The following is a 144,179-nucleotide window of genomic DNA, read 5'->3' as shown; positions in this document are numbered from 1 at the left end:
CTTGCGACAAAAAATAAAAAATTCTAGGAACTCGCCATGCCCCTCACGGAATACCTTGGGGTGTCTTCTTTCCAAAATGGGGTCACTTGTGGGGTAGTTATACTGCCCTGGCAATTTAGGGGCCCAAATGTGTGAGAAGAACTTTGCAATCAAAATGTGTAAAAAATGACCGGTGAAATCCGAAAGGTGCACTTTGGAATATGTGCCCCTTTGCCCACCTTGGCTGCAAAAAAGTGTCACACATCTGGTATCGCCGTACTCAGGAGAAGTTGGGGAATGTGTTTTGGGGTGTCATTTTACATATACCCATGCTGGGTGAGAAAAATATCTTGGTCAAATGCCAACTTTGTATAAAAAAATGGGAAAAGTTGTCTTTTGCCAAGATATTTCTCTGGAGGCTGGAGATCCACTCGCTTACCTTCCGTTCCTGTGAGCGCGCGCGCCTGTGTGCGCGCGTTCACAGGAAATCCCGGCCCTCGCGAGATGACGCGTATATGCGTCGTCGTGCGCAGGGCTGCCGCCTCCGGACCGCACATCTGCGTTAGGCGGTCCGGAGGCGGTTAAGACTGGTGAACTGGCGCTTCACGCCTTGGAGGTGCTTTCCTGCCCCGCTGCCAGGGTTTTGGCAGAGTGTGTATTTAGTGCTGTTGGGGGCATAAATACTGATAAGCGCATCACCCTGTCAACTGAAAATGCTGACCGGTTGACTCTTATAAAAAATGAACAAGGCCTGGATTGCCCCTGACTTCTCTACTCCACCAGAGGAAAGCAGCTGCACAGAAAGGCACTCTAAATGTGGCTTTCATGGTGTATTGAATACACTGTATTTCAATGCACCCCTTCCACCACTAAAAAGGGTATATGGTTCAATCTCCCTTTTCTAGGCTGCCCTAATGTTTTAGAGGGTCAGCTCAGCAGCAGGCCATCACCCGTAATATTTTTGAGGGTTACCAGCAGGCCCCCAACCATAATGTTTTTGAGGGTCACCAGCAGGCCCACACCCATAATGTTTTAGAGGGTCACCAGCAGCCCTCGTCCATAATGTTTTAAAGGGTCACCAGCAGGCCCTTGCCCCTAATGTTTTAGATGGTCAGATCAGCAGCTGGCACTCACCCCTAATGTTTTAGAGGGTCAGCTTAGAAGCAGGCCCTTGCTCTTAATGCTTTAGAGGGTCAACTCAGCAGCAGTCCCTCACCCTAATGTTTTAGATGGTCACATCAGCAGCAGGCCCTCACCCCTATAGTTTTTGAGGGTCACCAGCAGGCCATCAATCATAATTTTTCAAGGGTGCATATGATGCTCTCCTTTGTGTGTAATAAAGGGTGTATTGTAGTGACAGTTCCTTGTAATTTTTGGCAGCCCATTCACTTTATGGGTGTAGGTGTCCGACTACCTGAACAACTGTACCACAATGTGAATGAGGCCCTCCTTTATGTTATATACAGGTTGTATCGGAGTGCCTCTTCCTTGTAATTTTTGGCAGCACTTGCACTTTATATACAAGTAAATATACAGAAAGAATGTTACCTAACAATTTTTCCTCTAACAAATTGCCGTACTACTCGGACAACATCGTTCCAAGCAGCGACCTGGGAGTCCAAGATGCATCCAGACATCCTCCCCATGCTGTTCCCGAACCATTTCAATGGTGTTTCCATCAATTTCTGACCTTTTCCTATGAACCAGACATTTTCCCCTCTTCAGAGCAGGGAGTGCCTGGTTCAATGCTCGGGTTCTCCCATTGACTTCTATTGTGCTCAGGTGCTCGGTTGAGCACCCGAGCATCCCAAAGGTGTTCTACTCGAGCACCCGAGCACTTTGGTGCTCGACCAACACTAATAAAGAGGTCCGGCTGTTTTGGACAGTGAATTTCTTGAAGTCCTACAAAGAAAGTGGGAGAGTTCCTAGAGGACTCCGAATATACAATGACATAATGCAATATGAGAATGATAGTGCATTCGTGGCAGAATGGCAACAATTACATGCAGATTTTTCCTTACAGATTTGGAAACAGTGCTGAAAAGGAATGAACTTGAATACACCATAATTAAAGAGGAATTGACAAAAGCAAGAGAGGAATTACAGAGCAGATTGACTGAGAATCAATTGCAAGCTTTTGAGAAAAAAATTAATAGAAAATTGGTAATTGTACAAGCAGAAAGAAAAGAAAGAAAAAGAGGCAAGTTCCTAAGAGACAAACAGGATTATGACATGGGGATAATGTTTGTTTGATTTGAACAAGAAGAAACAGCACAAGAAGCGGTAACAACGTCGTACAAAAAGTGAATATTGGACCACAGATTCGGATTCAAGCATATCGGATGATCCAAATAATCATAGTGACCAATCTAATTTACTACAAAATAAGGGCCCTTTAAAAGAGGGATTAGAAGGGGCCGAAGGAAGAACCAGGATGGTCAGAAACTCTATTTGCAAGAAGAAGCAAGTTTCATGGAGACAATGATTGCACTGGTAACCCCAAATTAAAGGAGAACACTGTTGTGAATCCCACTGGTTATGAGTTGTCACCGGACTGTGTCTCTACTGGGATACAGTCTGGTAGAACAATTCGATCCATTGGGTTTTAAAATTGACCCATACAAGTCTATACGTAAGATGTATTTACATACTGTAAGATGTTTAGTGGTGTATTCCGAATAGGAGTAGAGAGAAAACAGGGTGAGGTACCAGTAAGTGTGGGTCCTTTAAGTTTTAATATCTCAACTAGATTTGATGAAATTGTCTGGAATTTTTGACAAATGTGGATTTTGATGAAAAGGATGATAATGAAGATGTGAGTGAAAGGTTTGAAGGAGGGGTGAAAATCCACTTTTTGTCCCCCCTTGTCTGCTGGGGATGTATCGATCTCTTTTACCACCAGGTACTGAAAGATATTAGAGCATTAATATATCCAACAGTTTGTGATAATATAAGCAAAAGAGAATAGGACTCTTTGCAGTGGATTCACTCTCAGAAGGACATGGTGGTAAAACCAGCAGACAAGGGGGGGGGGGAGAAATGTGATATTGATGACTAGAGAATACTATGTTAAAGAGTTAATTAAGGCATGATAAAGATATTGGATATAAAGAACCAACTCAGAAACCTTTTGCATATATATATATATATATGAGGGAGGATTGCTCTCCAATCAGATAGAGAAACTGATACCCCTATCCTCTACTGAACCATCTTGGCATTTTTTACCTAAGATTCACAAGTCACTGAGCCACCCTCCTGGCTGCCATATTGTGGCGGGGATTGGCTCGGTGACTGAACCATTATCTAGATATGTGGATTGGCTATTAAGACCTATTTTAAAGAGTGCTCCAGCCTATTTACATGACACAAATGACTTTCTCCTGGCATTGAAATCTTTTCACTGGTAGGAGGGTTTTAGCCTGGTGTCTTTGGATATAGAGAATCTGTATACCCGGATACCACATGGGGCGGGTATATTAGCTGTTATTGATATCCTAGGCAATACGAGCAAAAGTGGTCTTTTTTTGCGATTTCATTCGAGAAGCTTTGAGTTTCATTTTGAAGAATAATAGTTTCAGATTTGGGGATCAGTGGTATAGGCAGAAACATGGGACTGCCTTAGGGACTCTGGTGTCCTGTATGTTTGTGAACATCTATCTGGCTAGATTTGAGAACAGATTTGTATTCTCTATCAATAACCCATAGTTGTGTTACATTCAATTGTTTGCGATATGTGGACGATGTGTTTATGGTCTGGTCAGGAACCGAATCCCAATGCTCAGAATTTGTGACATATAATTTGAATAAGGGCTCATTCAGACGGCCGTATGCTATCCGCAAAAATGCGGATCCGTTTTTTTGCGGATTAGATGCTGACCTATTCACTTCTATGGGGCCCTTTTCTATTCCAAGGTTCCGCAAAATAAATGAAACATGTCCTATACTTGTCCGTGAAAATCAGGACATGGCCCTATTGAAGTCTATGGGTCAGCAAAAATACTGAATGCTATCCGTTTTTTTGCGGATCAGTTTTTTTGCGGATCCGCAAAAAAACGGATAGCATTCAGTATTTTTGCGGACAGCATACGGCCGTCTGAATGAGCCCTAAGACAAATGATTTGAATATAAAGTTCACAAGATCAGTCCCTTATGGACAGTTTATCAGATTAAGGCCTCTTGCACACGAGCGTGTGCAACACGTGGCCGTGCTGCGGGCCACAATGCACGAACACCCACCGTGCGGCAGCCGCAGCGGATCGCGGACCCATTTACTTTAATGGGTCCGCGATCCGCCCGTTCCGCAAAAAGATAGGTCATGTTCTATCTTTTTGCAAAATGGAAGTACGGGACTATATCCCACGGAAGTACTCCATAGTGCTTTCGTCCGCACCATTTCACATCTCGGGATTTGCGGACCTATTGAAGTGAATGGGTCCACAGCCGTGATGCAGAATGCCCACGGAACGGCGCCCGTGTATTGCGGATCCGCAATACGGCCATGGAGTGCACACGTTCGTGTGAAAGAGGCCTAAAGAGGATCAACAGTACTGAGGAAGGCTATAAAACACAAACCTTGGAACTAAAAGAAGGCTTCTCAGAGAGAGGTTATCCTAATGGGACCCTTGATTTAGCCAATGAGAAAAGCGGGGGAGTTTTCCCAACTAGATCTCTTGGTGGGAAAAAAACAAAAAAGGACTAGAAGAGATGATCAGAAGAGATTTAGATTCTCCTTTAAATACAGCCCTATGGCAGAAACTATACAAAGGGCGATTTATAATAATTGGGAAATTCTAAAAAATTTGAGTGTTTAATGGAATATATGAAGAACAAACCACTAATGACTTTTAGAAGAAGCCATACCATAAAAGATAGATTGGTGAGGAGCCGTTATGTAGAAGAAAAGAACAGCAATTGGCTGCAGGGGGTAATTTCAGATCTGGAAATTGCACTTTTTGTAAATATAACTCCCAGGATAAGGTCCTGAATTTTGGGGGGATTTATCACAAAGTAACATGCCTGATAATGTGTAGAAGTACATATGTGGTGTATTTGGTGATGTGTCATTGTGGCCGTTTCTATATAGGAAAAACAATCAGATGCATGTATGAGAGGTTTAGGGAACATGTAAATTCTATTAAATCAGGAAAAGGATGCCCCAGATTAAGAGAACATATGAGGGAGATACATGGAAGGTAGTGTTGATCGAGTGCTCGGGGGATCGAGCCAAACACATCGGGATGTTCGGGTGCTCGACCGAGCACGCAAGTATAATGGAAGTCAATAGGAGAACACGAGCATTAAACTAGGTACCCCCTGCTCTGAAGAGGGGAGGGTGCCTGGTTCATAGGAAAATGTCAGAAATGGAAACAACATCGAAATGGTTCTGGAAGAGCATGGGGATGATGTCTGGATGCATGTTTTACTCGCAGGTCGCTGCTGGGAGCGATGTTGTCCGAGTAGTACGCCACTTTAACAGACTGACAATAATACACACAAAACTGAGGAAAAATTGATAGGAAACATTCTTTCCTGTATATTTACTTGTATATAAAGTGCAAGTGCTGCCAAAAATTACAAGGAAGAGGCACTCCGATACAACCTGTATATCACATAAAGGAGGGCCTCATTCACATTGTGGTACAATTGTTCAGGTAGTGGGACTCCTACACTCATAAAGCCTATGCACTAAGTGAAAGGGCTTCCAAAAATTACAAGGAACCGGCACTCCAATACACCCTTTATTACACATAAAAGAGAGCATCATACACAGCCTTGAAAAATTATGAATGATGGCCTGCTGGTGACCCTCAAAAACATTTGGAGCAAGGGCCTGCTGATCTGACCATCTAAAACATTATGGACGAGGGCCTGCTGCCGCTTTGGTGATTTTAGATAACCTGGGGACGATTGCACGTCCCCGTGACGGCGACGATCCATTTGGATGTCTTCCCTATCAACTTTCGATGTTATTTTCAGCCCAAACCATGTAGACCATGGGTAATGGGGGAATCATGGTTCGATTCCGGAGAGGAAGCCCGAGAAACAGCTACGGCTACCACATCCAAGCAAGGCAGCATGTGCCCAAATTACCTTTTAGGTATAATTTGGTGAGGGCCTGCAGGTGAGCTGACCCTGTAAAAGATTTTAGGTGCGGGCCTGCTGTTGAGCTGACCCTGTAAAAGATTTTAGGTGCGGGCCTGCTGGTGAGTAGTGATGTCCCGAACTATTCGCCGGCGAACAGTTCCCGGCGAACATAGCTTGTTCGCGTTCGCCCCCTATACATCATCATTGAGTAAACTTTGACCCTCTACCTCACAGTCAGCAGACACATTCCAGCCAATCAGCAGCAGACCCTCCCTCCCAGACCCTCCCACCTCCTGGACAGCATCCATTTTAGATTCATTCGGAAGCTGCATTCTCAGTGAGAGGAGGGACAGTGCTGCTGCTGATCTAATAAGGAAAGCGTTAGCTAGGGTAGTGTTCTGTGTCCACAGACTCATCTGCAGTAAGGACAGCGTCCTGACAGCACCCCAAAACATCAGTCTGCTTTTTTTATTTTATATATATATATATATATATATATATTGCAGTTGCCTGCCCGTGTGTGAGAGGCTGCAGGCTCAGTCACAGACAGTACTGTGTGCACACCATTCATACAGGGCGTCACAGACAATACCTTGCAGATAAAAAAAATTATATTTACCGTTACAGGGTGTCGCTCACTCACAAATACCTTGCAGATAACAACATTTTTATTTAATATTTGCAAGCCAGTGTGTGTCAGGCCCCAGACTGTACTGTGGCCACGGGCTAGGCCTCCACTCATACCGTTACAGGGTGTCACTCACTCACAAATACCTTGCAGATAAAAAAAAATCAATTTAATATTTTTCTGTGATATAATCCCAGTTGCAAGCCAGTGTGTGTCTGGCCCCAGACTGTACTGTGGCCACTAGCTAGGCCTCCACTCATACCGTTACAGGGTGTCACTCACTCACAAATACCTTGCAGATAAAAAAAAATCAATTTAATAAATGGACCCCAGATTGGGGACGTAACAGGGATTAAACTGATGAGAATAGTACTTCAGAAATGACCACTCACGGGTGTGACAGTAAATTGCACGGCGCAGACACAGTGACCGTGGATTCAAACAAAGGGGAGGGAGCCAGCGTTTTTTTAACCATCTCCCCGTTCGAAAAATCAATTCAATTCACCTTTCGGGGACCCTTGGTGTTGTATGTGGCTGGGTGGAAACCTTCAATGACATCAACGGGACATGGCTAGCTTGGTATCCAACCTTGTGCAAATGGGAAGTTTGCGGTTGGGCAAATGGACTGTTTGCGGTTGTTTGCGGTGCATTAAAAGGGAAGTTTGGTCTGTCAATGTCTGTGAAACGGGCGTAACCCTTATACTACCTGATCGATACAACATCATACCTGATCGTATACACACACTGGATGTTTTAAACCACGTTGTTCAAAAACATTTAGGATTGTTAGGTGATTTATGCCCTTTATGGATTAAAATCCATGTAATTTTCCATGGGAGTTTTGCCATGGATCCCTCTCCGGCATGCCACAGTCCAGGTGTTAGTCCCCTTGAAACAACTTTTCCATTACTACTGTGGATAGAAAGAGTCCCTGTGGGTTTTAAAATTCGCCTGCCTATTGAAGTCTATGGCGGTTCGCCCGGTTTGCGAACATTTGCAAAAATTCGTGTTCGCCGTTTGCGAACAGAAAATTTGATGTTCGCGACATCTCTACTGGTGAGCTGACCCTGTAAAAGATTTTATGTGCGGGCCTGCAGGTGAGCTGACCCTCTAAAAATTTTATGTGAGGGCCTTCAGGTGAGCTGACCCTGTAAAACATTATATGCAAGAGCATGCAGATGAGCTGATGCTCTAAAAAATTTAATGCAAGGGCCTTCAGGTGAGCTGACCCTGTAAAATATTTGAGGTGCGGGCCTGCTGGTGAGCTGACCCTGTAAAAGATTTGAGGTGCAGGCCTACTGGTGAGCAGACTCTGTAAAAGATTTTATTGCGGGCCTGCTGGTGAGCTGACCCTCTAAAAAATTATATGCGAGGGCCTGCATGTGAGCTGACCCTGTAAAACATTACATGCGAAGGGCATATATGCGAGGGCATTATATGTGATGAATAAGCATGTTGATATGATGGAAGAAGAGGAGGAGGATGAGAAAAGGAAGATTCAACCATATACCCTTGTTTGTGGTGGAAGAGGTGCATGGGAATACAGTGTATTCAGTACATTCTAAACAGTGCCTTTATGCTCAGCCGATTTCCTCTGGCGGAGTCAAGAAGTCATGGTCAATCCAGGCCTTGTTCATTTTTATAACAGTCAACCTGTCAGCATTTTCAGTTGACAGGCGGATACGCTTATCTGTTATAATGCCACCAGCAACACTAAATACCCACTCAGACAAAATGCTGGCAGCAGGGCAGGCCAGCACCTCCAAGGTGTAGAGTGCCAGTACGTGCCACGTGTCCAGCTTGGACACCCAGTAGTTTTAAGGCACTGAGGGATCATTGAGGATGCTGACACAGTCTGCTATGTACTCCCTCACCATCTTCCAAAAATTTTCCCTCCTTGTGACACTAGGCCGCGCATCAGGGTGAAGGTGCTGGCGGGGTGTCATGAAACTGTCCCAGGCTTTGGAGAGTGTTGCCCTGCCTCTGTTGGAACTGCTGTGTGTTACCCTTGTCTCCCCTCCTCAGTTGGCCAAGGAACAACAGACTCTGCCACCAGCATTGTCGGATGGAAGTTTTTGGAGCAATTTTTCAACAAGGACCTTCTGGTATTGCACCGTTTTGCTCGTCCTCTCCACCAGAGAAATGAGAGATGAGGAGGGTGAACAACCAGTAATCCATGTTGTCTAAAATGCGTATAACGCACGGGTCGCTGGAAAGGCAGCCTAACATGAAGTCAGCCATGTGTGCCAGAGTACCAACAGGCAAGACTTCGCTGTCGTCATCAGGAGGATCACTCTCAATCTCCTCATCCTCTTCCTCCTCTTCTGCCCACCCACGCAGAACAGATGGAATTAAACTTCCATGGGTACTACCCTCTGTAGCGGAGGCAACCGTCTCCTGCTCCTCCTCCTCCTCCTCTTCATCGTCCAATTCGCACTGAGAAGACGAATTGAGGGTGGTCTGGCTATCACCCTGTGTAATGTCTTCCCTCATTTCCACCTCTTCCACATGCAAAGCGTCGTCCTTAATTGTGAGCAGCGAGCGTTTGAGTAGACACAGAAGTGGGATGGTTACGCTGATAATATAGTTATCGCCGCTCACCATCTGTGTTGATTCCTCAAAGTTTCTTAAAACCTCACAGAGGTCAGACATCAATGCCCACTCCTCGCTTGTGAATAGCGGAAGCTGACTGGAAAGGCGACGACCATGTTGCAGCTGGTATTCCACTACTGCCCTCTGCTGCTCACAAAGCCTGGCTAACATGTGGAACGAGGAGTTCCAGCGCAATGCCCATGTCGCACAACAGCTGATGAACTGGCAATTTCCAGTGCTGCTCCAGCTTTGCCAGACCGGCTGAAGCTGTCGGTGACTTGCGGACATGTGCACACATGCGGCGCACCTTCACCAGTAGCTCAGGCAAATTGGGGTAGGTTTTGACAAACTGCTGAACTACAAGGCTGAACACGTGGGCTAGGCATGGAATGTGTCTGAGCTTGCCGAGCTCCAAAACCGCCCAGTTACGGCCATTATCAGACAAAACCATGCCTGGTTCTAGGTTGAGTGGCAAGAGCCACAGCTCAGTCTGGTCTCTTATCCCCTGCTACAGCTCTGCGGCGGTGTGCTGTTTGTCCCCTAAGCATATCAGATTCAGCTGGCCTGTTGCCGCTTCCCAACTGCAGTGCTACATTTCTTCCAGCTACCAACTGAGGACTGACTGGTGCTGCACGTGGATAATTCGGAGGTGGAAGTGGAGGAGGAGGTGGAGGAGAAGGGGGGGGGGGGGGTTGGAGCCACTAACGTAGGTGTTGGCGGAAACCCTGATGGAAGTAGGGCCCGCAATCCTTGGCGTCGGTAGCACCTGTGCCATCCAAGGGTACAACTCACTACCGGCCTCCACAATGTTCACACAGTGTGCCGTCAGGGAAATGTAGCGTCTCTGGCCGAATGCACTTGTCCATGTGATCGTGGTTAAGTGGACCGTCACAGTAACTGTGTTGGTCAGGGCACGGGTGATGTTACGGGACACATGTTGGTGTAAGGCGGGCACGGCACACCGTAAAAAAAAGGGGCAGCTGGAGACTGCGTAACGAGGGACTGGCTGCCGACATCAGGCTGCGGAAGGCCTAAGTGTCCACAAGCCTAAATGGCAACATTTCCAGGGACAGTAATTTGGAAAGTTGCGCATTTAGTGCTATGGCCTGTGGGTGGGTGGCTGGGTATTTGCGCTTGCGTTCAAATGCCTGAGCTAAGGACATTTGTACGCTGCGCTGGGACACGGAAGTGGATGTGGTCACTGATGGTGCTTGCAAAGGTCCAGGTGCAGGGCGGGATGCATCCCTGCCTGCGCCTTCGACAGGGGATTGGCCAGTACGTAACACAGTGGAAGAGGAGGTAGTGGTATGACCCGCAGACACAGATTGTGTACCCAGGCGTTTGTCCCACTTATTACAGTGCTTGGATGCCATGTGGCGGATCATGCTGGTGGTGGTGAGGTTGCTAGTGTTCACGCCCCGGCTCATTTTCGCATGGCACAGGTTGCAAACTACTATTCTTTTGTCGTCCACACTTTCCTCAAAAAAGCGCCATACTGTGGAACATCTACCCCTTGGCAAGGGAGATTTCCGCAAAGGGGTTTCTCCGTGGAATAATTGCGGGCCTGTGTGGTTCGGCCCACCTTCTCCTCCCCCCCCCCCCCCCAACTGCCTCTTCCAGTTGCAGTGCTGCAGATCCCTCTCCCTCTGTACTGCTGTACTCACTCGGCTTTCCACCTTCCCAGGTTGGGTCAGTCACCTCATCGTCCACCACCTCCTCCTCCTCCTCACACTGATCATCCTCCAGATTTGTTGACCAAACCACAACCTCAGTTATTGACAACTGTGTCTCATCCTCTTCATCAACCTCTTGAGACAGTAGTTGCAATTGACTCATCAGCAACTGTGTCTCATCATCTTCCACCTTATTAAACACTAATTGCTGTTCTCCACCATCATGTTCTTGTGACTGTGGATGTTCAAGAGGTTGGGAACCAGGGCATAGGATTTCATGTCCCTCTTCAAGCGTGCTTGGCGAGAGGGCCAAATCAAGTAATGGCGATAAAAAGAGGTCCTTGAATATCCAAGTGTAGGATCACTTGTTTGGCCAGACTGTAAATGGTGGGAGGAAGGAGGATCAGGGTGATAATTGTGTTGACCAGACTCCTGGCTACTGAGACTGGACTTGGTGGAAGACAGGGTAGTGCTTAACCGACTGGAATTATTATCTGCTGCAATCCAACCGACCACCTAGTCGCACTGGTCTGACTTCAAGAGTAGTGTCCTGCACCGCCCTGCAAACTGGGACATGAAGCTAGGTATCTTGGATGATTGTTTTTCTTGTGCTGTGGCAGCAGGCACTGTTTCTCCGCGCCCACTTCCCCATCCCTTACTGCTCTCCTTCTTCATTTTAAATGTAATATATGCTTGAAAGTATGTCACACGTACAGTAGCATAGGATTTGGAAGTGTATGTGCAAAAAAATGTACAAAGGTATTTGTGATGAGGAAACGTTATACAGGACAGGTACCACAGGTAATGTCAAAGTTCGGAGTGTCTACGGAAAAAGTGTACTGGATGTCACTGATATTTTAGGGATGCACACACTTTAAACAGGAGATGTGGTGTGGATAATTTAAATGTCCGCAGCGGACACCGTCTACGGAAAAAGTGCAATGGGGGGCAGAGCCTGACCGTGCATGGAGGAAGACGTGTGAGAGAAGACCTCCTCCACGGCAGCCTCTGCAAGCAGCCTAAAGATTGTTTTTTCAGTGCAGACATGGTCAAATATGGCAAGGACCGGAGGGTAGGATGCAGCTTGACACGCCACCTGCTCATAAGCATTCCTCAGACATACATAAATTCCTGCAGCAGAAAAAAAACACAAACCTGCAGGCGTGGCCACCCAAGATGGCGGCCAGTGATTCGGCAGTAGCTGAGAGGGAAGAAGACGCAGACCAGTGTAGCAGCTATACTAGTGAACACAGTGAGTCAGAAATGGCCGCCACATCTAAAACCTTCTTCCAGACGACCATAACTCAGGCTCTACACCCGGTTCTCTCTGATTTATCGGAGATTAAGACCGAAATAAAACAGATGGGAGCAAGGGTGGAGGGCCTAGAGAACACGTGCGCAGTCATTATAGCACATTCAGTAGCACTGGAGTCACGAGCCTCAGAGCATATGACCCATATAAATAGAGCACTGACCCTGATTGAGGATCAGGAAAACAGAAACAGGAGGCGCAATATTTGCATCAAAGGGCTACCAGAATCATCGTCAGCATACTCACTAGAGAAAATCGCCCTTGAAGTTTTCGAGGGTCTAATTGGAGAAACTGCGGCCCAAGGAGTAACCATTGAAAGAATCCACAGATCCCTGAAACCCAAGCGACCTTTGACCGAACCCCCTAGGGATGTGATCTGCGGCCTCCTCTCATATGTAGACACAGCCAGGATCCTAGCAGCAGCAAGAAAAAAGGCCCCTGTAATGTATGCTGGCACAGAACTAGCATTCTGCCAAGATGTAGCTCCCTCCATATTAGCCAAACGGAGAATCTTTAGACCTCTCCTTGAGAAGTTACACCAGAAAAACATTGTTTATTCCTGGCTATATCCTTTTGGTCTCTCCATTGTGCATAATGGTCAAAGGATACGAATTCAAGCACCCGAAGACCTTACCAAGTTGTGGCCACTGCTGGGTATAGAGCAAATTGAGATCCCATCCTGGATGCCAGAGGAGATGAACATCACCATGCCTGCGCTACCGAGACAGGAACCATTGCAGCAGGCCTCCAAGAACAAGTGCCAACACCCAGCACAGCGCGCATCTCAGAACACTCTCGAACCAGCTTGAATGGGTCTGTTTGTCATACCAAAGGTATCATATGGCAGCCATGACATGATTGCAGTTTGGAGGGGTTACACCAACCCTTGAGGTTACTATGTTATAGCTAACTGTTTTATATAGATGGACGAACAGACTGACATCATTCATATAGATCACAGGTCATACTACGGTTACACTTGTCAGCCTGGTTGAGAAACAAGGTGACTTATGACTAGTTAGATCTCTCTGTTTGATCACTATGTCCCTCCCTTATTTTTTGTTCTGTTTAATTTCCCCTTATCTCTAGGAGACAATGGATAGGCCCCACTTCAGAGGGATGTTGAGATGTATGCTGTGTATGCTGGTGGGCCTCATAGCGACATGGCCCCCTCAGGCTCCTGGGCCCGGTAGCGACTGCTACCTCTGCACCCCCAATAGCTATGCCCCTGGTGATAGCCGCTCTGCCTTCCGAGTTAAGGGCGGGAAGAATTTTTCAGGAGGGCTTATGTAATCCTGTGGGACCTTCAGCACACCTATCGCACCATACCATTTATCCCAAAATAGCCCAGAGCCTAGTGACTGGCCAGGTAGAGTGGCTCTTTACATTTGGTCACTTTGTGATTATATCATTTTTCTTCTGTACTTGGAGATGTGAGGCGTATGGGCAACATCTTTAAATATACCCTCCATAGCTCTCATGTTATACTGTGTTGATCTGGTCTTTTTTCTCTTATCTTAAAATGTTATATGTTAAGACATGTTGTTTGCTTCTTAGAAGGCAATGCTTGTACACTGTTGGTCAGGACAGTTTTTGCCTTTGCTTGCTCTTCCACCCCCACCCCATTGTGAAGTTAATCCCATTTCACACATACCCGCATCAAAGCAGGGTCCATCCAGTTGTTCTTATCAACTTATCACTCCGTTACTACCTGCATCTTTTCTTACATTAACCCCATAACCGTACATTACTTTTTCCTGTTACTTACTCCCTACCTCCCGGCCTAGATGGACTGCAAAATAACCACTCTTAATGTGAAAGGTCTCAATACTCCCAATAAAAGAAGTCACATTTTATTACTACTTAGAAAAATTAAATCCCATGTTATCTTCCTACAAGAAACTCATTTTAAGATAAACTGCGTACCTAAACTCCCTAGATCATCCTTTACACAGTGGTTTTACAGTAATAGTACCTCCTCTGCATCCAGAGGGGTGGCAGTTGCTATTCACGACTCCATCCCCTTTATACTAAAACAACAATACAATGATGCAGAGGGGAGACTGTTATTGGTAAAAAGGGAAATAGGATCACAAATATACACGCTAGCAAATTTTTATGTTCCCAACTCAGGACAGGTTGCATGGCTAATCAAAGCTCTAGACACTCTACAGCTGTTTGCTGAGGGCACGGTAATCCTAGGAACAGACTTGAATATTACTCTAGACCCACATATGGACTCCTCCACGTCCAAATCTCATATTCCTGCCAGAGTACGTAGCAAACTACAAGACAAACTTCATGAGCTGCGTCTGACAGATATATGGAGGTCTTGCAACCCATCCACAAGAGATTATACGTTCCACTTGATTCGTCATAACTCCTTCCAACGTCTGGACTATATATTTGTTACAGCACATGCGCTCTCTATTTTCTCCTCAGCTCACATAGGTACAATCACGATTTCAGATCACGCACCATGTAGCGCCACATGTCACCTATCCCAACTCCCCCGTGGAGAGTGGATTTTGCGACTCAACGAATCATTAGTTCAGAAACCAACCAGACACATATTAGACAACATCTCCACTCATTTTTTGAGAACAATTCATCTCCACAAATCTCACCCTCATTGTTGTGGGAATCTCATAAAGCCTATATAAGGGGGGGTATTATTTGAAGTAGGCTCTCGGGTCAAAAAAGAGAGACAAAAGAACAGACTCATTATTAGATCAAATAGCTAAAAAAGAACAGCTTATTAAATCCTCCTATTCACAAATGAGGCAAGAAGAACTTATGGCCCTTAGACAGCAACTTAAACTCGTACTAGATTTTCGTCATGCGAAGCAGCACCTCTACTTTAAACACAAACTATATACACATGGAGACAAAAGGAGGGAAATTGATGTCCTCCTTAATCAAGAAAACGAGAGAAAAAAACTATATCCACAAAATAAAAGGACAGTCAGGGATCACTACACATTCAGACAGCTGACATAGCCAAAGCCTTCCACTCTTATTATTCAGGGCTCTACAACCTCCAAACTAATCAAGGGCCCTCACTTACAACACATATACAACACTTTTTTTAAGATACCCTAAAACTTCCCACTGTCTCGCCAGATGAAGCCTCCAAACTTATATCGCCGGTCACAACAGAGGAACTGAGAGCTATATTGCGTAGTTTCCCCCCAGGAAAAAGTCCTGGGCCAGATGGCCTTCCCCTTCTCTACTACAAGAAATTAGAAGACGTGTTAATTCCCCACCTAACATCCCTCTGCTCAGAGTTGGCACATTATATCCACAATCACAAGAGGCACACGTTACACTGATCCACAAGACTCGAAAAGATCCTCAGTCATGTGGGAATTACCACCCCATCTTGCTGCTAAATCTGAATCTACAAATATGGGCTAAGTTAATATCTATACGTATCAGTACCCTACTTACATGACTAATCGGGAAGGAACAGGCAGGCTTTGTCAAAGGCAGATAAGGGAGAGACAACTCCTGCAAAATACTGCACATCATACACTTAGCACACAAGCGTAAACTACCTCTAGCACTAATGGGAGTAGACGCCGAAAAAGCCTTTGATAGGGTTAACTGGGTCTTTATGGAAGCTACTCTATGTAAGTTCAACTTTCCCTGTGAGCTAATAACAGCTATTTTTACACTTTATGCACAACCTTCCACCTGCATAAAAATAAATGGCACCCTGTCACCTTCTTTTAAAATCACCAATGGAATGAGGCAGGGTTGCCCTCTCTCACCTTCCCTATTTATTCTAGTGGTTGAGACCCTTCTTCAGAGTAGTAGACAAAATCCCTCTATTGTAGGCTTCAAAACGAGCCACATGCAACTTAAATGTGTTGCCTTTGGAGATGACCTGCTTTTTCTACCTCTCAGACCCAGTATCTGACTTGCCACTTCTCAGCAACCTACTGAATGACTTTGGCCTTCTGTCCAACTTGAAAGTAAACGTCAAAATCAGAAGTACTTAACATTTTGTTCCCCGCTCGGGAGGTCTCTCTAGCAAAGAAACACTCCCCTTACCCATGGGAGCTACTTCATTAAAATACCTGGGTATCCAACTACCAAATCAGCTCTCCAAATTGTATGGTCTAAATTTCCTTCCCCTCTTAACTGAGATTAAAAATCTCCTGCAGGACTAGGACTTTCCCTTTATCTTGTGGATGGGGCGCAGGAACCTTCTTAAGACATACATTGTGCCGAAAATATTATATGAGGTTACCAGCTCATTTACCAGCCACCTTCTTATATTATATGATGATACCAGCTCATTTAGCAGCCAACTTCTTTAGCTTTATTCGATCCATGTTGTCCAAATTTATTTGGGAAGAACATAGATCCAGACTGCCCTACACTTTGCTTATGAAAAAGCGAGATTATGGAGGAATAGGCTTACCTGACATAGCATCATACTATAAAGCTATCCATCTCAATAGGTGGTTGGAGTTACTTCACTCCAGCAAACAGCTGGACCTAGAGGTTTTCGTGCAGCACTCTATGGGCTCCTCGTTACAGAAAGCCCTATGGTGGCCGACAGCAGGGGCTCTTAGAAGCCCTGACCTCGATCCATTACTGAAAAGGCAACTGCCATGTCTGGCTATCCATGAAAGATGCCCCGACACCCTCTCCGTCCCCATTGCTCCCCTCGAGTTTACTTCCCATAGCTATCACTAACATGGATTCACCCTATGCTGACTTCTGGGAGCGGTTTAAAGATATCCCTGTTGCTGATCTCTTCCATTCTAGCAAGATAACATCACAAGAAACATTACACAATATACTACAATATACATCTATCAACCCACTCCATTTAGCACATTTTATGAGAGTAGCAGAGAGATTCTTACAGGCCTTCTCCTTCAAAAGGCAACTTACCTGATTTGAAACCATTTTGTCTATGGGTCTTCCAGCACATGGGGAGGTGGGAAAACTCTATTCCTTACTCATCACCCCACAAGTTTTTTCCAAACCCACATTCATTTCCTCTTGGGAAAGGGAGCTAAATATAACTCTAAAGGAAGAAGAGGTACAGGCTATTTTGCACACATCACATGGTTTTTCCTCGTGCGTCAGATTGCAAGAAAACCATTACAAATTACTAACTCGGTGGTACAAAACCCTGGAATTTCTCTATACGCATAACCTATCCCAATCTAGAAACTGCTGGAGATGCGAGACACATGTTAGCTCCCTTTCCCATATTAGGTAGGAATGCCCACTCATCTCCACATATTAGAAACAGATTGAAGGGATGATTCAAAAAGTCTGCTCAGTCTCTTTTACCCTTAAGTTTGATCAAATTGCCTTGGCGAGAGCAAGCCGGTGGTAAAATGTAATCACCCACACGTTAGCAGCAGCTGAAATCCTCATCCCAATTCATTGGCTCAACAAAGAGCCACCATCCTTTCAGGAATGGGTCTCAAAAATGAACCAAATATGCCTTTTTAAGGAACTTACAAGTATGGCTAACAGAACAAAAGATAGGTATGTTAAACTTTGGACACAATGGAGACAGTTCCAGACTCAGAGTTTACAAGAAAGCTCATATGCACTTTTCCCACGTTCTGTAGGGAGACCTGCATAATGTACTGTATCAAGAATCAACAGCAACCTTTTAACTGTCCATCTTATCCCCCCCAACCCCTCAAATCTTCCTCACCTAGACTCTTCCCTCCCCCAAATGTAGATATACAATGTGAAAGTTAAAGGTTTCTCTTTTTTGCTCTATCTACTACATGTAAATCATATACAATTGTTTTACTTGTTTATTGACAAAATTGTATCTCTGTTAAAAAGTTATAGATTGTCATAGTATAATGTGTTAATAATGAAAAATAAAGAATTATAAAAAAAAAGAAAGAAAAAGAACACTGGATGTCACCGATATTTTAGGGATGCGCACACTTTAAACAGGCGATGTGGCAGAAATAATTTTACTGTCTGCAGCGGACACCGTCTATGGAAAAAGTGTACTGGATGTCACTGATATTTTAGGGATGCATACAATTTAAACAGGAGATTGCGTTTGGTGTTGAATATTCTAATCGCAATTTTTTATCGCAAATATTGGTACTTCGAGAATTCACGAATATAGTGCTGCATCTTCATAATCGTGAATATTCTAGATTTTTTTTCATCAATACCCATGAGCCCTCACTGCTTCTTGCTTGTGGGCCAATGAGAAGGCTGCAATATCTTTAACTTTAGGAATAGTGTTAATTGCGAATTTTCCGATTGCCGATTTTCGTAATCAAGAAAATAATGACTGGAGATCACAAATTCTCGAATTCGTGAACATATGATGAATATTTACGAAATATTGCGAATTCGAATATTGCCCCTGCCGCTCATCACTGCAGGAGATGTGGCGCGGATAACTTAACTGTCCGCAGTGGCCTATTACACAGTATATTGCGCAGGATGCGCTAAAAATATATATTGCTGCTGTCACACACAAAAGTCCTTAAAAGGACGTTTGGGTCTCTGAAATTATTTTGTATAAAAATCTTCCTATTACACTCCCTACACTATCTGTCCCTTCCTATGCACAGCTCTCCCTAACACTGAGCAATTTAGCGCAGGTTGCGCTACAAACATATATTGCTGCTGTCACACACAATAGTCCTTACAAGGACTTTTGGGTCTTTGAAACGTTTTTGTAGAAAAATTAAATTCAATTACACTCCCTACACTCTCTGTCCCTTCCTATGCTCAGCTCTCCCTTAAAATGAGCCGAACACGCTTCATCGGGTGCTATATAGCCGGCCAGTCAATCACTGTAATGCCAGTAACCAACATGGCTACTGGGATTACAGTGAGGGCAGTACTTACCTGCACGTTTATTGGTTAAAGTGACACTGGTCAGATTTGCAAAAAGTGGCCTGGTCCTTGAGGTGAAATATGGCCGTGTCCTTAAGGGATTAATGGCTGCGTAGCAGCTGCGAAACGTGCGGGGAGGTGACTAGAGCATTGCGCTCGAGCACATGCGGTACTTGGCCCCACAAGGGGGCGATAGACATAATTTATTATTGCAAAAGGAAGCGAGATGGATTATCCATTTAAAAGCGATGGGCCCATTAGGCCTAAATGACAAAAATGATTTAAGTGTATTATTATAGATTTTATATTTTCATATTTATCCATGTATGTGGAGTTTGTTTTTTGATTGTATGTATATTTGAAAATACGTTGGGACGGGGTATTGTCATTAGTTACCATGACAACCCAGCCACACGATGTATAAAATAAAGCACGCAACAGTGTGATGACGTCGGTGGCCTGAAGAAGCACGAGAGCGCAAAGCGGCTGTCCCTGCTTGTTTGGCTGTATGAAGGTTGTTCCGCCCCTGCCTTTTATTGCTGATGTCGCTATGGACAATAAAGAAGTTTAGTCTCCACATTGGTGAGTGCCGACTACCATCTTCAACCTATATATGGGTTAAAAAATGAATGCCATCCCAACCTGGCTACACATTGTGCTTCCCCAGGATATCCCATGCATTCATATATAAACAGCATTTCCAGGTGCATGGACCCAGTACAGTAGCACATGTGAAGCACAGCATTCTCCCCTAGAAAAAAAAAGCCAAGTAGCTAAAAAGTGCCCCATCCCAAATGTAAATCTGTTGCTTCCGTCCCATACAAAGTGATGGAGCATCGGACGGCTGCTGCGGACAGAAGATGACAATGGTAAATAGATTAGCTTTGTTTTTTTATGTAGTCATGGCCAAAAGTTTGCTGCTTCAGTGTTTTTCTTTCCTTTCAGCCTCATTCGCACAACCGTTATTTGGGTTTGCATTTTTTGCGGCTCGGATGATGATCTATTCACTTCAATGGGGCCGTAAAAGATGCAGACAGCACTCCGTGTACTGTCCTCATCCGTTGCCCCGCAAAAAATATAGAACATGTCCTATTTTTGTCCCTTTTGCGGACAAGAATAGTTATTTCCATCTTGGGCCGTGCTGTGTTTTGCAGATCCACAATTTGTGGACCGCAAAACACGGCATGGTCATGTGCATGTAGCCTTTGTCAACTGTTTCTATGGTATACTGAAGTACAATTCTCAGCATTTCATAAGTTAAAGGGTTTCTACCACCAGAAATACTGTTATGTAGCTGACTGACATTAGCGATGCGCCCATGTCAACACCACATAACAGTATGTTTCTAACGTTAGTCCCTGCAGCCGTTTCTGTTAAAAATGCACTTTTATTATATGCTAATGAGCCTCTAGGTGCTATATGGGCGTAAAATCAGCACCTAGAGGCTCCGTCCACTCACCCTGTATTCCGCCCAGGTCCTGTGTTGTGCCCGCCCAGCTCCTCTTGATTGATGCCACTGTTCCCTGCATCGTTGGCGAAATCCCGCGCCTAAGCCGGAAGGCTTTCTCACTGTGACGTAGTCGGCGCAGGCGCAGTGAGGAAGCCGGCACCAGGATCGCATCATTCACTCACTGCGCCGAAGACAGAAGTGAACGTCGCAGGCGCGGGATTTCACCAACGATGCAGGGAACAGTGGCATCAATCAAGAGGAGCTGGGCGGGCACAACACAGGACCTGGGCGGGCACAACACAGGACCTGGGCGAAATACAGGGTGAGTGGACGGAGCCTCTAGGTGCTGATTTTCCGCCCATATAGCACCTAGAGGCTCATTAGCATATAATAAAAGTGCATTTTTAACAGAAACGGCTGCAGGGACTAACATTAGAAACATACTGTTATGTGGTGTTGACATGGGCGCATCGCTAATGTCAGTCAGCTACATAACAGTATTTCTGGTGGTAGAAACCCTTTAAGTTACAAGTACATCGTTTATGCAAAGACTCCGTATTTACTGTGCTGATGACCCTTCTTTTTCAAGGCTTATACAATTCGCCTTGGCGTGCTGGAGATCAGCTTCTGTGTACTTCCTGCAGAATGTCAGTCCGTCCTAGATGTTTTTCTTGGAGAGAAGTGGCTTCTTTGCTGCCCTTCTTGACACATCCTCCAAAAGCCTTTGCCTCACTGTGTATGCAAATGCACTCGCACCTGGCTGCGACCATTTCTGAACAAGCTCTGCACTGGTGGAGACGGTCCTGGTATATGCTGGATTTTATTCCGCATCCTGAACCTCTCTCTCTGAAATTCTTGCTCTGATAAATAGTTGATTTAGGTGCACTCTTACAATCAGCAATGTCCTTGTAGCCTTTTTGATGCAAAGCAATGATGACTGCACATTTCCATGGAGGTAACCATGGTTAACAGAAGAAGACTATTATTGCAATCACACCCCTTACCCTTTTAAAGCAACCAGTCTGTTCTTTTAATTCAATCACCATGGCAGAGTGATATCAGCTACCTTCTCCTCATTAACACATTCCCTGGGGATGGTCATTTTGTGACAATTAATTGCAATTTATCTAATCAATCTTCATAACAATCTAGAGTTAATGCAAATTGCCCCCACAAAAACTGAAGCAGCAAACTGTGGAAAACCAAAATTTGCGCCAGTTTTGGTCACAACTGTACTTCCACTTTCTCACTTCTCAAGATCTCTACTTGCTATCATTCCATGATTTCTTCCAGTAGATAAAATGCGTCCTGGACACATTTTTGGCTTATTACAAGCCTGCACAACCATCATAGGACCATGGGGATATTTTAGATCAGTGAACGGTTCTTTGAAATGCATGCAGAGATTGTGAAAAACGGAAGGTATTGATACAGAAATTACATTTTACAAAGTTGTATAATTTTTCATTGCACAAAAATTAAGTAAGATCACTAATTTTATATGCTGAACACCCCTTTAAGAATAATCGAGAATTTCCAACATTTTTTTTCTCGCATTTAATCTCACAGAAAGGACAATGGCGAGTATAGACACAGGGTTATAAATATGTGCTTTATTACTAACATAGTGAAGTTTTATCCGGTGTTCGCCAGATTTCAAATGATAAATAATCTGCTGTACATTAGCCGTTTCTTTACAAGTACAAGGACGTAAATGGTCAAGAATGGAGACTATATGTCAGAACGTGCCCTATGTATGTAAACCTGGGTTTATTATCAGATGTCTGGTCCCTGCAAAATAATAGCCCTAAATAGCCAATACGCCGTGTATCACATTTTGAGGATTTCCGTGTGAAAAATATGTGATATAACAGGTAAATTTAGAGTAGGCCACGTATAATGGACTCCATTATAAGTCAGTGGAGTCTGGCTGACAAATTTGTCACTGGCTACTTGCTTCTATTATGAACGTTATCTAGACTACACTTGTGAACAGAACCAAAGCATATGTTCACACATGGCAGATGAACAACCCTAATTGATATCGGCTTCCAATGAAATGAGGCCCTATAGATTTTGTTTAGCCACTCAGCAGCCCCAGGAAGAATGTGGGGATCGACAAAGCTCGTTCTCAACTGATAATCCGGCATTAGATCCCATTACATTTCTAAAGGTATTTCTGGATGTGTAATACTCATGACCTATCTGAGGATAGGTTATCAATATCAGATCATTGGGGGTCTGACACCATGCAGATTAGCTGTTTGAGGGGACCACGGGCACCCGTGAGCACCACAGTCTTCTTTCTGCTCACGAAGCACAGCGATGCCCATTGTACAGTGCCTGTGCTTGGTATTATAGCTCAGCCCCATTCACTTGAATTGGACAAAGCTGCACCTAGGCCACGTGACCGATATACGGTGATGTCACTAGCCAAGGAAGAGACTGCGGCCTCTTCAAAACAACTCATCAGCAGGAACCAGTCCCCCACTAATCTGATATAGATGGCCTATGCCAAGGCTAGGACACCATTATCAAAACTTCAGACAACCCTGTTCTTAAGGTGGAAACTCAAAATTGAAAATTCAAGTTGAGATTAGGATTAATCACCTCCATCCCTACATCAAAATGTACCTGGGAGGAGGGGGTGCTAGTGACAAAAAGAAATGTTGTGGTCTTGTTCGTCTAAAGCATGACTACTGAATGATGCCATAGTTTGCCCCGAACCCAAAATAAAAAAAATGTAACCTCTATTAGACCAAGAGAACCTTATAATTCGATACAGCCAATGTTGGTCAAAGGGAAATACATAGCAGTATCATTGTAGCAGATGTTCCTATTTTCAGAGCGGCCACTTGGGACCCCCTAGTTTCTTGGTTGGGACTGCCACTTGCAGTCCATTCATTCTAGGGCTCAATAGCAGTCCCACCAACCTGAAAGTTATTGTAAATTGTAACAGTAGGATATACATTATTATCAACCTTGCTGATCACAAAAATGGGGCCCATGTTCCCCCGTTTGTATGGAGCAGCAGACATAATGTCTGTCACTCTATTCAGCTCTATGAGACTACCGGAGATAGTGGCGTACAAGCACTCGGCTATCTGCTCGTTGTCAGGCCCCAACCGATCAGCACTTAGGGGATACTTTGTCTTATTCAAACTACACTTTTAAGAAAAAGAAAAATCAGACCCAAAGCCCATTAAGGGTAGGACACTACTTTGCACTTGTGTTTAATACAGGCACATCACCAGTCCATGGGTTGTGTTTGGCATTGAAGTGAATGGGGCTGAGCTGCAATACTATCCACTGGTTGCATGTGGTGCTGTCTTTGGAAGAAAGCAGACATGTTTGTCTAATACTGGACAACCCCTTTAAATTAAGATCTAATTATTGAATTATGAGCTAGTTTACAGACATATACATAGAGGTAGGCCAAGACTGTGGTCCAACCAGAACACCTTGCCAGCAACCTACTTCGGGGGCAGCATAGTTACTCTTCTAAATAAGCTCTATGTTTACATGGGTTGCATTGTACTGGGAAAAAAAAAAGAAAAAAAAGAATCGCGCCACTTTTGTCATGGGCTTTGTCTGGTATTGCACTTCAGACTTGCTTTTAATGCCATGTAAACTGTTTAAGATCTGGTGGAACCGAAAAAACTAAACAACCGCAGCATTTTCTAAGTGTGCTTGGTGGCGTGAATACACAACGGATTGTGACTTCTCAATGCAAGCGTTAGTGATACTGCTGTAATGTGGCTCAAGACTGAGCGGAAACTCCTCTATGTGACCCCACCAAAGAGTAACAATAAGGCATGGCTTTACCGCAGAGTGTGAAGGGGGGACTGAAATAAGGCACATGCTCTTTGAAATTGGCGTAATGTCAGTCTATTTGTCTCTTTTATAGTTTTGCACAAGTGTCTATTGGATCTCACAGAACAAAAAAATATGTGGTGGCCTCCTACAGACATGAAGGCAGGAATGCAAACCCATAAGGTCTCTCTCAGATGACCCATTTTAAACTTGTCCGTGTTCCAGTCGGTCAATCTAACTAAACTTGAATAACTATAGAACACAACATCGACCGAAGTTAGAACTGTGGGTCAGGTAGCTGTAATACCGCCGTCTGAGTGGAACCAATCCCCTACATTCACATTGTGAGAATGGCAACTTCACAACAAAAATACTGGTGATTAATATGGCCTCATGAATAAAGGAATGGCAAAACTTCGGGTAACATTTCTGGAGAAATGATTGGCTGGACCCTGGCATATATGAATTTGGCAACATTGACATACAATTCCAGAATAAATCCACCTTAATACTTCTGAGGACTAATTAACCACTGGGCAATAATTAAGCTCTATATTTGGCTAGGTGACTGCATGTTAAAGGGTTTGTTGGAGATTATTTAACTCAAGGATCTATTCTCTGGATTGGTCGAGGTCCAACACCCAGGACTCCTGCCGGTCAGATGTTTGAGAAGGTACTGGCACGTACGGTAGAGCCGCAGCCTTCTCTCAAATCACCAAGCACAGCTCGCACATTGTATAGCGGCTGTGCTCGGTATCGCAGCTCAGCCCCATTCACTTCAATGGGACTGAGCTGCTCCTAGGCCCTGTGACCGATTAATGTGACATCACATGGAGTAGGAAAAGCTGTGAGAAAGCTGTGGCGCTACTGCGAGCACCGGTGCCCTCTCAAACAGCTGATCGGCAGGGATCCAGGATGTCAGACCCCCACCGATCAGATACTGATGACCTATCCAGAGGAGGTCATCAGTTAAAATATTTTGGAAAACCCCTTTAAGTCATATTTCCTTAAAAGCCAGTTACTAGTAAGGTATAACACAAACAGTTGACCTGACTACTTTGTAGGAGCTTAAAGGGTCATCTGAAATTAGAAAAACTGTTGTCCCCTAACCACCCACCCTCCAGGAGCACCACAATTGTCCATATGACTGGAGCTGGAGAGAAAACTATTCAACTGGATGGCGTGGTGCAGTTTCTGGAAAAAAACAAAAAAACTGCCATTTTCTTTCTAATCACGGACAACAACCCATCATCAGTTCTCTGTCAAATTAACAAAAACAGTATCAGTGACTTTCTTGTAATTAAATTGTTCAAGCTGCCATGTTTGATTGTCCAGATCTGCTGAAATGGCTGGTTTTATGATGATGAGTCTAAAACTATAAAACATGGTGTACTGGAAGATGAAACATAAAACTAGGTGCAACTGGATACCAAACTTTGCTTTCATGGCCCCAAGAGAACTATTGCAGTGAGAGGTCAATGGCCACGCACATGAAAACCGAAGAAGAAAAATATAATCTGTAGCTTTTCTGTACTTCGCGAGACCCTGGAATGTGGTGCAGCACAGAAAGATGGGCAATACCTGGGGTATTCATACAAACTATTCTTCAGATCCTTCATTCACAGTTTGACAGACAACGACCAAAGATCAAGCATGGGCGGTGGTATGCTACTCTGGAAACCCAGTCTATGAGAGCAGCCATACTAATATACAAGGCATGATATATAGAGGGAAAGAGTTCCTACAGTTTGTGCTGCAGGTAGATGGTTCCCTTGACAGAAACACTAAGCAAAATGACCCTTGCAGAGGTTATCTTGAGACACAGAATGTGCAAAGATCAAGCTGCCTGGAGGCAGAGTCCACGTCGAGGCACTGTTTTCCAAAAGGACAGGACTTGTTTTTTCTTTTTCTTTTGTTGGTTGTTGCCAGAAGCCGTATCGCCCTCCTTCTACAAACATCCTTGTCGTTTGGAGTTTAAAGTCTGTTATCTCCACTCAGGCGTGTCTTTCGTGGGACCCTGTAAAGAAAGGAATAGTGAAGGTGCAAAGATTAATAATCACATTTACTAAAATAATCTCACTTGCCTTCAAGGGGTTGTCTGGCCAGGAAAAATGTTTAAAACAGGGGCATAATGTCTAAAAAATACCTTAATGATCCTCTGCTGCTCCAGTGAACGGCTGAGCGGGTGCAGAAGGATTTAAAGAACAGCAGGCGACCCAGGAAGCATTGGGACGAGAGCAGCAGGGGGATCAGTAAGGTACATTTTTCACTACAAAAGGACTTGTTCACCAATGGAGACCTTTTCTACAGACCCCACACTGTCTGACCCATGTTTCATGACACTGGGTCACAGGATGTATGGGTGACATGTCACCTCCACAGCGATCACGTCAAACCGGATGTTGGCACGGAGAGACCAGAGACCTGTGGGGGAGCGATGGAGCCCTAACCAAGCAGCAAGGATAGGTAAATAGGATTACTATTGTGGATCCAGCTGTGCTCTGGGGTCTATAGAACATTTCCCCTTTAAGCCATTCAATCCTTTTTTTTTTTTTTTGGGCCAGGCAACCCTTTTGATGAAATCTGTACTTTTCATTAGGATTCCTAGTAGAGAAAACGGTAAACATTCCCATTCAGTGTGACTGAAAAAAGAAGGGAGTGGTATAATACTGATCACCTAACTTCCCAAGACCCTTCCCATCCTGAACAGTTGTTCGAAAGGGTCACAGCGCTTATGTGAGTGCAGTATCCTCTTCAAAATTTAACTGCATGCCGTTTCCCTTCTAGTGGCAGCGCAGTATAACGACAACTGCTCGCCATATTCAAGTGAACCCCTTTAAAGGGTTTTCTAGTCTCTTGAGCTTGACGACCTATCTTAAGATCGGTAAGGGTTCTGGCTGTCGGACTTTCACCAATCAGTTGACCTCAGCAGCTGCTGGCACTGAAAACAAACCAGTGGGCTGAGCTGGAAGCAGAAGGCTGTGTATTGGCCGTGTCACCGTATTTCATCTCAGCTCCCATTCAAGTGTTGAGACACAAGTGCCATGAGGAAAACTCCTTTTGCAAATGAAGCCAACACTCCAGTTAATCCAGCCATTCAAATGATTAGCGTCAAGGTCTACCAGAGCGAGAACTGTTGTTAGGGCGGTTTCACACTTGCGATGTGGCATTCCGGTTTTGGGATCCAGGAGAGGATCTCAAAACCAGACCAAAATAGTTCCATTAATTGGCAAAACTTATCAGGATGCATTCAGTTCCTTTTTTTGACCGGACACAAAACTGCTGCAAGCTGTGGTTTTGTGTCCAGTCTTCAAAAAGGAGCAAATTCCGGCAGAAAAATAGGATTCAAAAAATAAAATAAACAAACAAACAAACAAACGGATCACTCACACATTTATATACAGTGATTTTGTAGTTTGATTGACTGCCGTGTCAATCAAAAAGTGCAGAGGACATGGCAGTTGCAGAGTGAGCTGAGCCTCTAGGTGTAACGGCAACACCCCCGTTGCTCCTAGAGGTTACTTTCCATATATTACAACTTTATTTTTTTCACCAATGTGGGCACATATGAACATGGGACCAACACAGATGCCTTCAGCTGCCAAGTGCACATGTAACAGGTCAGCCGGTTCCGTACAAATCAGCTTGCACATTAATCACACAGAGATTTTGCTTTACCTCCTCTCTCTGTCAAACCCATCTGTAAATTCTTGAGGGATTCGGAAATCATCCAGCTGTTGTGCAGCATATCGAGAATCCCCAAAGCCATCACGTAGCCTTGCAGTGGAATCATTGACACGCTCTCGGGGTGCTGAAGCCCCATTCAGTTCACCATTCTCCTGCTGAAATATAATCGGAAAATTAGCTGTTGGAAGTTGATGAGCGCACAACAAATAGAATACCTTTAGGGCCTTTTGCAAAACCATTTTCACATATACCATATTGGGTATTTGAACTATAAGACGCACCCAAGTTATAGAGAACAAAACATTTTGAAAAAAAATATGTCATACTATTCCAACATAAATAACGTGTGACCTTTACTATATTGGTTAGTGCAATTATGATAATACCAATTACCTGAAGAGTTTTTATGTTCTACTGCACAAAAACCTTTTGCTTTCACATTGCCTTATTGTATTGCCAGACAGAGTTGTGTTAGGGTATGATTTTGCAGGATGAGTTGACATTTTTCATTGGTATCATTTTGGGGTTCATGTATTTTTGATCACTTAGTATTCTGTGTCATGTGTGGCATTGTTTTTTATTTTTTACAGCATTTATGATGCAGGTTAAACGAATGGTCTTTTTATACTTCAGGTCACTATAGATGCAGCAATGACAATATATAATAATCATAGAAATTACGTGGACTCCTGAACAATGAATCATTCATCTGAAAAGCAAATCCTCATTTGTGTGGCTATGCTAGATAGTTGGGCTATGTTCACACTTGCACTGTGACATTGGTTCATTGGTTCATTACTGCCAGATTCCAACAGATTTCATCAATGTGTCGTTTTGATGGGAACAACAGCGATGCATCAAATTTGCTAGGGAGGCTTCAACACAAATGTGAACATTTAATCAGTTCTGTACCACATGTTTAGGTGGAAATGATGGCAGGACGTCTTAAGGAGCATTCCCATCACTAGGATATGCCATCAATGTCAGATAAGTGTGGGTCCCACCTCTGGAACCCACTCCAGAATGGGCTCCTTGAAGTCAAAGGAGAGCAGCTTTGCATGTGCGGCCACCCTCGGTTCACCACTATAGGAGTTTCAAAAACAGCCAAGTGCTGGCTTAGCTATTTCCGGCAGTCCCATTGCGGTGAAAGAAGGGGTGGCCATGCATGTGCGGTACGCTCTCCATTCACTGCTATGGGACTTCCCATTGCATTGAATGGAAAGTACATGCGCAATTCACTCTCCTTGACGTTGGGGACCCCATTCTGGAGAAAAGAGGCAGGTCCGTCAGACCGGCACCTATCTGACACTTAGGGCATATCCTAGCGAAGGGCCATCCATGTCTGAGGTGGGAATACCACTTTAAGTTACTACTGGATCTGAAGATCTAGGAGAGGCCATACCGTCTAGTGTTTGGTAGATAGAGATTACCGTATAAAATGTGATGGCAGATTCTTGGTCTCAATTGGACCTTCAGTTTTTCCGTTCAATTGTAAAATAATGGCAAGACTGAATGGTTTCTATCAATAGCTCAGTCAATAGCCCCTCCGCAACTTCTTACCTTACTGGGGTAGATGTCTAACCGGATAAGGAGTGAAGCCAGCTCCAAGTCTTCAGTGTAATAGTTCTTCAAGGGGACTGCTCTAAAACCTACAAAGATATAGAAAACATTTTTTTCCAGGAACTCAACCACATAAGTGTCCTAAGACTACAATCACGTGTTATACTGCACCTGTTTTGAGGCCGCGCACAACAAGAGATGCTTGGGCCAGAAAATTCTGGTCACTGAACATGTCTTCTTCATAGACGACAAATCGAAGGAAGGCAAAGTCTGGATTTGCAATATGAAACTGGAAAGACTTTTGAGGCCAAACTGGGTTCAGACCATTATCAACTGCAGAGAAACCCAAAAAGAGATGTACTGGAGGAGGAAAGGTCACAAGAACAAGAGCTTCTGGCAATATCACTTTTTCAAACTGGTAAATCTGATTGCAAAAGGTCCTCGGGTAGGGAGAGGCTTTGCTGACCTGAAGATTCTAGCCACAGCATCCCATCAAGGGATATTCCAGCAGAAACCATGTATTCCCTATTCAGAGTATAGGTAATGAATATTATATTGGGTGCAGTCTGACCTCTGAGACCCTTCACTGTATGGAGGGGCAGCATGCATGTGCGAGAACTGATCCACACAAAATCAGTTTTTTTGCGGTCAATTAGGGTGCGATGGTGATGTGGTTGCACGTGGGAAAGGCATCTATGCTAAAGATGGGCAATTGGGTAACTGCTAATGTTAAAGGGTAACTAAACATTAAAAAATTAAATTAAATAAAAATAACCAAAAGGCAGAAGCACTGCTCTGATTGATCTGCACTTTTGGCTTTCTTCACCCTCTGCTCACCTGTCCGAGCATGTGACGTATGGATCCACAGAAAGTATATGGGATTCATACTCCCCATGTTTGGACAGCAGAGGCCAAGAAAGCTGAAGATGCAGAGCGCTCAGAGCAGCACCTCAGCCCCTTTGTGTTTAACGTGGTTGTCCCACCAGTACTATCCCTGCCATAGGAGGGGAGAACCGCTAACAGCTAGCACCTCTAGCGGGGGAGAAATCATCTGAATGGCCATTGTGCAATACAACATTTCCCACCAAGGGACTTGACATGGCAACCATTTCATCGTTAATATGCTCTGGAGGTTAGAGCTAAACCTAGACTCCTTATCACTCACTTAAAAAAAAAAAATGTGTCAGTGAAATCAATGTCCTTAGGAAGGCATTGAGTGGCTTGAAAATCTGTTCAAAATGCATTGCATGGAAATAGAGGTAAACTATAATGTCCTGGCTGCCTACAGCCACCACTAGGGGGAGCTATGAGCTTACTTTATAGTATTTGAATGCGATAACAACAAATAATGTGAAAGGCTCACAAAAGAAAAAACTCCCTTTAGTGGTAGCAGAAACACTTCTCACAATTATTTTTATTAAGGTACCCCCTTTCATTGCCAAGCTAAAAATGTTGTTCTAGTCTTAAAACTCAAGCCATGACAAGAACACTTGAGTGATTTACACTGCAAAGAGGCCAGAATGAAGGATACAGCAGACATTTTGGATGTTATGGAGAACTCTCTCTGGTCCTCATCAGCTACATGTATAGCAGTATACACAAACTCTTCCCTGTTCTCACCCCCCCCCCCTCATTTCTCCATTCCTATCAGTCTTGAGTTTATAACTGCTATAGTCACAATCCTGACCCCCTTATCGACTCTTGATATATTTTTTGAAGAGGACGGCTTCATTTATCTGCTAATTTTCCTCCAACAAAACTCTATCCCCCATTTTTTAAGTATTCAGCAAGTAAAGTATTGGCCAAGTACCAGAACAACAAACAGTGGCACTACAGAGCTCAGCCGGCCAATTACCAACACAGGCAGTTTCAGTATCTGCCGAAAGCCCGTACTTGAATACGAGCACTTCCATCTGGATACCGGCATTTTCATCTGAATGTCAGCACCTACAAGGAAGTGCAAATCCGTGTCCGGAGAAGGGAGGCTAGGGCTACACGGCAACATGTGTTGTACGACTTCTTGTCGCAGAAAAGTTGCACAACATTTTTTATAATAGTCAATGGTGTCGCACTGTGACTTGCGACATGCTGCGACTGACACGACACTTGCAAAAAATACACCCAAGTTGGATTTTTGGGCGACTGTCGCATCGCAGCGCGACACAATTGACTATCATAAAAAATGTTGCCCGGCACATGTCACGGTGTAGCTGTACCCTTTTTGTGGCACGACGTTAGTCTCAATATATTCATACACAGAGAGTCGTCCATGTGAAGACAGATGTGGTGGCGGAGCGCGAGAGCGCTGCATCATACATTACACTGCCATACACTTGCAGTGATCGCTATACCTACTGAGAGACACTAGCGCCACGATCAGTGCAATGACAGTAATTACCGTAAATACCTAGTGGCAAACTAATTAATTGAAAGTAACTGTAACTTGGGAATCCCTTACAGTGAGATATTGAGCCATCACCAACCTATTGCTGGGAAACAATTATGATCCATGTGCTCTTTCTACATTTTCATTGTTATTTGGTACCATATCCAAAGGGTCAATATAATCAGTATACATCATTTTTTTCAAGGGGAATATAGATATATTTCTTAATACATAAGAAAATACTACATACGACTTTTTATCAATTTTGCTTATTTTTATTTCACATTAGTTGCTGGGCCCACAGCCTATATAGTTCTGGACTGACAACATATTTGTATTTTTATTCTGTTCATTTTTGTTTATATGGTTTGTTTTTATATTATACATCATTTCCTGATTTAGAGATATCTATAGATTATATATATATATATATATATATATATATACACACACACACACACACACACACACACTATACATAATATAATAATATATGCCTAGAGGAGCTCACCATCATTTCCTTTGCAAAAATTATTTTGTCTTCTGTTGGCCCCAGATAAGTGAAAATCCGCAGCATATTTTGTTTACAATATATCCAAGATTTCCCAAGTGAGCCGTCCCTTTTATTATTTATACCTTATATGTCACAAAAACCCAACATATCTTACCTACAATTTCTGTTTTTAGTTTGGCATTGTCATATTCTGCTCCACAAACTTCCAATTCTACAAATGGACACACGATACCCCTGCCATTTTTGGGCAAATGCCTGGCCCCTAGTATCTGTGAATAAAAAAAAATAAAAAAAGTCACCACAGTCCACAGTCCACCAGATTGCTTTTGACCTATACATGTGTATGCAGCCAATTTTTTTGTTTGTCCATGTAGGAGATTTGCAGAGTCTAGACTGGTTTCCAGAGCCTTACCTCAATATGGACAATGATCGGCTCCACTAAATGAAGGGAACATTTGTCAAACGGATCAAACATTTCTTCTCTCATACTGTTTGGCTGCAGGACATAACCACAGCGCCCTCCTGACTGGAACAGAGCTTGGTTCATCTGCATGGGCTTGTCTGAAGAAAATAAGCACCACAAGAAGATGTAGAACTTAGTACGATAGGAGTAAGACTTGGCAGAGGGACCATAAAGTGTCACATGGAGTTCCCTGCCGCAGGGGCTCAATATGTTGGGAGATATTGTTATAGGAGAGAATACCTTTATAATATGGGATGCCATTCAATGGAGCATGCCATTAAAAACACAGTACTGTACATACTGCACAGTGAGGTACATTGGGGTCCTATGGCTATCCTACTGCCATTCCTTACAATTCAAGCATTGTAAGGAGCCATAATACAGCTATAAACGTGATGCCTTAGCCTGAAAAAAAAACAATATATATATATATATATATATATATATATAAATAAAATAGAAAGTTACCTGGTGTCTGGAAATTGAGAGCCACCAGCTGACTGCCACATATCCACATGTTCAATGGGTCGTAGTTGGAAGAATCCAGGCGCTGGCCTTTTGGGTAAATGCGAGATAGCTGACGCCGATTATACTGAAGAAACTTTTTGCCTTTTTGCTTGTTGACATACTTCTCAGCTTTAGTTTCAGGGAAAGAGGACATGTCCCGATAGCATGCCCTCTCTGTGCCAATCTCTGTAGGAGAACCGAAGGTAGGGACATTGATAATCTTTGCTTTTTCTAATATGCTCCCATATCTGAGCCCAGTGAACAGTAGGAACTTGAAGTGTTAAAAAAACCCATTCACTTACTCTCTTCATCAAAGGGCACAGGCCGACAATAAATGACTAGTTCAGACAACTCCAGGGCAATTTTCTTTCTTCGTTCCATGATTTTGCCCTCAGTGAGCTAAGTGGCAAAAACACAATGAACAAAAAAAGGTTAAAAAAAGATTATCTGTCTTAGAAAACCTATTTTTTCAATTACTCTATCAGAGCGTTCATAAAGAGGATTCAGGGTTCCATTAGTGAAGATAGAGGACTCGGCGTATCAGAGCTTTACATAGATAACCCACTGCTTACTTGTAATGCTTCATTTTTCCTGTGGTGGTGCTGTAGGCAAATTGAATACTTGCTGCCAGGTACAGCAGAAATCGGTGATCAGCTCATGGGAATTGGATCAAAAAGAGACTGTCCAAAGCAGACAACCCCGTTTAAGTAAGTTTTTTACTATTTGGTTATAAAATACCTCAGCGTCACTAGCTACTGGTGAGCTGCAAGATCATGACTATTATAAAAGGAAAATGGCACCAGGAGATACACCACTAAACATAAGAAGAAAAGATGGTTCCAGCACTTGTAATAACTCAGTTGCCTTTATTTCTTTCTTGTAGCAGTGACTCACATGGACACAAACCTTCACTCCAGCATGGTTGATGTGTTTCGAACACAGGTGTGTTCTTAGTCGAGGTTACCACTTAGAACACACCTGTGTTCGAAACGCGTCAACCATGCTGGAGTGATGGTTTGTGTCCATGTGAGTTACATGCTACAAGAAAGAAATAAAGGCAACTGAGTTATTACAAGTGCTGGAACCATCTTTTCTTCTTATATTCTACAAGAGCGATCGGCTTGGCTCGTTCCGGGCACAGGGCTGTGGATTGTAAGGTGAGCTGGTTTACATTTATGGACCACTAAACATAAGTCTGCCATTGATGGCTTCATTTAATGACTGTAATAAAAACACAAGACAGATATGGAGCCTCATACCCGAGCGTCTGCTGTCTGAGCCGCCTCCCGGATCTTTCTCACCCAGTCCTGCATGTCTTCCGCTGAGTCAGCGGCCACATCAAGTGGACATCTTGTCACAGATGGGACATTTATAGAGAAAACATATAGGCGGTTGTTCAGCCCTTCATGCCGGATAGCTAAAATAAAGGATATATGACAGGTAGAAACCACCTACATCATGTATGGTAACTCCATAACTAGCAGAAAAGTCATCACTTGTAGGGTTCTCTTACCAATCTGACAAGATGGCACATCCAATATTCCTCCAAGGAGGTCTCCAAGAGGACTGTTCTCATCCAGGTGCTGGGGAAAAAAAAGACAGATAAGGGGAAAAATAAATCTATTAGTTTATGCAATCTACAAAAATACATCATTGCCCAACCTGTGACATGTCTAAGTAGGCCCATAAAGAACAGCGTAATCCAGGAAAACTAAAAGGTATTATATTTTTAAAGTGACCTAAGATGCCTAAACTTCCTTACCCCACCTCATGTGGCAAGTATTACTTACCGGTCGCTCTGGTTCAGGCTCAGGGGGGTTAAAGATCTCTTCCACATAGTTGGAAGGGAACCACATCTGCTTTTTACCCCCATAATCTCCTCTCCACCTACAGAAAATGTAAGGCCAATATCAATAATAGTATCCAATTGTGGTAATTGTAATTTATAGTTAATAGTCCAACAGTAAGGGTACAACCCGATATGGACAGATTTTTATTTCTCAGCATATGGATGAGATTTCTTAACGTGTACCTATACCTACACACACACACACACACACACACACACACACACACACTTTATTAAAAACCAGTTCTAAATGTGAAGGAAATTATTTTTGTAATGTACTTTATTTTTTATTCTTTTCCAAGTGATATAGACGCCTGAAATTGAGGTGTCAGTCGTGCTTTAGAATCCATACTCAGCGCTGTATGGAAGTATGGATTTCCCTGGGGCCGTATTGAGCTCTGTACAGGCCAGAGCATTGCTGTTTCTGCCTGTAGAAGCGTTGCTTTTCTAAAGTCTGTCTGGCATATCTGGGTTTTTAGGCCAAACAGCCAACATGTATTTTAGTCTGTGACCGAACCCTCTGGAGATGTTTGACCAGTCGCCTCCGCCGGCTCCCTGGTAAAATGCCTAGGATTTGAGGCTTTAGCAGAGCAGCAATGCGATATGGGAGCTCCTGGACGATGCTCTCTCAGCTCTGCTAATAGCCTGTACCAATGTGGTCTGCAGGCTACTTGCAGAGCATCTAGCAGGAGCTCCCAATACCATATTGCTGCTATCATTCTGCAGATTTGATGTATGAAATCTGCAGCATATCCGCTAATGTCAACATACTCTTAGAGGAGTTGTCTTACCAAGACAGTCGATTGCAAAAATGGATATGGCCAGGTGATCAGCTGATCTTGGTGGGTCTTCTGAAACCCCAAGGAAGCAGCTCTTATCTCCAGGAGAAATAACCAAGCCATACATTTTACTGCAGTGGCTGCAGCAGAGGAGAGGTAGTACATGGATAGGCTACGTCTGCCACAGTTGGAGATCCTGATACTTAGCAGCACAGCACTCTGGCACACAGAGGGAGTTCCCAATCATGAGACCCCCCCTCCTTCATGGAATCCATATGTCCTAAGAGGCCATATGGATAGGGGCTGTCCATATAAGACAACTTCTTTTGAAATTAGAGTCGGCCTGCAAACAGGCTTCTATACAGATCATGGTTGGGAGGCAAAGTGCTTACCATCCACCCTCCTGCTTATCCACATTCTGGATGATGGCATTCTTTGTGAAAGTAAGTTCATCCTCTCGCTGAGCTTTATAATCAAACAGGGCCCTAACAGAGCACTGGGGACACAGGAGGAGATCCAGGGAGAAAAAAAGGATTATTAGGAAAGGAAAAAACAAAGGTAAAAAGGAGAAACAAAGACATCTACACACGAGTTACAACACAATTAGTAGGAGGGAATACCTTGAAAGCAGGCATAGGGTTCGGCTCCACATAGAAACCTGGATTCCTCCCTTCATAAAGTGCCCCATAATCTGGTTCCTGCAAGATAGAGGTGGGATAGTGATGGGTCCATGCTTTCCAGAGGTCAACCTGGCCCAGGACAAAATCCCAGGTGTAGTACTTACATTTGTGCCAATCTTTTCCAGGGTCTCTTCATTGATGGGATACCTTAGCTTCATCTTCCGGTATAAGGGATGCTTCTCATAATAACTAATGAGATCCACCAAGCTGTCAAACTCGGAGCTGCCCAGTACTACACTCTGACCTTCCTGCTGCACCCGGCAGTGTTTGATCTTTCCCTCCGCTCTGTACCAGGTCAATGCAAAAAGGCAATGTGAGAAAAACCATCAAGGACCATTAGAAAGCTGGCACATCCTAAATAAAGGCACAGAGTCTCACCTGAATGATATGGCATAAGAGTTGGGCTCACTCCGTTTACGTACTAGGAAAGCACCGTCCCGCGGTACTCTCATCAACATGTGTTCAGCTTGTGCTCGGTTAAGGCTTGCATGGTACCATCTGCAAACAGAACATAAAAAAGTTCAATTCAAAGAGTAGGTCTGGTGCATAACCACATATACCAGCAGTTGACTTTCATTCTATATCTCATTTATGGGACAACCCTAATAATATATTTTTAGGAATGTGCAATTAAACCTGAAATTAATGCATGACAAACCATTTCCAGCAAATATGCACCTCGAATATAGGTCCATCATAGTCAAGGAAGCCTAAACAAGATGTCCAAGGAAGTAACTTGGAATAGCGTTAAAGGGGTTGGCCACTTTCTGGTTACTCTTGACCAATGTGTTTATAAGAGGATTATATGGCACTTACTAATATAGTCTTTGGTGATATACTGTACGTTTTTTTATATTTTAGAAGGTATCGCCCCTTGTTTAACAAGTCTTTCCACATAGAGATTATGTCCATAAAATGGCTCCTGAAGGAGGGTCATGTGACCAGGCAAATCACCTCCAAGTAATGTCTCCTCCATTCACATACACTGAGCCTGCCATCTGCACTAGCACTGTTAGCAGTTTCATGCAGGTGCGGTGTCTTTGAATAGAGGAGGCTAAGTAATGTATCTGATTACATGACCCTCCATCAGCGGCCATTTTATGGACAGGATTTCTACTTGGACAGCACAAAATATTTGCCTAACACGGGGAATAGCTTATAAATAAAATACCTGACCAAGCTTGAGAGGATCTGCAGTAAAGAATGGCAGAAAATCCACAAATCCATGTGTGAAAACCTTGTGGCATCCTACCCAAGATGTCTGGAGGCTGTAATCGCTATCAAAGGTGCTTCAACTAAGTCCTGAGTAAAGGGTCTGAATTCTTATGGCAATGCAAGATTTAGTTTTTCCATTTCAATAAATTAGAAAAGATTTCCAACATTCAGTTTTTACTTTCTCATTTTGGGGTAATGAATACAGAATGATGGGGGACAAGGCGAGGAACATATCAAAAAGTGAAAGGGTCTGAAGACTTTCCAAATGCACATTAGTCGTGTTACCTACACATTGGTCACAAGTAGCCAGTAAGTGGCCATTCCGTTTAATTGTGTAGCAACCTGGACAGGTTTAGGCTCAATTCACACGTCCGTGGTGTGTTGCGGACCCGCAAATTGCAGATCCTCAACACACCCGCCCGGCACCCCTATAGAAATGCCTATTCTTGTCCGCAGCTGCTTAGCATTGGACGCCGTAACACGTAGGTGACACCACAAAATACCCATGGACTGGGGTAGTGTCATTAGTATAAGTGCTGCTGGTGTATGATGCCACTAGCGAACAAGATAGGGGCAACATACAGTACATGCCAACAGATGGTCAGGACAATCCTGGTGGGGTTTATGTAAATCTGGCCTAAAAATTGGTGATTGAATTTAGTTTGGGGGTGTTCCCAGGAAGTGAGTCTTAAATGTCCAGATTTTTGCAATTCAGATGTTGGCAAGAATTAGCAGGTGTTTGTACCCATAACTGGAACATGGACTTCTCTCTGTAATACACGTATTAAAAAAACATATAATGGTGCTCTTTATTCAACTTCATCCACTGATATGTATATTTCCCGTCACTCACTCTTTACTCTCATGTGCATTGGTTTGTGGAACGGGCTCGGTCAGCCTCATCTCAAACTCATTACATCTTAATGGCATCTGTTGGTAGTGGTTGATCAGTGCGTACAGACTTTCGAACACCAGGTTATCCGTTAGGAAAAACTTGGGGCTACCCGCTTCCTGCCTGGAGTGTATCCGACAATGCTGGACTTTTCCATTTCTCCTACGTAACAACCAACCAAAAAGAAGCCAATGTCAATCAACATGCCAGAAAATCTCAATACATTTTAATATATCTGAACAAGACACCAATCACTGCCAATGTAGTGCATTATTTTGGTTACCACTGCTATCCGGAATAGTGCCTCATTACATGGCATCGGTCCACTATTCCAGATAGCAGTAGTACCCAATGTAATGCACTACAACATGGCATGCTTACCAGAATGAGAGTGTGTAATCCCCTACAAAGGTCTCACTTTCCCGCACTAGGAAAGAGCCATCTGGGGCTCCGGTCTCGATGCAGTAATCAGTCAGGAGGCGTTCGGCAATGTGTCGTCCATCCCGGCCTGCACCAAGCTTCCCATGGAACCATTTTTCAGTTGAGTGCAATTCAGAGCTGTTGCTGACCTGGCAAATCGTATATACTCATATTACAAGTTTTTTTATGGGAAGCTGGACCACAAGTTTTACCTTTGGATACGCATATTATATATACACACACACACACACACACAGGTATATATTTTTTGTAAGGCCCCTTTCACACGGGCGAGATTTCCGCGCGGGTGCAATGCGTGAGGTGAACGCATTGCACCCGCACTGAATCCGGACCTATTCATTTTTATGGGGCTGTGCAGATGAGCGGTGATTTTCACGCATCACTTGTGCGTTGCGTGAAAATCGCAGCATGCTCCTCTTTGTGCGTTTTCCACGCAACGCAGACCCCATAGAAGTGATTGGGGCTGCGTGAAAATCGCAAGCATCCGCAAGCAAGTGAGGATGCGGTGCGATTTTTACGTACGGTTGCTAGGAGATGATCGGGATGGAGACCCGATCATTATTATTTTCTCTTATAACATGGTTATAAGGGAAAATAATAGCATTCTTAATACAGAATGCATAGTACAATAGGGCTGGAGGGGTTAAAAAAAATAAAATAAAAAATTTAACTCCCCTTAATCCACTTGTTCGCGCAGCACGGCTTCTCTTCTGTCTTCATCTTTGCTGTGCACAGGAAAAGGATCTGTGGTGACGTCACTACGCTCATCACATGGTCCGTCACATGATCTTTTACCATGGTGATGGGTCATGTGACGGACCATGTGATGAGCGTAGTGATGTCACCACAGGTCCTTTTCCTGTGCACAGCAAAGATGAAGAAAGAAGAGAAGCCGGGCTGCGCGAACAAGTGGATTAAGTAAAAAAAAAAAATTGAACCCCTCCAGCCCTATTGTACTATGCATTCTGGATTAAGAATGCTATTATTCTCCCTTATAACCATGTCATAAGGGAAAATAATACAATCTACACAACACCTAACCCAAACCCGAACTTCTGTGAAGAAGTTGGGGGTTTGGGTTCCAAACATGCCGATCCAAACATGCCGACGCCCGTGTGAAAGAGACCTAAGCCTTTACCATAGTATTCGTTTTCTGCCAAAAATGGGATGGGATACAGTCAGGGGAACACAGGGAATCCATACCTGTAGGGTTTCCTGCTTTATCCCCAGGGGGTCTGATTTTGCTCTTGACACTAAATATACCATATGTATGTAATGTGCCGCCATCAGAATTTATTTTACTCACTTACATAGTGCTGACATATAAAAAACCAGATCGTATTCTGCAATACAATTAATGTGATTTTACTTTATTATTATTTTTTTTTGCCATGTTTTATGCATAGCTTGCATGACCATTCCCCCTGCCATCAATTGATGGATGGGGGTTGGCTATATAAGACTTTTTGTATTACATAGCTTATGTCATGAATAAGGATTGTATTTTGGTATCCAAAAGGCGTAGACTATAATGCTATCTTGCCTGTATGATGTCACACTTCAATTTTATTATTCATGCTTTTTGAAAAATAAAGTTGCTTTTTATTGGACTTTTTTCCCCTTTATTTTTTTAGACTTTAATCTTGCCTGATCCGGGTTTATGGTCCGTTTCGCCATTAAGCGGGACACAGGTGAGCGCAACTATTTTTCCTCATTAGCGCTGACATATTCTACACAGCTTTACAGACATCATCATCACTCGCTGTCCCCAGTGGAGCTCACAATTCATAAGTGCCCTATCAGTCTTTGCAGTACGGGAGGAAACCGGAGAACCCAGAGGAAACCCACACAAACAAGGGGAGAACATACAAACTCCATGCAGATGTTGTCCTGCGCAGCAAGGCACCAGTGCTAACCACTGAGCTGGCACAGCTTATAATGGACTTTTATTGGTTGTGATTCTGTGCTACCAACCTCTTTCTGCTCCTCTTCATCATCGTTGGTTTGTCCACCAGTCGTCTCCTCTGAATAGTAGATCTTGCTGCTTGTAAGTACAAAGAAGTGAGGATACCACTCCTGTACAGAGAAAAAAAAACACATTCAGTATTAGATACCGCCCCACACATCTCTCACTATCCCCATTCGAAAACTTACGTGATTTATGGGATCCTGAAGGTACAAGATTCCATTCTTGATGGAATTGCTGATATCGTTCTCCGAATACACAGTAGAAGTTGGGATCTCCTCATAGGTGCTCCCTTCTGCAAGCTTCTTGTGCTGTAAAGATTAGATGAAGTGGTTAAAGCTGGTCACCGTCTGAACCCGCCAATTTCGGAGAAACTGACCAACCATTTAATGTGTCTGGGGGAATTCCAACTTTCTCCTGATGGCAAATGTTGGGAAAAAGAAGGATCGGGAGTTGGGTTTAAACATGCCTGATCCTATTGTTCTCAAGGTGATAGTCAGGGGTGTCTGGCAAGAGATGAGGAGTAACTTAATTCGGTGTATCTCCTGCCTCTTGTTCTATTTTTTTGATGACCAGCAGTAATCTATGGAAAGAGACAGGAGAGGCTCCATGTCCTTCTCCACAACCCAAACAGAGGCAGTACTAAAGGTTGGATTTCGAGTTTCACAGTGTAGGTGGGAGAGGACATGTAGGACTTATTTGCTGTACATACCTACAATATACCGCAGAGCAAATCCCCCAGGCACTAATAATATCAATGTGTAATGCTGCTAGAAAATATGACTGCTTGGAAGATATGTGTTTCAATCTTCTGATGTAGGAAAACATGCTAACCTTGATGAGGATTTTTCGTTTAAGCTGGTTTGGAGATGGAAGCCCATCAGCACTGACGTCCACTGGTTTGGTCAGAAGCATGTCCCCAAACACTTTCTTAAAGTACTGGGCCATATTCCTTTGCTGGGCAATGCTACAGTGGTCTTCAATCGACAAGATAACTGGGTACCTAATTAAAAGAAAAGAGTTAAAGAAAAAAAATACTGCCTTTGGCCACCAGAGGGAGTTTACTGCACGGTTTATTATTGAGCTCAAAGTAAACAGCAGGCAGCAAGCGCCCTCTAGTGATGGCCTGAATTTCATCATGTAACTGTCCATCCACTAGACTTGAGAGATCTGAATTAGAAAAATATATTCTGTCTGCTCCAAAATGCCTCCCAAACAAGGGAACAGGATTGACAAAATGCTGTAAATTTTTAATCCACTGAGTGATTTTGTGTGACTATTTTGTGAATTTCACCCATATGAACTAAATGTGAAAATTCACATCTTGTAGTATATGAACATACCAAACCCGGCTGCAGGTTCTGATGAAGCCCCTTGAAAAACTAGTGATAAATGTCATATCGCCACGATCCTTCCCAGAAACTCTGTAGTACTTACTCTGACGTTACAAAGGCATGTTCTTTGATGGTCAAGAGGACTTCAGAAAACTTTATTTTGGTGGTCAGGGTATGTCCATGATAGATTACTGGCATCCCATCTGGCCCATCCCAGCAATCCACTGAAAAGAATGACATTAATAGTCACTATGAAGGCACATGATGCACAAAAGATCAAGGTTACTTGTACACAGCGCCCCCGAGGAAAACCTCCAGCCACAACGGCCCCACAGAAGTGCCAGCCACAGTGCCCCCACTGCAATGCCAGCCAGAGTGCCCCTAAATAAGGCCAGCCACAACTTGCTGGTTAGTATATTATTCACAATAAGAAAAGCAATTATGCAAAAAAAAAAAAAAATATATATATATATATATATATATAAAGAAAATCTAATGGTGGTGGTGCTTTCCATTGAAAACTTACACTCTATACAGCGGCAACCCATTCGCAAGCAACGGGCATATGCTTCTAGGGAGGACTCGCTGGAGAACTGATCCCCGGTTAGGTACCTGAAGACAGAAATCATTAGTGAAAAGGGGTAGCGGGTTTTGGTAGATCTAAAAAAAGTGAATGTGCACATGAAGTTTGGACATAGAAGAACAAGGACATTCAATGAACAATATAATAAAGAAGGAGGATGGAAGAACAGAGGGAAATGAACCCCAAGATTTCTTACGTGTTGTGGGAAGAGGAGATCCAGTAATGGGACAGAGGGTTGTCCATATTTTGGGGACACACAGTGTCCAGCCCTAAATCCCACACAGTATTCTCTTTGGAGAACAGGAACGTAACAAACTGCAGAGACAGCACAAAAGGAAATGTCAGAGGAGGTCAGGCGAAAAAAGGGTCAGAAGTGCAGATGAATGGCGCTCACCTCCTCTAAGGTGAAATACGGCTCTTCAATCTCCCTCAGGGGGTCACGCAGGAAGTGGAACATGAACTCTTGGACCTGGAGCAGGTCAGTCGCCCACATTTCCTTTAATAAGTATGAAACGGTGTAAAGAAAAAAGTGAGAGAGACCATACATCTACATATCTGTAGAAGGACCAAAACCATTCAAAAGATATGAAACTGAAATCTGAAGCTGTGCTACTGATCTAGAACTACAACTACCAGCATTCTGTCAGGAACGGCATGCATAGTAATGACTGCATGTTCACGTTACATGGATCCCCTCATCATCAATGAATCTCCGTAAGGCTACTTTCACACTAGCGTTCGGGCGGATCCGTTCTGAACGGATCCGCTCATATTAATGCAGACGGAGGCTCCGTTCAGTACGGATCCGTCTGCATTAATAACTTTAAAAAAATTCGCAAGTGCGCAAGTGCGAAAGTAGCCTGCGCGGATCCGTTCAGACTTTCAATGTAAAGTCAATGGGGGACGGATCCGCTTGAAGATTGAGCCACATTGTGGCATCTTCAAACGGATCCGTCCCCATTGACTTACATTGAAAGTCTGGACGGATCCGCACGGATCCGCACGCCTCCGAACGGCCAGGCGGACACCCGAACGCTGCAAGCAGCGTTCAGCTGTCCGCCTGTCCGTGCGGAGGCGAGCGGAGCGGAGGCTGAACGCCGCCAGACTGATGCAGTCTGAGCGGATCCGCCTCCATTCAGACTGCATCAGGGCTGGACGGCTGCGTTCGGGTCCGCTCGTGAGCTCCTTCAAACGGAGCTCACGAACGGAAACCCGAACGCTAGTGTGAAAGTAGCCTTACAATAGACACCTGCATCAGCCAGGTGGGACACTTTTCTTCCACAGTGGTCACTAGTGACCCCATACCCTTGCCACTTACTTACTGAGAGTGTGAGGACCTCAGCAATAGGACATTACTTGCAGTGTTAATAAACCCCTTTATGATAGATTTCTGGACTCCCCTATACATTCTACAGCAGCTTACCTTCTGATACTCCAACAGAAAGCTCTGGAAAGCCAGTAATGATACTCGGTACAGCTCTGGACGCTCTCCACTTCTGGGTGAAGGGCGGGGAAACAATGTAAAAGAATTGCGTGGTTAAACAAGGAAAAACCCAAAAAATACATAATACCTCCATTTGTTTTAACTGCAGTGAAAATGACACGACAGACGTACTCTTTCAGTACGATTATGACAATACCAAATTGTCATGCATTTTCGTTTTGCTACTTAAAAAAAAAAAGAAAAAGAAAAAATGTTTTTAAATAGCTTTGTGTCGCCATATTCTGACACCCATTTTTATTTTTCCTTTGTGTGAGGGTTTGTGGGAGTGAGCTGTAGTTTATTCGTACCATTTTGGGGTGCATACAACTTAGTGATACATTTTTTTAACATTTTTTGGGAGGCAATGTGATAAAAAAAAAAAAAGAAAAAGGCAATTCTGGCGATTCCTTTCCTGCGTTCACCATGAAGACTAAATAAAATTATACTTTTATAGCTTGGAAATTTACAGATGTGACAATACCAATTATGTTTATTTTTAATATGATACATGAGAAAATATTTTAATTTGTAATTAAAAAAATATATTTTCAAAGACTTCATCAAATTAAGTTTTCCATCTTTTTTTAATAATGATTTTACCAATCTCCTATTATACGATGAGAGGGACAGTGGGGGCCCTCTCCCTCTAACTGCTCAGATGTTAAATGGCCAGGATTGCAGGCAGGTGTCGCCTGTATAACCCAGCTAGCACCTGCCACGTATGGAGCAGGCTCAGCACCTGAGCCTGCTCCATACACCCTTTCCATGTACGTCAAGTGTCAGGGAGGGGATAAAGAGATATCCTGTGATTAGAAAAAAATGATTATTTTCCCAAAAGCTTATGTGTGGTAATTATTACAACTCTCTCAATCAATAGGGCTAAGCTGCAGTACCAAAGACAACCTATCGACAGGTGCGGCACTGTTTCTGCACGAAAGCAGAAAACACTAGATCGGGGTTTAGCAAACTCTGGCAGCTGTTGTGAAACTACAACTTCCAGCATGCACTTTTGCTCTGCTGTTCCCAGAACAGATGTATACGGAGTGTACTCAGGATCTGAGGTCAGCATTCATATTATGTGCTGTGCGTAGCATTATATTTTATAACTCTTGACTATGCTCCAAACATGGATTTCTGATCACACAATGCAGGAGAGGCCTCAAATGATGGAGGCAGTCAAGTCTCTGAACTAGGACAGCTTTGAACGGTGACAATCTATTGCAACCTTGTGAACTTGGTGTTGTGTGTCCAAAGTAGCCTTAAAATGGCTGTGCACCTTGGAGGGGCAGACCTGCCAAGAAAAGCACACTTACCCGCTTCCTGGCATTGGCTCCTTCTCTCCCTGGCCTCGCCTTCTCCGCTTGGCTTCAAGGATGTAAACTTCCGTTTTGACACTGCTGCAGCCAATTGTTTGCCGCATTGGTGACCTGCTCCCCTGACCTGTGTCATGTCATATGGTCACATGACCCAAGGGGAGGAGGTCACCTCTGAGGACAGAAGTTACATCCTTGAAGCTGAGGCCCGGAGAGAGAAGAAACGGGAAGCCAGCACCGGGAAACGGGTAAATACGCTTCCCTTTGGAGACTTGCCAAACAGGGAGGCATTTGCCCTCCCCCTACCAAGGGTGCACAACTCTTAGGTATTCAGCCAAGCTCGCTGAAATTGTTGGTTACAGCCAACAATAAAGCAATGCGTTTGGACAGTTTTAGCGACCATAGATGCACCAATTATCATTTTGATTACTTGTCTTGGTCAGGTAGGTTGAATTACTTGTCCTTCTAAGATCAACTTTGATTCACTTAGGTTTAGGAATAAACAGATATACTTGATTGTGGACACTCACCTTTCCACGAACGGAAGCGGCATCTGAAAGCAGAAGACACACGTGATGAGGGTGAAGAATTTGAGTGTTTCCGACACATTTCTACAACTAATAGAGAGTGGTCAGAGGACTAAAAGGTCTCCAGTAACCCTGGCCTACAGAGAAGCTAAAAGAGATGATGACTCAAATGACATCCTGCATCCTTACAAACCACCACCGCCTCAATATAGGTCAGCAACAGCTTTAGTTTATTTGCATTCTGTAGGTTTTTCAATTGTTTGGTTACTTTTTGTTTAACGAAAATAAAAATTTCCTATTAGCAAGTTAAAATTATCAGAACACAGTCACAGAATGACGTCTCCATCACAATAAATTGGCAACATCCGGGTAATAACCAATATAATTTACTATTACCATCCTACAAATCACTCTGACTGGAGACAGGCTGGCTCAATATGTGGGAACATCCCACTAATGGTTCAGGGAGGAAGAAGAACGTGGGAGAGATGCCGATCGACGCTACATACCGTCTTCTGTGCGTTGTACATGAGGGATCGATAGAGCTGAGCAAACTGGGCATAGTTAATTTCCTGGTTCCTCTGTTCCACTTCCTGCAAATTAAGGAAAAAGCAGAGAAAAGTCAGACAGGGCGACTGAGACCTTTACAACATCCCAACAACCAGAAGCCACTTCCAAGAATACCTTTCACATGGTAGCCCTTTAATATGCTATATGTGGCTTTCCCATAGTATAAATAATATACATTTGATACACTGATAAGCAAGACACATTCAAACTCTTCCTCACTGCGGTTGTACAATAAAGAAACAAGATACGCTTATACAATAAAGAAAAATTATAGGGGTTGGATAACTCCTTTAAGGAAGCACCAAAGGAAGGCAACAGGACAAAAAGCAGAAAACAGCATATATTGGCAGGTCATATAATTCTGTAATGAGCTTTGTTTACTTGGAAAACCCCTTTTTAGTTCTACTACTTAAAGGGGTTTTAAGTCAAAATATACTTAAACTAATAGGAACACTGTGAAAAACCCCCCCAAAAAAACAAAAAACCTCAAGGATCCTCCGCCACTCTTGTTTCAATGCTGTACAGTCCCCTGCAATCTCTACTTGGGTCCAGCGACAGAGGGACATGTGAGTACCGTAGGGGATGACCCCTGTCACATCAACCTGTGTCCACACATCAGCACTGGTAGGACAGCAGAAAGCAGTAGGGAAACCATGAGGAGAGTATTGCCTTAACCTTTTTCACAGTATTTTTTATACTTTAAGATATAATTTTGTTTTCAGCTGAAAACCCCCTTTAAGGTTACATCATCAGCAAAACCTGACATTTACTGTAACTTTCAGTTCCATCCACAAGGTCAATAATAAAAAGACTGAAATGAGAACTTTGTGGTACACCACTGCCATTTGATTTGTGGTCTATGAGACAAGACTACATAAGAAATGTAGACACCATGTAAAGTATGCACTGACGCTACTCGGCAGTCGACTCATTATGGAAACTGGTGGTAGAACGCTAGGATACAACACTGATGCCCAATTGGTGGAGGTTTGATGGGAGGTCCTCAAATTAGCATCAGTTCAAGAAAAGTGCCACTTACCTCTTGTAGGTACTGATCTGCTTTTTCAGTTGGCAATTATAGTCTATGATTTTCCATGCAACCCTGGAAAAATCAAGTAGACCCGCCAAAAAAAGTGTCATTGTGGAAAACAGCTGCTAATCAGACACTGGTGCCATATTCTAGCAATCTGCCACTGTCTATGATGAGGGAAGACCTTGTGTTCTGCCAACAGCTACTCTTGTGACTCCCCTATATGCAGGCACTAGAGCATGCACGTGTTTGGGCCATAAAAGGGAATCTGTCAGCTCCGAAACATCCCCCAACCTAAAGCAAGCGGTGTATAGTGTAAGTGACGCAGAGTCTGGTTATGTCATTTTTATCTTCATACTCCATTCCAGTGACACACTCATGAGTCCTCAATGGAGAGGACTCAAAGAGGAGTCCTCTCAGTGCATTGAGAGGACTCATGAGCTCACAAAAATAATGGAGAGGACTTAAAGTGGAGTCCTCTCAGTGCATTTTACTGCTGGCTTGCCAGAGAACAGCTTCAGAATACAAGTGGTTAAGAAGATAAAAATGACAGAACCAGAATTGGTGTCACTTACACTATACACCCTTTACTCTAGTTTGGGGACGGTTTTGGAGCTGAAAGATTCCTTTAAGAACAGTTTCCGTACTAGTTGTGTATGTACCAAACGGAAGGGGAGTCAGAAAATCTCAAACTCACCATAAGTCGATCACGTAGAAACCGCATGTTGGGAACTCTGTAGTTAACCTGGGACAACATACTCTTCAAATCCTTCACAGAGATCCTAATGTGAGAAAGCAACGTTTTAATGTAAATATTCCAGGTTAGTCATTGCGAGACTCAAAAGTAATGCCATCAGACCTATCGTATAAATCATGTTTTTATGGATAACACTTAAAAAAAAAAAAAAGTATATGATTTTTTATTTTATTTTCCATGTCACTTTATTTAAAACAAAAAATAAAATCTGAAATCTTGCAGTTTTCACGCTGGCCAATAATATGTTAAGACTTCCTGTCTTTTGAGAGCAGCCATATGGACCATAGACACAATGCTCAGGAGTGGACCTCATTGAATTCTATGGGAGAGTTTTCTAGGCATGTGCTGTGACCTGTGCAGAGTTCAGGAGGGAGCTGATAGGTTACAATATCAGCTATTGTGAATGGTGGATCCTGTGTTATCTATATACAGGTGTTACTTGTTATTGTAATCCTGCCTGTGATGATAACAAGATAGCTACTGTTAATTGTACAGATATGGAAATCATGACCTAGGATTACACCTAGTGGCCAGTGTGAAAATTGCAAGATTATATACTTTTTTTCAATACAGCTAGTGACATGGGAAATAAAAAGAAAAATAATCACCAAAAACGCTAAAAAATAATAATAATGTGATTTAAACAAAAGGTCATTTTCTGATGACATATTCCCTTTAAGTCGTCTTTATCTGATATGTCTGTAGGTTAATGTAAGGAAGTGAGGACAATAGGATATGGAACAAACATACTGAACAGCCAGCCTGACATTAACAATAACTATTCTATGAACTAGACTACGCTTTCGAAACCAGCAAATGTAAAGAGAAGTTTGCCAGCAGAGACCACTATAAATATGTAAGGGAAGGACGCCGTTTTTTCTCGGCTTGTAACCAACGCTGGTCCCACTCTGCATAGGATATTGAAAACATATAAAAAAAAATAATAATTCTATGTCTACCTTAAACTTAATAGTTCTAATACATCTAAAATGAAAGCAACATTGCAATAGCTTTGACAAAAAATACCCAACCGTTTTGTGTTGACAACTACTATGCAGACCTATGTGTCTCCATGGTAACAGACTACAACCAAACCTTTCCTTGTCTGATCCTGCAGTCACATTTTATTCCCTTCCATTTGTCATGTCATTAAGGCCTCTTTCACACTACCGTTTTTTTTTTTCCGTTTTGCGGTCCGTTTTTTGCGTTTCGTATACGGAACCATTCATTTCAATGGTTCTGCAAAAAAAACGGAATGTGTTCCGTATGCATTCCGTTTCCGTATTTCCGTTCCGTTGAAAGATAGAACATGTCCTATTATTGCCCGCAAATCACGGTCCGTAGCTCCATTCAAGTCAATGGGTCCGCAAAAGAAACGGAACACATACGGAAATGCATCCGTATGTCTTCCCTTTCCGTTCCGTTTTTTCTGAACCATCTATTTAAAATGTTATGCCCAGCCCAATTTTTTCTATGTAATTACTATATACTGTATATGCCATACGGAAAAACGGAACGGAACAACGGAACGGAAACGGAACCACAACGGAAGCAAAAAAACGGAACAACGGATCTGTGAAAAACGGACCGCAAAACACTGAAATGGACATACTGTAGTGTGAAAGAGGCCTAAGCCAACATACATTTGGTAGGTTAAGTGAGAAGTAGAAGATAGAGAATATCTCTGTAGGATCAGACTACTTATAGGGTTTGTTTGTAGTCTGCTACTATGGAGACAGACAAGTCTGCGTAGAAGCTGTCGAAACAGTCTGTCCACAAATCTGGATGTTACTCTCTCAACTGTATATGCTTAGAAAATTTCCACGGGGCCACCAAGCTGAATTCCAACCTATTAGTCAACCAGGTTTCAAGGAATTTCAAAATCAGAAGTTAGAGCAGCAGCCAAATTTGGTCTTTATTAGTGTTGAGAGAACTTGTGTTTTAAGTTCGGCATCTAAAGTTAGTCTTCAGGTTATCGAAGAATCCCGTTATGGATTCTAAATTCCGTTATGGTCCGTTGTAGCGGAATCCATAACGGAATTCTTCAATAACCCGAACTTTAGACGCCGAACTTAAAACACAAGTTCGCTCAACACTAGTCTTTATGCTTTGTATTAATGATATTTTCTGTTTTAGTGTGGTAGTCATTTTTCCAAAATTGACAGCAGGAAGCGCAGCCATATTGACAATTTACCTCTGTCGCTGAAAGACCAATTCAAACAGACAATCAATGTCAATTTAGTAATAATAGCTTCTGCAATAAAGCAGAACGAGAATATGTATTTTACAAATATAATTCCTAAACTAACTTCTGATTTTCCAGTACATGGGCAAGTTAAAGCGGTATCCCCATCTAGGACATTAAAGGAGTTGGCTGCTTTCTGGCTGTTTGTTACCAATGTGTAGGTAAGATGATTATATGACACAAATATAGCTTCTGGAGAAATTCGGTGCCATTTTTTATATTTCATAAGCCACGTATCCTTGTTAGGCAAATCTTCTGTGCTGTCTGCATAGAAATCCTGTCCATAAAATGGCCGCTGATAGAGGGTCATGTGACCAGACACCACTCAGCCGACTCCATTCAAACACACTGCACCTGCACTAAACTCCCAACAGTAAATGGAAGATGATTTGCCTGGTCACATGACCCTCCCTCAGTAGCCTTTTTATGGACAAGACCTCTGCATGGACAGCATAAAAGATGTGGCAAACAAGGGGGCACATCTTATGAAATATAGAATTTTTACAAAAGCTATATTAGTAAATTCCATTAAATCATCTTACAACACTAACCAGAAAGTGGCCAACCCCCTTAATGGCATATGGCTAGGATGTGCCATTAATGTCAGATAGGAGGGGGTCTCAGAGGTGGGACCCTTACCTATCTCCAAAAAGAAGCCCTCAAAGTGAAGGAGAGCACATTGTGCATGTGCGGTTTGCTCTCCATTCACTATTATGGTACTTCCAAAAATACCTAAGCGAGAGACCTGGGCTATTTTCATGAATGGAGAACAAGCACAGCCACCTCTACTTTCACCATTATGGGGCTGCTGGAAACAACCGAGCCAGCATGGCAGCTCTTCTTTCACTTCGTAGGCCTCGTTCTGGAGATAGGACGGATCCCAGAGGTGGGAACCGCACTTATCTGACACCATAACTGAGTGATATGCCATCAATGTATCAAATCGGAATACCCCTTTAAAAATATAGATGGAACAGTGCCGTACATAGAGCAGTAAGGGCCACACAGCAAGGATCAAACCAGGCCCCCTACACAGAACAGAAGGGTTTCCCCCTAAACCCCTTCCAATGACCCTTGGGGCCATTTCTTCCACTGCCTCATTTGCTAAAAGTTGTTCCTTTAGAGGGCAGAGTCCTGACCAAGTTTTCATCCCCAGTAGAAGAGATTATCCCAACTTGGCCCCCTCTTGCCCTGGGCCCCATAGCAGTCGCATGGCCTGCCGCTATAGTCATTACGCCCCTGAGATGGAAGTCCTCTTAAAAGAGGACAGCCCAAAACACCCCCTAATACTGGCTCAGCTGGCCCGAAATGTTTCCACAGTGGCAAACAGGTAAGTCAAGATTCTTACTTGTCCTCACGGTTTCTATCTAGAGAGTAGAATTGTTTCCGTAGCCACCTATTGAAAAAAAGAGAATCATTATTAGAAGAAAATCACAATCCGTCCAATGCTGCAATAGTATTAAAAAAAAAAAAAAAAAGCAGTGACCCTCATATACTTCTCCAGCCCATGTTGGACAACGAGATGATACTTTTACATGTCCTGACCAAGCCCTACCTTCATTGAGGTATGGCATCCATATTTTGCACTGATGAAGACTAGTAAGCTCGGAGAAGTTGTGTAAAAGTAGGAATACAATATTCTGTACTTAGGCTCTATCTGGATGCCTAGCTAGGGGCACAAAGAGACTATTTGCATGCCTCCCCCAACTATCCCAGAATGAGGAATTATGTCCTTGTTGTGTGAATATAAATGGAGGGAAATGGTATATGAAGATCCTTCAGATCCACCACTATAGAAACTTCTCTCTAGACAAAAGTTTTCTTTTCTAGATGTTACAATAAAGAAGTTACGCCTACATCCACTCTGGTCATGTTTTTGTGCTAAAGAGATGTCCCTGCACAAGGTATCTGAAGGATCTTCATCGACCATTTCCATGTGTTTCTTCTTCCTTAGGGCTAGTAAATAAAGTGAGAACCCCAACAGCACCGACCATTATTACCATAAGGTTTTCCATTACTGTTGTGGCTAATGTAGCACAACACTAAACGGTGATCATCACATCTCACTTTGAGACATCCAGCCAGTACATACCCTATGAGCGCCTTTTTCCTCTCTTTTTGGCTTTTTCAGCTGTTGTGTGGATATGTGCTGGGAAAAAGCATGCTCATGCCATCTGTTTTATTGAGGCCTTGCTGTGTCCCAAATTGGTGAGGGATTTTGGTACCTTTTAGATGCCTTGCCTTAACCTTGTTTAGCATCTGTCCTAACCCCCAAAAAATAATCACTCACGTACTTTTGAATGAATTTTATGCATTTTTTGGTTCAATAACCAAACTGATTCCTTGGGCCACAAAAAAAAAAAAAAAAAAAAAAACAACTTAAGAGCAGGTAGTACATTTTTGGCATATAAATTTATGCATGGGGAATCCATTTTGGGGCTCCCATCTATTGTAAGAACACAGAAATAGCCGAGCGCTTTGCAACTCCCATAAACTAAAATGGAGCAACACTCATACACGACCACCTGTCCACTTCATCTCCTCTTTGAGATACCAAACAAGGGATCAGAAACCTGCTATAAAAGTCTCAGAAGTGAATAACCCTTTAGAAGGATCTGGCGAAAATGGACGCATTAAACAAGAGCAGGGCCTGAGAGAGGCATTATGCCTTGTACGGGGCTTCAAAGAGCACCAAATAGAGAATACTAGTTATAAGTACTAATAAGTACTAATAAGTACATGTGATCCAGTGATTTGCTGCTTGGGAGATGAGGCAAGTCACTGGTGGAAGCGGTGCAGCGGTGGACCAAAAGAGCAGAAACCCAACAGCAGAGAGCAGGCAAGTATGCTTTTTTTCTGCAGATCCGGTGAGTTTGGGGAGGCTGCCAAAACTATACAACCTCTTTTTTTAAGAGGTTATCTATCGATTACACCTGTTCTGGATCACACAAAACTATCTTTTGATTGGAATACGTTTTTTTTAAAATGCTGGCGATTCCCTCTCAACATACAACTAATCTTTTCAGGGGACGCTATTAGAAGTACTGTATGTAACAGCAATATTTAGACAAAGGAACATTTTACTGAAAATGGGATCTAACGGGGTAAATGAGAATTTGATCATGGGACAAACAACCCCTTTGAGAGAAGATCAGAACAGACATTTATTTTATTACAATAGGAAACAATTGTAACAAAAGTTGAGTAGTTTTATATCTACATTGTATTTCTTATCTCTCTTGTTTCTATTATACTACGTTCCATGGTTTCTACTGGAAACAGTCAAGCTTTTGTTGAATACCTTAGGTGCTGACTAGCAGCCACCTTACTAAAGACATTTTTTATGCCAATAACACCAGTAATTTGTTACTGATATTGATGACCTATCCTGAAGATAAGCTACCACAATCAGGAGCCTGGAAAACCTCTCTAACTAACACATCTTGGTCATATACATTATATCAGCCTACCACTCGGGTGTCTTCTCCAACTTTTCCATAAGCATGGAAACTTAGCAAGACTGAATACGGATAATTATTTTGTATCTGGCAACAGCTCTTCTCCCACCCGAATGATGGATTGTACATGCAGAAATCCAACATACCCAATCCTCTTTAACCTACGCCCCTGATGACTGCTGTTTGGGTTCAGTCAGAGGAGGACACAGTAGATTACTGCTGGAGCCCACTTTATTACCTCTCTATCTGCAGCGGTGTAGGGGCCTGAAGAGTATCTTGGAGCAACCAGCTTAATCCTTTCATCCACATACTCACTTCTTCCTCTGATGTTGCTGGAAAATGCAGATGGTTTGATAGATCAAGAGAAAGGACAAAAATATTACAGTCGGTCGGTCACACGTTTTTTCCAGGAAATTATTTAAGTCAAAGAAATCAATATTAATGAAGACCAATTAGGTGCGGCACATCTATACATACAGTGGTTGGTTCTAATGTTAGATACATATTAAATGGAGGTCACTTACCCTGCAGGCTCAAGGTCTTAAGTCTAAATTCCATGCCATAGATGATAACAAAGCAGTGATCCGGTTCCAGGCGTACCGTAGCATCTTCCTGGTAACGATCAAAATCCCGAGAATTCTTCCCCGGCCGAATCTCCTTTATCTCCCTGATGTCCACTGAGAAGAGAGTGGTATAGAAGATGGATAAGCCATCAATTCCACTATGAACATTCCCACCAGCAGTACATGCTTTCATCTAATAAATAGTTGTAGGTTTGATCTGTGTAAAGCATTCTGGTTCCACATCAGCAATAATGTTTATTCCATCTTAGTTTCTAGAACATGTCCCGAACCTGTCTGAATTACATATTTCCATACTTTATAAATAGACACTACTATCAAACCATTTTCTTCTCACATATTAAAAAGGGGTTGGACTCAACCCCTGGGGTCCTAACTAGTGCCCTGAACATAATCTCACTTGTCTGCTGCTTCTGCAGAATCATAATCACAATCAAAGGCTTCAGCAGTCACAGAGGCTTCAGCAGTACATCACTGCTCAAGAACTCCGACCAGAGAGTGAAGGGGGATGAGTGACTCAATTAGAGCGTGACACATTATACTGAGAAATGCAATGCTCTTCTGAGGTAATCTTGATCTAGGTCCATCATGAGAACAACAGAGCTGTCATGCAAGTATCCTAATTCTACAAGTCTACTATTATTCTTAAAGATAACATCTTTCCCTCCCAGCAGCAATAAAATACTAGATGGGTTCCCTATCTTCGTTTTACCTCTTTGCTGACAGCCACAGAAGGACAAGCCATAGCAATAGCAAATCCCAACTTTGACAGTGCCTATTGTCTGCTCATGGAGGGTGAAAGAGAGTGAGCAGAGTAATGGCGGGGAGCCACTGTAAACTGCAGGCCCCAAATACTCAACACTAGGACTTACAGGTAACTGGAATGTTTTATGTTTCCCAACAACAAGACCTTTCATAAAAGTCTACAGAAAATATACTGCAAAGATACTAGACTTTTTGGATTTGTCCAGCCATGGTGTTGGGCATAGAGATGACCAAATATATTACCTTTAAATATGTAGTCATAGAATAGATGGAAAGCAGCATGACGGTATCATTAAAGAAGACTGCTAGAGTGTTCAGTCTTATGATGGATCGTACACGTTGCACAGGGGACAGTCAATAAGACAGTTACACCCTATAACTTTTCATAGCGCCGCTCTTGTCCATGGACTGTGTCTGGTGTTGTAACTCTGCCCTATTCAAATGTATAGGGATGAGCTGCCGTCCCAGACACGGCCTACATACAACATCAATCCCTGTACATTCACAGTATACAGTACTCACCCATACACTAGGTCAGTGATGGCGAACCTTTTAGAGATCGAGTGCCCAAACCGCAACCCCAAAACCCCCTTATTTATCGCAAAGTGCCAACACGGCAAGTTAACCTGAATCCTACAGTCCAATATAGTATATCTTTCATGTACTTTATCATGTAGTAGCTATAATAGCCTGTCTACATTCAGTGCGCTGCCTGTGCTGTTCATGGTGCGTCCTGCGCTGATGAATGGCAGGAAAGGTCTAAGGCATATTGGTACACTTAGACTTTTTCCAGGGTGTGGGTGCCCACAGAGAGGGCTCCGAGTGCCGCCTCTGGCACCCGTGCCATAGGTTGGCCAGCCCTGCACTAGGTGAATTCAATTATTGTAATACAATTAGAAGTTACCAGTAAACCATTAATCTCATTCTAATTAAGTTATCATTCATCTAAATGGCACAAGCATTTTAACTTCCTGACAGTCTGTTCAACTTTCCTTCGTACATGATACAGGAGATGATGTGATCTCCGTTGTACTTTACAAGAACATCAGAAGGCGCCAAGACGTTCCTCGACCACATAAAAGTAAGAGGCCTCAGACGGAGCGCTTATTAACAGACTTTGAGGTGACTTCTGATAATCTTATTACAGCAGGCAGTACCTGACCCCGATTACGGATAGCAATGTGATCCTACAAACAAGGTCTGAAACAGCTGAGGTGTGCATTACAATGCTGGCACAATAAGCCCCAGTACAAAGGCCATCATAGCGCCTTCCCCCATACGGTTCACATCAGTATTACAATGCTGGCCTAAAATGCCCTGTAGGAAGGCGCAAGGGGCCGTCATTGACAGAAGGTATGTATCACCGAGGTTCCTGGGCTCAGTGAGGTAAGAGCCAGTAATTTTAAGTGTCAGCGAAACTCCACCTTGCACATTGATAGACTGTGCGAGCAGCAGCAGGTGATAGTGGAGTTTCAGCTGCAGCACGCACGGGTCAGTCACTCTGCGGAACAGCACCACTTCACCAACGAGTGGGCCTCCATGTGAGAGGTGTGTGCCGTGATGCGCTGTTTCGAGTACTCCACCAACATGGCCAGTGCCGATGATGCCATCCTCAGCGTTACTATACCACTTCTTTGTCTCCTTGAAAAAACACTTCAGGCGATGATGGAAGAGGATGTGGCACAGGAGGAAGAGGGATCATTTCCACGGTTATCAGGCCAGTCATTTACAAGTGGCTCGGAGGGCGGGTTCCTGCACCAACAGAGGCCAGGTACACAACTGTCCAGCCAGGGCACAGTTCTGGAGGATGTAGAGGAGGAGGATGAGGAGGAACCGTGTTCACAGCAGGGTGGCACCCAAAGCAGCCTATGGGCATCACTGGAGCGTGGCTGGTTGGATAAAGAGGACAAAGACGATACACCTCCCACAGAGGACAGCTTGTCGTTCCCTCTGGGCAGCCTGGCACACATGAGCGACTACATGCTGCAGTGCCTGCGCAACGATCGCCGAGTTACCCACATTCTAACCAGTGCTGATTACTAGGTGGTCACCCTGCTGGATCCTCACTAAAAGGACAATGTGTCATCCTTAATTCTGTCACTGGAGCGTGATAGGAAGATGCACGAGTACAAGCGCATACTGGTAGCACCTCAGAAGAGAGGGTTAGTATGACCGAAATGTAGAAAAGCTTTGTCAGCATGCCACAACAAGGACTTGTCCGTACCTTGTGCTGAGCAGACAAGTATACCAGCCGCACCCAGCCATTGTTCTACTACAGCGGACTTTCTCTTTGCCTTCTCTTTTCTATTTACCAATGTTTTGGGGTCTTCCCAAATTTTATAACAAATAAAATAAAACACAACAAAAACAGTGTTGGCTACCTCCTCCTCCTCCACCTACACCGCCACATCCACTGCCTCCTCAACCTCCACTTTGACTTCCGCCTCCTAGTTCAAGATTATAATTCTATGTTATTTTAAGTAATTTCCCTATCCACATTTGTTTGCAGGTCAATTGTCCTGTTCTTACCCCAATTTTGCAGCCCTCTAGTCCTTACTATGTCTATTTTATAGGCATTTTAGTACCCCAAAGTTCGGGTCCCCATTGACTTCGATGGGGTTCGGGTCCCGAACCCAAACTTTGAGCAGAAGTTTGGCCAAACCCGGCGAACCCGAATTTCCAGGTGTTCGCTAATCTCTATTGAGAGTGAATTCCACACAGATATAGAGATTAGTGTCCCAGAGAAGGTCACAAAAACATTCCCCAGACCATAACACTGCCACTACAAGCTTGTGTTCTTCCAGTAATGGTAGCAAGGTGTTTGTTCTCTGATGTTTCTCGCCTGACACGCTAACGTCCATACATTCAATGAAGCAGAAAACATGACTAATTGGAGAAGGTAACCCTCTGCCAATCAGTAGAGGTCCAATTCAGATATTGACGCAAATTATTGCCCCCATTAATGCCCCCTAATATTATTTTTACTCCATTAGTGGCTCCCAGTATTAATAATTCCCTCATTAGAGGTCACCCCTCCCCACTGTTCTTGTGCAAAAAATAAAAATCACCTCCTCCATTTGATCGCGCCGCAGTTAACACTCTCGCTGTTCACTGGATGTGCAGGACAACACCCGCGCTCTAGCATGATGACGTTTCGCAGGTCCTGCTGCTTCCAGTCAATGCTGTGAAACGTCATCACACTGGAGCGCAGGTCTTGTCCTGTGCATCCTGTCAGCAGCAAGTGTGTATTTTTTGACACAAGCTAAAGACGTGGGGGGATTCCGTACTAATGAGCGCTCCACAATGGAAGCGCCTATTAGTTATAGTGCACAGGTGGCAATCCTAAGCACGGCCCACACAGAGCAGGCTCTGAGTGCCGCCTCTGGCACGCTTGCCATAGGTTCGCCACTACTGCAGTAGGGTTATATAGGAGAGGCGATAAAACTTTAACCTTATTTCAGGAGGTAAGACTAAGCATTAGATCAAAATTGTAAGTTGTGTTAATGGGTTCTCTCATCAAGACCATGAGCCAGAGCAGAGTATTTTTTTTAATATAAAAGTGACTTTTGATGCCTCAGATCCGTCCAAGACAAGGATAAGAATACATACCGTAAATTCTCTTCTTGTTTGCTTTTGTTTTTTTGTAGGATGGAGTCAACAAAGGGGCTTCCTACTCAGAACTATAATGACATGAAGGTCGTATATCCAGGTCATGCTCTCCGCCAAATATCCTACTGGGAGGAGAAATATCAATACTCCTTACACTTCCTACTGCTAAGGCCAAAAGTCCCATGACGCCCTTCATTATCCTTTTTGTTCAAAGACTGGCACACACACCAGATCTAGTCTGGGGGATCAGATGGATGAAGATTACTCACATATGAGGTACGTTTTGTTTGGGACATCTACAGTTTAGGTTTTCTAGAAGGCATTTGATATGAACTCATCTTTCCCTGTAGTTGATCTAGTTCCCCAGGTAGTGGGACAGGATGCTCAGCTGCAACCTAACCACATATAGCATCTGTGCTCTGCAAAGTAGCTTCCTGCCTGCCCGCATCCTGTGTCACAGGAGCACTGCGTCGCTCATCCTCTAGCTGTGCCCACTACTTCCCGAGATCACCACCCATGCAGCAATGTATGCCTTAAACACGCACCTCTTTCTAACCAAGTATACTTTGTATCATACAGCGCTTAAAGGGGTATTCCCATCTCGGACTTTTATGGCACAGCCTGTCTCAACTGTGCTTGGCTGTTCTCAGAACTTTCATAGAAGTGAATGGGCATGCGCAGACACCTTCTTGCACGCTGCAGCCGAAAGATGGTATCCTGTACTAGAGATACAGTAGATGTTGGTCTCAGATTTTCCATTTGCGTCCTTACACCGTAGGCTAAATTCACATCAGCGTTCAGCCTATAAACGAAAAAGGAAAACGGAAAGGACGGATTCGGGGTCCGTTAGGTTTATGCTCAGAGTAAGACTTTTGAAGCGGAGACTAAAGTTGTGCGCACAGGAATTTTGCCTCAGTTTCAAAAATCTTCCTCTGAGCGGAAACCTAACGCACCCCATTATAGTCTATGGGGTCCGAAGGCTCAGTAATGTCCCGAATCAGTCCTTTCCTTTCTCCTGCTCTTATAAAGGAGCAGGAGAACGGAAAGGCTGAACGCTGATGTGAACTCAGCCTTACAGTAGTTCTACATCAACGTTACTTATTCATTTCAATTTCATAGGAAGCCATTTAATCAGAATGTTTTTGGACTGTGGGATGAAACCAGGGTACTGGCAAAAAAAGTTCTGAAATTGAGCCGATATGTGTGTATCATTGGCCTCTGTTAGGGTTGTAGGTATCAGCCTACTCACATTCCTTCTGAACAGAACCTGATCTACACTGGGAAAAAATGCAAACCATCCTTTAGTACAGGCATGTCCAAACTGCGGCCCTCCAGCTGTTGCAAAACTACAACTCCCAGCATGCCATAATAGCTGTAAGCTATCCAGGCATGCTGGGAGTTGTAGTTTTGCAACAGCTGGAGGGCCGCAGTTTGGACATGCCTGCTTTAGTAGATTTGACCCCAGTGATAAAAGACAACACTGCTAAATAACTACTGAGCCACCACACTCCACTTCTGCTCCTACAGGGTGCACCTGGGCGGCCCTGTGGAGGGGATCTAGGAGGAAATTTGAAATGTATTAGGACTAGAGAGAACGGCATTCTGTTAACCTTCTAGGGTAAATTGCCATTTGTCGGGAATTTATGCACAGACTGTGTCACTGGCCAAAAACAAAGTAGATGTATGATCGTTTACAAGTAGATTTTTCAGGAAAACATGCACAGAGCCAACTTTTACCACTTTTTAATTCGACTAATACTCTGCTTCTGGCTGGTAAGTGCTCCCGTGTGTTTGACTTGGACTACTTTATTGGACTAAGACATCTTAAAGAGAGGACTGTCAATAATTATTCACAGTATTTTTATGTTTGTCCACCGATTCAGTATAAATTGGCTACGAAAATGGTTTCAACCGGGCTGTGTGGTCAAGCAATGAAGGTGTGACCCACATCGATACACCAAGAGATTGCGCAAGGGAGGGTTTATGTTCAAAGAATCTCTTGACTGCAGCCGGTCAAGCAGGGATCTCGTGGAACTGGATTTTCATAAGTTTGGTAAAAGAAACAGATACTTTCGAATTCTCCAAAGTTGCTTCTTTAAAAGGGGTTTTCCATTTGCATCAGCATCCTTTAAAATAATCATTTATGAAGGTCGCTGTAATTCACTTCTTTACCTTTACTGCTCCAATCTCCCATTCTGGGTTGTGGTCACATGATCACGTCCATACGGTTTTTATTATTTCCTGTGATGTTATGTCAATGGGCGGGGCAGTGATAGGGGTATGTCTATGTAACGAGCTGGATGGGAGGAGGTGATATCACAGCTTATCTACTTCCTCCTGACCTCTGCACAGAACTAGAAAACTCTCCCACAGAAGTCAATGAGGTCCCCTCCTGTCCATGGTGTCTGTGGCCACACCTGATGCAAGATGCTCGTCCCCATAATCATGTTCAGAAAATAGCAACACATATCCTGTTTTTTTTTATCTGTTTTTATTTTCTGATTGCAAAAATTGTTTATGCTATCTACTTTTGACGGACAAAAAAAATTAAATAAATAATAATCGGCGACACATTTTCTTTAAAGGGACACTGACAGGGCCAATAAGCATATTGAGGTATATATATGGCACTCTACAGGTCTTATAATGGGTATTACAATCATATAAGTATCCCCCCTGTCCACATTATACATACAGTAAACTTACGTTTTATAACCTGCTCCAACGGTCTTCAATCTGCCCAAGGGGCGGCGTTTCACCTCTCTTGCGCCCAGCCAGCCTCCCCCAACTGCCGCTTTGAAGCGCCGCCCAGCTCATGAATATTCAGTTTGCTGGGCGGCTTCTGCGGTCCCCGCTCTGAAGCGCTGCGCTGAACAGTGCCCTGCGCATGCGCCAGATCTTGTGAAGTCGGGGACAGTAAGCGCCGCCCAGCGAAGTGAATATTGATGAGCTGGGCGGCGCTTACTGTACCGGACTTTACAAGATCCAGCGCATGCGCCGGGCACTGTTAAGCGCAGCGCTTCAGAGCGGGGACCGCAGAAGCCGCCCAGCAAACTGAATATTCATGAGCTGGGCGGCGCTTCAAAGCGGCAGTTGGGGGAGGCTGGCTGGGCGCAAGAGAGGTGAAACGCCGCCCCTTGGGCAGATTGAAGACCGTTGGAGCAGGTTATAAAACTTAAGTTTACTGTATGTATAATGTGGACAGGGGGTATACTTATATGATTGTAATACCCATTATAAGACCTGTACTGCCATATATATACCTCAATATGCTTATTGGCCCTGTCAGTGTCCCTTTAAGGCCTTGTTCGCACAAGGTGATTTTTAGAAGTCAAAATTAGACATAGATCCCAGTGTAGGACTGGGGTGCCTAGGGCCCACCAGTAACATTTATTTTGGGGGCCCACCGTACCGATACATTCAAATATTATCTGCCCACACAGCAACAAGATGCTACCAGATGATTGAATGCGGGGGTCCCTGCAGCAACTTTGAGAAGGTAGGTCTTGGGGAAAAAGAGGACACTGGCTAGCTTTCCTCTATACCTAGAAGTCATCTTAGCTCTGATCAGGTCTAGAATAATAAACTGGGGAGTTTCTTTATCTAACAACTACTTCATATGATATTTATGATATGATATTCTGATATTTAAGGACTCTATACTGATAGGGAGTGTTCCACAAAATTGGCGCATAGCAAATGTGGTGCCAATATTTCTAAAGGGTCCAAATACAGAGCCTGGAAACTATAGGCCGGTAAGTTTAACATATGTTGTGGGCAAACTGTTTGAAGGTTTTCTAAGGCCTCTTTCACACTTGCGTTGTCCGGATCCGGCGTGTACTCCATTTGCCGGAATTACACGCCGGATCCGGAAAAACGCAAGTGAACTGAAAGCATTTGAAGATGGATCTGTCTTCAAAATGCGTTCAGTGTTACTATGGCAGCCAGGACGCTATTAAAGTCCTGGTTGCCATAGTAGTAGTGGGGAGCGGGGGAGCAGTATACTTACAGTCCGCGCGGCTCCCGGGGCGCTCCAGAATGATGTCAGAGCGCCCCATGCGCATGGATGACGTGCCATACGATCACGTCATCCATGCGCTTGGGGCGCCCTGACGTCACTCTGGAGCGCCCCGGGAGCCGCACGGACTGTAAGTATACTGCTCCCCCGCTCCCCACTACACTTTACCATGGCTGCCAGGACTTTAGTGTCCCGGCAGCCATGGTAACCATTCAGAAAAAGCTAAACGTCGGATCCGGCAATGCGCCGAAACGACGTTTAGCTTAAGGCCGGATCCGGATCAATGCCTTTCAATGGGCATTCATTCCAGATCCGGCCTTGCGGCAAGTCTTCAGGATTTTTGGCCGGAGCAAAAAGCGCAGCATGCGGTATTTTCTCCGGCCAAAAAACGTTCCGGTCTGGAACTGAAGACATCCTGATGCATCCTGAACGGATTTCTCTCCATTCAGAATGCATTAGGATAAAACTGATCAGGATTCTTCCGGCATAGAGCCCTGACGACGGAACTCTATGCCGGCAGAAAAGGACGCAAGTGTGAAAGAGCCCTAAGAGATGCTATCTTGGAGTACCTCAATTAAAATAAGCAAATAACGCTATATCAGCATGGCTTCATAAGGGATCGATCAGGTCAAACTAATGTAATCAGTTTCTATGAGGAGGTAAGTTCTAGACTTGACAGCGGCAAATCAATGGATGTCGTATATCTGGACTTCTCCAAAGCATTTGACACTGTACCACATGAAAGTTTTGTATATAAAATGAGAATGCTCGGACTGGGAGAAAATATCTGTATGTGGGTAAGTAACTGGCTCAATGATAGAAAACAGAGGGTGGTTATTAGTGGTACACACTCAGATTGGGTCACTGTCACTAGTGGGGTACCTCAGGGGTCAGTATTGGGCCGTATTCTCTTCAATATATGTATTAAAGGGACTCTGTCATCAGATTTGTGCCCTATAAGCTAAACATATGGCCATGTCGGTGCTAATAACATGAATCCTTAACTGCCCTTATTAACCCCTTAAGGACACAGGGCGTACCGGTACGCCCTATTTCCCGAGTCCTTAAGGACCAAGGGCGTACCGGTACGTCCTGACTTAAAATCGGCATTCCGGCGCCGCGGGGGTTAATCGGAACGGGATTTCGGCTGAAATCATTCAGCCGGCATCCCGTAACAACGCAGGGGGGGGTCATTTGACCCCCCCGTATCGGCGATCGCAGAAAACCGCAGGTCAATTCAGACCTGCGGTTTTCTGCGTTTCCGGTCCATTCGGGTGTCCGGTGACCCGATGAACCGGAAAAAGACTGCGATCGGTGGCGTAATTATACACCACCAATCGCAGTCCGAGGATTTGAGGAGGCGGTGCTGGCCCTGGTGCTGAACACTGCTGTCCAGGGTGCTGATTGGTGCAGGGGAGAGAGGCGCGAGATTCAAACTTCCTGCGCTCCTCTCTCCCCTCCTCTTCCTGTTCTGCACGAGCACCCGGCAGCATCGTCCAGCACCAGCTCCTGTGTCCCCCTAATCGCCATCCATCACCCTCCTGCACCCATCGCCACCCAGGTAGGTTAGGGTCAGTGAGGGAGAGGCATCGTTAGGCAGGGAAAGAAGGGAAAAGTTAGTTAGGAAAAAAAAAAAAAAAAACTTTTAACTTTTACACAAAACTTTTTTTTTGATCCATCTATCAGACCCCAGACCCCCCCCTGCCACTTGCCCCCCCCCCTACCAGCCCCCCACCACCAGCCCCCCACCACCACCAGCCCCCCACCACCACCAGCCCCCCCACCCCCTCCACCCATCCCCCCACCACTCCCCCCAACCCCCCCCCCCCCACCACCACCACTAGCCCCCTCACCACCACTTTTTTTTCTGCGTTCGCTGACTGGTCGGCACTTTTTAGCGTCCGTCCACTGTTAGCGCATCGCCTGCCCCACCGCTGATCAGCGTTGTACCGCTAATCAGCAACTTTTTTTTTTTCCTAACACTTGCCCTTTTTTCCTTTTTTTAGTACGCGAACACCCGTTGCCCCCACACACACGCACATATAATAAAGTTTTACACACACGCACACCTACACGCACACACACCCATGGCCCGCCGGGTGTTCTCGGCCGAGGAGGCATATGCCCAGATTGCCTCCGACTCCGAGAGCCCCAGTGAGGATGAGGATGACCCCACATTCCTCTTATCATCAGCATCCTCCTCATCATCATCGGATGACGATGAGCCACCAAGGCGGCGGAGACGCCGCCAGGCGGAGCCAGGGGCCGCACATGCTAGGGATCCTGTGGCCCACCCTAGTACGAGCCGCCCTGGGGTTCGTACTGGTTTCCCGGCCCACCAAATAAGTTCACCGGAGACCCCTGCCGATGAACTTAGCTGGTGTCCCCCAGTGGACTTTGAGCCTGAGATTCCGGATTTCGCTGGCAATCTTGGAATCCAGATTCCCACAGTGGGGTTTACTGAAATTGACTATTTTAGTTTTTTTTTCAGTAACCCACTGGTGAATTTGATGGTGGAGCAGACGAATCTGTACGCCCAACAGTTCGTCGCTCAAAACCCAGGCTCAGTTTTGGCTAGACCCGGTGGCTGGACGCCGGTCAGTGCAGCCGAAATGAGGACATTTTGGGGCCTCGTGCTGCATATGGGTCTAGTCCAAAAACCCAGTGTCAGGCAATACTGGAGTGGGGACGTCCTGTACCAGACCCCACTGTACAGTATGGTCATGACACGCTCCCGGTTTGAGGCCATCCGGAAATGTCTGCATTATTCCGATAATGCAGCATGTCCACCCCGAGGTGATCCTGCCTATGACCGGCTGTATAAGATACGGCCTGTCATCGATCACTTTGGGGCCACATTTCAGCAGGCCTACGTACCTGGAAGGGAGGTCGCGGTTGATGAGTCGCTCATTGCGTTCAAGGGGAGACTCAGTTTCCGCCAATATATTCCCACAAAGCGAGCGAGGTATGGCGTGAAGCTATACAAAATTTGTGAGAGTACCTCAGGGTACACTTACAAATTTCGTGTGTACGAGGGGCGAGATTCCCGTATTCAACCCCCAGAATGTCCTCCCACTCTGGGTGTTAGCGGGAAACTCGTGTGGGACCTTATGTACCCACTGCTGGATAATGGTTACCACTTGTACGTGGATAACTTTTATACCAGCATTCCCTTGTTCAGGTCCCTTGCCGCCAGATCTACGTTCGCTTGTGGGACCGTGCGGAAAAATCAGCGCGGCCTCCCTGCCTACCCCCTCCAGGTACCTATCCCCAGGGGTGAGACCCGTGCACTTACCAGTGGAAACCTGTTGCTGGTCAGGTATAAGGACAAGAGGGATGTCCTTATGCTGTCCACAATCCACGGTAACGGCACCACCCCAGTCCCTGTGCGAGGTACCGCGGCAACGGTCCTCAAGCCCGATTGTATCGTCGACTACAATCGGTATATGGGAGGAGTTGATCTCTCGGATCAAGTCCTCACGCCATATAACGCCATGCGCAAAACCCGGGCATGGTACAAAAAAGTTGCGGTCTACTTGGTGCAGGTTGCCATGTACAACTCTTTTGTACTATCCCGAAGCGCTGGCAGCACAGGGACATTCCTCCAATTCTATGAGGCAGTCCTCAAGGACCTGATCTTTTCGGACCGGGAAAGAGCAGGCCGGAGTACCTCGGGAACTGGAGGCGCCCGGATCGTCCCTGGCCAACACTTTCCAGGTGTGGTCCCCCATACTGGAAAGAAGGGACGAACCCAAAAAAAGTGCAGAGTGTGTCGCAGGAGGGGGATACGGAAGGACACCACCACTCAGTGCGACACGTGCCCCGATCATCCGGGCCTCTGCGTTATCGATTGCTTCAGGGAGTATCACACTTCCATGGAGTACTAAATTTTTATAATCCCCAACAGTTCACTAGAGAACATAAAACACTATGGCTCTCAGACTTTGGAGACACGAAAACTATTTTTCTTTCCCCCAAAAATATTAGTTTTAGTGCAGGCATCCTCAAACTGCGGCCCTCCAGATGTTGTAAAACTATAACTCCCAGCATGCCCAGACAACCTACAGCCATCAGCAGGGCATGGTGGGAATTGTAGTTTTACAACATCTGGAGGGCCGCAGTTTTAGGATGCCTGCTTAGTGTCTCCAAAGTCTGAGAGCCATACATATTGGGCATCGTCGCGTGCGTAAAAGTCGTCGCTATAAAAATAACTTTTGACCAAACGCCTCGGATGAACGGTGTTAAAAATATAAAATAAAAACGGTGCCAAAACACCTATTTTTGGGCAAAATTTCAATTTAAATCCATTTTGCCGGTAATAAAGCAAGGGTTAACAGCCAAACAAAACTAAATATTTATTGCCCCGATTCTGTCGTTTGCAGAAACACCCCATATGTGGTCGTAAATGGCTATATAGCCGCACGGCAGGGCATAGAACGAAGGGAACGCCATACGGTTTCTGGAAGGCAGATTTTGATGGACAGTTTTTTTTTTGACACCATGTCCCATTAGAAGCCCCCCCTGATGTAGCCCAGACTAGAAACTCCAAAAAAGTGACCCCATCTAAGAAACTACACCCCTCAAGGTATTCAAAAGTTACTTTACAAACTATGTTAACCCTTTAGGTGTTCCACAAAACTAAATAGCGAATGTAGAAACAATTTTAGATTTTAATTTTTTTGTTACATTGCCTCAAAAAAGAGTAATATAGAGCAACCAAATATCAAATTTACCCCAAAAATAGTCCCAAAACAACAACCACCTTATCCCGTAGTTTCCTAGATGGGGTCACTTTTATGGAGTTTCTACTCTAGGGGTGCATCAGGGGGCTTGAAAGGGTACATGGTGTAAATAAACCAGTCCAGCAAAATCTGCCTTCCAAAAACCATATGGCGTTCCCCTTCTTCTATGTCCTGCCGTTTAGCCAAATAGTAGTTTACCACCACATATGGGGTGTTTCTGCAAACTACAGAATCAGGGCAACCCATTTTGAGTGTTGTTTGGCAGTTAACCCTTGTTTTACTCCTAGAAAAAATTGATTATATTGGAAAATTTTCCAAAAAATTGAAATTTCATAATTGTTTCTCCATCTGCCATTAACTCTTGTGGAACACCTAAAGGGTTAACAAAGTTTGTAAACCCAGTTTTGAATACCTTGAGGGGTGTACTTTCTTAGATGGAGTCACTTTTTTGAAATTTCTATTCTAGGGGTGCAACAGGGGGCTTCAAATGGGACATGGTATAAACAAAACCAGTCCTGCAAAATCTGCCTTCCAAAACCCATATGGTGTTCCCCTCCTTCTATGTGCTACCGTTCGGCCAAACAGTAGTTTACGACCACATATGGGGTGTTTTTGCAAACTACAGAATCAGGGCAACCCATTTTGAGTGTTGTTTGGCAGTTAACCCTTGTTTTACTCCTAGAAAAAATTGATTATATTGGAAAATTTTCCAAAAAATTGAAATTTCATAATTGTTTCTCCATCTGCCATTAACTCTTGTGGAACACCTAAAGGGTTAACAAAGTTTGTAAACCCAGTTTTGAATACCTTGAGGGGTGTACTTTCTTAGATGGAGTCACTTTTTTGAAATTTCTATTCTAGGGGTGCAACAGGGGGCTTCAAATGGGACATGGTATAAACAAAACCAGTCCTGCAAAATCTGCCTTCCAAAACCCATATGGTGTTCCCCTCCTTCTATGTGCTACCGTTCGGCCAAACAGTAGTTTACGACCACATATGGGGTGTTTTTGCAAACTACAGAATCAGGGCAACCCATTTTGAGTGTTGTTTGGCAGTTAACCCTTATTTTACTCCTGGAAAAAATTTATTATATTGGAAAATTTTCCAAAAAATAGAAATTTCAAAATTGTTTCTCCATCTGCCATTAACTCTTGTGGAACACCTAAAGGGTTAATAAAGTTTGAAAAAACAGTTTTGAATACCTTGAGGGGTGTAGTTTCTAGAATGGGGTCATTTTTGGGAGGTTTCTATTATCTAAGCCTCACAATATGACTTCAAACCTGAACTGGTCCATAAAAAGTGGGATTTTGAAGATTTCTCAAAAATTTCAAAATTTGCTTCTAAACTTCTAAGCCTTGTAACATCCCCAAAAAATAAAATATCATTCCCAAAATGCTACAAACATGAAGTAGACATATGGGGAATGTAAAGTCATCACAATTTTTGGGGGTATTACTATGTATTACAGAAGTAGAGAAACTGAAACTTAGAAATTTGCTAATTTTTCAAAATTTTTGGTAAAAAATGTATTTTTTTATGCAAAAAAAATAACTTTTTTGACCCAATTTTAGCAGTGTCATGAAGTACAATATGTGACGAAAAAACAATCTCAGAACGGCCTGGGTAAGTCAAAGCGTTTGAAAGTTATGAGCACTTAAAGTGACACTGGTCAGATTTGCAAAAAATGGCCCGGTCCTTAAGGTGAAAATGAGCCCGGTCCTTAAGGGGTTAAAGGGATTCTGTCACCTCCCCTAACCCAAAATTGGATTTTAAAGCAGTCATGCAGCACAGCTTACCTTGAATAGGCTGTGCTCTTCTATCTTGTAATCCGTCCAGCAGTTTATGTGAAAATCGACTTTTATGGTTATGCAAATTAGCCCTGAAGGTGCCCAGAGGGGCGTTTTGTTCCCCTTAGTGAGCCCAGTACCGCCCCTCTTACAGTGCCCAGCCCGCCTTCCTTGCAACTGTCTAACCGCCCCCAGCCTCTCATCCCTAAATTTTTTCCCCTAAAGTAAGGGAAATTGGCTTCTACCTCACAGGAGTTTTTTGCCTTCCCCTGGATCAACTTGCAGGATGACAGGCCGAACTGGATGGACGGATGTCTTTTTTCAGCCTTATAAACTATAAAACATAGGCTGGTGGAGGTGCTGTACACTGAATATATGTATGTAGTGCAGTAAGTCTACAGTGTTATGTGCCACTTGTGCAGTAAGTGGGAGGCTAGGGGCCCATCGGGCTTACGTCTTTAAGGTCACAATGGCGCGTTCAGACATTATGCCATACAGTTCCATAGCTGGCAGTGTGTAATCCGCTGACTATAGACCCTCATTCACTCCTAACAGGGGTGCTGCAGTGATTCGGTAGCTCGCAGTGAGAAGCTGGATATGGACAGGAAATTCTTTTCTCACACACGGCTCCAAATAGAACATTTTTATTCGGGAAAGACATTTTCTGACCTCAGAATGGATGTGAACGCTTAGCGTTGGGTGTGGCTGCAACAAAACATTGCATGAACGTTACTTTAAAAAACGCCCAAAAACAAAAGATGTGACTTATGGTTTACCAGGCTCATTTTCTGATTTTGAAAGTTAATTTTTTTTTACTTTCTTTCACTGTATGGGAAAAATTCAACTGTAAGACAGTAAGTACGAAAAAAATAGTTGTAAAAAAGGTCATGTGCAGAATTTACTTCAAAGGGATTATCAAATGACTAACATTAAAAATGAAAATCAGCCATCATATAGCACATGCCAATCTCTAACAAAGCTAGAACCAGCCCTGTACCTCCCCTGGATCCAGAGATCTCCCTATTCATTGCTCTGCTAGATTTACATCAAGCTGACAGCTCAAGGGGAGTGTCTTTTCTGCTACAGCTCAGGGGGCGTGTCCATGCTCTCCCCATCACAGCTCAGGGGGCGTGTCCATGCTCTCCCTATCACAGCTCAGGAGGGAGCTGAAGGATGAAACTGAGCATGTGCGGCCATCTCAGTAAACAGGACAGAGAAATAAGATAAAGAACCAAGAGCAGGTGGTGCTATACAGATACATTGTATTGAATAACTCAGTGGCTATGCTAAATTGTTAATTACATGCAATTACAAAAGTATTCAGATCCAGGCGCTGGTTTGAAAACTATAGAATATTTTTTCTGGGTCAACCCCTTTAAATTTCCAGCGAGAGCTACCTGTACCCCCACTCTCTTTGTGCTATGAGAACAACTTCTAATAACCCCCCCCCAAACACACTCTGTGCACATGTTCCCTGTACACCAATACACCCAGATGCCCTGATAGTGGAGTCTCTTCTGTCTCCAAATACATCTGCTGAACCTTCCTAAAGGTGCATTTACAGGCACCAAGGAGAAGCAGTCGGAGGTAAATTGCCTAATGTACATGCGCCGAACACCTCCATAGTATGAGGACGAACGATGGCTATTGCCATCCCCCTTCCTCATAAAGCTGCATTGTTTCTGGGCAGCAGACTGCTGGTTGGAAGTCACAATCTTCTGCCCAGAAAAATAATTTAGATGCCTGCACAGACAGAATCACCCCATGAACAAGAGTTTTGCTTGTTCATTGCGTGATCTGCAGCACCTTCAGGAACAAGTGTTTGCAGGAACGTTCGTTCCCGACAATCTGCCCATGTAAATGTGCGCCAAAATTTACGTGGAAAAAAAGGCCATGTGAACATATCCTTACAGCCACCATGGTAGGCCTCATGCATATGACCGTATTTTCGGTCTGCATCCGATCCACATTGTTTGTGGATAGGATGCGGACAGCACACTTATGGCCACTCCGCTGCTCCGCAAAAGAGCTAGAACATGTCCTATTCTTGCCCATTTTGCGGACAAGGACAAGAAATATCTACAGGAGTTTGAAAAAAAAAAAAGCATAGGCATGCACATGGCGGGGATCCGTGTTTTGTGGACTGCAAAACGGATGAGGCCTTAGTGCCCTGTATGTCTGTCCTGTTTAAGCAGGAGCAGTTTGGCTCAGTGTGGCTATCCTACAGCAACAGAAGACCGGTCACCTCTATTTCTATGCTCCTATTCAGGGAAAATGCATAAAAATATATAAAAAAAAATCTAACAAAACAAAACTGCATGAGGAAAGCCACTAATGAACAGGATCAAAGGGTCAATCCTATTATATCAGGCATAATGCATGGTCAGATTGATCTTGTTGAGTAAAATGATATCTTTATCTTTTGCTGAAACACTGTTCCTGAGCAATACTCGTTTTTATTTTTATGCAAATATTTCTTGGAGCACCGAGGGGCCAGTCAAGACCCTTGGAGCACCAGATCTTGAACACTCTGCTCTTTCTCTGCCACCTCCCCTTTCTCACCGAGTAACAGGGCTAGGCATCTCATCTGGGTTGTTTCACTTCAGCACATGGCAATTATTATGTAGAGAAAGTTAATACAAGGCACTTGCTAATGTATTGTGATTGTCCATACTGCCTCCTTTTCTGGCTTGATTCATTTTTCCATCACATTATGCATAGCTTGTTTCCATGGTTATGACCACCCTGCAATCCAGTAGCGTTGGTTGTGCTTACCCACTATAGGAAAAAGTGATCTGTGTTGACCGCGACCGGAGGGGAAGCTCATATACGATTTCTCTGTATAATAAATGCAATTGGCTGAAGTGACACAACCTTTAATCTAGTGCCTGCGCCTAAATCATCATGCCTGGTTTAATAGGGTTGATCCTGCTTTAAAGCTACCTGCACATGGGTGTGGGTAAATATGTAGAAGATCTGCACAAATTTTCGTACAGATATCTGAAACAATTTCATGTAGTCTTGTGGCAGATCTCACCCTTCCACTGCAAAGTTTACAATCTGCACCAAAAAAATAAAAATAAATCGCAAACATAATGGACATGCTACAGATTTCTAAAACCGCACTACAGGAACAAAAATATACAGTGCATGGAACAAAAAGGCAGTGTACATGAGATTTGCCTAATCTCATACACTTGGCTAGTACTGTACTACGCTGCGGTTTTTCTGCAGTCCGCAAAGTGTGCAGGTGTCCTAAAAGGGTTCTCTGAACTGGCCAAAAATTGGTCAGGGGGCTAGTCATGTGATAAAATAAAAGCATTAGGCCTCTTTCACACGAGCGTTACGGATTCTCTCAGAACGTGTTCAGCAAAACTCGCACCATTTCGCAAGTAAGGTCAGTTTTGTCTGCAATTGCATCCAGCATTGCAGTTTTGATGGCTTTTTTTTTTTTGCAATCAGTTTTGATGCGTTTTTCATGTGCGTGAAAAAAAATGTAAGAAGATTTACAAACATTTCCTAGCAACCATCAGGGAAAACGCATTGCAAAACGCATTCACGTCTATGGGGCCAGGGCTGCATGAAAAACGCTGAATATAGAACATGCTGCGATTCTCACGCAATGCAGAACCGATGTGATCACTTCACGCATTGCGCCCGCGCGGGAAAACTCGCTCATGTGAAAGGGGCCTTACTCAATTGTTTATTCCTCTGCCACTCCAGTCTTACGCTACTTTCACACTTGCACTTTCCCTTTCCCCTATTGAGATCAGTCATACGATCTCAATAGCGGGGAAAACGCTTCCGTTTTGTCCCCGTTCATTGTCAATGGGGACAAAACTGAACTGAACGAAACGGAATGCACTAGAATGCATTCCGGTCCGTTTAGGTTGCGCTCCAATCGCGGACAGAATAACGCTGCGAGCAACATTTTTCTGTCCGTGATGTGGTGCGGAGCAAGACGGATCCGTTCTGACACACAATGTAAGTCAATGGGGACGGATCCATTTTCTCTGACACAATAGAAAACGGATCCGTCCCCCCATTTACTTTTAATAGAGTTCATGACGGAGCCGTCTTGGCCATGTTAAAGATAATACAACCGGATCCGTTCTTAACGGATGCAGGCGTTTATATTATAAGAACGGAAGCGTTTTTGTCGATCCATAATGAATCCAGCAAAAATGCTGGTGTGAAAGTAGCCTTACCAGAGGCTCTCAGTATACTTGGCTGCAGTGGTGACATGGCCGTATACCAACTTGACTGTTGCAACCAATAGAATAAGCCACTAGACTGCAGTGGCCAATGATTGGCTGCAGCAATCATCCGGATATACAGGCACATCGCCGCTACAGCCAAGTAAACAGAGACCAACAGAGAGGATCGGGATGACGGCGCTGGAACAACAGGAGGATAAATGTGTAATGCTACCTTTATTGTTTTATCACATTTTCCTCCTTTGAGCAATTTTCCCCAACTCAAGCAAATTGTTTAGGGGGTTATCTCATCACACCACATCACCCAAGACTAAGGCTACTATCACACTGGCGTTTTGGTTTCCGTTTGCGAGATCCGTTTAGGGCTCTCACAAGCGGTCCAAAAACGGATCAGTTTTGCCCTTAATGCATTATGAATGGATACGGATCCGCTCAGAATGCATCAGTTTGCCTCCGTTCTGCCTCCATTCCGCTCCGTCTGACGAAACTGAGCCAAACAGATCTGTCCTGACACACAATGTACGTCAATGGGGACGGATACGTTTTCACTGACACAATAGAAAACGGATCCGTCCTCTATTGACTTTCAATGGTGTTCAAGACGGATCCGTTTTGGCTATGTTAAAGATAATACAAACGGATCCGTTCTGAACGGATGCATGCGGTTATATTATCTGAACGGATGCGCCTGTGCAGATCCATGACGGATCCGCACCAAACGCAAGTGTGAAAGTGGCCTAATGAGACAATAGGTCTGGACAGAAGACGTTTCCATTAGCTACTGATGTACTCTGTCCCCTACAAACAATAGAGCTGAGAAATGGGGATCATACTAAATTAAAGTGGTATTATACCTACTGTAAATGGAAAAATGGATGTTCTTAAAGCACATTTTTGATCAAACGTGTGTCGGGCCCATCTACCAGGCGTCAAGGTGGCTTCCGCAGACGGGTACCCAACACTAATTTACCGCCTCTCTTGGACTTACCTAAGCCTACATTTTTCAGGTAAGTGTAGGAACCAGCTACATTTGTACTCTGCTCAGTGTTAGGTACCCGTCTGCGGAAGCCACCTTGACGCCTGGTAGATGGGCCCAATACACGTTTGATCAAAAATGTGCGCTGAGAGCTTCCATTTTTCCATTTATAGTAGGCATGATACCACTTTAATTTAGAATGATACATAATTGTATCCTGGAGCATCTGTTTGTATACCTCTACGCCATATCATTCCTTTATTATTTCTACTAGAAGTTTATTCATTTATTTATACTTGCTTCTATAGTGTTAACATATTCTGCAGTGCCTTACAGACGTCACTACTTGTGGTAAATAGCCAACTGGGTGCTACTAGTGGAGGGCGTGTCCCTGCACAGTCTCGCACTGTCCAACTAGTGCTGCCAGTGGCACACTGTACAGGAACACACCCCTTTGACAATCTATTCAAAATTTATAGCAGGAATAATAAGAGGGACAGCATAACATACAGTGGTAAGAAAAGATGCTCCAGAATGGTTATTGATTGGGGAATGCAAGTAGTCATTAAAACATACATGTCTTTAAAGACAAAATAGCTGTAGGTAAACTGCGTTTATATGGATGAAGCACATGCAGAAGTAAATAAGAAATACGTCCGGCACTATACACCGGTATTAACCACCACAGATATTACAGTAATTTGTGGTTTCAAATGAATCTGCAGTCACCATTTACTGCTGTAACCCACAAGACTTGCTTGCTTTCCGTTTATGAAAATCTCTACTTGTTTAGGCCTCATTCACACCGCCGTATTTTTTGGGCCTGCATCTGATCCGCATTTTAAGGCGCATCGGATGCAGATCTATTCATTTCAACGGGGCTGCTAAACATTTGGATAGCCCACTACTGTGTATTGTATGCATTCTGCAAAAAAGATAGAACATGTCCTATACTTTCTTTTTTGCAGACAAGAATAGGCATTTTTAACCTAGAGCGGGACATGTGGGATGGGAAAATGCAGGACGCACGTGGCTGGTACGCGTTTTGTGGATATGCTTTTTGCCGAAAAACGGACACCGTCGTGTGCATGGTGTCTTACACAAGGGATTTTTTTCATAGAGCTGGCCAGGGTAATGTCAAGAGGCCCCATCATACACCTACGTCCGAACCTACAGATTTTGGCGTAGATATATGGTCAGCTTAAAGGGTTAAAGCCATGACTGATGTCAAAAATCAATATCCTATAGTCCATGGCAAACTCTAACAAAGCCCCATGCCTCACATAGATCTTCTAGAGCTTCTCAGGTTCATTGCTCTGCTAGATTCTCTTCAAGGAGGCAGCTCAGGGGCTGGGACCTTTCGCAAGGGGCATGTTCTTTCTGCTGCAGCTTTCAGCAGATCTGGCTAGCAGCAGTTGAAGGATGAAAATGAGCATGTGCGACCAACTGGAATGGTGGGCGTGCACATTACTATACAGATTAAACACTAAGGTTGCCATAATAATGAAGTAGAAAAGCTCTCGCATTTTTGTAACAGAAAGTAAATAAAGTACCGGTAAATAGTTTTTAATGCTGAATAATATTAAAATAACATGGTATCACAACCCCTTCAAAGGTGTTGTGTCACTTAAGCAAATGGCATATATTCTGTAGAGAAAGTTAATACGAGGCACTTACTAATGTATTGCGATTGTCCATATTGCCTCCTTTACTGGCTTGATTTATTTTTCCATCACATTATAAACTGCTCGTTTCCATGGTCACGACCACCCTGAAATCCAGCATAGGTGGCCGTGCTTGCACACTATAGGAAAAAGCACCAGCTTATGTGAGCTCCCACGGACCCGACCACCAAAGAGGCCGGAGCTTTTTCCTATAGTGTGCTCCCACGGACCCGACCACCAGAGAGGCCTGGAGCTTTTTCCTATAGTGGGCAAGCACAACCACCACTGGTGGATTGCAGGGTGGTCGTAACCATGGAAACAATCAGTGTATCATGTGATGGAAAAATGAATCCAGCCAGCAAAGGAGGAAATATGGGAATGAATAGTCAGGTCAAGAAGTCTGAGGGCGGATTTACACCCTGCAACGTATGGCAGATTGTCAGGAAGGAAGCATTCCTTCCCGACAGTCGGCTGCTCGTTCAGCAAAGGAGACAGCTGCATTTAAATGCAGCGATCTCCTCCACAGTATGAGGAAGAGGGATCGCTGTTGCGATCATCCTCATATAGCGGCATTGTTTCTGGGCAGCAGATCGCTGTTTAGACAGTATAATGTTCCATGGATCGGCCTCTCGACTCCGGTCACTCCTCCGCAGACTGGGGTTGGGGCCAGAACTATTTCTCTTCTTGGTGCAAGTGGAGACTCCTGAAGCCACCTAGTCTGCGCATGCACCGGGAGAAGAACAGATCTGGCCTCTTCTACAGTGGAAGTGACGTCCTGGCCGGAAATCTGGTAAAAGGATGTGACCTTGGCAGACGCAAGATTTTCTGAAGGGGAGCGGCACATGACAGGGTTCCCAAAAGGCCGATCCAGAAGACTTTGGAACGGCAAATACATTGTAAACCTTCTCATCAGGCATGTTAAGTGTAATAAAGGCAGATCTGTGGGAGTTGCTGGGTCCCAGAAAACACCCTGTATTTAGCAGACGCCAAGAGACCCCTTCCTGTCGGAGGTGTAGTGCCATTTTATGGAGAAGGAACCATGGACCGAGAGGATTTTTTCATGGCAAGGACTGGGCAGCTTGATTCCAGTATAATAAACCAATTTTGCCACAACTATGGGATACACCGTCCCCAACTGGTCACTCTCATCATATCATCTGGGGGTACGCCGAAACGCGCGTCGGGGCTGGCGCCATCCTGGAGGGAGCACAGCATGGGTAACTGTTCTTTGTCTAATTGACTTTTGTATGTTCTTATGCACTTGCGCTTTATTGGTTTTTACTTGAGTACACGGACATGTCTATGAATGGTTTATCCGCTGTGGTCTCCCTCCAGGTGATGCCGCTTTTCCCTGCACTTGTATCCTCTTCCTTTTTTCAATTTTTAATATGTATGTCATTTAAGTCTTTTGAAATCGTGCAATAAATTGGTATTTGATTACAAGCAGTCTGGTAGTGATTTATAGGTGTAATAATGGATTCCAGTATATCCAAGGGATATCACGGTGTTACAGTATAAAATGACATTATGTACTTATAATATGGTGGCAACTGTCTGGGGCGGTCCTGTTGCATCATGGCAAGTGTCCCTATGCACAAAGTGAGGTCCACAAATTTAGGCCTCTTTCACACTACAGTATGTTGAATTCAGTGTTTTGCGTTCCGTTTTTCACGGATCCGTTGTTCCGTTTTTTGCTTCCGTTGTGGTTCCGTTTTTCCGTATGGCATATACAGTATACAGTAATTACATAGAAAAAATTGGGCTGGGCATAACATTTTCAATTGATGGTTCCGCAAAAAACGGAACGGATACGGAAGACATACGGATGCATTTCCGTATGTGTTCCGTTTTTTTTGCGGACCCATTGACTTGAATGGAGCCAGGACCGTGATTTGCGGCCAAATATAGGACATGTTCTATCTTTTCCACGGAACGGAAAAACGGAAATACGGAAACGGAATGCATACGGAACACATTCAGTTTTTTTGCGGAACCATTGAAATGAATGGTTCCGTATACGGACCGTATACGGAACGCAAAAAACGGACCGCAAAACGGAAAAAAAAAACGGTAGTGTGAAAGAGGCCTTAGTCTGATCTGTTGATCGGACTTCAAGAACCTCAAACATCTTTGTGGTGCACTGCAGCAAAGGCCTATCTAACTATACAGAATTTCTGTACTGACCCACAGGTAGCTTAGAAGAACCTCCATGCATCTTAGAAGACAAATTAGTTATGCTTCCCGAGCAAGCTTCTAGTCACATTGGCTACTGGGTTTCTGAGATTTCTGTAAGGGCTTATTTATACGACCATTACTCTCTTCCATGTGCAAAAAGAAGCTCAAAGACCCTTACAATTCAACTTTGATATCTACACATCTGTTTCTTTCATGGATACCTGTACTAGATCCGAGTATAAAACTGCATGTCGCATTCTGGTCTGTTTTTTGCAGATCACAATGACACATTCAAGTATATGGGAAGGAGAAAAAACTAAAAAATAAAAAAAGAACGTACAAGCAGGTCATCCATGTGCCATTTACTTTTATGGATATGGGCTTTTTCATGGATGGAAAAATCGGTCATGTGAGTAAAGGTGGCCATGCACATTAGTCTAAAGTTGATCAAAGTGGACGATTTCAACCAAATTGATGATTCATCAATTGAAATTTAACAAGGAACTATCATTTTAGCCGACCGATGACAGAACACTATCATTTGAGAAGTTTCCTTCAAAAATCATCTGGAAATGAAAGACCTTTCTTAAAGAACGTTCCCAGAAAGATCTTTCAACCATTGCCTGGTTTCATTGACCATGTAGGGGCCAACATGGACTAAAATGTTTGTGAAAGGAACGTTCAACCATCTTCCATCTAATGTGTATGGACCGCTCGAGCCTTAACTGTGGTCTTGGCAGTCAATTCTGGAATGAGTGGCTAAAATTGGTGGGTCGTCCCAGAAACACTTAAAGCTCCACTTTCCACTTCTATTAATAGATTTAAATGAATTATATTAACACTCCAGAAAAATCAATCCTCATCGGATTACATAATCATATTCAATATATGGAAGCTGTACAGTAAAAAGGGACACACAAGCATCTGTGGGACGGACATGAGGCAGCCCCCGATATCCTCTAAACGTCATGTGGGCCCCAAGGGGCAGCTCTACTATCTTTTCATATCCTGCCTAGAACTTGCCCGAGGAGCCCGGTAGATCAGTCTGATGAATTTCCAGCCAGACAGACCCAAGGGAAAGTGAGATCAGAGCTGCAGCGCCGTAAGGGTAGCCCCCCCTTGTGAGCTTTTATGGTGGGCTAGAGCACACAAAGCTGAATTAGAGAAGTGGTAAATTATTACTGTGGGGAAGGCATCTATTAAAAGTTACTACTGGAATGCTTCCGAAAGGAACACGGGGCAGATCTTCTACAGTATAAAAGTAAGACAGTGTAAACTTGGTCTTAACGGGAGCCAGATTTAGGCCTGTTTTACACTGCAGGCAGTAGTTCCAGCAGAGAACAGCCTGACGGAGCTCTGTGGATCCGGCATTGTAGGATGTTACCGGAATGGCCGCCAGCCCAATGGACTATAATGGGGTCTGGCGGAGATATGGCAGCTACCCGGCAAATATGCCGGGAATTGGTCGGACAAAAACCACTGTGTGCGCTGTGCATTATTATAAGGCAACCTGTTTTAGTCTACATTCACGTGAACGTTTTTTGTGCATGCATCTGACCTGCATTTTTGGGGGGATTGCACACAGACCCATTCATTTCTACGTGGCCGCAAAAAATGCCATCCGTGTGCTGTTCGCATATATGCAGCCGTGCTGCAAATTATAGAGCAATGGGGCCTGCGAAAAAAGTGCAGGATGCAGACAAACCGCATCCGTATTTTGTGGATCACACAATTTTCGGATTGCAAAAAAACAGATACGGTTTTGTGAACGCAGCCTTAATGAGACCTATTAATTAAGCCTAACTGCCAACTCCTCCACAAATGTCCCACGGGTGCCTGTACACAATGTGGACCGGCAGCACGACCTGCCTGCGGCTCACTGCTAGTTACCAGGCCGCACCTGTACACCCTATTTGAAATATATGCAACCCAGGAAGTAGAGGTACAGCCCGTCGATTAGTGGTGAGCAGCATAAGGAAAACCGACGTGCGTTTCAGTGAACCTTTTTCTGGGTTCGCCAAAACGCGAGTCGGGGTTGACGCCATCCTGGAGGAGACACAGTATGGGTAACTGCTTCTTGTCCTGGATATTTTGCTGATGATTTATTTCCTCTTGTTTTTCCTTAGTGGACATATATGAACTGTTCCCATCGTGTTTTCCTCCAGTAGATGTCGCCTTTTCCCTGTACCTATACTTGTTTTTATGTATGCATTGGTCTAATTGGTAGTAGAATCACAGTAACATCAGGCTTTTCATCACCATCACGTAATACTTTGAGGTATGAGTTGGAGTGAGTCCAATTTTACAAAACTACACCCAAAACGGATTCCGACTCCACAGTCCTGGCTGTAGGGTTAGGCTACTTTCACACTGCTGCAAGCTGCGGTTTTGTGTCCGGTCATAAAAACGGAAGAAAATAAACGGATCCGTCACTGAAAACAAATGTAAGCCAATGGTAACGGATCTGTCGCCCGTTGACTTTCAATGTATTTAGTAACAGATCAGTTTTTTTTTTCCCCATTTTGATTTCACACAATCGTATCCTGATGTGAAAAATCTAAACGGTTACGGTATTAAAAAGGTCCTCTGCCTGATCTCAATACCGCAATTACCAACCCAAGTGTGAAAGTAGCAAAAAATTTCAGTTCTGAATTTACCAATGATCCGAAAAGCCATTATATCTGACCTCAGACCAACTACCAATAGATTGCCTTTTTTAACATCTTTACAAGAGAGGATTGTGGGTAATGAGTCACGAAAACTCATGGCTCCCGGAAAATGCAAATGTCACAAAATGGTAGACAGGCCTCCGATGGGGAGGGGGGGGGGGGGAAATGGGAACAGGCAATTACTGGCTTCACAGATGGTCGGATACCAGTTTCTAGCTAGAGTGGGGTTGTATCAATTACCGGCTCATCTGCAGGTAAGGGAATCTGCAGAGATAAATCAATATGCATCAGAGAGGCCTCCCGTAGGGACCCGGCCAAGGGCACAAGATACAAGCCACATAGCACTAGGAAAGAAACTACTGACCACTGAAACTGCATCTGCCTATGCCCGGAAAACAGCCCTATACTTTGCAATCCGACTCATTACGTTCCATGAAGCCCCGCAAGCGTAGCATACGCCTTATAAATGATGGCATTCACTAAGCAATAGGTTTCAGGATCACGGCACTGAAGGGGTGGATGACGTTTGGTGGAAACAGACATAAGGGACATGGGAGGGGTAACTGAGAACACAAAGACGGCCTGTTACTAAAAAGGACACAGAAGTCTGTGTACAACTTATTGCCAGGGTGGCAAGCGGTACGGAGGTATGCACATCATTACAGGTTATAATCCGGCGCTGGAAAAATCCCGGCCAGCACAGAGCTGCTTATTTATCAGATAAACACCGCTTAAGAACAGGACCAACGGGTCAGCGATCAACGGACAAGGATTTTCAAGAACAAACTAAGAAAGTGAAAAATAGAAAATAAAATAAAAATGTATATATAAAAATAACTACCGGCACATATTTTTAGAGTGATCTTGTGGGAGACTGTAAATCATTAAGGGTACGGCGATACGTGGCGGGTCCGCTGCACATTGTCCACAGCACTAGTCAGACCCCTATAGTGTGGTTTGGGAAGTAATATATGGGATCTGACGGTATTCCGCAGCAGCAAAAGCCGCTCCAATTGGTGTGCAGTTTTGGTGTGTTTTTTGGAAAAGGTTTTGAGACAGCTCTGCCTTGAGGGATTTATTTTTATTTTTTTAAAGCAAAGTCAGAAGTGGATTTGAAAGGAATCGGAAACATAAATGAAGGATGTACACTTCTCCTTCCTGGTGAATCCACTTCTTTGGCCGACAATCCTGCAGGCAGATCTGCCTCAAAACCCTCTGTGGGGCCGTACCCTAAGGCTACATGCACACGACTGCATTGGGTTTTGCGGTCCGCCAATTGCGGATCCGCAAAACATAGATGCCACCTGTGTGAATTATTCCGCAAATTGCGGAACAGGCCGCCCATTATAGAAACGCAAAAACGGACAAGAAAAGGACATGTTCTATTTTTTTGCGGGGAAGCAGAACGGAAGTTCAATGGGGCCACATCTTTTGCGGCCCCATTGAAGTGCATATGTTTTGACGGATCGAGCAGACGGAACTGCCTGCCGGAATCCTCTGCCGCAAGTGTGAAAGTACCCTCAATCTACACGGCAGGTCAATTCCCGCACGGAGGAAAAAAAGCTATTTGTCTAACCTCATACACTTTGCTGCACACTATCGTATGGCTTTTTTTTGTATTTTGCAGTCTGTTTTTAAATTTTTTGTTTCAGTAGTGTTTCCGCTTCCGTTCTGCCGTTCCGTTTGTGATCCGTGTTTTGCGGATCACAAACAGAAACAGAAGCATACAATGATGTTTAAACAGTTAGTACATTAAAAAATTGGGCTGGGCATAACATTTTCAATAGATGCTTTCGCAAAAACGGAACGGATACGGAAGACATACGGATGCATTCCATTTTTTTTTTGCAGACCCATTGACTTGAATGGAGCCACGGATTGTTATTTGCGGGCAATAATAGGACATGTTCTATGCTTGAACGGAACGGAAATATGGAAACTGAAGGCACGTTTTTTTTTTTTTTGCGGATCCATTGAAACGCAAAAACCGGAACGGAGGCCTTAGGCCTTTAGACAAGTCATAAATGTCAGATTGGTGGGAGACTGGTAGATGGGAATACAAGTGAATTAAAAAGAGCAAGTCCAAGTAATGTGATCCTCGGTGAAATTCAGTTCCAGAGATCAGGGACTGTGTCTTGATAGGTTGGATGCACAGTGAAGGAATAGTTTCTATTTATCAATGTATGGACATAACCAGAACTGCTATAATACTTCTTTGCGCCTCCCATATCAGCTTTGTGGTCCGCAAAACATGGATCCCAGGTGTGTGAAAGCCAGCAATTTTTTTTATTTAGTCCCATCCTTGTCCACAAAACAAACAAGAATAGGACATCATCTTTTTTTTTGCAGGGCCGCAGAACAGACATACGGATGCAGAGAGCGTTCTGGCCACATTTTTTGTGGCCCCATTATAATGAATAGGTCCCAGCCCATCGTGTGCATGAACCTAAGGCCCCTTTCACACAGGCGAGTTTTATGCGCGGGTGCAATGCGTGAGGTGAACGCATTGCACCGGCACCGAATGCGGACGCATTCACTCTAATGGGGCTGTGCATTTTTACGCATCACTTGTGCATTGCGTGAAAATCACAGCATGCTTTATATCGTGCGTTTTTCACGCAACGCATGCCCCATAGAAGTTAATTGGGCTGCGTGAAAATCGCAAGCATCCGCAAGCAAGTGCAGATGCGGTGCGATTTTCAGACATGGTTTCTAGGCGAGGATCGAGACCCGACCATTATTATTTTCCCTTATAACATGGTTATAAGGGAAAATAATAGCATTCTTAATACAGAATGCATAGTACAATAGGGATGGAGGGGTTAAAAATAATAATAATTAAACTCGCCTCATCCACTTGTTTGCGCAGCCCGGCTCGTCTTCTTTCTTCTTCGATGACCTGGGAGGAAAAGGACCTTTGGTGACGTCACTGCACTCATCACATGGTCCATCACTATGGTGATGGACCATGTGATGAGCACAGTGACGTCACCAAAGGTCCTTTTCCTCCCAGGTCATCAAAGAAGAAGAAAGAAGAGAAGCCGGGCTGCGCAAACAAGTGGATGAGGTGATTTTAATTTTAAAACGCTTTACACTCGTGAGGAAAAATCACGTATTTTCCTGCGATGCACCCGTATCCTATCCGGCCCTCACACGCGACGCCCGTCTGAAAGAGGCCTAAGGGTACATTCACACGACCATATGAATGGGTCCGCATCCGTTCCGCAAAATTGCGGAATGGATGCGGCCCCAATTATTTCAGTTCGGCCACAAAAGATGCGGACAGTACACCGTGTGCTGTCCGCATCAGTTCTTTGTTCCACGGCCCCGCAATAACGATAGGACATGCTCTATTTTTGTCCAAAATTGTGGACAAGAATAGGCATTTCTATCATAGGGCTGGCCATGTGCAGTCTGCAAAATGCAGAATGCACACGGTCGTATCAGTGTTGGGCAGATCTGCAATTTGCGGGCCGCAAAACACTTACCGTTATGTGAATGCACCCTTAGTCTGAGGCCACGTGTTTCTGGTTTACAGCAGCCTGTATTCTGCGAGCTGGAACTGTTGCAAAGACTATCAGCATATTACAATTCGGGTCGTAGCTATAAGAGGTGCAGATGTAGGAGAAGCACCAAAAGCCTCTCCTCCACCCGAGAAGAGACCAGTATACGGCCTTCCATGATAACATCTGTGAAGTATCTGTGTTTTGTCAGTTTTTTCCTCTCAGTTTTTTCCTGCTAAACTGAAAATTCATTTCCAGAACATCTCCTACCATGATGCCATCTGTGCTGTGTGAGTGGTTTTCACAGACCCAGGCTTCAATGGGTGTGTCCGCATCACCAACCAAAATGGTGCATGTCTCCGTGGTTTTACCACTGACCCATGGGCAGTGGAAAGTCAGGGATGTGTGACTACATATATATTTTCTGTATATGATTACATACCTCCCAATTTTTTTTAAACGCAGAGGGACAATATTGCGTGCCGCGGCAATTTTTTTTCATACTAGGCCACGCCTCAAACATTACTATACACTCCCAGTCCCCTTAAAGGCCCCAACATAGTAATTATTCCCCCTTTGTGCCCCCTTCACAGTTGCTACGGCCAGCTATGTGCCCCTTCACAGTTGCTACGGCCAGCTATGTGCCCCCTTCACAGTTGCTACGGCCAGCTATGTGCCCCCTTCACAGTTGCTACGGCCAGCTATGTGCCCCCTTCACAGTTGCTACGGCCAGCTATGTGCCCCCTTCACAGTTGCTACGGCCAGCTATGTGCCCCCTTCACAGTTGCTACGGCCAGCTATGTGCCCCTTCACAGTTGCTACGGCCAGCTATGTGCCCCCTTCACAGTTGCTACGGCCAGCTATGTGCCCCCTTCACAGTTGCTACGGCCAGCTATGTGCCCCCTTCACAGTTGCTACGGCCAGCTATGTGCCCCCTTCACAGTTGCTACGGCCAGCTATGTGCCCCCTTCACAGTTGCTACGGCCAGCTATGTGCCCCCTTCACAGTTGCTACGGCCAGCTATGTGCCCCCTTCACAGTTGCTACGGCCAGCTATGTGCCCCCTTCACAGTTGCTACGGCCAGCTATGTGCCCCCTTCACAGTTGCTACGGCCAGCTATGTGCCCCCTTCACAGTTGCTACGGCCAGCTATGTGCCCCCTTCACAGTTGCTACGGCCAGCTATGTGCCCCCTTCACAGTTGCTACGGCCAGCTATGTGCCCCCTTCACAGTTGCTACGGCCAGCTATGTGCCCCCTTCACAGTTGCTACGGCCAGCTATGTGCCCCCTTCACAGTTGCTACGGCCAGCTATGTGCCCCCTTCACAGTTGCTACGGCCAGCTATGTGCCCCCTTCACAGTTGCTACGGCCAGCTATGTGCCCCCTTCACAGTTGCTACGGCCAGCTATGTGCCCCCTTCACAGTTGCTACGGCCAGCTATGTGCCCCCTTCACAGTTGCTACGGCCAGCTATGTGCCCCCTTCACAGTTGCTACGGCCAGCTATGTGCCCCCTTCACAGTTGCTACGGCCAGCTATGTGCCCCCTTCACAGTTGCTACGGCCAGCTATGTGCCCCCTTCACAGTTGCTACGGCCAGCTATGTGCCCCCTTCACAGTTGCTACGGCCAGCTATGTGCCCCCTTCACAGTTGCTACGGCCAGCTATGTGCCCCCTTCACAGTTGCTACGGCCAGCTATGTGCCCCCTTCACAGTTGCTACGGCCAGCTATGTGCCCCCTTCACAGTTGCTACGGCCAGCTATGTGCCCCCTTCACAGTTGCTACGGCCAGCTATGTGCCCCCTTCACAGTTGCTACGGCCAGCTATGTGCCCCCTTCACAGTTGCTACGGCCAGCTATGTGCCCCCTTCACAGTTGCTACGGCCAGCTATGTGCCCCCTTCACAGTTGCTATGGCCAGCTATGTGCCCCCTTCAGAGGAAGTAAAAAAACAAAAACAAAAAACAAACAAACAGTAAATGCTCACCAAAGTTCCTTCGATGAGGGCAGCTCACCCTGTACTCCCCACAGCAGCAGGATACTGTCACACCACACATCGTGCTGCTGTGTAGGAGGTGCAGATGCTGATTCCCGGCCTACCCCGCTCCTCCTACACAGATCAGCAGAGCGATGTGTGAGGGTATCGTGCTCCTGCTGTGGAGCGCCGGCAACTAAATGATGGCTCCCTGCTTCACCATAACATTCAGCTGAGAACGGGACATACCCCAGCCGTTCCGGGATCACAAAACAGCCACTGAAATCCAAGAATGTCCCACTGGATCCGGGATGGTTGGGAGGTATGTGATTATGGGGGCGGCCATCTTGCCTGAGCTGTTCTTAACAGCATTTAGAGATATGCTTTACAGCAGCCACCATGGGCCATAGACACAAAGGTCAGGAGGGGACTTATCGATTTCTTTGGGAAAATTTTCTAGGCATGCTCTGTGATCAGTACAGAGGTCAGAAGGGAGTAGATAAGCTGTGATATCACCTATAGTGAATGGTGGATCCTGTGTTATCTATAGACAGGTAATATCTGTCATTGTAATCATGCCTGTGGTGATTATGTAAGGAGAAAATTGATCTGTACAGACCAAGAAGTGGGTCCTATAATTAGGTTTAGTGGCCAGTGCGCAAACTGCGGGATTTTAGGAATGTCTTAAAATATATAGCGATATGGAAATATTCGCAAACCTGAGCCTTACCTTAAAGGGTCGCTCTACTAGTACATAAATCGCCAACGCTACAGCTTTTTTTATATACAGAAATATTGGCGACTGCAAGGGGGAGTTATGCCCACTGAGTGCAGACAAGTTTAACACCTATTCATCCCTCTTAAAATATATTTATTATGATCCCCGCACAAACAGGAAACCACGATTTATAGACTACACCACAGTGAATAGGGCCTTTTACTCCAGTACTACAGCCATTGCCACAAACACATAAACAGATGAATTACGGCACGACTCCAGAGTCCGCCCAGAAGTGGCCAAGTCCTTCTGAACGTATGAAGGTGCTCATACCTCCATGGACCATACCGCTGCTCAGCTCGGGATGATGACATGCATTATGCAGCTCAAATGAATTCAATACAAAAATGATATGACTGCACGTCAAATAAATCATTAGGCCTGACGGGCGGTGAAGATACTTCTGGAATGTGTGACCATGCATGGGGCGAGAGGTGTGTCACCTCCATGAGTCATGACAAAAGTGTTCCTAAATGAATGTGCAGACATCCATGGAGGTAAAGACACGAGTGAGAGATCATCTCAGACATGATACTCGCTTTTCTTTAGAAACCATCGTGTACATAAGAATCTGAAGTCCTGTTTAGTTACTTATGCTTTCTCAGAAGCTATTAGATATTACCCACAAAAGGCACTGACTGAAAAAGGTGAATAAGGCTAGGTTCTTTTGCTGGAATCTGCGATGGGGGCTCCTGTCAGAACATCAGCCACAAATATGAACCTAGCCTAAGCCAATAAATTTCGTAGACGAGTAAAACAGGATTCTCAGGAAAGATAATGATCGCTGGGAACCCCAATGGTCACTACAATTGGGGAACTGAGTCTCACCATTCTTCCTTACCTGCGGCAAAGGAGTTTGACTGGAATGGTGGTTGAACACTTGAAGTGCTACTCCCTTCAAACCCTTAGGGTACATTCACAAATCAGTGCAAAATGGCTGTGTAACGGCCATTTTCAGAACCATTGCAGTCTAAGGGTCACCGTTTTTAATGGGGTTGTCTCACCTCAAACAATGTCAGGTGCAGGTCCCACACCGCCCTGCATTAATTTCTACAGGAGTGCCAAAAACGGCCGAGCGGTACGCTAGTTTATTTTCAGAAGTCCTATAGAAATTAATGGGGAGAGCACCGCACAAGCACTGTCACCACTCCATTTACTTCTATAGAACAGCCGAAAATAGATAAGCCAATGCTCGTCACTCTCATAGCATTGAATGGAGGGTGGTCATGCACATGCGGTGCCCTCTTGTTCACTTTCAAAGCTCTGTTCTAGAGATTAGTGCAGTTCCCACCGATGGGACCTGCATCCATCTGACATTAGTGGCATATCCTAGCGATATGCTGCCGTTGTTTGAGGCAAGGTTTTTGATTTTATTTTGCTGTTGTGTGAATGTAGCCTTACACGTCATACAGCCACTGGTTAGAGGGTGACACTGGAACAAAATCCTAATGTATGTGACTAGGACTAGGTGTGTACAGCCTCTGAATTTTAAGGCTATGCACACCTTGGGATGCTTTTTTTTATATATATATATATATATATATATATATATATATATATATATATATATATATTTTATAGCATTTTACCAACTTTGGGATAGAAATTATTTTTTATTGGTCTTTATCTAAAATGTTCAGCCGTTTCTTACATACAAAGGGTTAAAAGGGTTATTCGACTTTTTGTAACTGATGATCTATCCTCTGGATAGGTCAACAACATCTGTTTGGTGGGAGTAGGACTCCTCAAGACCCCTGCCGATCAGCTGTTTGAGAGCAGAGGGTCTTCTCAGAGGAAAGGTCATCTGTTACCAAGAGTCAAAAAAAAAAAACTTTAACCCTTGTATCTCAGAAACAACTGAACATTTTTAACCCCTTGAAGACCGGGCCCATTTTAATTTTTTATTCCCCCCCAATAGCCTTAACTTTTAAATTTTTCTGCTCACATAGCCAAATGAGGGCTTATTTTTTGTGGGACAAGATGCATTTTTTTTTAATGGCACTATTTAATTTACCATGTTTTGTATTGGAAAATGGGGATAAAAAATAAAATAAAAAAATCTTTGTGGGGAAAAAAATATATAAATAATAATTCTGCCAAGGTTTTTGGGGTCTTTATACAAAAGGTGGTCGCGCTGTCAGGTATACATCTCAATTCACAATCTCAAGAGAGTTTATTTTATTACTTTTTATTTAAATACTTTTTTTAAAGGTTTTTGGGGTATTGACATCAAGGTAGAGATCTATTAGGGTGAATAGGATTTTGACATGCTCCCTGCTGAGCTCTGGCTTGTGCACAGATTAGCAGGAAGGTTACTATGACGGCCCAGGGAAGCCTCAGCAGGCCCCAGGCTGTCATAGTAACTGATCCGAATCCTGCAATTTCACTGCAGAGACTCTGATCGGAAGGCAGAGGGAGCCGCATCCCTTCGCCTTACCTCACAGATGCTGTAATCAATGTTGATCACGGAATCAGAGGGGTTAAATAATGGGTTCGGTGCGATTGCTGTTCCCCGTCATTGCGCCAGGTGCCTGCTAAGCCTTGTATGGCGCGAGCTCACCGCAGCAGCCCGCTGCATTATGCGTTAAAGGGTTAATAAAGACCAATTAAAAATATGATTTTTAACCCAAATTGTGTAAGATGCAATCATAAAAAAAAAAAAATGCCCCGAAGGTGTCCAAAGCTTTTAAAGATAGAAGTAATACTCTATTAACTGACTGCAAACTGACATCCTGCTTACAAGATGACGTGAAAACGCAAGACATTAGGTACAAAGGACCTCATCTATCAAAACTGAAAACCCGACCTTGTCCAAAGCAACTAATCTCAAGAAATAAAAAATAAAAATAAAAGCTGCACTGTGATTGGCTGGAATGCGCAACAAGGCCACATTGCTTTCACCCCAGAGTTTCACTTTAAAAAGAATTCTTGTATTTGTAAGCGGTCATTGAAGAGGAATGTGAAAATGTCATGTTCTTAAAAGATAAAGAATGCAAAGCGCCCCTCACAAGATCATAATGTACTGGCAGGAGCAACTCGTTGATCCTATCAACAAACTCCGTGCCCCCCGCCGAAATGGCCTTTAAACAGGAAACAGCAGTCAGCGCGTTTTCATCTAAGCTGCCAATGTAGCCCTCTAGGCACACAAAGCAAGAGTAACGCACACAGAAACACGTCTATTGCCTAAACACCCAGAACCCAAAACCTTGTTTCCTAAACAGTACAATGTGTAGCAGACAGAATAATACCGTATTCATCCCACCGGTCGATGTAGCAGAAGTGCCTTGTGTCTTCAGATGATGCGGACACCTAGGGACTAGCAGAAGAATGATTGCTGACATATGCTGTATTAGGCCTCCTGCACACAACTGTATCAGTTTTGTGGTCCGCAAATCCGCAAAATACGGATACGGCCTGCGTGCATCCCTCAAAACAGTCAGGAATAGCACAGGTTCTATAATTTGCAGCCCGGGAACATCCGTGTGCTGTTAATTATTTTTTCTGCAGACCCATGGAAATGGAGTCCGTGTGCGATCCACAAAAAAAAACGTGGGTTGGACACAGACCAAAAATACGGTTGTGTGTATGAGGCCTTAGGGTGACCAACAGGAATACGGGGAGACAATGCAACCGCCGTACGTAGATGTTGCCCAAGTCAGACCCAAATCCAGGAACCCAGTGCTGCAAGGATGTCACCAGTCACCTTTAATTTACTAGGCTGCACACATGATGATTTAGACCCCGATTTATCAAACAGATCTTGTCTTTAAAGAAAAAAAAATGTGGGGGGGGGGTTCAATCAGCACAACCCTGTATGCAGGTGCAGATTGCTATGGCGAAATACAGATACAAACGCAAAAACACAAATGCAATCGCACTCTGCAACCAGCACTCTGCCCTGCCTCTATGCTGGATGTTGAATGAGGCATTGGTGTACATTTTGGCCATAGCGTAATAAGCCACTTACCACGTCAAGGCCGTCTCCATGAGTCGTCCCTAACACTAGTTCCTACCTGTTATGGGCCATGACAGCCACACAAAGTCCAGGGAGCGCAGGTACAGCATGCACGCCAAGCACACTCTGCTTTTAACCCCGTCCGGTGCCATTACAGCTTTCATCGGATCAAGGGACGCAAGTACCAACATGCATGCTGAGCCCACTATATACTTCTCCTGGAGCCAAATGGCTACTGGTAGGTGCTATATAAGCAGACTCAGTTTTATACTGACTTTAAAACCAGCCTCCAGGGCAGACCAACTGGTCAGGTGTGCATGACTGCATGGAGATCGCCACACCTCCAATATATACTACAAAGAAAAAAAATGTGGGGGGTTCAATCAGCACAACCCTGTATGCAGGTGCACATTGCTATGGCGAAATACAGATACAAACGCAAAAACACAAATGCACTGTCTTTATTTTGCGACTTTTCTGTCATTTTACTTAAAAGACAAATTTATCAATAATCTGCGACAGCTCAGTGGTATCTTCTGCGCCTGTTAAGTATCTGAAATCCAGTTGTTTTGTGAGTGTTCCTATGAAGTACGTTGGTTTTTGGCCTCATTTATCGTTGTATGCTGTGAGCCACTTTTATATATTTGGAACATGGACTGTTACCTTTACGCAAACAGAGGAATGTGAAGACAGATTTCAATCAGGGCCTTAAAAGTGTTCTGTACCTTTGGGGGAGGGAGGTGAAGAGGGTTGTCAAACCTATGAAGACAAGGTTCCCCACTCCTTCTCTTCCCACCCTTGGCTACTCCACTGAGCTCCCAGGATGTAAACTTAATGGGGCCACAGCAGTGACTTGCTCTTCTAGCATTATGTCAAATGGTTCGTGACGCAAGGGGAGCAGGTGACCGATGTGGGAAGCGATTGGCTGCAGTCCATATCTCCTCTCACCATCAGGCAATTATTGGGAACGTTTAGTTTTGCCTGATATATCGGCCCAATGTAAAAGGACCTTTAGTCCCTAGTTTAAAATTCCAGTAATCGGTGGTGGGCACAGTGGTCAAACCTCATTATTTGGAAATTGGTTCGATAACCCAGAGATATACCACTAATTTCAGGGTTAAAGCGAACCTGTCACCAGGATTTTGTGTATAGAGCGGAGGACATGGGTTGCTAGATGGCCGCTAGCACATCCCCAATACCAAGTCCCCATAGCTCTGTGTGCTTTTATTGTGTAAAATAAAAACGATTTGATATATATGCAAATTAACCTGAGATGAGTCCTGTCCCTGAGATGAGTCCAGCGTGAAGGAGCCCAGCACCGCCCCGCATGCTCAGAATCTCCTCCTTACTCCCCGACGTTAGAAAGCTAGAGCTCTGTAATCTCGCGATGTGCGAGCTAGCACATGCGCAGTTCGTTCTCTGAGGCTGATGCCAGCACAGGGAAGGAACAAACGACACTGTGCATGTGCTAGCTCACGCATTGCGAGATTTCGGCACTCTAGCTTTCTGACGTCGGGGAGCAAGGAGGAGATTCTGAGGATCCGAGCGGTGCTGGGCTCCTTCACTCTGGACTCATCTCAGGTTCATTTGCATATGTATCAAATCGGATTTTTACACAATAAAAGCACACAGGGCTATGGGGACTGGGTATTGCGGATGTGCTAGCGGTCATCTAGCAACCCATGTTCTCAGCGCTATACACAAACTCCCGGTGACGGTTCCCTTTAAGAGAAATGCTTTCAATAGACTATATAGTAAAAAAATATGTATATATTGCGTTTCGCTCTCTCTCTATCCCCCTCCCCGCCCCCTGCTCGTTTTCCCGCTTTTATTTTTCAGATTTACCTGAGGTAATTTACCTGGGACCGGTTTCAGCAAGATGTTTTTAAGCAGCCGAAGACCCGGCGCTGATTGGTGGAAGCGGTTGCTGGGGGAGAATACCGCTCCCTCATTCGCCTTCTGGCCTGCGTCGGGAAAGATGTTGCTTTTAAATTGTGGGTCTGGCAGCGCTTCTGGGGCAGTTTAAGAAGACCGGATTCGTCGCCCCGCCCACCCTTCCCTTATTTTGCAATGTCGCTTTGCTTTATTAGAGGGGCTGTATCACTCAGTGTTTGAGTGGATGTCGGTATTTCTTTAATGGTTATGATGGTTTATTAATTTATTGATGCTGATTTTATTTATAAAATTATTTATTATATCCCTTAATAAAGCATTGCGGCTATTCTATTCCAACTAAGAGGTGGTAGTGTTAAGTTATGCAATTTGAAGGGTGCCATTGTCTCCATGTGGCAATTTTGTGGCTTTATAGCCTGGGATTGAGGAACAAATAGCAGTAATCACCTACCCCCAACTGATCACAGCGGATAGGTGATAATTGTCGTTGGCGAGCCGACCCCTTTAAAGTTTATGGGCGTTACAGAGAAGCAGCGCCACATATTTAGCTACTGTGTGCAGGCCTCAAGGTACCTACCTGTCCCAGTAATGCATGGAAACACACACCGGCATCTCTCCGAGGTATGAAAGGAACAAAGGGTAGTGTCTTCATACAACAAAGACTTGTAAAATGCCCCATAAGTTTGGAGTGAAAAATATATTACATATTATTAGTATAAGGGTCCATTCACACGTCCATGTGTGTGGATCCGCAAAACACGGACATCGGAGAGGTGCGTTCCGCACATCGCCGGCACTTAATAGAAAATGCCTATTCTTGTCCGCAATTGCGGACAAGAATAGGACATGTTCTATATTTTTCGGGATCGGAAATGCGGACCCGGAAGTGCGGATCCCCAATTCCGGATCCGGGTAGCACATCGTGCTGCCCCATAGAAATGGATCGGTCCGCAATTCCGTTCCGCAAAATGCGCAACGAAATTGCAGACATGTGAATGGACCCTTATACTGGTGAGGTACAGTGAACTGTCTCTATATCTTTATGTGTCAAAGCATAATTGTTTTTAAATGAGGGGGGTGATCTATGATGCAATTAGTTTGAGTCATTAACCCTATAATCAGGGCAAGAAACCACTCGAAACCAGACTGAGATTAAAGGGTACAGCCGCCTGGTTCACAATTTTAATGTCATGATTTGTCCGGCTTCCAATGGTTGGCACTCCCTGACCAAACCTGTGCTGGGCATGTTGTGTATAAGTAATAATGGTGGAAAAAATCCTTTAACCCCTTAAGGACCAGGCCATTTTTTGCAAATCTTATGTGTGAATAACTTTAAAACGGTTTTACTTATCAAGGCCATTCTGAGATGTTCTACTTCATGTTTGGCTCATTTTGGGAATGCCATTTTAGTTTTTGGGGACGTTACAAGGCTTAGAAGTTTAGAAGCAAATCTTGCAATTTTTCCGAAAATTTCCAAAACCCACTTTTTAAAGACCAGTTCAGGTCTGAAGTTACTTTGTGAGGCTTACATAATAGAAACCACCCCAAAAAAATGACCCCATTTTAGAAACTACACCATTACAAACGTTGTTAACCCTTTAGGTGTTCCACAAGAATTAATGGAAAATGGAGATGAAATTTCAGAATTTCACTTTATTAAAATGGAAAATCAGCAACAAAAAAAAATAGATTTCCGATAACAAATCAAGGATTAACAGCCAAACTAAACTGAATATTTATTGCCCCGATTCTGTAGTCTACAGAAACACCCCATATGTGGTCGCAAACTGCTTTACGGGCACACGGCAGGGCGCAAAAGGATAGGAACACCATATGGTTTTTGGAGGGCAGATTTCACTGGGATAATTTTAACTTGCCATGTCACATTTGAAGACCCCCTGATGCGCCCCATGAGTAGAAACTCCCCAAAAAAAGTTACCCCATTTTGGAAACTATGGGATAAGGTTGCAGTTCTGTTGGTACTATTTTAGGGTACCGATGATTTTTGGTTGCTCTATATTAAATTTTTTTGTGAGGCAAGGTAACAAAAAATAGCTGTGTTGGCACAGTTTTTATTTTTTCTTATTTACAACGTTCATCTGACAGGTTAGATCATGAGCTATTTTTATAGAGGAGGTTGTTACGGACGCGACAATACTAAATATGACTACTTTTTGTTGTTGTTTCAGTTTTATACAATAAAGCATTTTAGAAAATGTTCTCAAAGCCATATTTATTTTTATTTTTTGGGCGGCTGTCTTATGTATGGGCTAATTTTTTTCGGTATAAGATGACCGTTTGATTGGTACTATTTTAGGGTGCATATGGCCATATGTGTGCATATGGCCATATGTGTGCACCCCGTGGTCGTGCTGCGGGCCGCAATGCACGAACACAGCTCGTGGGGCAGCCGCAGCGGATCGCGGACCCATTCACTTTAATGGGTCCGCGATCCAGCCGTTTCGCAAAAAGATAGGACATGTTCCATCTTTTTGCGGAACGGACGTACGGGACGAAACACCACGAACTCCGTAGTGCTGCCGTAGGGTTCCGTATCTCCGGATTTGCAGACCCATTCAAGTGAATGGGTTTGCATACGTGATGCAGAATGCACCGGTATATTGCGGATCCGCAAATGCAACGGGAAGCACACCTTCGTGTGCAGGGGCCTATGATTTTTTGATCGCTTGGTATTACACTTTTTGTGATGTAAGGAGACAAAAAAAATGGCTTTTTGACACCGTTTAAATATTATTATTTTTTTAACGTGTTCACCTGAGGGGTTAGGTCATGTGATATTTTTATAGAGAAGGTTTTTACGGAGGCTGCGATACCTAATATGTCTACTTTTTTTTATTTACACTAATAAATAAATCATGTTTTAGTGTCTCAATAGTCTGAGAGCCATAGTTTTTTATTTTTTGGGCGATTGTCCTATGTAGGGGCTTATTTTTTTGCGGGATGAGGTGACGGTTAGAATGGTACTATTTTGGGGGGCCTACGTCTTTTTGATCGCTTAGGCCCCTTTCACACGGGCGAGTATTCCGCGCGGATGCGATGCGCGAGTTGAACGCATTGCACCCGCACTGAATACCGACCCATTCATTTCTATGGGGCTGTTCACATAAGCAGTGATTTTCACGCATCACTTATGCATTGCGTGAAAATCGCAGCATGCTCTATTTTGTGCGTTTTTCACGTAACGCAGGCCCCCATAGAAATGAATGGGGTTGCGTGAAAATCGCAAGAATCCGCGAGCAAGTGCACATGCGGTGCGATTTTCACGCACGGTTGCTAGGAGACGATCGGGATGGAGACCCGATCATTATTATTTTCCCTTATAACATGGTTATAAGGGAAAATAATAGCATTCTGAATATAGAATGCATAGTAAAATAGACCTGGAGGGGTTAAAAAAAATATTTTAAAAAATGTACCTCACCTTAGTCCACTTGATCGCGCTGCCCGGCATCTCGTCTGTCTCCTTTGCTGAACAGGACCTGTGATCTTTTACCATGGTGATGGATCATGTGATGACCTGAGTGACGTCACCACAGGTCCTGTTCCTGCAATGAATGCTCACCACAGGTCCTGTTCAGCAAAGGAGACAGAAGAGATGCCGGGCTACGCGATCAAGTGGACTAAGGCGAGTTTTTTTTTTTTTGTTTTTTTTTTTTAACCCCTCCATCACTATTTTACCTTGCATTTTGTAGTCAGAATTGACTACAGCATTGCCGGATCCGACGTTTAGCTTTTTCTGAATGGTTACCATGGCTGCCGGGACGCTAAAGTCCTGGCAGCCATGGTAAAGTGTAGTGGGGAGCGGGGGAGCAGTATACTTACCATCCGTGCGGCTCCCGGGGCGCTCCAGAGTGACATCAGGGCGCCCCATGCGCATGGATGACGTGATCGCATGGTTGTCATCCATGTGCATGGGGCGCTCTGACGTAATTCTGGAGCGCCCCGGGAGCCGCACGGACTGTAAGTATACCGCTCCCCCGCTTCCCACTACTACTACGGCAACCAGGACTTTAATAGCGTCCTGGCTGCCATAGTAACACTGAACGCATTTTGAAGTCTGATCCGTCTTCAAATGCTTTCAGTTCACTTGCGTTTTTCCGGATCCGGCGTGTAATTCCGGCAAGTGGAGTACACGCCGGATCCGGACAACGCAAGTGTGAAAGAGCCCTCACAATGTTTTGCACTCGCGCGGAAAAACCGCGGGTGTTTCCGCAATGCCCGTCTGAAAGAGGCCTTAGTGTTGCACTTTTAGTGATGTAAGGTGACAAAAATGGCATTTTTTTTTACACTATTTTTATTTTTATTATGGTGTCAATCGGACGGGGTGGATCGTGTGATATATAATATACAATATATATAGAGCCTGCCGTTACAGACGCGGCAATATCTAATCTTTTTTTTTATATTATTAAATTAGGGGAAAGGGGCGTTTTTTTTTTTTTACTTGAAACTGAATTATTTTTTTTGTCAAAACCCTTTTTTTTACATTTTTTTTTAACTTTATTTCTGTCCCACTCTGGGACTTCAGCTTTTGGGAGTCTGATCCCCTCTGCAATGCATTACAATATATCTGTATTGTAATGCATTGCCTGTTAGTGTATAACACCGAGTCATACACTAACAGGTTGCCTAGGAGACCCAGCCTGAGGCTGGATCTCCTCGGCTCCCGTAGAAGGCAGGTCCTGATGCCATGCAAGGCAATGGGAAGCCTTTGCACCGCATCGGGCTGTCTTCTAACCCATCGGGTCCCCGCCACAGCAGCGCGGGGACTCGATGGGCTCCCTCAACCACAAACAACTTGTATGTCGCGGTCAATGCGGACCGCGGCAGAGAAGGGGTTAATCTGCAGAGATCGCCGAAACGGAGGACATTGTCACAGGGTGCCTGCTGAATGATTTCAGCAGGCACCCCGTTCCGATCGCCGCCCGCCGGTTCTCGTAAATACACTGGGCGTACCCGTACGCCCTGTGTCCTTAAGGACTCGGACGTCAGGGCGTGTCCGTAAGAGGTTAAATACAAGATATTAGCCAACAGTCAGCTGGGTAAAAATGACCAGAGCGGTCATATTTTTGCATGTTGTCAAAATTGTAATAATCAGTTTCTTAGAAAGCTGGGTGACAACTAATGCCGCCATCCCTGACACATAGACATGGCCAAGTCTACCTCGTCATGCACTAGGGGAAATACCTAGGCAGATCTGATCCTCAGGGGAAGCTGGGTGGAGACTCCTGCAGGGATACATAGTGGGACACACTTCAAATACATAACTTTCAACACCTTGGCAGAAAGGACGACCCAACAAGTTATATTTACTGGGATTAACTCTTTATATTCATCGTGAGAACACTGGTAACAGTTTGTAAGGCTACTTTCACATCTGCGATTTCAATTCCGCTATTAAGATCCGTCATAGGATCTCCATAGCAGAAGAAAACGCTTCAGTTTTGTCCCCATTTATTGTCAAAACTGAACTGAATGAAACAGAATGCACCTAAATGCATTGCGTACCGTTTGGTTGCGTTGCCATCGCGGACAGGAAAACGCTGCAAGCAGCGTTTTTCTGTCCCCCATGTGGTGCGGAGCAAGACGGATCCGTTCTGACACACAATGTAAGTCAATGGTGTTCATGACGGATCTGTCATGGCTATAGAAGACATAATACAACCGGATCCATTCATGATGGATGCATGCGGTTGTATTATTGTAACAGAAGCGTTTTTGCTGATCCATGACGGATCCGCAAAAAAACTAACAATAAAAAAACGCTAATGTGAAAGTAGCTTAAGGCTGAAAAAAGACATATATCTCCCCATCCAGTTCAGCCTGTTATCCTGTAAGTTGATCCAGAGAATCCTCTGGATCAATTTTAGAAGCCAATTTTCCTCATTTTAAGGGTAAAAATTCCTTCCCGACTCCAATCAGAATACCTCCCTGGATCAACGACCCCTCTCTAGTAGCTATAGCCTGTAATATTATTACACTCCAGAAATACATCCAGGCCCCTCTTGAACTCTTTTAGTGAACTCACCATCACCACCTCCTCAGACAGAGAGTTTCATAGTCGCCCTGCTCTTACAGTAAAGAATCCTCTTCTACATTTGTGTCGAAAACTTATTTTCTCTAGAACAGGGATGCCCAACCAGCAAACTACAACTCCCATCATGCACAGACAGCCTACAGTTATCAGAGTATGTTGGGATTTGTAGTTTTGCAACAGCTGGAAGGCCGCTGGTTGGGCATCCCTGCTCTAGAAGCATCTAATGGTAGATTAGATTCAAGGCATTAGGGACGCAAGCAAAAAGCCACCGTGGATCACAAGTCTGTGTTTGATTTCCCCTTTTACATTCGGACATTGCTGCATGTCGTCTTGTCTAATAAAAACCAAAAGAGGACAGGTCATTGCTTCCTACGACACTGATTCATCCTGTCATATGCTGGAACAGAGTCCATGTTCTGCTTATATCCTCTGTAAGAGAATGCTCAGCCTCACCTAATGCACAATGGTATCTGAAGCCGATATCCCCATCAAAGGGCAGCTATTTCCCACAGTCCCATACAGAATGAATGGAGCGGCAGGGCACATTCTTGGCCTGCAGCTCCATCAGGAAGGACACATGGCACCCCTGTTCTCAGGATCAATGGGGGTCCCAGCAGTCAGCCCCCCAGCCACCAGTTTCTGATCTCCTATCCTGTGGATAAGGGATAACTTTAATACTTGGTTACTTTTGTTATGGACTGGCAAATTAACAATTTCAGCAATCACTCAGCCTTCTAGAGGGAACCCAAATAAGTTTGGGCAATTGCCTAGCAACAGGTGCTGATGCTGGTGGCATGCCCAGGCCGAGCTAGGCCGCAATGTTTATCTATGGTCATGACCAAACACAAAATGGAACCTGACGACCAAACGACCCAGCCTATGTCATAAAAAGGAGTCTGATGTACCCATTTTGGACAAAACTAAATAAATAAATTAGTTTTTTTTAGTGGTTTGCCTGCAAAAACCTTCACAAGCTCTGAGGTGAGCGACTCCTGGTCTGACACGCTGCTAAGGCCTAAATTAATTTGTGCATATCTTCCAAAGCATATTCATCAAAAAGAAAGGGAGGCCTCATGCAATGGATACGGTTGTAACTGAGGCCTTATCAAAACTGGGGAAAGTGATCAAGTGGAGCAGTTACTTATGGCAACCAATCAGACTCCACCTCTCACTTTTCAAGAGGCCTTTGTAATTGAAAGGCGAAATGTAATTGGTTGCGTCCAGGCACCTTTAATGTACCCGACTAGACAACTACCTTCTAATTTCACACAAATGTGGAAGCTATAGCATTTTTTTCTCAAAAGCGTAATAGGCCTATGGTCTCAGAGAAAAACAGCCCCCTCAGACCTCATTCATGTGGCCGTATTACAGATTTGTGATGTCCGAATCTGTAATACAAATCCTGTAGAAAACAAAGGGCCCGACTTTACCTCATTCGGAGGCATGCGGAAGTCTTGAAGTGGCGAAGACAGCATAAAGACGCTGCGTGCAACACAATTTTGTCGCCCGGGGGTGAAGCCGCAAAATGGGGTCTTGCAATTTATTTATTTTTTATGACAAAAACTGGCGTACCGCTGTTAGTAAATTATCCCCACTGTGTAAGGCAGCACCTTAAGACTAGAGCCACACTATGCGGCTGCGCTGCGGTTGGGACGCGGCTGAGTACCGAGTGGCCATACAAGCAGCGGGATCAAATTAAATAAATACAACCACATTTTTTCTTCGCCGTTCATTGTTAATGGTCGTACATCCATTTACAATGAACAATTTGGTTCCAATTCGCTAATTTCATCCCACTGTGGCTTGTACCCCTCATATCCCGTCAGGGTGCGACACGTAAAGCAAGCACATAGCATCCGGATTGAATCCTGACCAAATTGATTTCAATGGGTTTGCGCACATGAGCGTTGTTTTTCACGTATCATTTCTGTGTTCAGAAGAGAACAAAAAGTCGCAACATGTTCCATATTCTGCGCCTTTAAAGCAGGTCTGGTTCCATAAAATGAATGGGGCTTCAGTGAAAAACGGATTGCATCTGCAATCTTTTCTTTTCTTTTTTCACGTACATGAAAAACACACCAAAAACTGATTGCAGCTGCGTGGAAAAAAAACACTGAACGCAATTGCAGACAAAACCGACAGAACTTTCCTGAACAGACCCTGAAAGAATCCGTAACGCTCATGTGAAAGAGGCCTTACAGGGTTCTAATGGTGAAGCCTTCTCCTTATAGGTAAGGCGAAGTTCACAGTAGTGTTGGAAAGGAACAGGCTACTGGAGCTCACCGCATCTGGATCCCCATTTACTATAATTGGATCCTGTAGATATCCGGCAGGTTTCGGCAGGACAAATTCCACTGCATGTAGCAGTTTTTGTCCAGCCGACATTGGAACAGCCCGCCGAATATGTGAAAGAAGCCTAACACGGAACTGTACAGTTTCAAGTAAGGCTGGGTTCACATCACTGTTTAGCTTACTGTTCATCTGATCCAAAAGAACAGTAAAAAAAAAAACACAACACAGATCCATTTTTTTGCACATCAGTTATGATCAGTTTATGTCACTTCCGTCAGAGATCCATTATTTTTAATGGCAGAAAAAGTCCTGCACAAAGTACTTTTTCTCCCGTCAGATATAACTGACCTCTGACGAAAGTGACACAAACTGATCAAAACTGATGCTCAAAATACCTGATCAGTTTTTATCTTAATTAGGGTCCATTTACACGTCCGAAAAATGGGTCCACGTCCGTTCCGGAATTTTACGGAACGGGTGAGGACCCATTAATTTTCAATGGGGCTGCAAAAGATGTGGCCAGCACCCCGTGGGCTGTCCGCATCCGCACTTATGTTCCGCGGCCCCGCAAAAAAAAAAAAAAATAGAACATGTCCTATTCTTGTCTGCAGCCCCGGACAAGAAAAAGGCATTTCCATCATAGTGCCGGCCATTTGAGGTTCGCAAAATGCAGAACGCACATGGCCGGTGTCTGTTTTGCGAACGTGTGAATGGACCCTTATTCTGTGATGGATCAAAAGCTAAATGGTGATGTGAACCCGGCCTAAGGTAAAACTTTTTTAATCCACCAACAATGATACCCGATAGGTGGCAGATTATCAGATATTCTGGATGACAAGACAGTTATAGCAAAGTATATGTAGACTACGGCTTTCTAACGGATTACCCATCAAACAACCCTCTGTATAAAATCTGATATGTGGTTTTCTATACAAACTACTACAAAAAATACACACACACTGTGCTCAAAGGCATGTAATAAAGTACAGTATGTGCTGTAGCTATATAGTGATGCAGTTCTCAGCTAAACCACTGCTGCCATTGAGGGCCTAGGAGTAAACAAGGCCTAAAGCTTGCCAATAGGATCTGACCAAGATTGCTGGATTATCTTCTTATATTCAATAATATATATAAGTGGAGCAAAAATGGACCCCAAAGAACCTGCATAGGACTACTGGTGCCATACAATAAGTTAATAAACTAGCCAGGTGTAGCAGCCAGCCAGGACTCTGTCGACTAGCTGCCCGGCCGCAGAACAAGAGGTCTGCTGGTCAATATCCGCTCCGCCAGTGTAGTAAGAGTTAAGTGAGGAGTGGAAGCAGGACAATAACATCCAGGATACACCTGGAAGCCACAAATAGACAGGGGAAATATCCAGCTATTCCCAGAACTTGTGCAGACTCAGTGTACACTTCCACCAGGAGCAGAAACGTGCCCCAGGCCGTGTGCGATACATATATCATCCAAAGTTAAGGGGGAAATTGTATAATAATAGTACAAATTGATCAATAGGCAAATTTAAAATAAAAAATAAATAGTGGGACATGGTCTATAGATAGATAGATAGATAGATAGAGAGAGAGAGATTATATGGAGTGCTGCATATATATATATATATATATATATACATACACACACACATATATACATACATCCACACACTGTTAAGGCTCATGCACACAAACGTGGTTTGGTTCCGCATCCCAGCCGTGTGCCGCAAAAAGAACAAAACATGACCTATTCTTGTCCGTTTTGCAGACAAGAATAGGAATTTCTACTATAGGCGGCCCGTTATGTTCAGCAAATTGCGCAATTTGTGGACTGCAAAACACTGCACCGTCATGTGCATGAGCCCTTAAACTGTGCCCCTTACATATGAGACACAAGCCGGGGACACATTTGGGTAACATTCTAAGTCCTCATGATCAGATGGGGACCCATTCATTTCTATGGGGCCGCAAAAGATGCGAACAGCTCACCATGTGCTATCTGCATCCGTATGTTCGTTCCACGGCTCCGCAAAAAGATAGAACATGTCCTATTCTTGTCTGACAAGAATAGGCATTTCCACAGCACTGCAGGACGCACAAAACAGAAAAGTGTGCGGGCAGTGGGGTACATCGAGAAGTAAGGGCACCATAGCAAGGATTAAACCCGGCCCCCACACAGGACAGAAGGGTTTTCGCCTAGACCCCTTTCGATGTTCCTTGGGCCATTGCCTCATTTGCTAAAAGTTGTTCCTTTAGAGGGCAGAGTCCTGACCAAGTTCTAACCTCCAGTAGAAGAGGAGATTATCCCAACTAACACTGGGCCCCTCTTGCCCTGGACCTCATAGCAGCTGCATGGTCTGCCACTATGGTGTGGGGCGCACACAACCGGAATTAGTTTGCGGACCGCAAAATACTTAGTTGTGTGCATGAGGCCTAAATGTGATGCCAACAGTATAGAAAAGATGATTAGAAGGATGACACTTTTACAATAAAAAATAATAATTTAGTAAGTTGGTCATTCTGCACCAGATTGTGAAGGACACACGGACACGTGCAGTCCGTGAAACACATTCCATGTGATGATTATATTTCCCGGACCGGCCACGGCTCATGGACCAAACATATTTTCTCTGTGTCCGTTCCGTTTTTTTTGTAGACCATATGCGGAACCATTCATTTCAATGGGTCCGCAAAAAAAACGGAAGTTACTCCGTGTGCATTCCGTTTCTGTATGTCTGCATGTCCGTTCCACAAACAAATTGAACATGTCCTATTATTGTCCACATTACGGACAATGATAGGGCTGTTCTATTAGGGGCCGGCTGTTCCGTTCTGCAAAAGTCATTTTTAAGACTACAAAAATTTTTTTTTTTAAAAATTATATATAATTATTATTATTTTAACATTACCCTCTAAGGGGGCTTATACAATGGAATAACTTGTACTGCATCTAGGCCCCTTTGGAAACCTTGATTCGCTATGTTGTAAGGTGTCGTATACAGTAACACAGGCATATGTGAGCAGTACAACAAGAACAGGCGCACAGTAGGTTTCATGTCTCTTACCTGCTCCTTCCACTTTGTCAGCCCCCCTGCTCCATGTAACTTGTCGCGTCTCCAGCTTCACTTGGAACGTCCTTCTCTCTGGTTTCTGAGACTTCTTGGAGTAAAAGAGGGTCATCACTGTGCCAACCTCCAGGCTTCTGCATAGATGGGTCAGCTCAGCTTCACTCTGCCCAGAAGGGGCAAAGCCATTTAAAAGAGACCCTGCATCCATCATCCTTCCACTCCAGGGGGGCTACTCAGAGGGCACAATCCAAATCAGAGGCCATGAGAGGACAATCCAATCCTGCAAGTGCTGCTGCCTGCAATATCAGACCAGGGAAGAATGATTTCCAGCCCTCTCTATTGTTGCCAACTGTGTCTGAGCTGAGATCTCCCTCCTCCTCCTCACCCTCCTCCTCTTCCACCTCCTCCTTCTCTTCTTCTCCTCCTCTGCATGCACTGATCACAGGAACATGATCTGAGGAAGTGTCCCTCCTGCAGACCCTCACATCTCTCTTGCCCCTAAAGCAAACATCTGCAGTGCATACATGGACAAGCAGGGATCCTGCAGATATGGCCAGTGTCTCACAGGGGGATTCACAGACTGGAATCAGCAGATACCCACCCAGTGCCTCCTTGCAGTGTCCTGCTACATGAAATCCATAGAGATTCCAGGGGGATTAAAAGCAGAAAGGAACTGGAGCCAGGACTCCACACCCCCTCAATACTGGGACTGCCTCTTAAAGGGATAGACTTCCCTTCCACTTCGCCTATGGAGCAGACAGACTGCTGGGTTACATGTGCTTCCACCTGAGGGAGCTCGGCTGGGAAGGCCTTATGCATGTAGTGTGACATATGGCAATGGTCGCCTTGTATAAGGTCTCATGCACCAGACTGGATTTTGCCATCCGCATACAGCACACTGACCTTGGCATTTCTACGGGGCCAGGGACACATCCGTATTTTTCACGGATCTGTGTGGCCAATGCAATTGATGAATTTGGTCTGTATTGCGGATGAGAATAGTCATTTCTATGGATGGGAATTAGAAAAATGGGGAATGCACACGGAAGGTATCCGTGTTTTGCGGTCGTCTGAACGAGCCCTAATACAAAAAATATACTGGAGGACGTTTATCAAACTGGTGTAAAGGAAACTGGTTTAGTTGCCCATAGCAACCAATCAGATTCCACTTTTCATTTTCCAAAGCAGCTCTGAAAAATGAAAGGTAGAATCTGATTGGTTGCTATTGGCAACAGTTTTGATAACTCTAGTTTCACATATACAGCCAGGGTTTCTGGCAGAGAATGCTGGGAATCACCTGGACAAAAACCACTGCGTGCCACGGTCTTCGTCCAGCCGATTCTTGTCTTTGCCGTGTATTAGCCAGATCTCTGCCGGACCCCATTATACTCAGTGGGGTCTAGTGGGCAGGCGACAGTATCCACCAATGCCGGCATAGATGAAACTATCCTAAATCTACCTATCTATCTAATTTATGGTGGCAGGCTGTAGGCGACAAAAACGGATACTGTCATATGCAGGAGCCCTTATATAGATTCAGGGAGCCAGGATTTTATCACTTACATGGGATGCGTCCTGAGTCATTACAGTCAATGGGGATGCGGAGGTGAAGCAGAGAATCTGGCAATGCCGGATCCTGCGAGATCTGGAGGCTGCTCTGTGCCAGAACAGCCTGCCGGATCTCCTCAAGGCTCCATTCAGACGTCCGTAGAATGTGTCCGCACCCGTTCCGCAATTATCCGGAATAGGTGCGGACCCATTTATTATATATAGGGCAAGAATGAATGCGGACAGCACACAGTGTGCTGTCCACATCCGCATTTCCAAAGTGCAGCCCCGAACTTCCGGTCCGCGACTCCGGAAAAAAATAGAACATGTCCTATTCTTGTCCGCAATTGCGGATAAGAATAGGCAGTTCTTTGGGGGTGCCGGCCGGGTGTTTTGCGGATCCGCAATACACTATGGACGTGTGAATGGACCCTAACGGAGAAATGAAAGCTCTCCGACTCATCTGTTCAAGTATTATATTTCTAATGGCCAACATTTTCATTGCCGCCACTGTTTGGATGGCTGCAGCTTCTCCCAAGTTTAATCGCTCCAAAATTCCTGTGTTAATGTGATTTTCAGCCACTTTTATATTGATTATTGCTAGGCCATTGGTATTAGATCTGTGTGGGTCCAACTACCAGAACTCCAATGATCAGCTGACTGCGATATCCATTCATTATGTAACAGACAGAGCGCCGTACATTTAGTAGTGGTCATGCCTGGTACTGCAGCTGTCTGCTGCTCAGTGCCCTTCTGGTGAGGGACTGAGCTGCAATACCAAGCACGACCACAACAAAATATAGGGCGCTGTGACAGGTAAATCTGATATTAATGGCCTGTCCTAAGAATAAACCATGAGTATAAGGCTAGGGCTACACAAGGACATTTGTCACGCGACTATTTGTCGTAGTAATGTTGCGCAGCATATTTTGTGATGTTAGTCTATGGTGTCATGCTGTGACATGCTGCGACATGACAGTCACAGAAAAACCTATTTAAGATGGATTTTTGTGCGACTGTCGTGTCGCAGTCGCAGCATGTAGCATGTCGCAGTGCGACACAATAAACTACCATTACAAAATATGTTGCGCAACAATGTTACAGTGTAGCTGTACCCTATATATTGCGCAAATTATGTCGCATGACACATGTCACCGTGTAGCCCTAGCCCAGTGATGGCGAACCTTTAAGAGACCAAGTGTCCGAACTGCAACCCAAAACCCACTTATTTATCGCATACTGGCATGCCTTAGACTTTTTTCAGGGTGTGGGTGCCCACAGAGAGGGCTCTGAGTACCGCCTCTGGCACCCGTGCCATAGGTTCGCCACCACTGCCCTAGCCTAATGCCTCTTTCACACGAGCGTGACGGATTACATCCGGATGCGTTCAGAGTGCGTTCAGTGAAACTCGCACCATTTTGCAAGCAAGTTCAGTCAGTTTTGTCTGCGATTGCGTTCAGTTGTTCAGTTTTTTCTGCGCACATACAGTCAGTTTTCATGCGTTTTTCATGTGCGTGATAAAAAACTGAAGGTTTACAAACAACATCTCTTAGCAACCATCAGTGAAAAACGCATTGCATATGCACTTGCTTGCGGATGCAACGCGTTTTTCACTGAAGCCCCATTCACTTCCAAGGGGCCAGGGCTGCGTGAAAAACTCAGAATATAGAACATGCTGCGTTTTTCACGGAACGCAGAACTGATGCGTGAACAAAAAAAAACGCTCATGTACACAGACGCATTGAAATGAATGGGTCAGGATTCAGTGCGGGTGCTATGCGTTCACGTCACCGCATTGCACCCGCGCGGAAAACTCGTTCGTGTAAAAGGGGCCTAAGTCTTGAAACGTTTACTTTATTGACTCGACACGTCACCTGCTGCCAATTCTGATGCTGCATACTTAAAGGGGTTGCCTGGCCTAAGAGCCAACAAACCAATGCTCCTAACCTGTGTCCCTTTAAAAAAAAAAACACCTGTCCATAGTCCCGCCATGCCTGCATTGCTGACCACCTTCCCATTTCCGGACCAGAAGTGGCTTGGTCGTGTGGCCGCTGTGACAAGTCACTGGCGAGCACAATAATCTGCTACAATGCAAGAGCTGCAGGACCTGTGGTGACATCACTGCCATGTGGTCAGTGCAGGAGGGGCCAGCAGTGGAGAGGAGAAGAGGTAAGGACCTGTGATGATGTCACCTTCATGTGATCAGTGCAGGCAGGACAGAGTTCAGCAGTGGAGAAGTGGTGAGCCTGAGAAACCTTGGAAGTTGTAGTCCTCTCCTCTTATACTCCCTCTCTGATTTGTCCTTTGATTTTCCATAATATCGGCTTTGACATACCTCTGAGTTGTAGTCCTCTCCTCTTATACTCCATCTGTGAATTGTCCTTTGATATCCCATAATAACAGTCTGGCCATGCTGGTAATTGTAGTCCTCTCCTCTTATACTTCCTTTCTCATTGTCCTCTGATATCCCATAATACAGGCCTGGCCATGCTGGTAGTTGTAGTCCTCTCCTCTTATACTTCCTTTCTCATTGTCCTCTGATATCCCATAATACAGGCCTGGACATGATGGGAGTTGTAGTCCTCTCCTCTTATACCCCCCCCCCCCTGCATTGTCTTCTGATATCCCATAATACAGGCCTGAACATGATGGGAGTTGTAGTCCTCTCCTCTTTAACACCCTCCCTGCATTGTCTCCTGATATCCCATAATATTTGCCTGGGCATACTGGGAGTTGTAGTCCTCTCCTCTTATACCTCCTCCCTTAAATATCCTCTATCTTTTAATAACTGCATGGGCATGCTGGGGGTTGTAGTCCTGTTATACCTCCTCCCTGTAATGTCCTCTGACGCTGGTATATAGATTACGGTTTCCATTCTGTGTTGTATTGTCTCCCACTGTCCCGGGTATAGTGCTCCCCCTACAAAAGAAAATAGAACATGTCCTATTCTAATCCGTTTTGTGGACAAAAATAGGCATTTCTATTATGGGTGGCCCGCTCCATTCAGCAAATGCACACGGGCAGCATCCGTGTTTTTCGGATCCGCAATTTGTGGACCGCAAAACACGGCACGGTCGTGTGCATGAGCCCTAAGGGAAATATTAAAGAGGTTGTAGATCTGTACCAGGTTCATCACAATATCTGATAAATGTGGTGCAAGGACAGACACTTGTCTAATGTTATACTGACTATTGGTAGGCTTTGTCAGTGACTGAATATTACTCCAGAACTGGGGTCAAATTTTGCCATAAAATGCAGCATCTTAGAACAACCCTCTGAGCCAGGGGTGGGGAATCTTTTTGCTGCCAAGGGCCATTTGGATATTTGTAACATTGTTCGAGGGCCATACAAAATTCTCAACTTAAAAATTTGACGACTGTATTTGGTCAAACATATAAGTGGCTTAGGGGTAAGTTACAGAAATTGCGCTTCAATTAAAAAAAATCTGTAGTTTTGCAGCACAAAATGGCGCCTGCACTATATATTACAAATATTACAGGCGATATTTTGACCACATATAGCAGTCTAATTTTTAAGTTGGGAATGTTATATATTTAGTTCTTTATTCAACATTATTGGCAGCCAAGTTAAACCCAGAGGGGTCCAGAGAGGGGTTCACCCAGCTTTCACTCTCCCTGCCGCTTTCTTCACAACTGTCCCTGCCTTTGTCCCTTTTTCAGCCTTAGATCTGCCCCCATCAGCCTCTTATCAGACCCCCCAGCCTACATCAGCCTCAGATCAGACCCTCCCCAGCCTTAGATCAGACCCCCAGCCTCAGATCAGCCCCCATCAGACCCCCCCAGCCTCAGATCAGACCCTCATCAGACTCCCCAGCCTCAGATCAGACCCCCCAGCCACAGATCAGACCATCAGGCCTCCCCAGCCTCAGATCAGACCCCCAATAGGCCCCCCAGCCTCATATCAGACCCCCAATAGGCCCCCCAGCCTCAGATCAGACCCCTAGCCTCAGATCAGCCCCATCAGACCCCCCCCCCAGCCTCGGATCAGACCCTCCCCACCCTCAGATATGACCCCTATCAGACCCTCCCACCCTCAGATCACCCCTAATCAGACCTCAGATCAGACATTTAAAATAAATTATAAAATAAACTTACCTCTCCAGCTCTGGACAGTGCTGCCACTTTGCAGATTTACTTACCCTCCCTGGTCTTCTTCCTGCTGCGCTGTACTGTGACCTGACAGCGCACACACCATCAGGTCACAGTGCGCGTCTACGTGCACTACGTCCTGACACTGTACGTGTCAGGACACAGCGTGGGGCCGTTAGACCAGGGAAGGTGAGTACAGCTAGCAATGCGCTGTTCTCACCTTCCTGTGCCTCCCGCATGATAATGAGCATTATCACAATATGTTCTTGCAGGGGGCCACATACGGCCCCCCGGGCCAGAGGTTCCCCACCACTGCTCTAACCCATGCCTCTTTGGCGAGCTAGGTGCAGAGGATTTCTCTAGATGTCCCATATTTTGGCACAGTTCATGTCTAGGGACACTCACACTGGTAAATGTGGGCCATTGTACTGAAGTAACAGTATCATTTCCTTCCAACAAGAAAAACCTAAGAGCTGCTTTTATATGACTTCAGGTAAGCAGCTACAATAGTTCTCTCCTGTTTGTAGGTGGAAACTAGAGCATCAAGAAACCCACACAAACTGTATGCAGAGTCAGACGCAAAGCCTATTCAAAAAGTCTTAGCCATGGGCTGCTTAACCCCTTCCTAACTGGAGCATTTTCCTTTTTTTGCGTTTTTGTTTTTCACTTTCTGCCTTCCCAAAGCCATAACTTTTTATTTTTCTGTTCACAAAGCTGTATGAGGGCTTGTTTTTTTGCAGGACAAGTTGTAGTTTCTAATGTTATCATTTAATATTGCATATGATATAGTGGGAGGCTGGAAAAAAATTCCAAATGTGGTGGAGTTGGGGAAAATGCACAATTTTTCCACAGTTTTGATTTTCGTTTTTATGGTGTTCCTTATGCAGTAAAACTGACCTGTTTGAAGATTCTCTGGTTAAAGGGGTTCTGAACTTTGCAACAATGTAGAGAAGGTAACAAAAAGAACATGCGGCACTCACCAAAGTAGCAAAAAAGTATCTCTTTATTCTTCCTTCATTCAGGACGAAGTAAGTGGGGTGCTGGGGCGGACAGGCTCTTGCAGGTGATCAGCGGCTACGGCCGTTTCGCGCGTACTATTGCGCTTCTTCTGCACTTTGTTTAAACTGATGATCTATCCTCTGGATAGATCATCAGCATCTGATCGGCGGGGGTCCGACACCCGACACCCCCGCCGATCAGCGCCGCGGCCTTCTCACTGTTTGTCGCTGGCCCAGTGACGTCACGACTAGTATCAACTAGCCTGGGCTGGGCTAAGCTCCATTCAAGTGAACAGAGCTTAGCCCCGCCCAGGCAAGTTGATACTAATCGTGACGTCACTGGGCCGGAGGAAAACAGTTAAAAGGCCGCGGCGCTGCTGGAGCAAACAGCTGGTAGGCGGGGGTCCCGGGTGTCGGACCCCCGCCGATCAGATGCTGATGATCTATCTAAACAAAGTGCAGAACCCCTTTAAGTATAATTACAGTAGTACCACATTTAGATAGTTTTACTTGTGTTTTAATACAAAAAAAAAATATTTAAACTTTGGAAAATTTTTCTTTGCATTGCCATATTCTGACCCTCGTAACTTCTTTATAGTTACATCTACAAAGCTGTGTGTGGACTTATTTTTTTGCAGGGTGATAATTTTAGGGTACGTATGAATTTTTTTATCATGTTTTTGGGGAGGTTAAGCAATGAAAAAGCAGCGAATCAGCCATTTTTATCTTTCTTCTATTACAGCGTTCAGCATATGGGATAAATATGTTAATAGTTTGGGCATTTTGGGATGTGGCAGTGCACATTTATTATATTTTTTTATTCAAGTAATAGAAGTAGGAAACAGGTGGCACAGCTGAAAGCTCAATATAATGATTATACCGACAGACTTAGTCCGACTCAAGCGCGCCTATATGTCTTCACTGCAACACAGTGGTGCATCAGCCAGCCAGAAAAAGTGCATAACCAATGTAGGTACAAAGATAAAAAGGCGGCACTCACCCATGCAGTTTCATAAAACAAATCCTTTATTCATCTGGGATGTGAGTACAAATGAAAGAGAACCGAGGGCTGGGCCCACAGATTCAGAGGGTACACGATGCCATACAGACAGCGGTTCTTTTACAACACTTGCATTTACTGAACAGTATGTGGAAAAAGTATGTGAACCCCTAGACTAATGACATCTCCAAGAGCTAATTGGAGTGAGGTGTCAGCCCACTGGAGTCCAATCAATGAGATGAGATTGGAGGTGTTGCTTACAGCTGCCCTGCCCTATAAAAAACCCACACCAGTTCTGGGTTTGCTTTTCACAAGACACATTGTCTGATGTGAATGATGCCTCGCACAAAAGAGCTCTCAGAAGACCTACAATTAAGAAATATTGACTTGCATAAAGCTGGAAAGGGTTATAAAAGTATCTCCAAAAGCCTTTCTGTTCATCAGTCCACAGTAAGACAAATTGTCTATAAATAGAGAAAGTTCAGCACTGCTGCTACTCTCCCTAGGAGTGGCTGTCCTGTAAAGATGACTGCAAGAGCACAGCGCTGTCACGGTCATATTGGTGTTTGACCGTGACGCGGTTGCCGTGCAGACTGGTTGCCAGGGGCAACGTGTAGTTTGTGGTTTGCACGTGCACTTTCCCCTTTAGGTGTGCCTCCCTGCTGTTTGGTCAGCAAGGGGTTAATCTTCTGGCTAGTGAGGATTAAGGTGTTTCCTGGGTGTGGCCGCAAGCTTGATATAAACCTGTGGCTTGCTGGCTGGGGGCAGTGGTTCTACTGCCTTTGCTGGACTAGGACCTTGCTTCTAGCTCTTTGTCCCTAGTTGTCATCAATGTCATCCCGGTGTCTTCTTCCCTTCCTTTCCTTATTTGTTTGGAGTGGGTTATGTTCTGGAAATTTGCATGTCTAGTTTGGTGTTACATGTCTGGTGGTGTTTGGTGTCCTTACTTTGGTTGTATCCTCCGGAAGGGGGTCTGTGGTTCCCCGGAGGGGGGAACCAATTGTCCCTACGCAGCTATGTATGTCCTGGATACCTGTGTGGTTGTGGTGTGTGCTGTGTCTTTAATGTGTGTGGACATCAGCACTTGTGCACGGGTTCCAGTCGGTGTGACGGTGGCAGGTAAGTGTGTTGCATTTGTCGCTTACCTGCCAATTCCATATGCTGTATACGGTCTCCTTTCTTTGCAGCTTGGCCGGTGGAGACTCCTGTTCTTCCGTGTTGTGGAGGAGCAGGTTGTCTTTACCCTGCTCCTAGTCCAGGGATTTCCTGAGGGTTAGTAGGGCCCAGAGGTTCCGGAATATGAGCCCTCTTACCATCTGGGTTGGCTCCTACGGTTAGGAGTCAGGGCCAGAATTAGGGACGCTGTAGGAGGTGACCTGCTCCCTTATTCCTCCCACTGGCCTTGTTGCTTCCTAGTTGCCTCCGCATTGTACGGTGGGGAGTTTCCCCCACTCCCCACCGTGACAAGAGCAGACTGCTCAATAAGGTGAAGAAGAATCGAAGCCCAAATAGAATATCTGGAAGAGGAGTTATCCCTTTCGGAACTTCAGGAGGCTTTGGGATCTGTCTCGGGGAATTCGTCGCCAGGGATGGATGGCCTTCCATATGAGGTTTACCGCAAGTACAGCGATGTGATTCTCCCCCAGCTGTTAGAGGTCTTTTCTCAGGCAATACAGGGAGGGAGCTTACCATGCACTATGATGGAGGCTCTTATTGTTTTAATTCCTAAAAAGGATAAGGACCCGATAGAAATGAGTTCCTATAGACCAATCTCGCTACTAAACACAGATGCCAAGCTACTATCTAAAGTTTTGGCTAGGAGGCTTTCACGGGTTATATCCACTATTATCCACCCAGACCAAAATGGCTTTATGCCAAAAAGGGGCACCCATCAGAATTTGCATAGGCTATTTATGAATATTCAGTCTCCGGGGCGTGGTGCCCGCTCCATCCTGTCGCTGGATGCCACCAAAGCCTTCGACAGGGTGGAGTGGACTTTTCTCTGGGAGGTGATGAAAAAAATGGGCTTTGGCCCTAGATTTATGGCGATGGTTCAGCTATTATATAGTTCCCCAGCTGCTAGGATCAGGATTAATGATACGATCACAGAGAGCTTCACCCTAGGAAGAGGCACCCGTCAAGGCTGTCCTCTCTCCCCCCTTCTTTTCAATATTTATATTGAACCCTTAGCAGCCAGTATAAGGCAGGATTTGCAGGTGGCCGGCTTTGGTATAATGGGGAAGCACGACCGTGTATCTCTCTATGCAGATGACATCTTGGTTTTTCTTCAGCAAACAGAAACTACTCTCCCTCGTATAATGGATTTGGTTGGTTTTTTTTCTGCTCCGTCTGGCCTGGAGATCAATTGGGAGAAGACTGTTCTCCTCCCTATAGACGAGCTGAGAGGTGACTGGGATAACCAGTTAACAGTCTCTGAATCAGTAAAGTACCTGGGGATTTCAGTTTCTGCCAAACCTCAGGAATATCTACAACTTAACTTGATTCCCCTGCTGATTAAGCTGAGGGCTAAAATCAAGATATGGCAAAAAAATTCTGCACACAAGAGCTGATAGAATTTCTTTAATAAAAATGGTAGTACTGCCCCAGGTTCTTTATGTCCTGCGCAACTCGCCTGTATGGATCGCAGATAAGTATTTTAGACTAATTGAGCGGATGCTTAACGACCTACTATGGGGGAGGAAGCGTGTTAGATTGAAGGCGCTCTATTTCTCTATGCCTTATAATCAGGGAGGCTTTAACCTCCCTTATTTTAGGGGTTACTTTATGGCCTCTCAACTCTGCCTTTTTAGTGACTGGGAAAATAGCCATTTCTGCAATAAAGTGGTGAAAGACTCAGGCTTTACGGATTTCTTTACTGTATTGGAGTCCGACTATCTATTAAATATACAGACCGGGTATACACTTTTCTGCAGAATGGCTATAAAGACCTGGCGGGTCATTAGGAGCTGGTGTGGAGTTAAGGCATCACTTATTTGCACCCCATTGTGGCATAATCCAAAGCTAGTGAATTTAAGCGATCTGAATTGTTGCCAGTATTGGAGGACTAAGAAGGTTCAGTATTTACATCAGGTGGTTAGTGGTGGACAAATTCTGTCCTCGATGGAAATACGGCACAGAGCAAATTTGGGTGAGGTGGCCTGGTACGCATATTTCCAATTGAGGTCTGCACTTTCTAGCACTCTGAATAGTCACCTTCTTCTTATAGATACTCCTGAATTCCTACACGATTTTATTATTAAGAAAGCTGCCACGAAAATCAAAATATCACATTGTTATAGACACTTAATGAAACATTTTTTTCGGGGTCTTCTTTCTCCAGGACAGAAGTCCTGGTCTTTGTTACTTTCAGAGGTGGGTCCCCCAGATTGGGAGAATATAGGGGATAGTTTAAAATATGTTTCACATAATTTTAATCACACTGTTGTACAATTTAACATTTTGCACAAAATATATGTGACACCTCTGTGGCTATATAGAAGAGGACTTAGAGCCTCCTCTGATTGCCCACGTTGTGGCGACTCCGAGGCAGACCACTTACACCTGTTTTGGGATTGCCCAATGGTGGGTAGTTACTGGAGATCGGTCCAGACCACCTTGGCTTGTAAACTTAACATTGTTGTTCCTCTGTCTCCCAGGATATGGGTCTTGGGAGACCTATTGGAGGTTAATTATCAGCCCATAAAACGTCAATTATTGATCAAGGTTATGTTCCTGGCTAGGCTTCTTGTCGCTAGACTATGGTTTAGCTCCTCCGCTCCAGACTGCAGCAACTGGCTGGCTCTGGTCGAGAAAGTGAAAAGCTATGAGAAGATTCTGTACAAACAAAGAGGATCTTATCTAAAATGGGGTAAACTGTGGGAAGAGTGGGACATGGTTTAATTAATTTGGAACTTTCCTTTTTTATTATATACCTTTTTTTTTTTTTTTTTTCCTTTTCCTGCAAGGTTGGGAGGGGGGGGATAGGTGGGGTGGGTTGGGGATGATTTCAGAATTTATAATATTATAAATGTTATGCGGATATGTATTTTTGCACTATAAATAAAATATGGAAATTTTAAAAAAAGGTGAAGAAGAATCCAGCTAAAGACTTACAAAAGTCTCTGGCATATGCTAACATCCCTGTTAGCGAATCTTCGATATACGTAAAAAACTAAACAAGAATGGATTCCATGGGAGGATACCACAGAGGCCACTGCTGTCCAAAAAAAAAATATTGCTGCACGTTTACAGTTTGCACAAGAGCACCTGGGTGTTCCTCAGCAGTACTGGCAAAATATTCTGTGGACAGATGAAACCAAAGTTGAGTTGTTTGGAAGAAACACACAACACTATATGTGCAGAAAAAGAGGCACACCAACATCAAAACCTCATCCCAACTCTGAAGTATGGTGGTGGGGGCATCATGGTTTGGGGCTGCTTTGCTGCGTCAGGGCCTGGACGGATTGCTATCATCGAAGGAAAAATGAATTCCCAAATTTATCAAGACATTTTGCAGGAGAACTTAAGGCCATCTGTCCACCAGCTGAAGCTCAAAAGAAGATGGGTGTTGCAACAGGACAACGACCCAAAGCATAGAAGTAAATCAACAACAGAATGGCTTAAACAGAAGAAAATACGCCTTCTGGAGTGGCCCAGTCAGAGTCCTGACCTCAACCCGATTGAGATGCTGTGGCATGACCTCAAGAAAGCGATTCACACCAGACATCCCAAGAATATTGCTGAACTGAAACAGTTCTGTAATGAGGAATGGTCAAGAATTACTCCTGACCGTTGTGCATGTCTGATCTGCAACTACAGGAAACATTTGGTTGAAGTTATTGCTGCCAAAAGAGGTTCAACCAGTTATTAAATCCAAGGGTTTACATACTTTTTCCACCTGCACTGTGAATGTTTACATGGTGTGTTCAATAAAAACATGGTAACATTTAATTCTTTGTGTGTTTTTAGGTTAAGCAGACTGTGATTGTCTATTGTTGTGACTTAGATGAACATCAGATCACATTTTATGACCAATTTGTGCAGAAATCCATATCATTCCAAAGGGTTCACATACTTTTTCTTGCAACTGTATGTCCAAAAAGTGTCCCTGGAACAGTGCAATGTGATGTGACGCGGCAAAACTGCACTTACAGTTCTTGTCAGTCTCTTGATGCTTTTACTTGATCCCCTGGTTCACTCCAGCATGAACCAGACCGTCAGCCACGTGTTTCCTGGGGCCAACGCTACAAGTGTCTTCCTTGGGGCTGGTGTCCGTCTCCCCTGTGAGCCACAAATCCCTTTCTGGCTCCACAGGGGTTCTCTCCTGACTTCTTCAGCATTCACCAGGCAGCCTACGTCTGGTCTCTTCCTGCTGTGCCAGGAAACCCCTCCCCTTCACAGGGAGACTGTGATTGAGCAAGTCATTTTCAAAGTGCAGCCTCAAACCTGCATTTACAGTTCGCCATAACCCTTCTGAGAGTCTTAGCCTGCCCCTAAATTATCTGTATTTTGACTTTGTAGGCTAAATGAATACCGTATAAGATTTTTTCTCTATAGTAAACTTCAATGTAGATTAGTCCTTTGCTGCCATCTACTGACCAAACGAATTATAGCAGGCAATTTACACTCTACATTCAATAACATTGGTAAACAATCTTGCTTACATCCTTACACAAGGTTCAGCAGAGATAGCGGGGACGGAATGTGTATAATCCACGCCTAGCGGCGACGGCCGTTTCGCGCAGAATCGCACTTCCTCAGGCCGCTGACATCAGCACATTTTAAAAATGGGAAATAGCATCCAATACAATGATTAAAGTACAAATGGTAAGTGCAATTACAGAGACACACTCAGATCATTGCGGTCATTAAGCCCCAGCTGACCGAGGGCCTCGGTACGTATGATCCACCTGGCTTCTCTTTGAAGTAGTGCTCGGTGTCTGTCTCTGATAGTGTGACTCCTCCTAAATGTGATCAAGGGTCTATCGACATATTCTGTGAATGCGGTATCTCTCTTAAGTGTTTCTCTGTTCTTATAAATAGCTTTACGAATCTGATCAGCCATTGGGCTAAACTTAAAGGAGAAGACAAATCTCTTCCTTTAATCCCCCTCAGCAACCCCAGAATGCCTCTTACCCTTACCTCTCCTATTGGTGAGTAGATCATGTTGTGAAAAATCTCTCGCTCTTTTCATGGCAACGTCTAATCAGAATAACTCCCTGGATCAACGACCCCTCTCTAGAAGCTATAGCCTGTAATATTATTACGCTCCAGAAATACATCCAGGCCCCTCTTGAATTCCTTCATTTTACTCACCATCACCACCTCCTCAGGCAGAGAGTTCCATAGTCTCACTGCTCTTACCATAAAGAATCCTCTTCCAGACGCAGAGGATGTCCCCTCGTCACAGTCACAGTCCTGGGGATAAATAGATGATGGGATAGATCTCTGTACTGACCCTGATATATTTATACATAGTAATTAGATCTCCCCTCAGTCATCTTTTTTCTAAAGTGAATAGCCCTAATTTTGATAATCTTTCAGGGTACTGTAGTTGCCCCATTCCAGTTTAGTTGCCTTCCTCTGGACCTTCTCCAGCTCTGCTATGTCTGCCTTGTTTACAGGAGCCCAGAACTGTACACAGTACTCCATGTGTGGTCTGACTAGCGATTTGTAAAGTGGTAGGACTATGTTCTCATCACGGGCATCTATGCCCCTTTTGATGCAACCCATTATCTTATTGGCCTTGGCAGCAGCTGCCTGACACTGGTTTTTGCAGCTTAGTTTGCTGTTTATTAAAATTCCTAGGTCCTTTTCCATGTCAGTGTTACCGAGTGTTTTACCATTTAGTATGTACTGGTGACTTTCATTATTCCTTCCCATGTGCATAACTTTTCATTTGTCAGTGTTAAACCTCATCTGCCACTTATCTGCCCAAGCCTCCAATCTATCCAGATCCCTCTGTAGTAGTATACTGTCCTCATCAGTGTAAATTCTTTTACACAGTTTAGTGTCATCTGCGAAAATTGATATTTTACTGTGCAAGCCTTCTACAAGATCATTAATAAATATATTGAAGAGAATAGGGCCCAATACTGACCCCTGAGGTACCCCACTAGTGACAGTGACCGAATCTGAGTGTGTACCGTTAATAACCACCCTCTGTTTTCTATTATTGAGCCAGTTACTTACCCACTTACAGACATTTTCTCCCAGTCCGAGCATTCTCATTTTATATTCTAACCTTTTATGTGGTACAGTGTCAAATGCTTTGGAGAAGTCCAGATATACGACATCCATTGATTCGCCGCTGTCAAGTCTAGAACTTACCTCCTCATAGAAACTGATTAAATTAGTTTGGCATGACCGATCCCTCACGAAGCCATGCTGATATGGCGTTATTTGCTTATTTCCGTTGAGATGCTCTAAGATAGCATCTCTCAGAAAACCTTCAAACAGTTTACCCACAACAGATGTTAAACTTACCGGCCTATACTTTCCAGGCTCTGTTTTTGGACCCTTTTTGAATATTGGCACCACATTTGCTATGCGCCAATCCTGTGGGACATTCCCTATCAGTATAGAATCTGCAAATATCAGAAATAAGGGTCTGGCTATGACATTACTTAATTCCCTTAGGATACGGGGGTGTATGCCATCCGGTCCTGGCGATTTGTCTATTTTAATCTTTTTAAGTCGCTGATGTACTTCTTCCTGGGTCAGACAGGACACTTTTTTTTTTTTTTTTTTTTTTTTAAACATCTCTTTATTGAAAAGTAAGGAATCATACAATAAGTACAGCAATCACTTGATATACCAGATAAAATACAATTTCTGTAGATTGTACAAACAGATTACTTTGCATAGTTCCCCACTCACAATTTTATAAATTTCTTCTTCCCATCCCCCCCCCCTCCTCCCCCCCCCCCCCCTTCCAAAGCCCCCCAACCCAGGAACACTAGTCAGGTCACCCTACATCGCCATACCGGATACTCCTTATACCACACGTCAGCATGTCACCCAAAATGCGCTATAATTCCAACTTCCCCAACCTGTTTGCAAGTTGTGCCTCTAAGTACCATTTTGTCAGCTTAAATGGGGCCATCAGTTCTCTGAGTTCACAAGGGGACAAAAATTCCTCAACAAAGACCTTCCACTTCTTGATGAACTTCCCCACCTGTTGTTCCTTGTCTTGTTCCACCTCCAGCCTTTCCAAATAGAGGACATTCTTCATCATCCCAACCACCTCATCCCATGACGGCACTTCCCCTCCCAGCCAGTGTCGCAGAAGAGACTTCTTCACTGACATCAACAAGAGATGTATCCCTCCTTTCTTGACCACTGACCCTATTTCCTCCTCCTGGTTTTTCGGTATGTAGTGAAATACACATTGCTGTGGCGTTGATCCCACTTTGTCCCCCCAGACCTTCTCTATCATAGCTATTGCTTGCTGCCATAGTGGCCGTATTTTAGGACACTCCCATATAGCGTGCAAGAGTCCAGCCCTTGGGAAGTCACATTTAGGGCATTTGCGCAGGTAGTGAGCGGGTGCATCCCGGTATGTTAGATTAAAGGCGTAAGTTGCTCTATGCATGAGTCTTATTTGCGTTTCCCTCCATTGCTCATTATACGTTGCCCGCCGCACCAATTCAAGGCCCTCTCTCATTTTTTTCCCCACATTATGGTCTGACAGCTCCTTCTCCCATGGTTTATATGCCCCCTTAACTAGGCCTATCATCTGAATGTTATGGATTTTTTGGTGGAGATCAGACAGTGACATATGAGAGCCATCCCTACCCAATAAAGCTGCAAACCACGCCAACCTGTCAGGGTCGCCCAGTTTGCTCGCCTGTGCTTTGCAATAGCTTTTGACTTGTAGATAGGGGAGATAATGAGTGTCATGGAGGGCATATTTTCCTTTCACCTGTTCCCATGACAACCACCCAATATTGTCGCTCTGCAACAGGTCACTAAGCCGCATAATGTTTTTGCGCCTCCACTCCTGGAATAAGCTGTTCTCCCTACCTTGGGGAAATGCCGGCAGCGACCACAATGGCAACCTAGGCGAAACATAGTAGGGGAGACCGTAGATCTTCCTGATCGCCTTCCACGCCATTATGGTGTCTTTTAATAAGACCGTCTGCTTAATTGATGCTGGAATATCTCCTAGCTTGGAGTGCAATAGGGCTTCTAAATTCTCCTTGCCAGCCAGTTCCTTCTCGAATAAAGTCGCAGAGTAATGGCCCGTTCCCCACACCCAATCCCGTATATGTCGAAATAGAGATGATAGGTTATAATGGCGTATGTTCGGAAGTTGTAACCCCCCATCATATTTCAACATTGTCAATTTAGAATAGGCAATACGAGGCCTTTTAGCCTTCCACAAGAAGCGGCTAAACGCTCTCTGCATCCTAGTGACGTCTGTGTGCTTTAACAATAGCGGAATCGTTTGGAGCGGATAAAGCAACCTTGGGAAGCTCATCATTTTAATTAAATGTGCTCTACCACACAGTGACAGGGGTAGCTCTTGCCATTTGTCCAATTCTTTCTCTATTTTCAAGAAGAGAGGGGGATAGTTCAGGGTATATATTGAGCTTGGGGTACGGCCTATCTTGATACCCAGATAGGTCAGATAGTCTTTTCGAACCTCCACCCTGTTCCTCATTCCGTTCCCCCCGTGTGGCTTATGCCCTAAAAATAGGAGCTGGCTCTTATCTACATTAATTTTATACCCTGTCACCTTCCCATACGTATCCAGTGCGTCTAGTATCCCGTCTAGCTGTAGCTCAGGCGCCCCCAAGTATAGCATAATGTCGTCAGCAAAACAGCTTATTTTTAACTCCCTTCTGCCTATCTTGATCCCGTCAAAGATGTCCGACCTCTGCAGCCATCTAGCTAGGGGCTCCATCGCCAGATTGAAGAGCAACGGGGACAAGGGACATCCCTGACGTGTTCCCTTACTGAGCGTGACAGGTTTAGATAAGAAGCCTGGTATATTCACTCTCGCCTGCGGATTGTCATATAGTGCTGTCAAGTAGTTCCTAAAAAGTCCCCGGACATTAAACCTATCTAGTACCATGTCCAGCCATTGCCAGCTAACGTTGTCAAACGCTTTCTCGGCGTCAAGTGCCAGCAACGCTGGACATGGTCCATCTTCAATCTCTCGATTGGTACTCAGAGCCGCCAGGACTTTACGGACATTTGTTACTGCGGACCTACCTTTCATAAATCCTACCTGGTGGGGGCCAATTAGATCAGGTACACAAGTCGCTAGTCTATTTGCCAAGATTTTGGACAGGATTTTAATATCCTGATTAATTAAGGAAATCGGCCTGTATGCACTCGGTTGGGTTAAGTCCCTTCCTGGCTTCGGGATAATTTTTATATAGGCCATTTTGCCCGTGCCGGGCAAACTCCCTCCTCCCATGATGGCATTAAACATCCTAGTCAAAGTCGGGGCCAGCTCGTGTTGCAATGACTTATAAAATTCCGCGGGGAACCCGTCTGGTCCCGGTGCTTTACATATCGACAAAGATTTAATGGTCGCCTCTACCTCCTCTTCCCGTATGTCACCATTTAGGGCTTCCAACACATCTGCCGACAACTGCGGCAGGTCTACCTGATCCAAAAAAAAACTTGCTGCCAACGGGTCAAAACTGTCCCCAGTATACAACGACTGGTAGTATTTACCAAGGAGGTCTACTATATCTTTCGGTTGGGTATACAGTGTTCCTGACGCATCTTTCAAGGGATGGAGCGTGGGTTGTTTAGCAAAGGGGCGTGTCAGATTAGCTAGTAGTCGCCCGGCTTTATTACCCAAGCGAAAGAACTTAGCCCTCTGGTAATCTCCGGCCCATTTTTCACGTCTTTCCTGGCAATAGTCAAAGTTATGTTTGGCTGTTGCCCAAAGCACTTTATTCGAGTCAGTGGGATTTCCGAGGAAGTCCGTATAGGCCCTCCGCACCCGACCCGTGGCTTCATCAAACTGTTTCCTCTCCTCCCGCTTCTTCCCTATCGTGTAGGACATAATCCTGCCCCTCAGTACCGCCTTCGCCGCATCCCAAAATAAACCCTGGTTCGCCGCATGTTCCACGTTGTCCTGTGCGTATTCCCACCACCAGCCTTTCAGTCTGTCAATGAACTCTTTGTCCCTGGACAGATGCTGGGGCATTCTCCATATGAAATCCTGGCCTCTAGGGACAGTGTCCATGAGGTCCACGACCACTGGGGCATGGTCTGACACCAACAAGTCCGCAATGACAACCCTCTGTACTCTGCTCAACAATCCTGCTGACGTTAAAAGGTAATCAATCCTGGACCAGGACCCCTGGGAGCACGAATAATGGGTAAATTCCCGATCGTCGGGGTGGTGGTGCCGCCATGTATCATGTAACCCCGTACTCTGTAATAACGGGGCTAGCGTCTGGTTTTTCCTTTGCTTAATAGCGGACCCTGGGACCTTCCTCCTCCTGTCTTCCTGCTCGTTAACTACCCGATTAAAGTCCCCCCCCACCAATAACATTTGCGAGTCTTCTGTCAGGATGTCCCCTTCCAACTTTTTATAAAAGGCCGCTTGGGAGTCATTCGGAGCATAAATGTTGTGTAGTACTATCTTCCCCACTGGTGAGTCAAGACACATACGTATCCATCTCCCCTGGTCATCTATTGACGTTGTTAATATATCATACCGCAGGCGCTTATGTAACAAGATCATCACTCCCGCTTTTTTTCCTATGGAAGGCGAACCCACCACGTGACCCACCCACAACCGACGCATCCTCATAAAATCCGCTTCCTCCAAATGGGTCTCCTGCAGAAGTGCTATATCAATTCTAAGTTTTTTGAGATGGCGTAATACTGCCATACGCTTAGCAGGGGACCGAAGGCCCTTAATATTCCATGTTGCTACTCGCATACTTGAGTCTGGGTTTTGAAGAACTCTGCAGGAGAGACCATTCTGGTACAACGTTCAATATAACATGCTTGGTGACTTCTGGAAATCCATATGTCAATGTGACCCTGACTAGTGAACCCCCCCCCCCCCCCCCCCAGCCCCTGAAACCTAACCCACAACATAAGAACCCACATTTCTGACTTCACTTTTTTCGCGCATCTCATAGTGTAGCAGTTGTCACTACAACATTCAAACCGTCCCATTAGCTTTCACACATCGCTTCCCACTCTCCAGCCCATATAGTTAAACATAACAGGTTGCTATAAACTCAACGGTAGTGGACCATAAGCCCAATGCTTGTCTCACGTGTCCCTTCCAGGATTCACCATCAGAGAAAGTTCAGACTCCATGGCGCCTTTAATCAGTCTGGATCCGTCTCTAGCTGTTCCGGGCCTTTGGCTCTCGGCGTCGATCTTCCCGGATTAAATCTGGCCCCTCTTCCCCTGGTTGAAGCAGTGGACCTTTGGGAAAGAGATGGAATCACGTCCTGGCCTGGTGGATCCAAGTCCAACGCTGCTTGTGCTTCCCCTGGGGAGTGGAAGGTATCAACCGAGCCATCCTGTCGATAAATCCTCAGGATAGCAGGATATATCAAAGCAAATTTAGTTTTATTTCCAGCCAGCGCGGAGCAGATTTGGGAAAATTCTCTCCTCCGTTTCGCCACCTCAGCGGAATAGTCACTAAACAGCAGGATCTTACTGCCGCGAATAATTAAGGGCTGTTCCTTGCGCCGGTACTTCGCCAGTATGGCCTCTTTGGCGGCATAGTTAAGGTACTTCGCTATCGTAGCTCTGGGCCTTGCATTATTTGAGCGCGTTCCCGCCGGTTGCGGCGGTCCCAGCCGATGCGCCCTCTCCACTATGCAGGCGCCCCTCAGCCCCAACGCCTGCGGTATTTCCGCCTCACAGATATCCGCCAGTTGGTTCAGAGGGACCGACTCCGGCAAACCAATGATCCTCAGGTTGCTCCTCCTGGAGCGGTTCTCCAGATCGTCGATCTTTTCTCTCAGGAACTGATTATTCCGCAGGAGATCACTGATGTTGTTCTGAGCTCTTTCCAGGTCTTCCTCCACCACCACCACTCTTTGCTGCACCTCTGAGATTTGAGAGGTATGTTGTGCCACTTCATTATGCAGCTGCTGCAGAGCCGCGGTGACTGTGGCCTCCAACGAGGCTTTGATATCCGGAGCCAAGAGCTTCGCCACTTCTATAGCCATCGTTTTACACGAGGCTGTGATGTCCCCTTTCGGGAGGTGGCCACACTCCACGTCTTCGTCCTCCGAACCGGAAGCCTCTGTACTCCTCTGTGTGGATTGAGAAGTCGAGCGGGTGAGTCTGTGGTATCTCTCATTCACCGGCGCCATCTTGCCCTTGGCTTTTAGCTCGTCTCCGGTCGGGAGTGTTGCCTGCATCTCCTTCTGTTGCGAACCGCCTCTGACCACAAATTTTTCCATGTGTAGCCCCCTGGTGTATTTGGGGGGTTCGTGGGGATATTTATGAGCCCCGATAAGCGGCGGTTCCACAAAGTACGGGCCGGTCGAGCGGAGCTCCCCTCACTAGCGGCCGTCCATGCGCGCGCCGGAACCGGAAGTCCAGACAGGACACTTTTAATGGGGAATTTATTTTTACATTCTGCATGTCATCTGACAGTTTATTTTCCTCAGTGAATACATTGGAGAAAAAAATATTTAACAGCTTTGCTTTCTCCTTGTCACTCTCTGCGACTCCCCCCTCATTACCCTTTAAAGGGCCGACACCTTCAGATTTATACTTTTTAATATTTATATAATTGAAGAACATTTTAGGGTTAGTTTTACTCTCTTTGGCAAATAATCTCTCAGTCTCTAGTTTGGCCGCTTTTATTTGTTTTTTACATGTTCTATTTTTTTCCTTATAGCTTTTCAGTGCTTCCGTGCTACCCTCCTGTTTCAGTGAATTATATGCTTTCTTTTTGTCATTTATTGCTTTGTTTACAGTTCTATTTATCCACATTGGTTTCTTTTTGTTCCTTAACCTTTTATTCCCATATGGTATGTACCTCTCTGTCACCACCAGACATCTGAGAAGCTCTGACAGACGTTCTTCAGAACCTCCTCCTTGAGGTTCCTTTTGTTTTGCTTTCGTTTTCTCATCTCGTTAGCCTCTCTCAGCTGTCATGTAGTTGCACTGATTGCATCCTTTTAAATCCCTTCCCATACTGCATCACTTTGCGGTTTATACAACTTCCTGGAGTGTGTGCATGCTGGATACTACTACTGAGTCTTCTACAGATAAGTTTTGTTCATTCATTTGTCTTTTCCTGTTTGCTGGATCCCAGGTGACCCTGACTCCCTCCGTATCAAGTGTAGGGAGCCGGTGGTCGTGTCCCCTCACTATTATAGGGTGTTCAGGTGTTATACAGTCGAAGAACGAGGATATGCAATCATCTACCATCGAGATTTTTGCATAGGCTGAGCAGTTAGGGAGAGAGCCAGGTCTGTTGCAGGGCTTACCCTTTGGTTCCTTAGTTTTGGATCCAGTCAGTCGGATCTTCATTTTGTGTCTTCTAGTTTTCTGTACACCTTCCGTGACACTCTCACAATGAGATTTTAGGATGTTTTTAAAGATATCCCATTTTGTGGCTGTATTTTTATTTTTGAGGACTTTGTCCCAGTTAGTTCGGCCTATGGCCTCTCTTAGTTGGCTAAATTTAGCTTTTTTGAATTTTGGTATTTTTGTTCCTCCCTGTAGAAACGCTCTGTTGAATGATAATTGGAAGGTTATTACTTTATGGTCACTATTTCCCAGGTGTCCCCCAACCTGCACGTCTGTTGTTCTGTCAGGTCTATTGGTTAATACTAAGTCCAGTATGGCCGTCCCTCTAGTCGGGTCCTGAACCAGTTGGGAGAGGTAATTGTCTTTGGTTATTGCCAAGAACCTGTTTCCCTTATGAGATATACAAGTTTCCCAGTCTATATCTGGGTAGTTGAAGTCCCCCATAATGACCACCTCATTATGTTTGCCGCCTCGTCTATTTCGTTTAGTAGTAGATTTTCTGTGGACTCTGGCATATTAGGCGGTTTATAGTAAACTCCTATAAGACATTACGCGGCATTACGCACTGATGTCAGCGGCCTAAGGGAGCGCGATTCTGCGCAAAACGGCTGTCGCCTCTAGGCGTGGATTATACACATTCCGCCCCGCTATCTCTGCTGAAGCTTGTACTCACATCCCGGATAAATAAAGGATTTGTTTTATGAAACTGCCGTCTTTTTATCTGCCGCCTTTTTATCTTTGTACCTACATCATTTTTTTATTCCTTATTTATTTTTAATGTGGGAAAAGGGATTTTCAAAAACATTTTTTCTTTACTTTTTTATGTCCCCCTAGGGGACTTTAACATGTGATCATCTGAAGTCTTTTCCCATAGATTGCAATGAATTACCATTGCAGCCAATGGGAGTTCCATTTTGTTCCAATGTAGCCTTGTCACAGGGCTTTATATGAACTATCGCCATGGTAGCCTGGAAGCCATCAGAGGGACTGAGGCTACCACAGTGAACCAACGGCTCCCCCGATTGCCACAGGGGGAGCTGTTTGGACTATGGGAAAGCCTCCTCAGATGTCGTGGTCACAACTGACCAGGGCATCTGAGGGGTTAAATGTCTGGTCGGCATTATCGACGATCATAGGAATTAGCTCCGGGTGTCTGCTGTTTAAAACAGCAGACACCCAGTGGCTACAATGCCCGCTATATAACACCCTATTAACAGCTTTTTTTTTTATAGGTCCCTTTTAACAGAAACCATGTATAAGCAAATGAGCCTTAGTCCATAATGAGTGGAGTCCCAAGATGCTCATGAGCCACACTGACCGCACAATTAAAAAATTAGGGACTCTCACTATTTTTGGGCATTTAAGTTTTGGAGGACCCCATGGTCTGTATACTGGGTGCTACTGTACATCTTAGGTTAAACAGAGAACTAAGGGTGGTGTTGAATAAAGTATTATTCTATGCCAGATTGTTGATACTTCGGAAATGGATAAATAAAGATCCCCCTACAGCAGGACAGTGGCAGGAAGCTGTGCTTAATCTGATCAGACTGGAACAGGTTACAGAGAGATTGAGTGACAGACAGGGAAAAATTGATAACATTTGGAAGAAATGGTTGAACCAGGGCCGAGAAGTTTGAGTTAAAATGTGTTTTTTTGTTTTTCTCTCTCTCTTCTCAACGGGGGGGGGGGGGGGGGGGGGTTGGTATTTGGGGTAAAAGTTCAATGTGAATGTTAATTTAAAGGGAGAATGTTAACATATGATATAGTTTTGTAACATGGGCCCTTTGGACGGTTCATTATTATTAACGTATTTGTCTTTTTGTATTTTGGAAAATAAAACATAAAAAAAAAAAAAATTCTTCAAAATTGTTATTACGTGGGGAATGAAAGTTACCAAAACAGACATGTCAGGAGAGGGGACAGGTCCTCTTTAATACTACTACTACTAGGAATACGACTGTACATGTGTCTATACACTGATGCATAATACAACCCTCTGTTATCACTGTGTATGTACACTGTACAACACCTTCCTGCCTTACTTATCTCACCATCTAATTCTAATTTCTTTTTATGTTAGTGTACCAGTTACGCTGATTTAAGTGAATCTGCAGCAAGATATAATGTATATGACCCACAGCCACTTCCTTCCCACAGAATCAGTAGGTAGGATGACATCTTAAATTTGCACTTTAGAAATAGATTTAGAACATAGAGTGGAGATGGCATCACCAGAGCAGCAGTATTGTGTGGGAACTATATACAGTACATGGACCGCTTGGGTCCACCGCTCTGGTGAACTGTTCTGGGCAGTAGAAGGGATCCTTGAAGGGGTTGTGTCACTTCAACAAATAGAATTTATGTAGAGAAAGTTAATACAAGGCACTTACTAATGTATTCTTATTATCCATATTGCTTCCTTTGCTGGCTGGATTCATTTTTCCATCACATTATACATGCTCGTTTCCATGGTTAACCGGTTTCCGGTGGCCGTGCTTGCATGCTGTAGAAAAAAGCATTAGCCTATGTGAGCTCCCACGATCCTGGCCACCAGAGAGGCCAGTGCTTTGTCCTATAGTGCGCAAGCACGACCATCGCTGATGGATTGAAGGGTGGACGTAACCATGGAAATGAGCAGTGTATAATGTGATGGAAAAATGAATCTAGCCAGCAAAAGAGGCAATATGGACAATCCCAATACATTAATAAGTGCCTTGTATTAACTTTCTCTATGTGAATTGACACAACAACTTTAATAGAAGGTCCCCTTTATGATATATAGCTATAAGGGCATACGGACAGCAGTTCTCTTCATAAGACATCCCCTTTAAAAAACCCTGGAGTTATGTGCCACCCCCACTGCTTTGTCTTCCACAGTCCCTCAGTTCCAGAGGTCTGCCTCTGGTTTCTCCCCCCCCATGTTTTTTGCCTTGAAGACTCTTGTGCTGCTGGAAGTGGACAAGGAAGACCCGCTCTGAATATCCTGAACAGACACCTAAGGTAAAATAGCAGACATGGGGGTACTACTTGGGGGGGTGGCAACTTGCAATGTACTAAAGTAGCCGGATGGGGGAGAAGATGGGAAAAAGTTGCAAAGTGGAAAACGTCTGAAGGGCAAACTCTGAAGAGGAAAGTCGTAGCTGGATGAAACCTTCATGATGGATGGCATGCCTTCTATAGGCATCTATTGAGTGTGTTGGTATTGATGTTGGTTTGGCTCCATCTAGTGGCTGTTTATGCAAATAGTTTCTAGCTAGTTAGTATTTAATATTAGAATTCTCCTATGCGAGCCACTGTATTTCATTACCTATGACCTTGGTGACATGATGCTTGAATGACATGTCACTAGAACATCACTAGCAGTGAGGCCAGCGATTGTCCGCATTGATCACGGTACCAAGCCATTTCTAATTCATCCAGGTCCAGGATCGGCTGAGAACAGGGCAGTGGGGCCTGAATGGCAGGAGTCTAGACAGGTGAGTGTTTCTATTTTTATTTTTATGGAACGCATCTTCCGACCACTGGGTTGTTGCCAACTAGACCAGACAAACCCTTTAAGTGTTTCTCATCTCAAATAGCAACTTACATTTCTTGGGCGCAGATCTTTTGTGCTTAGTGGAAATTCTGTCCATACAAATAGGATATAGTATTCTTATGTACATTTTACTAATACTAGCGTACCGGTGCTGATCTAGAAAGCAAATAACAGGAGCCTAGGGACTTGCCAGATTTAGGCCTCATGCACACGGTTGTTGTTTTGGTCCGCATCCATGCCGCTGTCCGCATCCGTTGCTCCGTTCCGTGGCCACGCAAAAAAAAATAGAACCTGCCCTATTCTAGTCCGTTTTGCAGACAAGATTAGGCAGTTACATCAATGGCTGTCCGTGCCGTTCCGCAAATTGTAGAACGCACACGGACGGCATCCGTGTTTTGCACATACGCAATTTGCAGACCGCAAAACACACAAAGGTCGTGTGCATGTAGCCTTATGATGAGGATAAATACACTGATTGCATTAGAGGCATGCAACATAATTAGTTCTGGGGTTGAACTAGAGAACTAAAAGAAGTAGAGCCAGATATATATAAGCCATTAGGTAAGGGCTCATGCACACGACTGTTGGATGTTTTGCGGTTTGTAAATAGTGTTGGGTGGAAATATTCTAATAGAGAATATTAATCACGAATATCGGTTCTTCGAGAATTCACGAATATTTAGAATATAGTGATATATATTCGTAATTTTGAATATTCTAGATTTATTTTATAATTTTTTTTCATCAGTAACCTCCCTTTTTGCTTGTGGGCCAATGAGAAGGCTGCAATGTCTTTGTCTGAGCTTAGCAACATCCCTAGCAACCAATAGGAAAGTTGCCTACCCCTTACTATATAAGAAACCAGTGATGGCCAGTTCGCCCTGTTCGCCTGCGAACACATGCGGGCTGCTATTTTAAATCACAAGTCCGGCGATGCACAGGTAAGTCCTTACCTGTGCCTGCGCCGCGAGCCGGTCTGAAACAAATGCGGTCACAGCCTGATGAAGGCCCCCGGCGGCTGTTCTCGGAACTGCCTGCTCCCGGTGACCGCATGTGTTTCAGACTGGCTCACGGCGCAGGCACAGGTAAGGACTTACCTGTGCATCGCCGGACTTGTGATTCAAGATGGCAGCCCGCATGTGTTCGCAGGCGAACACGGTGAACTGGCCATCACTGTAAGAAACTCCCCAGCAGCCATTTTCAGCAGTTTTATGGAGTTCTGAGGGAGAGCAGAGTCATTGCTGTGCTCTGTGCTTCACTGTGTCATTACATTAGTTAGTTATCTTATATATATAATCCAGATAGTGGGAGATAGTCAGTGTAGGTTATATCCTAATATAGTGTAGCTGGTAGGTTCCAGTGCAGGGTGTTAGGTAGTGTGATAGGTTCTGCTGTCCATACATACAGGTCCTTCTAAAAAAAATTGCATATTGTGATAAAGTTCATTATTTTCTGTAATGTACTGATAAACATTAGACTTTCATATATTTTAGATTCATTACACACAACTGAAGTAGTTCAAGCCTTTTATTGTTTTAATATTGATGATTTTGGCATACAGCTCATGAAAACCCACATTTCCTATCTAAAAAGATTAGCATATTTCATCCGACCAATAAAAGAAAAGTGTTTTTAATACAAAAAAAGTCAACCTTCAAATAATTATGTTCAGTTATGCACTCAATACTTGGTCGGGAATCCTTTTGCAGAAATGACTGCTTCAATGTGGCGTGGCATGGAGGCAATCAGCCTGTGGCACTGCTGAGGTGTTATGGAGGCCCAGGATGCTTCGATAGCGGCCTTAAGCTCATCCAGAGTGTTGGGTCTTGCGTCTCTCAACTTTCTCTTCCCAATATCCCACAGATTCTCTATGGGGTTCAGGTCAGGAGAGTTGGCAGGCCAATTGAGCACAGTAATACCATGGTCAGTAAACCATTTACCAGTGGTTTTAGCACTGTGAGCAGGTGCCAGGTCGTGCTGAAAAATGAAATCTTCATCTCCATAAAGCTTTTCAGCAGATGGAAGCATGAAGTGCTCCAAAATCTCCTGATAGCTAGCTGCATTGACCCTGCCCTTGATAAAACACAGTGGACCAACACCAGCAGCTGACATGGCACCCCAGACCATCACTGACTGTGGGTACTTGACACTGGACTTCAGGCATTTTGGCATTTCCCTCTTCCCAGTCTTCCTCCAGACTCTGGCACCTTGATTTCCGAATGACATGCAAAATTTGCCTTCATCCGAAAAAAGTACTTTGGACCACTGAGCAACAGTCCAGTGCTGCTTCTCTGTAGCCCAGGTCAGGCGCTTCTGCCGCTGTTTCTGGTTCAAAAGTGGCTTGACCTGGGGAATGCGGCACCTGTAGCCCATTTCCTGCACACGCCTGTACACGGTGGCTCTGGATGTTTCTACTCCAGACTCAGTCCACTGCTTCCGCAGGTCCCCCAAGGTCTGGAATCGGTCCTTCTCCACAATCTTCCTCAGGGTCCGGTCACCTCTTCTCGTTGTGCAGCGTTTTCTGCCACACTTTTTCCTTCCCACAGACTTCCCACTGAGGTGCCTTGATACAGCACTCTGGGAACAGCCTATTCGTTCAGAAATTTATTTCTGTGTCTTACCCTCTTGCTTGAGGGTGTCAATGATGGCTTTCTGGACAGCAGTCAGGTCGGCAGTCTTACCCATGATTGCGGTTTTGAGTAATGAACCAGGCTGGGAGTTTTTAAAAGCCTCAGGAATCTTTTGCAGGTGTTTAGAGTTAATTAGTTGATTCAGATGATTAGGTTAATAGCTCGTTTAGAGAACCTTTTCATGATATGCTAATTTTTTTAGATAGGAATTTTGGGTTTTCATGAGCTGTATGCCAAAATCATCAATATTAAAACAATAAAAGGCTTGAACTACTTCAGTTGGTGTGTAATGAATCAAAAATATATGAAAGTCTAATGTTTATCAGTACATTACAGAAAATAATGAACTTTATCACAATATGCTAATTTTTTTAGAAGGACCTGTACATGCTACAGACATAGTGCTGTTCACAATAATACATAGTGCACCAATCACTAATGAGTAGTCAGACCTGTAAAAATGTGAAGTTGCACATATTGCGCCAAAATATTCGCATCATTAGTGCCAATTTCGCAATCACTAATATATTGGAGCACTCTATCTGCATATAAAGCTATTGTAATGTTCTGCCGTGCCAACCATTTTCTCCAGTCTCAGGAAACTTCTAGAAAGATAGCAATAAACAATTTAGAGGAGCTCACCAGCAACCTACTGGAGCCCAGTCTTTCAGATACCAACTGAAAACCAAAGAATTTTGAAAAAACAATCAGACTGGCTCACAGTATTTTTGCATTTATTTCACTTAATAAAAATCACGATTAATTACCATTTCAGTTATAAAATACAATAAAAATAGATTGCCCACTAAATATTAGACATATCCTAATAGCATATCAAATAGCATAGATAGGTGGGTATTTTAAATGCGGAGCTCACGCATATACCCAAACAACAGGAGTACTCCAAAGGGATAATAGGACCACTTGGTTATGCTGTGTGGTGTCTGTCAATAGCGCATTGAATCCGTACTTTGACAATGTTCAGATAGTTATAGAATAACTTGCCAATACTCAACGTACCAGTCGGTGAGAAGATGTCCACCCTGCGGTCAACGGTACGTTTTTGTAGCGTCCAGAAGATACTTTGTACTTGCTTTTGTAGCGGTATTAGCTGACTACCGCCTGCCACGAGGTAGTGTCACCGCTTCTCCTTCTCGGCGTCTCACGTGACCTGACCTGAAGATGGTTCGCTGGTCGGTGATGACATCCACCTGCGCCGATCGGAGTAGCGGAGATCCGTGTAGCAGAGCTATGCCGGTACAGGGTTCAATTCCCCTTCACTGGAACTGTTTAGATGGTGATTAAGTCAGTCCTCTTTTGTGAATTAAATCGCTGCCGTTACCGCATCAATTCTTCTCGGGTGGTTCTAGATGTTAAATAGCAAGGATCCTTTTTTGCGCCAAGACAGGAATAACGCACCACTGGCTGGGTCCAGTTCACACTGATTTATCCTAGACGCGTTTCAGAACCGTAGTTCCAGTCTAGGATAAATCAGTGTGAACTGGACCCAGCCAGTGGTGCGTTATTCCTGTCTTGGCGCAAAAAAGGATCCTTGCTATTTAACATCTAGAACCACCCGAGAAGAATTGATGCGGTAACGGCAGCGATTTAATTCACAAAAGAGGACTGACTTAATCACCATCTAAACAGTTCCAGTGAAGGGGAATTGAACCCCGTACCGGCATAGCTCTGCTACACGGATCTCCGCTACTCCGATCGGCGCAGGTGGATGTCATCACCGACCAGCGAACCATCTTCAGGTCAGGTCACGTGAGACGCCGAGAAGGAGAAGCGGTGACACTACATCGTGGCAGGAGGTAGTCAGCTAATACCGCTACAAAAGCAAGTACAAAGTATCTTCTGGACGCTACAAAAACGTACCGTTGACCGCAAGGTGGACATCTTCCCACCGACTGGTACGTTGAGTATTGGCAAGTTATTCTATAACTATCTGAACATTGTCAAAGTACGGATTCAATGCGCTATTGACAGACACCACACAGCATAACCAAGTGGTCCTATTATCCCTTTGGAGTACTCCTGTTGTTTGGGTATATGCGTGAGCTCCGCATTTAAAATACCCACCTATCTATGCTATTTGATATGCTATTAGGATATGTCTAATATTTAGTGGGCAATCTATTTTTATTGTATTTTATAACTGCAATGGTAATTAATCGTGATTTTTATTAAGTGAAATAAATGCAAAAATACTGTGAGCCAGTCTGATTGTTTTTTCAGGAAACTTCTAGCATCTTGGAAAATGTAGCTATAGTGACCCACGCCCATATTTTGCTCGCATTACACGAATATTACATTGGCAATTTTTCACGATCAAGAAAATTATCTCAAATTCGCGAGTATATGATGAATATTCTACCAAATATTTGCAAAATATCGCAAATTAGAATACTGCCCCTGCTGCTCATCACTATTCGTAAATTGCGGATCCACAAAACACGGATACCGGCCGTGCGCATTCCATATTTTGCAGAACAGTACGGCCGGCCCCTAATAGAACAGTCCTACCCTTGTCCGTAATGCGGACAATAATAGGACACATTCTATTTTTTTGCGGAACGGACATATGGAAACAAAATGCACACAGAGCCATTTTTTAAAAAAATTTGCGGCCCCATTGAAGGCCGCAAAAAACAACAACAAAAAAACGGAATGGAAACTGACAAAAAATAAGTTTGTGTGCATGAGCCCTAAGTCAGAGTCAGTGGTGGACTTTACCACCATGCAAACCAAGCAAATGCTTAGGTTGCACAGATTAGGGGGCCCCCTGCTGGCCACAAGCAGTCGGCTGGAAAAAAAACAAAAAAAAACTAAAGCAGTGGACATATGCCTGTCCAGCCAGTTCAATTGCACAGGAGCCCGGTGGGAAGGGGGCTCTTACCAGCTGTAGTACCAGAAGTGCCCAGGATGTACTGCTAACCTGAGAGTGGGGCTCCGAGTGGTCAGAGCTTAGCAGTGGCATGGGGCAGAAGTGAGAAGTGTGACAGGGGCCCCCAGAAATGCCAACTCCACCCCTGGTCACACTAGTCCTATTATCCTGACAACAGCAGAGAATGTTTAGCCGTATTGTCATGAGCTCTCCATATCTGGGCTGGATTGCGTGATGGCGATTCCAGCTCTGAGTGGAGCAGTAGTATTATCGCGAAAACAAATTTGATCCAAAGAGATTTCCAATTGTATTCGCTAATCGCTTTGTTACTGTTCAGTGCATGACAAATATACATTTGGGATGAATTTTGGGCAGCCACAATCCTCCTCTTCCCCTGCATTAATCGGAATGTCTCCAGTCTCCAGCTGCCCAGTTTACCTCTGGGCTCCAGCATTTCTATACGAGCAACCACTGTTACTGGTTAATATTTAATGAGTGACTGGTTACGTCGTCACAATCTTCTCTTTATGGTCTTTAAAAAGAATTGTATACCATATGGCTGCACAAAGTTCATATTTCCTGGCCTTGTAGTGATGCCATGTAGATTTGTTTGAAATATCTATTTGTAACCTAGTGAAGAAATAAATAATCTAATGACGAAAAGGTAAAAAAGTATCACTTTTGCTTCCGTGTCCGTTCTGGACCCATTTATTTCAATGGGTCCGACAAAAAATGCGGACAGCACACCATGTGCTATCCGCATCCGTATGTCCGTTCCGTAGCCCCGCAAAAAAACAATAGAACATGTCCTATTCTTGTCCGTTTTAGGCACTGTTACAATAGATCCACACAAAAAAAACGGATGGCATAAGGATGTTATCCTTTTTTTTTCTTCTTTGCGGACAGCAAAACACATACAGTGGTGTGCATGTAGCCTAAAACAATATATTAATGGGGTTGTCCAAGATTTGAATGTTGATGACCTATCCTAGGGATAGTCCATCAATATCAGATCATAACTGACACCTTAGTATCCCCCCAATCAGCTGTTTTGCTCCTGTGCCAGAACCGCAAAGATCCATTCATTGTGTAGTGGACGGAGCTCGAAAGTGAACAGGAGCAGAACTGCAGTTACCAGCTCTGACCACTACAGAATGGATGGAGCTGTGTAGTTCTGGCTCCGGAAATAGCGGGTGACAACTGACAAGCAGGGGGTGTCAGACCCTCACCGAGTAGATATCGATGGCCTATCCTTAGGATTGGTCATCAACATTAAAATGTTGGACAACCCCTTTAAACTTAGGAAAAAGTTCCACACCAATAAAAATACACAACAGCATCATAGGATCAATAAATCTAATCATTTATATGAGTATATAGTAATGCGAGCAACATGGACCACAGAAATGATGTCACATTGTGTGTATCATATTATATTATAGATAGTGAAGTATATATACGTGCAAATGAGAATACGCAAAAGACAAGAACAACAAAGTAAGCCACCCATGTATGAGGGTTCAGGGTTCTTGCTGGATCCGGCAGGGTTCAGGGTTTTCGCTAGATCCGGCAGGGTTCAGGGTTTTTGCTGGATCCGGCAGGGTTCAGGGTTTTTGCTGGATCCGGCAGGGTTCAGGGTTTTTGCGGGATCCGGCAGGGTTCAGGTTTTTTCGCTAGCTCCGGCAGGGTTCAGGGTTTTTGCTGGATCTGGCAGGGTTCAGGTTTTTTCGCTAGATCCGGCAGGGTTCAGGGTTTTTGCTGGATCCGGCAGGGTTCAGGGTTTTTGCTGGATCCGGCAGGGTTCAGGGTTTTTGCTGGATCCGGCAGGGTTCAGGGTTTTTGCTGGATCCGGCAGGGTTCAGGTTTTTTCGCTAGATCCGGCAGGGTTCAGGGTTTTTGCTGGATCCGGCAGGGTTCAGGTTTTTTCGCTAGATCCGGCAGGGTTCAGGGTTTTTGCTGGATCCGGCAGGGTTCAGGTTTTTTCGCTAGATCCGGAAGGGTTCAGGGTTTTTGCTGGATCCGGCAGGGTTCAGGGTTTTTGCTGGATCCGGCAGGGTTCAGGGTTTTTGCTGGATCCGGCAGGGTTCAGGGTTTTTGCTGGATCCGGCAGGGTTCAGGGTATTTGCTGGATCCGGCAGGGTTCAGGGTTTTTGCTGGATCCGGCAGGGTTCAGGGTTTTTGCTGGATCCGGCAGGGTTCAGCAAAAAAGCTTCCATCAAGATAATACAACCGTCTGCATCCGTTATGAACAGATCCAGTTGTATTATCTCTCAAATAGCCATGATCCGTCACTCAAAGTCAGTGGGCACCAGATCCGTTTTCTTTAGTGTCCGAGAAAATGGATCCGGCATCATTGACTTACATTGTGTTTTTCTGTCCTGCACGGGAACGTAACCAAATGGAACGGAATGCATTCTGGTACACTCCGTTGTGTTCAGTTCAGTTTTGTCCTCATTGACAATGAATGGATCTCAATACCAGAAAGGAAAAACGCTGATGTGAAAGTAGCCTATAACAACCTCCTAGATACCTTTCGGCTAGATAACTAGGTCTCTTAGGCCTCATGCACACAACCGTTGTGTGTTTTGCGGTCCGCAAATTGCATATCCGTAAAACACGGATGGCGTCTGTGTGCGATCCGCAATTTGCGGAACGGCACGGACAGCCATTGATATAACTGCCTATTTTTGTCCGCAAAACAGACAAGAATAGGACAGGTTCTAATTTTTTTGCGGACCACGAAACAGAGCAACGGATGCAGACAGCACACGGAGTGCTGTCAGCATCTTTTGCGGCCCCTTAGAAGTGAATGGGTTCGCATCCAAGCCGCAAAAACTGCGGCTCGGATGCAGACCAAAACAATGGTCGTGTGCATGAGGCCTTAGGGTCCATTCACACATCCGCAAAATGGATCCGCATCCGTTCCGCAATTTTGCGGAACGGGTGCAGACCCATTCATTTTCAATGGGGCTGGAATGTGCTGTCCGCATCCACATTTGCGGATCCGCACTTCCACATCCGTGCTTCCATTTCCGCAAAAAAATAGAACATGTCCTATTCTTGTCCGCAATTGCGGACAAGAACAGGCATATTCTATTAGTGCCGGCAATGTGCGGTCCGCAAAATGCGGAATGCACATTGCCGCTTTCCGTGTTTTGCGGATCCGTGGCTCCGTGTATCTGCGAAACACGTTGCGGACGTGTGAATGGAGCCTTAGGCTGAGTTCACATCATTGATTAGGTTTCTGTTCTTCTAATCCGTCAGAAAAAGAGAAAAAAATAAAAAAACAGGATCCTGTAAAAAAAAAAAAAAAATCGACCGTGTTGCATCAGATGTGCATAGGATCCATTTTTTTAATAGGACTTTTTTTCCGCCTAAAAAAACGGATCTCAGACAGAAATGGCTCAAATGGATGACAACTGATGCAACAAAATCCGTTTTTTTTTTACAGGATCTCGCTTTTTTTTCCTTCTCTTCTGGCGGAAAGCTAAACGGTGATGTGAACTCAGCCTTACCTATTGTCTTGCCTTTACACTATTTTCCTCACATCTTGCTGCTTGGCTCCTTTTAGCTCTGCTTAATTAGGGCAGACCCATGATCTGTGACTACAGTATAGTTACAATGCCTAAAGGTAGTCTAAGACACGCCTCTTGCCTCATCATTGGTTCAGGCTGCAGCTCTGCCTCCTCTGATTGGCCGCTGTGGATAACACAAATCTATCACCAGGAAATTAGTACAAGGAGAGTTGACTTCCAGTGCAGGAAGAGCAGAATAATATAAAGTATAAATAGCTAAACCACCAGTGAGAAAAAGAAAGGTCGCATAGCATTATATTGATTTATTTATGTCAGTGTTATCCAATACATTCCAGACCTCTAAGGCCTCTTTCACACGGGCGTCGCGTGTGAGGGCCGGTGTTCTGCCACTTTTCTACCGGAAGTGATGTAGCTGCACCGGAAGTCACGTTGACGTGTTGGAATCAGCTGGAGGAGGGGGTGTGCGCGCTGCGCAAGCGCATTTGGCTAAAGTATGTTAATCTGGCAGAACGCCCCTGCATTTTCCCAGCCCTCCATTTCTTTACTATCCATCTCTTTCTTTACTATCCATCTCTTTCTTTACCATAAATTTATTTCTTTACCATCCATTTCTTTCTTTACTATCAGTGGTGGCATAGAGTTAGTTTTAGCAAATGCCGAGCGCAACGAGGCCGAGCCCGATGCGTGGCGAGTGAAGCGAGTCCGCGAGGGTACAAATGAATGTAGATTACGGGCTTGCGGCGTTCTGCCAGATTACTATACTTTAGCCGAATGCGCTTGCGCAGCGCGCACACACCCCTCCTCCAGCTGATTCCAACGCGTCCACGTGACTTCCGGTGCAGCTACATCACTTCCGGGTATAGACTTTTGTCCGGGTATAGAAAAGTGGCAGAACACCGGATAAGATGCGGGTGCGTCGCGGAAAAATGCACAATTTTTGTTTTCGCGCAAGTGCAAAGCGCTTTAATGCATTTTGCACGCGCGTGAGAAAAATCTGCATGTTTGGTACCCAAACCCGAACCCGGACTTCTTCACAGAAGTTCGGGTTTGGGTTAGGTGTTGTGTATATTTTATTATTTTCCCTTAAAACATGGTTATAAGGTAAAATATTAGCATTCTTAATACAGAATGCTTAGTAAAATAGGGATGGAGGGGTTAATTATTATTTATTTTTTTTACTTACCTTATCTACTTGTTCGCGCTGCCCAGCTTCTCTTCTTTCTTTAAAAAGCTGGAAGGAAAAGGACCTTTGGTGATGTCACTGCGCACATCATATGGTCCATCACATGATCCATCACCATGGTGATGGATCATGTGATAGATAGGGCTGCAACAATTAATCGATGTAATCGATTATATTCGATAACTGGATTCGTTGTCGACGAATCCAGTTATCGAATAATCGCCGATTCGTTGCTATGCGGGCGGGCGGGCGGTCGCTGCATCTTTATTTTACCTTTTTACAATGACGCTCCTGTAACAGCCAGGCAGAGCGGACGGCGGCGTAACGTCACTCACTCACGTGACACGCCTGCTCCGCCTCCTTTATTCATGAAGTGGGCGGAGCAGGTGCGTCACGTGAGTGAGTGACGTTACGCCGCCGTCCGCTCTGCCTGCTACTGGAGCGTCATTGTAAAAGGTAAAATAAAGATGCACTGATTAGTCAGACTTATAAGCATTGGGGCCGGGGCTGTTATGGGGAGGGGGGAGGATCTGTCTATGGCACTGCTATGGGGAGGGGGGTCTGTGTATAGCACTGCTATGGGGAGGGGGGAGGATCTGTCTATGGCACTGCTATGGGGAGGGGGTCTGTGTATAGCACTGCTATGGGGAGGGGGGTCTGTGTATAGCACTGCTATGGGGAGGAGGGGGGGTCTGTGTATGGCACTGCTATGGGAAGGGGGATCTGTGCACTGTTATGAGGAAAGGGATCTGTGCACTGTTATGCCCATAACAGTGCACATATCCCCCTCTCCATAACAGCGCCACCCACAGATCCCCCTCTCCATAACAGCGCCATCCACAGTTCCCCCTCTCCATAACAGCGCCACCCACAGATCTCCCTCTCCATAACTGCGCCGTCCACAGATCCCCCTCTCCATAACTGCGCCACCCACAGATCCCCCTCTCCATAACTGCGCCACCCACAGATCCCCCTCTCCATAACTGCGCCACCCACAGATCCCCCTCTCCATAACTGCGCCACCCACAGATCCCCCTCTCCATAACTGCGCCACCCACAGATCCCCCTCTCCATAACTACGCCGTCCACAGATCCCCCTCTCCATAACTACGCCGTCCACAGATCCCCCTCTCCATAACTACGCCGTCCACAGATCCCCCTCTCCATAACTACGCCGTCCACAGATCCCCCTCTCCATAACTACGCCGTCCACAGATCCCCCTCTCCATAACTACGCCGCCCACAGATCCCCCTCTCCATAACTGCGCCGTCCACAGATCCCCCTCTCCATAACTGCGCCGTCCACAGATCCCCCTCTCCATAACTACGCCGTCCACAGATCCCCCTCTCCATAACTGCGCCGCCCACAGATCCCCCTCTCCATAACTACGCCGTCCACAGATCCCCCATAATAGTGTCATCCACAGATCCCCCATAATAGTGTCGTCCACAATTTGTTTTAATATGGCCTTTGAACATCATTTTTCAAGTAAGATCATATAAACCTCTCTGTTTTGTAATTTTGTCGTTTTTCCCGATTAATCGATTAATCGTAGAAATTAATCGGCAACTAATCGATTATTCAAATAATCGTTAGCTGCAGCCCTAGTGATAGACCATGTGATGAGCGCAGTGACGTCACCACAGGTCTTTTTCCTCCTGGTCATCAAAGAAGACAGAAGAGAAGCCGGGCTGAGTGGATGAGGTGAGTTAAATAATTATAATTTTTTTTAACCCCTCCATTCCTATTTTACTTAGTATTCTGCATTAAGAATGCTAATATTTTCCCTTATAACCATGTTATAAGGGAAAATAATAATGATCGGGTCCCCATCCCGATCATCTCCTAGCAACCATGTGTGAAAATCGCACCGAATCCACACTTGCTTGCGGATGCTTGCGATTTTCACGCAGCCCCATTCACTTCTATGGGGCCTGCGTTGCATAAAAAACGCAGAATATAGACCCTGCTGCGATTTTCACGCAACGCATAAGTGACGCTTGAAAACAATCGCTTATGTACACAGCCCCATAGAAATGAATGGGTCAGGATTCAGTGCGGGTGCAATGCGTTCACCTCACGCATTGCACCCGCACGGAAAGCTCGCCCGTGTGAAAGGTGGCTAAGGGTTACATAGCATCATAAATCAATATAATGCTATGCGACCCCAGCAGTGCTGTAAGTTCAGGACAGGTGATGCGCTGCAGACTCGCAGCGTGACACTTACTCATCTGAAAGGGGCCTGAAAGGTTTCTATATAAGGTACCAGTTCCAGAATATATTAATATCACTTGTATAAGGGTCCTATTAGACTGCTTGAGGTTCAGGCAGGGGGAGTGTTGATTGATGAAAAACTCAGCCCAGTCAGATGCAAAGTGAATGGGGGAGGAACAATTGCTACGGCAGTGCTTCAGTTGGGTTGATTATCGGCGGTACATCCCTGATTTCACAGGTAGATTTGCTGCTGATTCATTGCGATGAAAGAGGCAAATCATCCAACAAATGAGCATTGCTCGCTTATCTGCTGAGCCTGATTGGTGGGAAGATTATAAGAGCCAAGTATCAAAATTGAGCATTCCTATGAGCGCTTGTTCCCGATAATTTCCCTGAAGATTGTTCACTTTAAAGGAATTGTCCATTTTATTTATACCGATGACCTATCCTCGGGATAGGTCATCAATATCAAATCGGTGGGGGTCTAATCACTGCGTATCAGCTCTTTGAGAATGGACGCGCTTCTATGGGACGGCTCTGTAGTATTTAAGTGTATAGGAAAGATCCGTCCCATAGAAGTGAATGGGACTGCTTGTAATTATACCCAATCAGCGCTGCAGTAGGTCATCAGTATATATAGAGTGGACAACCCCTTTAATGGGAGGCATGGGAACTCTTATCTATAGGGCTCATGCTTTATTTATTGTCGAAAA

General features: G+C 44.6%; 1 protein-coding gene across 2 annotated transcripts; it reads right to left on the bottom strand.

Moving 5' to 3' along the window:
- Window positions 1-26,301: 26,301 nt before the first annotated feature.
- Window positions 26,302-105,707, bottom strand: PLCG1 (phospholipase C gamma 1). 2 transcript variants are annotated; one of them, XM_044297960.1, is made up of 32 exons: window positions 105,333-105,707; window positions 55,150-55,302; window positions 54,864-54,957; window positions 52,516-52,563; window positions 48,863-48,947; window positions 47,075-47,158; window positions 46,569-46,591; window positions 44,666-44,738; window positions 43,637-43,738; window positions 43,439-43,557; window positions 43,186-43,271; window positions 42,763-42,883; window positions 42,160-42,328; window positions 41,514-41,636; window positions 41,334-41,435; window positions 39,300-39,487; window positions 38,880-39,080; window positions 37,190-37,309; window positions 36,916-37,096; window positions 36,752-36,829; window positions 36,524-36,627; window positions 35,294-35,390; window positions 35,017-35,086; window positions 34,763-34,920; window positions 33,806-33,902; window positions 33,465-33,689; window positions 32,946-33,094; window positions 32,688-32,802; window positions 29,805-29,966; window positions 29,634-29,722; window positions 28,065-28,228; window positions 26,302-26,403 (listed from the first exon to the last, which is right to left on the bottom strand). In XM_044297960.1, exons 1-32 carry the CDS (start codon window positions 105,544-105,546, stop codon window positions 26,361-26,363), a joined length of 3,837 nt encoding a protein of 1,278 aa, XP_044153895.1. In that variant the 5' UTR covers window positions 105,547-105,707; the 3' UTR covers window positions 26,302-26,360. The 2 variants fall into 2 exon arrangements, with proteins under 2 accessions (XP_044153895.1, XP_044153896.1); XM_044297961.1 differs by having other exon boundaries at window positions 44,666-44,735.
- Window positions 105,708-144,179: the final 38,472 nt, after the last annotated feature.

This window comes from Bufo gargarizans, chromosome 6 (assembly GCF_014858855.1).
Source record: "Bufo gargarizans isolate SCDJY-AF-19 chromosome 6, ASM1485885v1, whole genome shotgun sequence".
Taxonomy (NCBI): Eukaryota; Metazoa; Chordata; class Amphibia; order Anura; family Bufonidae; genus Bufo; species Bufo gargarizans.
This window is presented reverse-complemented; position numbering and strand designations above follow the sequence as displayed.

What these genes read in the sequence shown, in the direction of transcription:
- PLCG1 (XM_044297960.1), bottom strand. Translation starts at nt 105,546, where the DNA reads ATGATGGATGCAGGGTCTCTTTTAAATGGCTTTGCCCCTTCTGGGCAG. An exon ending in AACGAAAAATCCTCATCAAG is followed by an intron (nt 41,637 to 42,159) that starts GTTAGCATGTTT and finishes TAATCTTTACAG; the next exon opens with CACAAGAAGCTTGCAGAAGG. An exon ending in TGTGCCATCTTGTCAGATTG is followed by an intron (nt 34,921 to 35,016) that starts GTAAGAGAACCC and finishes CCTTTATTTTAG; the next exon opens with CTATCCGGCATGAAGGGCTG.